General features: G+C 34.7%; 6 protein-coding genes and 1 non-coding gene across 10 annotated transcripts; 4 read left to right on the top strand and 3 right to left on the bottom strand.

The window, feature by feature from the left end:
• Positions 1 to 21,572: 21,572 nt before the first annotated feature.
• LOC127876170 (uncharacterized) lies at positions 21,573 to 31,259 on the top strand. Of its 3 annotated transcripts, XM_052421172.1 has the most exons (11): positions 21,574 to 21,925; positions 22,928 to 23,111; positions 23,609 to 23,927; positions 24,168 to 24,451; positions 24,761 to 25,556; positions 25,791 to 25,997; positions 26,494 to 26,724; positions 26,951 to 27,201; positions 27,471 to 28,149; positions 28,314 to 30,244; positions 30,535 to 31,259. In XM_052421172.1, exons 3-8 carry the CDS (start codon positions 23,633 to 23,635, stop codon positions 27,016 to 27,018), a joined length of 1,881 nt encoding a protein of 626 aa, XP_052277132.1. In that variant the 5' UTR covers positions 21,574 to 21,925; positions 22,928 to 23,111; positions 23,609 to 23,632; the 3' UTR covers positions 27,019 to 27,201; positions 27,471 to 28,149; positions 28,314 to 30,244; positions 30,535 to 31,259. The 3 variants fall into 3 exon arrangements, with proteins under 3 accessions (XP_052277133.1, XP_052277132.1, XP_052277131.1); XM_052421173.1 differs by having other exon boundaries at positions 21,573 to 21,925; positions 24,770 to 25,556; positions 28,314 to 31,259; XM_052421171.1 differs by having other exon boundaries at positions 28,314 to 31,259.
• Positions 31,260 to 32,192: 933 nt separating this feature from the next.
• Trnar-acg (transfer RNA arginine (anticodon ACG)) lies at positions 32,193 to 32,265 on the top strand. Its single transcript has one exon. It is a non-coding gene; the product is annotated as a tRNA-Arg (tRNA).
• Positions 32,266 to 35,217: 2,952 nt separating this feature from the next.
• LOC127876176 (uncharacterized) lies at positions 35,218 to 36,776 on the bottom strand. Its single transcript, XM_052421182.1, has 3 exons — positions 36,614 to 36,776; positions 36,170 to 36,265; positions 35,218 to 35,720 (listed from the first exon to the last, which is right to left on the bottom strand). The coding sequence occupies exons 1-3, from the start codon at positions 36,653 to 36,655 to the stop codon at positions 35,481 to 35,483; spliced, it is 378 nt and encodes a 125-aa protein (XP_052277142.1). The 5' UTR covers positions 36,656 to 36,776; the 3' UTR covers positions 35,218 to 35,480.
• Positions 36,777 to 36,782: 6 nt separating this feature from the next.
• Positions 36,783 to 54,453, top strand: LOC127876171 (arfaptin-2-like). Of its 2 annotated transcripts, none has more exons than XM_052421176.1 (6): positions 36,783 to 36,923; positions 40,327 to 40,593; positions 43,926 to 44,348; positions 45,678 to 45,771; positions 48,587 to 48,764; positions 50,077 to 54,453. In XM_052421176.1, exons 2-6 carry the CDS (start codon positions 40,350 to 40,352, stop codon positions 50,233 to 50,235), a joined length of 1,098 nt encoding a protein of 365 aa, XP_052277136.1. In that variant the 5' UTR covers positions 36,783 to 36,923; positions 40,327 to 40,349; the 3' UTR covers positions 50,236 to 54,453. The 2 variants fall into 2 exon arrangements, with proteins under 2 accessions (XP_052277136.1, XP_052277137.1); XM_052421177.1 differs by having other exon boundaries at positions 36,784 to 36,918.
• Positions 54,454 to 56,059: 1,606 nt separating this feature from the next.
• Positions 56,060 to 74,563, bottom strand: LOC127876174 (glucosamine-6-phosphate isomerase 1-like). Its single transcript, XM_052421180.1, has 6 exons — positions 74,438 to 74,563; positions 67,424 to 67,547; positions 66,568 to 66,669; positions 65,304 to 65,486; positions 64,256 to 64,440; positions 56,060 to 62,473 (listed from the first exon to the last, which is right to left on the bottom strand). The coding sequence occupies exons 2-6, from the start codon at positions 67,545 to 67,547 to the stop codon at positions 62,255 to 62,257; spliced, it is 813 nt and encodes a 270-aa protein (XP_052277140.1). The 5' UTR covers positions 74,438 to 74,563; the 3' UTR covers positions 56,060 to 62,254.
• Positions 74,559 to 110,205, top strand: LOC127876169 (caseinolytic peptidase B protein homolog). The gene is made up of 16 exons (XM_052421170.1): positions 74,559 to 74,864; positions 78,596 to 78,647; positions 78,976 to 79,062; positions 80,214 to 80,317; positions 80,743 to 80,871; positions 81,567 to 81,664; positions 82,320 to 82,434; positions 89,222 to 89,299; positions 89,824 to 89,879; positions 92,705 to 92,749; positions 95,649 to 95,810; positions 97,042 to 97,198; positions 97,808 to 97,881; positions 99,153 to 99,272; positions 99,842 to 99,946; positions 106,830 to 110,205. Exons 1-16 carry the CDS (start codon positions 74,588 to 74,590, stop codon positions 107,091 to 107,093), a joined length of 1,923 nt encoding a protein of 640 aa, XP_052277130.1. The 5' UTR covers positions 74,559 to 74,587; the 3' UTR covers positions 107,094 to 110,205.
• LOC127878759 (macrophage-expressed gene 1 protein-like) lies at positions 110,135 to 114,296 on the bottom strand. The gene is made up of 5 exons (XM_052425288.1): positions 113,696 to 114,296; positions 113,336 to 113,533; positions 112,801 to 113,030; positions 111,174 to 112,486; positions 110,135 to 110,145 (listed from the first exon to the last, which is right to left on the bottom strand). Exons 1-5 carry the CDS (start codon positions 114,176 to 114,178, stop codon positions 110,135 to 110,137), a joined length of 2,235 nt encoding a protein of 744 aa, XP_052281248.1. The 5' UTR covers positions 114,179 to 114,296.
• Positions 114,297 to 132,126: the final 17,830 nt, after the last annotated feature.

Here is a 132,126-nt window from a genome sequence, read left to right as displayed (position 1 = left end):
TGGTACCGTTGTAAAAAAGATCCTCTACATTTTCTAACCATATGAAAATATTTTATGGCAGGATCGTAGTCGGCCTGTAAATCGCGGACAAAGTCGGCCTGTTTTAACGGGTTTTTTTACACACGCAAATGCCGTAAAGAAAACCAGGAACCGATATAAATGGTTATAAATGCATTATTATTCGTCCGATATTAATTGTAATGGTACCGTTGTAAAGAAGTTCCTCTACAGTTTCTAATAATATATAAAATAGTTTATGGCAGGGTCAGAGTCGGCCTGTAAATCGCGGACAAAGTCGGCCTGTTTTAACGGGGGTTTGTTACACACGCAAATGCCGTAAAGAAAACCCTGAAAAGGAAAAAGGGAATTATAAAAACATTATTATTAATTCGATATTAATTATAATGGTATCGTTGCAAAGAAGAACCTCCACAGTTTCTAACCATGTTAAAATATTTTATGGCAGGGTCAGTGCCAACCTGTAAATCGCGGTCAAAATTGACCGAAAAATACCGTTTTGTTTTTGTACACAAAACAATGTCTTGAGGAAAACACGTAAAAGCTAAAAGGGGCTATAAAAGCATCCTTTTTCTAACCGACCATACATTTTTGGTACCGTTGTTATGGTTTTCTTCCACTGTTTCTAAATATGTAAAAAAAATTGTGAGAAAGCATAATATGAAATAAGGCGATGCATCAAAGCGAGCTCAATTAATCTGTAATAGAAGAAACCACGGACTCTAGATGACAATATACAATATACGCACCGTGAAGAAACTAACTCACAACTTATATACAGATAATATTTGAATAAAATCATTAAAGGCACTTCTAGCAGAAGAACCTGTAGTGCGTTCAGTTACAGCGAACGTTCGCTATAGTTCGCGAACCGTCGCGAACGTTCGCTATTGAACGCTCGGTTCGCAGCGAACGTTCGCGAACCGAAGCGAACCCTCTCGGGAGGTAGTTCGCTAGCGAAACCAAGATGGCGGACATATAAGTTGTCGTTGTTGTTCAGTGTAACTTCGATATTTTTTTCAATTTTTTGTAGTACATAGAATGAATTGAATTTTAAACAAAGTGTATAGGAGGTTTTGGGGATTCCGATAATGACGTCAAGTTTGCGCGTGATCAAATATTGGCCGTCAACACTGCGGCCATTCTGCTATTGTTTGCGTTTGATAAACCGCATCGTGATAAGGTTTCATTCATATTCGCGACCCTTTTTAAGAACAACAAAATACTCAGAAATTGAAATTCTTTCAGATTAAATAGAATCCAATGAACGAACACAAATAAGGACGAAAACAAACAACAATTTGATTGATTTTATCTAATCAACATAAAGAAACTGATTTGAACCTATATGTCTGTAAAAACTTACCTTGTTACAGATTAACTACATCCTCTTGATACATGTAAATGTTTTATTTAATTGTTCACACCAATGTTGACACTCTTTATTTCAGCATTTTTAACCACCCAGTGTTTAATTGCCCCTTTGTTAATCACAAACCGATTATCTCGATATGATCGGATACTGTCCAGACAATTACTAAGAGAACAGGGTGTCATAAACCCAGGGACCTATACTTGTATATCTCTGTATGGGGTCATAGACCGCATGTGTCTGATCAATAAACACGATTTATGATACCTCCATGCCATCTATTGGCATGTCAAGCCAAAAACTTTACAGTTGCTTTAATAAAATATTTGAACATATTTTAAGAATAGACGTACATTTGTCCGAAATGGATCAACAGGAACTATAAAGTATATATATATATATATTAGCCAGTTTAAACCAGAGACCTACGTCTCTGTTTAAACATAACAATAAAGTGTTTAATAATAACAATACATTAAAAATATGGTGGAAATTTACTGCTACACAATTAACGTATAACGGGTACTTGCAAATATAACGTTTAAATATCGTGCGTTACTGCAGTGTTCGAAACATCATCGTGAAAGCAAGCAATCGCGTTTGATCATAATATGGATATAAAATGCTTGGGTAAAATAAATGTATAGATTTATGGTATAATAAAATGCCAGAATTGTATCGCTCATTATCACTACAAAAGAGTTTTCAATATACATGTACATTCAAAGACAGTTCAATTCGCAAAATATGCATGTGTTTTTTTTCCATTTGAATGCTAAAATTTATTAATATTTTCATTAAATGTAAACGAAACGAAAATTCATTCAATGTAAAAGAAAATTACAACTACATTTGAAGATTGTAATGTATTGCGCTATTTTAGGGCTTTATTTTATAACTGATTCAATGCACCTCTTACACTAAATTTCGATCGCTAATGAAAAATAACACTCGCATCCACACCACTTATAATTATAATAAAACTATTATAGGTTTTATTATTTTTGAAATATCTTTTATTTAAGTCTTAATCTAAAAAAGAATACGGGTATTTATAGTTTTGTATTATGAAATTGTCAGTTATTTAGTCTTCCGACGACCTTTCCTCTGATACAATGTTGTTATTCGCGATTTCCTCCATCAAAATCGCAATCAATTTTCTGGGAGCCGCCATCTTGAAACGTTCGCGCCGAACTTATCGTTCAATAAGACCGAATCGGAAACGAACGATCATTGGCGAACGTTCGCTGTAACTGAACGCACTACTGGAGTTCGTAAAGACTTTTATTAAAAAGTAAGGAAATGAACTTTCAATTATTACTTTAATCAGCAATTCAACAACAAACGGGCCATATTAAAGGGTTTCATGTGACCTAATGAACTGAACTGTTAGCCCAAAAACCCCGCCCAAAACAGATTGTCATACTATTCGTTGCCATCCTTGCAACCACAATTTACCTACGAAGGTCAGATCGGGATTCGAACCCGAAACCACCCATTAGCCATCTAAATAAGATATGATTCCGGCCTGGGTTGCTCTACCAATTAAGCTATTCTGACCTTTTGAAAAATATATGGGTAAACTGCAATTCTGTTGAATAGCATGATTAACTTGCTTAGAAAAACGTTTCCAAAGAATTACATGTACATTTCATTGAAATTGTTTTATGATTTAGAACGATATATTGGCAGTTTAAAAGGTCACACGAGGCAATGTTTGAAAAGCCCACAAAAGCTTCCGTTTGTAAAATGGTGATAATTTGCCGACCGTGTAGTTCATATAAACCCTTATTTTGCACAAATCGGGAAGAAACATTTATGGATCGAAAACCAACTGCAGATAAGAGCAACATAACAGTCCTTGTAACTAAGTAACTTTTTTGTTTTAAAATCGCACAAAAGCTGCTGTTTGTAAAATAGATAAAATCACCTTATGTCGGCACACATCTGAAGTATATATGGTTCGAATACCAACTGCGGATAAGAGCAACTAAACAGTCCGGGGCAATTGCACTTTACCGGTACGCACTATAACCCAAGCCCTTATAATTAGTGTTAAGTTGCGCAAATTTCGGAATCCATGATGGCAGCGTACCGGTAAAGTGCAATATAGCCAACATAAATAAGGAGTTAAAGCGGGACTGCACGATTTGTGTCAAATATGTTAATCAGCAATTAAACAACAAACAGGCCATATTAAACGGTTTCATGTGACTAGACGAACTGATGAACTGAACGGTTAGCCCAAAACCCCGCCGAAAACAAATTGTCACACTATCCGTTTCCAGCCTTGCAACCACAAGTTTACCTACGAAGTTCAGATCGGGATTCGAACCCGAACCCACCCATGAGCCATCTAATGATACCGGCCTGGGTTGCTCTACCAATTAAGCTATCTGACCTTTTGAAAAATATGTAGGTAAACTGCAATTCTGTATTATAGCATGAATGACTTGCTCAGCAAAAGTTTACAGTTATTCGCACATCCCTGCTCATAGCAAAACACAATTGACTAACATAAAATCTTTTTCCGTAAATTTCTAAATCTTTAATCGAAGCATCTTCATTCATTTTCAGAAGATAATGTTTTATTAATTTTGCATTGCCTTGTGGCTTTACATTTAAATTAGGAGATTTGTGACGTATATCGTGTGTGGTCATTTCAGTGACGAAAAAAACTAGTTTAACCTCAAAATATTTAACATACAGTCCACACAGGCTAAACAGGGTCGACACTCTTCGCTGTTATGACATTTTTCGTTTAAATGAAGTCTCTTCTTAGCAAAAATACCATTAAGGCGGAAAGTGTCGTCCCTCATAAGCCTGTGCGAACTGCACAGGCTAATCTGGGACGACACTTTACGCACATGCATTATGCCCAGTTTTCTCAGAATACGACACATAGTTTAAACGCATTTTCGATAGAATTAGCGACGACATATGAACGTGGTTTGTTTTTAACAGTTAATTATTTATTCAAAGCATCATCAAATGCAAAACGTATTTAGGATTGTTTGTTTGTCATGCATTATTGTAAACTTCGATAAGATTAAAAAAAGAGCATACATGTGTATGTGGTTAAAAAAAATTAAGATAAATTGAAAGAGAGCATAATGTGGATGTGCATTTCGTTTGACTCTCTGGATTTTAATGACAAGTCGGACGTGGCATTTTAGTTAACAGTAAAATATTTGTTAAAAATTCGAACGAGCCCAAAACGCATTTTGGATCTTGTGTTTGTCATGCATACTAGAAAACTTCCATAGGCATAAAATAACTCGCTTCTACGTGATCGCGGGTTTGTAAAAAAAAATGGTCAGAATGGTTAGCGTTCGAAACAAACGTTATCAATAATGGTGTGGTTTAAATTAAATTTCGAAAAAGTGACGGCAGTAGAAAAATGGCTGTGCATATCATTGTAAATATACCTTTAGACTTTTTTTCGTTGTATATTCGGAGTCCAATGCAATCAATGACGATTTGTCCAGTATACTTATTGAATTATCTGTCTATTTGTAAATCCAGTATGAAATTTATCAAACCCATTTTGATACTTAAAATACTTTCAAATATATATGCATTTAAATACAAGCAAAGTTCGGATTTCTATACACATATCTATACTTAGATTCTCAAAACCATACCCATATCAGTAATTTTAGTCGAAAAACTCACCCCGTATTTTCGGCACATCCCTATATACCCGTATATAGGAAGTTATCCCCCCCCCCTTTTTCCGGGGCTGGATGTCGAAGGCATAAATTGCATTTTATTGGACGAGATAGATTAATTTGTTATAATGGAAATGACACCATAAAAGTAACTGTACTGGAGGATATCATTACATTATATCTAAATAGATATCTGATTTATAAACATTAAGATATAATTGTTGTACCATAATCACATACCTTTATCTCAGTGCTTGTTCATCTCAAATTACCATGTGCAGTATGGACACAACCAATTTTCATCTTGGTTTGTCATTGTGTACCCAACACATCTTTTGTGAAACCATCTATTCATTTTGCATCTTTTATTGTCACATTCCACCATATCGCCAACTATATCAGGCAACTTACAAGCGCAAAAAATCTTAATAGAACAACCTTTTGCTACTTTACACGGCATTTTTGGCATTTTTTCTATTTTTGGAAATGTTGTAAAATGTTGTTTAGTAATACATTCTAATAAATGTGCTCTCATTCTTGGTATATCATATCTGATAATTGAAAAATCTACATCATAATTGTTGTGTAACACCTCAGTAAGATTGGCAATAGCAAAAACACCACAATCTGTGTAATTAGGTTGACGTTGTACGTCGGGTATTTGTACTTGTACACTGCGCTCTCCAGTTTCATAGATTTGAGCGATTTGAATTGAAATACTACTGTTTAGAGTTCTTGGAGATTTTAAACTGTCCACCACAATAACATGTCGATCTTTCTGTGATTGGTATGATAATACCCAGTGATTACTGGCGTTGTAATGTATTTGGGCGGACGGGGGATTTTGTTTCGTTAAACGTTTATTTATATCCCAGGTACCTAAATCATGATTAAAGTACGGAGCAAGAAGTGTGTTCTGCATCCCACTGTCAAGCGCGAATTGTTCTTTTAGCATTTGCTGACATTTGTTTATTATTGGGTCGTTCAGCCACCCGGATGGATTTTTAACTAGCTCTAAATCTATTGTAGATATATTTGCAATTTCTACATTATCGTCTTCCGCGTCATCAATGATCATTTAATTAAAACACGTCTGTTCACTGGTAAATGAATCATCGCTGCTTATATTTAAATGGTTTTCTTCTTCGAGAACGTCTTCTGCAATTGAACTTAAATTGTTGTCAAACTTTATTTGTTTACAAGAAGTGAATGAATTGTTGGTGTTCCGGCTTCTTTTTTTAGACGTTGGTGTTTTTGGGGTTGATGCTATTAAATTGGCGAGCTTTTGTTTCAGCGATGTGTCGCATGATTTTCCAGTTGGTGTCATGAGTATTGAATCGGGTGCTGGGTTAATTTCGAAGTCGGCTTTTTTCGGTTTCTTTTGTCCCGTTTTTTTGGCAACACGCGGTTTGCTATTTTTTCGAAGAAGCGTGAGATTTTTAATCGTGCGTTTATCACAGATTCCATCAATATTCAGAGTCATTTTAACCGCTAGTAGGTGATAACAAAGTCCAGTTGACGGACAACTACATGTTTCTTTTGGCATGATTGTCACCAAACGTTTGGAGCCATGTATTCCCTCAACAATAAAGGTTTTCATGGATGGGATTAATTTTATTTTATCATTATTTATAATAAATTCCGCCAAAGCTTTTTGGGACATATTCTTTTCAATACCCTTCCTTTCCCCTAATTCCTTATCGTCAATACAAGTAATGTTTTTATCTTTAAATATTTCCAAATTATTTTTTTCTCCGTCGATGACATTTTCTCTTGTTATTAAATTGGTTTCAATCGGTTTATCAGTAATTTCACCTGATTTTTGGAAATGCTCTAGTGCTTCTTTCGCTTGTCTTAAAATATCATCCGGTGTACCGGATATGTGGGGTACATTAATTTCACTTCTGTCTAATCTGGCGTATTCACAGTCTTTTCTTAATTTAAAATTACCAAATCCTGCTCGACCACATTGTATGTCTGCATAAACTGATTTTTGACACATTAGTAAGTTTAAACATATTAAATCTACCGGTAGCTCTTTCCTGTGTTGTATTGCTTTTATCATATTATTAATTGATTCGGCGGGGTTACTGGTTATTCCTGAGTAGGGATTGTATATGCCTAATTTTTCTAACACCCAACGACCAGAATTATTCAAAATGGTTTGATGCAAATGTCTGTCAAAATAGTTCTTAAATTCCTGGCTCCACTCTTGTTCTATTTTAGATTTATGGTCAGTGTAATCGTCTTCAGTTGCACATTTCATTAAGTCTTGCACATGTTTAGTGTACACGGAGAAATCATCACTTTTTGCATTAGTTTTCTTAAGCCAAGTAGTTACGTCTGTTCGTATGTGATTCCAGCAGTGAATAATTTGTATGTTGGGTAGCGAATTCTGAATTGCTAATTTTATTCCGGCCTCGCAATCACAAATTAGCGGAAAATGTGTTCTTTTTAAATTTGGAATATGTTCCTTTATAACACTGAAAAACCTTTCATGGAATTTTGCGTCTCGCCGTTCGTGCATCATGAATGCTACGGGCACTATTGTATTGCCTTCAAACAAAATATGTTGATATGACAGAACACTAACAAACAAGTGCCCCCTTTTATAAGTTGTGTCATAAAACATTTTTAGGGGTGTATCGGAGTCGAACATTAGTAATTCATTGAATTCTGTCAGTATTTCTTCCAACCCCGATATGCACACCAGGGATGGAAAGACGTCAATTTGTTTGTTAAAATTTTCTAATTCTATTGAAATTTCACAGAGATTATATATTTCGTCGTTGCTATAACGTTTTTCACTTCTACTTTTGTATAAATGATTTTTTACCTGGCGAACGTTTCTTGCTGTTTTTACACCAAAATCTGTACCTTTCTCAGCTTTGCATTTCAATTCTTTGTCTATAAAATTAGCACTAACGGTTTCATCATCAGCACGTGACTTGATATGTTCAATAACAGAAGGATTTGTTTTTATAAACACCGTTTCCTTACTCTTAGAATTCCCATGTGCTAGTGGTGTATATATGATGGGGTCTCCAAGGTAATGTATAATTGCAAATTTTCCATTTTCTAAGCGTTCGTATATATGCTTTTGAAAATATTTTGAATGTTGGTTTTCGACTAATTTAATTTTGAAAAATGACTTAAACATCGTTGGTTTTTTCTTTGAAAAGCGTTTGCGACCGTCATTTACCCACATATATTTGTCCACGCGAACGTCTTTTTTCATTGCTAATGAGTCTAAAGCTACCACATATATATCCCCACCACTTATGTTGAAAGGCATGTCAGTTGATACCTTACCTTGCCCAGCCTCACAAGCACCCATTATGTCGTCAACACTCTGTGCAGACAATGGTTCCTTCTGGTTTGAATGTACTACTGCAGTACCGCCCCCACCGGACTGTCTTTTTCTACCGTGCGGAACTTTTGTAGCATCTTCAATCCATCGGACTATCTCATCAAGTTCGAGATGAGTATATGGAGATGCGTGCTGCTCGTGTCGCGTCTCACAACCACCATCACCACCACCACCACCACCACCCCTTCTACCACCACCCCATCTACTACCACCCGTACTACCACCACCACCAACACCACCGCCACCACTACCACCATCACCGCCACCACCATCACCACCCCTACCACCACCACCCCTACTACAACACCACCACACCCACCACCACCACCCCTTCTACCACCACCCCTTCTACCACCACCCGTACTACCACCACCACCACCATTAACAACATCACCGCCACCACTACCACCATCACCGCCACCACCACCACCACCACCCCTAATACCCACCACCACCACCCCTACCACCATCACCGCCACCACCACCACCACCCCTACTACTACCACCACCACCACCACCACCACCACCACCCCTTTACCACCACCCCTTCTACCACCACCCGTACTACCACCACCACCACCAACAACAACATCACCGCCACCACTACCACCATCACCGCCACCACCACCCCTACCACCACCACCCACCAAGCCCTACCACCATCACCGCCACACCACCACCACCCCAACCACCCTTACTACCACCACCCCCAACACTACTACAACCACCCCTACTACCACCACCACCACCACCACCCCTACCATCACCCCCCAACACTACCACAACCACCCCTTCTACCACCACCCCTTCTACCACCACCCGTACTAAAGTCATAATCTTGATGCAATTTATATTTTTATGAACGTGTTTACACGAGCATTAATTTGTACCCGCGCTTTCGGTAAATCTAGTAACCGTTTATAGATATATAAATATATTTACGTAAAACAATGACACTGCGATAAGATGCACTAACGCGCATAATATAAAATGGTTTAAGAAATCAAGTATATTATGACCAGGTCGGAAATTAACTCATTAGCAATGGTTACCCACGCTTGATTTATAACTAACAGACCCTAAAAACAACGACAATATTTACATAGCTTACAATTAAAGACTATATCAGTTATAAATTATGTCAACCCTCCTGAACATCAACATACAACGGACAGTGAACGAGTACATGTATTTCATCCTCGATCTTATCTGTACAATGAAAACAAGTTCTGTTACATAGCTCATTATATATATCATTCCTTCACTAAAATGAATGATATATCTTTGGATAGTTGTCAATTTTGTGGTTTAAATTTGAAATGTCATAATATGTAACGTCTCTTACAGAGTATATTAGATATACGATTTTGTAGTGACTGTCATGTTTTATACATAGCACACACAATGCACCCATATCCGATTTTTCGTCATTTAAAGTCAAAAGTTTCAATTGGTTGCATCAAAATATCACTCACTACAAGTTGGTTTTTAACTACTTCAAAAAATGAAAATGCCCCTTTAATTGACTATAGAGGATTTGACACCATTGAGTTAATGCTGTTAGTACAGATGACATAATAGTTTCAGATTTTAATTCGCACCGTTCGCTTAACTCAACGTTCAATGGCACGCGAACTTATTATTGTAACTAATGCAAGCTAAAAATAATATGTGAATATTTTCTAAAAAAACACACTATCCTGCGAAAATGGATCTTATTTAATTGTGGTTCCCTCTTATGTTGTCCGTCGACTTTAAGAATAATGTGTCAGTAATAAAAGTATTGTACATATTCACATGCTTTGTAATAAATGAAAGATGCAAATGTGTCCAATTCATCTTTTTCAGTGCGCTTAATGAAGCTTCTTTAATATCCAACTTAATTAGCGCCGTCTTTATTAAGGCTATGTCTATTTTAAGAACAGATTACGGGGCGCCTAGATTACAGTGAAGTTTATACTAATGTGCAACAATGATGTGGGTCCACTCTCGTTGTTTATTTTAAATGTACATAACAATTTGGCAATAAATGACATCAGTTATTTTCAGTAAATCCAATTTGTTCATAACAGTAGCCAGGTGCCTGAGATAGAGCTGATAAATAGGGATAACCACAGCGGGTGGCTAATACACAGTGTAGACTTCCCCTGTTTTATTATTGGAATTGTTTTTTTATCTGATTGGCATTTATGAAGTGTATTAATTCGGGTCTGTTGGCGATCATTTTATGTGCAAAACGGTGTTTCTTACATACTTTCAATCGTTATGCTTTTAAACACAATTTCATGAAACCATTTAATTAAATACATTGGCGCGTTGGAACATGAATTATAAATCAAGCTGAGTGGTATCAGTTTTTAAATCGCATAACTCGCTTAAATCAACGTTCAATATCACGCACGCTTAACAAAATTATAAAAACATCACGTGATTCATTATATTGGTTTAAAAAAGTATGTACACATATGATATGTATTGTTATATTTTGTTTTTGTTTTTAATCAACAAGAAAAAATAAAACATTGTCATATATATAACGCTTTACCTTTGCAAAATTCTACATTACATAAAGAAGTATCGTATTTGTTAAAGTGAACATGCTTGACATATTTATCATGCATTATTACAAGTAATATAGTGCACACGGAATTTGACCTTTAACTTTATGCAATCCACATTTTTAAGCGTCGTATTGTAACAGTAGCAGACAACAGGCATCAGGTTAATAAGAATAACTGATGTATTTATAGAACGTGAATAAAATCACCAAGTAACATGTTTTGAAATTACAAATAATAGTATAACATTATTCATCTATCAATGGTCATTAAAAGCTATGTTTAAAAGCAAATAATATCAAAATGTTTGCCGAAATAAACAATTGTGCTGTGTTTGTGTCACGCTCTATTGGTATTTAAGTCGGTCCATACAATCACCGAAAAGCACCGAAAGGCACTCAATTTCTCTATCTATATATGCAATATATCGTTTCTAGCGTGTGTTAACGGGTTTAATTAGTTATTAATGGTTATATGAATGTATGTCTATACTACATTTTGCCCAAAATTGGATTAATATCGGCAATATACCGACCGAATAGCAATTCATGTGAAGACCGAAAAGCAATCAATTTCTTGTATATAAATTAGGGATGGCAAAATTATTCGAATATTCGAATATTCGATTGAATGGTCAGCATTCGAATAATAAAAATGATATTCGCATATTCGCATTTTTATACAACCGTAATTTCACCAATATTTAATGACCTGCGATCCGCTTACTAAAAGCAACCGAAATCATCTGGGAGTAACATGTTTGACGTGACGTTCTTCGTGTCATACTGATAACCCGGCCCGTATCAGTGTTGATTGCGCAATGCAATATACACGCTCTAAGAAAGGCCCCGACTGCTTTCGCCAATGGGGTGCCAATTAACGGTTTCAATTGACTGGCGAATAATAATTAAGTTTTGTGATCACAGTATGTACAGCCATTAAAATGTGTGAATAACTCAAATCGTGCAATGCAATATACTTAATATAAGAAAGGGCCCGAACTGTTGTTTGTCAATTAGGTACCAATTAAGGGCTTCAATTTACTTGCGAATAATAATTTAGTTTTTGTGATCACAGTTTGGACAGACATTTAAATATGTGAATTACTCAAAAGGAACAGATGATATAAACTAAACAATCATCAAGGAATCATAATTCAAATCTGAAAATGCCACCAGCCCCTTCTGCAGTATGGAATACTATACACGGTCTGAGGATAAGAAGACCGCAACGTGTAATGTGTGTAAACTTAGTTTTACATAGGCGCGGTCTGCTACAAATCTGTGGAATCAATAAAAAATAAAATTCTATGACACGATGTTTTTCATTCTATTTGTGCCCGATCACAGTATCGGTCATAGTATTAGTCGACAGCGTACATTTTTTTTTAGATAGCAACGTTAATAAACAGCCTCGTATATAGTAAACGGATATAACTTACAAACCAATGGAAATTAACACATAACATGGTAAAATCAATCCAGCCGTTTTATGCGAATATTCGAATATTCGATTGAATGAATTTGCGAACATTCGAATACCGATATTGGTATTCGATGCCATCCCTAATATAAATGAAAAATTGCGTTTCTATTGTGTGTAACGGATTAAATGAGTTATAAATGGTTATATTTTATGCATACTTATACTACCTTTTGTTTATTATGATGTATTAATGCCCAAAATTGGATAAATATCGGCAATATACCGCCCGAAAAGCACTTCATGTGACGACCGAAAAGCACTCAATTTCTCGCTATATATATGAAAACTTGCGTTTCTATTGTGTGTAAACGGACTAAATTAGTTATAAATGGTTATATTTCATGCATATTTATACTACCTTGTGTTTATTATGATGTATTAATGCCCAAAATTGGATAAATGTCGGCAATATACCGACCGAAAAGCACTTCATGTGAAGACCGAAAAGCACTCGATTTCTCGCAGTATATATGCAAAAATGCGTTTCTATTGTGTGTAAATGGACTAAATTAGATAAAAATGGTTATATTTCATGCATATTTATACTACCTTGTGTTTATTATGATGTATTAATGCCCCAAATTGGATAAATATCGGCAATATACCGACCGAAAAGCACTTCATGTGAAGACCGAAAAGCACTCCCGCGACAGCACAGAATCACCGAAAAGCACTCAATTTCTTCATATTTACATGAAAGTAAGCCATAAGTGCCGTTTATAATGGATTGAAAACATGTACGTATTAATTAAATCATTAATCACTTCGTTAAATATTGATTTAAGTGTAGAGATCACGCACAATAGTATTTTTATTTGCAACCGAAAAGCACTATCGCGCCAGCATAGAATCACCGAAAAGCACTCAATTATTCTATATATACATGAAAGTAAACTATAAGGGCCGATTTTAATGGAGTGAAAAAATGTACATATTTATTTAGTCAATAATGACTTCGTTAAATGTTGATTTAAGTATAAAAATAAAAAAGGCAGTTCTTCTTTTCATTTACATCAAATTAAAGGTTAAAGACCGAATGTTTAAAAAAAACTGCTATTTTATGAATATATATCAAGCACGTACACTTAACCAAAAAATACGATATTTCTTTATTTAATGTAGAATTTTGAAAAAGTAAAGCGCTTTATACATAACAATGCTTCTTTCTGGTACTTCTTGAGTAAATAAACAACAATGTACAGCATATTATATTTGTACATAATTTATAAAAAGAACTATGCGCGTCCCATTGAACGTTGAGTTAAGCGAGAGTTGAGAATTAAATTACACATTCATTGTTTCATTATTTCTTTTTTAAATTGAAATGATTAAAAAATTAAGTCAGAAGACCAGCTTTTCTGCATTAAATGACCTTTAACAAAACGCCATCAGACCCGAATGAATACACGTCATTTATTCCAAGCAGGTAAATAACAAATACTATAATAAAACAGGGGAAGTCTACACTGTGTATAAGCAACCTGCTGTGGTTATCGTATCAGCTCAATACACAGGAACATGGTCATAATGGCTACTGTACTGGAAAAATTGGATTTACATTCAAAATAACCAATTTTTTTTAAGTCTACACTGTGTATTAGCAACTTGCTGTGGTGATCTTATCAGCTCAATACACAGGAACATTGCTACTGTACGGAAAAAAAATGGATTTACAGCCAAAATAACTGATTTCATTTATTGCTGAAGTGGTGTGTATTTAAATTAACAACGAGCATTGATCCACCTCACCGTTGCACATTATATTAAATTAATTAATTTAATGAACTAATTAAAGGCGGCGCTAATAAAGTGTGAAGGTGGAAATTAAGAAATAAGATATATTTTCGCATGACACTGAATACACACGATACATGGATAAAATATAAATAAGACACATTTGAATCTTTCATTTCTCCAACAAAATAGCACGTAGTCACATATATAAGATAGCTTAAAGACCAGAAAACAATATAAGTTAGACACATTTGCATCTTACATATCTTAAAAAAAACAAACATGTGAATCTAAAGCAATACATTTATTACTGACACTACCTATTCTATATGTCGGCGGACAGCATAAGTTCAAAGAAGGAACCACAATTAAATAAGATCCATTTTCGAATGATAATGATTGTATAGCAAGAAGTCATATATTAATTCTAGCTAAACTTGCATTAGTTAAAATAATTGTGTTCATTAAGTTCACATCAATCTGTTCTGTAAAAAGAGATAGAACAGATTAAAGACGGCGCTAATAAAGTGTGAAAGTGCGCGTGCCTTTGAACGTTGAGTTAAGCGAGAGGTGCGAATGAAATTACACATAATTTAAAACTGATACTATTGTGTCACCTTGCATTGTGCTAACATCAATAACTCAAAAGTGTCTCGATGCTCGCGCAATAAATGGTTTTAATGTAACCATTAAAATCGCTATTATTAATACAAAGCACATTAACTAAAATTCATGCTGCAATTTCTATTTAAGAGTTTCACGTCAATTAGAAAAACTTAAAACATTTACATCAATTTACGTATAAGATGATAAACAGCATGAAGTGCTTTTCGGTTGGTACATTGCCGATATGAGGCAATATCTTGATATTGAGTGTATTTTCGGTGCTTTTCGGTGCTATTCGATGCTTTTCGGTACTTTGCGGTGATTGTATGCACCCGTAAATAACTATGTATAGACATCGTGAACAATACATAGTGAGCAATCTACCCATATATATTTTGATATGGTTAGAATCTGTAGAGGATCTTCTTTAAAAACCCGTTAAAACAGGCCGACTTTGTCCGCGATTTACAAGCCGACTACGACCCTGCCATAAAATGTTTTGATATGGTTAGAATCTGTAGAGGATCTTCTTTACAACGGTACCATTATAATTAATTTCGGACGAATAATAATGAAGTTATAACCATTTATATCGGTTCCGGGTTTTCTTTTCGGCATTTGCGTGTGTAAAAAAAACCGTTAAAACAGGCCGACTTTGTCCGCGATTTACAGGCCGACTACGACCCTGCCATAAAATATTTTGATATGGTTAGAATCTGTAGAGGATCTTCTTTACAACGGTACCATTATAATTAATATCGGACGAATAATAATGAAGTTATAACCATTTATATCGGTTCCGGGTTTTCTTCTCGGCATTTGCATGTGTAAAAAAAAACGTTAAAACAGGCCGACTTTGTCCGCGATTTACAGGCCGACTACGACCCTGCCATAAAATATTTTGATATGGTTAGAATCTGTAGAGGATCTTCTTTACAACGGTACCATTATAATTAATATCGGACGAATAATAATGAAGTTATAACCATTTATATCGGTTCCGGGTTTTCTTTTCGGCATTTGCGTGTGTAAAAAAACGTTAAAACAGGCCGACTTTGTCCGCGATTTACAGGCCGACTACGACCCTGCCATAAAATATTTTGATATGGTTAGAATCTGTAGAGGATCTTCTTTACAACGGTACCATTATAATTAATATCGGACGAATAATAATGAAGTTATAACCATTTATATCGGTTCCGGGTTTTCTTCTCGGCATTTGCATGTGTAAAAAAAACGTTAAAACAGGCCGACTTTGTCCGCGATTTACAGGCCGACTACGACCCTGCCATAAAATATTTTGATATGGTTAGAATCTGTAGAGGATCTTCTTTACAACGGTACCATTATAATTAATATCGGACGAATAATAATGAAGTTATAACCATTTATATCGGTTCCGGGTTTTCTTTTCGGCATTTGCGTGTGTAAAAAAAAACGTTAAAACAGGCCGACTTTGTCCGCGATTTACAGGCCGACTACGACCCTGCCATAAAATATTTTGATATGGTTAGAATCTGTAGAGGATCTTCTTTACAACGGTACCATTATAATTAATATCGGACGAATAATAATGAAGTTATAACCATTTATATCGGTTCCGGGTTTTACCTAAAAGATTTCCGGGTTTTCCGGATATTTCCGGGTTTTATACCTCGCCCTATAAATTGACCAATCACATCGCAGCATTCTTTCTAACAACCTTCCATAAATCGCCATCTTAAAATTCTTAGCGAGAAAGCCTGTGTATTATTTGCGTATTATTTTAAGCACTAATAGAACTGTTATAACAACAATTGTTCATTTAAATAGGTGAGAATAATATCACAGTCAATAATGTCAGTAATCGTTTTTAATGTTAACGTGCATATTTGTAGTATCGTCTTGTTATTGTAGTGTACATATTTTTCGGATTTCGGACAGCCAATTCATCGAGTATTATTGTTGTGGTTTCGTGAGTACTCTTCGTGTAGAATACTGCTGTTTAGATGTTTATATGGATTTAAACGTTTTCTGTTTTAATCATTTACCCCACCCCTTTCGTTTATACGTTAAATTGCACAGGTAACAATGTTAACTTATTAAAATTAATAATATTTTCTTAATCTCTTTGTGTTTTCATAGGTAATGTTGTTACATGTACAGTCATGAGTCTGCATCCGAAATTCGAGCGATTACCCTCTGGGGATCTGCAAATGATTCGCCGAGAGGTCCCTGTAAGCACAGGCAGCCTTCCTGCACTGTGTCAGTCACCAGATGTGGTTGAGGATCAGGCGGTAGCTGGAAAGTATAGGGGACAGACTGGGTTGTGGAAACGCCCTAGGATTTTGTGCATATATTGTGTATGACATGAGGAAGGATGTGCGGGTAGACACTCCTTTGTCGGCAAACAACTTTGCCTTGAAGGAGTACGTCAACTCATTTCCACAAGGTAGTTTTTATAAGGAAATGATTAATTACTTGCTTCGTATACATGTGTGAGACTTATATTCAATTTAGCTGTTCAATCATAATGTTATTCTATTTTAATAAGAGAGAAGTGTAACCTATTTTTTTTTATTGTACATCCACCTATCTGGAACATGAGTTTGTAAATTTTATTTATAATGTTTTCTTCTGATTGGAGACACAGGTTTTTTTTCCACTTTTTGGGGAAAAAGCCCATGGCTTTGGAATTGGGAATTTTATCGGCATTTTCATGAAATTGGGAAAATAAATTAATTAGCCTTTTTTCCACACGAAAAGTCCATGATTAGGGAAATACTAAATTTGATTTAACTCTTTATAGTCATTCAAATTAAAAGAAAAAAATAATACAATACTTTGGTAGATGTAATTAAATTAAAATTGAGATAAATTACACATAAGACTTCTTTCTAAATTTCTAAAAAAAACAAAAACAAAAAAAAACTGTTTTTTTTGGTAATTGGGAATTTTTTGCCACATTTTGGGAAAAAAGTATACTTTTTGGGATTGGGAACATAGCCCTATTTCGGCTATAAAATCGGGCCAAAAAAAACCCTGAGACTTATAGTGTAAGCATTGTTTGTTTTGATAATACAGGCCCGTACCCAGGCCATGGGCCCAGGGGCCCGGGCCCCCCCAGCTGGCTTTCGAACTATGATTTTTTTTTTAATAATCGGCCCACTACAATTTTTTCTCTCGTGCAAGGGCCCACAGTATACTTTCCCTCAAAACAAACGAGCAGCTATGTTTTATTGTCCCTGATAAACAAGGGGATTAACGCTCGCCAATCGAGATAAGCCTCTAGGCAATGTTTTCTTATCGCCTTGTACACACATCCCCGATCAGTCCCCCATTGTGATCATGAATGCTTCATCTATCGATGGTTGATGTAACATGTATTTTGATACGTGCAGCGAATGGAAGCTACTGCTACAGGAGTTCGTAGACTATGGTCTGATAATTGCCGTCGCAAGTTTTTTTTTCTTCTTTGATTAGGCCCTAGACGTATTTTTCCCTTCTAAAAGTTTTTTTTGGAAACCTTTTATTGGGAATTTTTTAAGGTCCCAATATATACTTTTTGCATTGAGAATAGGGCCCTGAATTTGAACCGGAACAAAACACTGACAAAGGTATTAAAACTGAGTATTTATAATTTTTGAAAGGAAATCACTGAAAAAGACTACGATGAGATAGTTAACATGTTTGTTTAAAAGAAAAACAGATACATAAATTTGCCGAGCAACAGATAAGAATTTGGCAGAATTCAGTATTGAAAATAATTGAGTACCGAGAATTGAGTAATATCAACCTATTATGTCTCATTGGTAAAAAAATGAAAATTGAAACAACAAATCGATCTTATTATATAAGTTAACCTGATCCAGTGTAGAAAAATATTGAATAATTAAATTATCTCTTTCCTTGAATTTGTTTGAAAACAGTAAAATATGTTAAATTGATTATTTAAGACTTTCATTATTTTCCCAAAAAATTAGGCGTTTCGCGCATTTTTTTCATCAAAAAAGAAGAGGTCTTTCCCAAAAAATCAGATTTAAAAAAACCTGTGACGTTATTGATATGTGAAAAAAATGGTGGAAGCAATACGAGAGTTGATATGGATAATCGTCAGTTTAAACCTGTAAGTTTCGGATATCTAAAGCTTTTCATATTGTTGTGAATTCACACCAATGTTTAAAGTTTAAGACTTCCGAAATGTGCTGATTTACTTGTTATATTCCATTTATTCATATCACAAAATACGTTTTTTATAAGCATTAAAATTCACCTTGCAAAGTGCCAAATTAAAAAAAGTATATATAAAGAAAGGGGGGACCCCTCCTAAACCCTCCCCGGTTGGGCCCCCCCAGTAAAAAAATCCTGGGTACGGCCCTGTAATATTTAAAGTGTAATTTGGTTCAATATTAAAAAAAAATGTACATCACTCGCTTGAGTAAATGCATATACTTCACATTCCTTTTTTTATCAGAAGAATTTTTTTTGCCAAAACACTCCAATGTTGAGTTTGTAACTATGTATTTTTGGTAGTCAGTAGTTGTTTCTGTTTTAGATTTGTTGGTCTGTTGTTGTAGTAATTGCATATAAGGCACCAAGTAACTTTTTAACTGTTAAAGGCAAGGAGGCTGTAGAGCACCACAAGGCAAAGAAGGAAAAAATGCCGACACCCACTGCCAGTACTCCAACCACCAAGGCAGAGCTGTTCAGCATGATGCCCGCTGACCTAGCCCGTAAGCAGTTGCGGGAACAGCCTTTGACCTCTCAGACCAAACCTTGCTCACGAAAAGTTTTCCCCCAGGAAGGAAATGAGCGATGATGTGCTTGTGTGGGAGGTTGAACAGATTGAGGCTGCTAGAAAAAGAAATTAACTTCTAATGCAAAATAACTAGTTATTTAAATACTTAAATCTAGTTTGCAATTATCATAATACACTGAATACATTTACTGTATTCTTTATATAATCAAAATGACTTTCAAGTGGAAAAAATATGTTGAAACACGTAATTTGTGATTTTTTACAACTATTTGTACAATAATTAATAATCATTTTCAATGTCATTTATTTGAATAGTGGTGCTGATGTTAATCCAACAAGAGGTAATGATGTATTTATCCGGTGTCTGTGATACCTTTTCTGTAAAATTATATATCCTTGGCTTTTGTTCTACCAAATCAATAGATAGCTGGTGTTGGTTGTTGTCTGCTATACTGATAAATTTCACCTGCTCATTGTGTTTCTATTTTTAATATCGGTTTCACCTCAAGTCATAATTGCAAGGTTTTTTCTGTCACGCCTTTTTATTTAACAGATGTTTACCTTTATATTTATTAACCTTACAAAACAGTTTTCTTTCTTGCTTCTTTAGCCTGCCTTTAATTGCTTATTGATAGCCTTTCATTTTATTTCTAATATGCTATTACTTCTTCATAGTTATCCCCACGCTTTTTGAAAAAAAGGTGGGGATATTGTGGTGATCTCCGCCGTCCGTCCGTCTGTCCGTCCGTCTGTCCGTCCGTCCTGGCCACTATCTCCTCCTACACTAAAAGCACTAGAACCTTGAAATTTACACACATGGTAGCTATGAGCATATGTGCGACGGTGCACTATTTGGAATTTTGATCTGACCCCTGGGTCAAAAGTTATAGGGGTTGGGGTGGGGCCGCGTCAGAAATTATCACTCATTTTTTTAGGTTATTTTACATTTACTTCTTTATTTCTACACCGATTCACTTCAAATTGATACTGGACCTCACCTATGACAATACGGTCAATCTCAACCATGCAAGGCCCCATTCCCAACCCTGGGGCGCCCCGCCCACATAGGCCACACCCACCAAAAATTTCCATTTACTATAATTTTTTCATTTCTACACGGATTCACTTCAAATTGATACTGAACTTTTGTTATGACATTAGGGTCAATCTCAACTATGCATGGCCCCAATCCCAACCCTGGGGCGCCCGCCCACATAGGCCACACCCACCAAAAAAATCCATTTACTATAAAAAAAATTTAGGTTATTTTACATTAACTTCTTCATTTCTACACTGATTCACTTCAAATTGATACTGAACCTCTCTTATGACAAAACGGTCAAACTCAACTATGCATGGCCCCGTTGCCAACCCTGGGGCGCCACGCCCACATAGACCACACCCGCCCAAAATTGCCTTTTACTATAATTTCTTCATTAATACACTGATTCACTTCAAATTGATACTGAACCTCTCTTATGACAATACGGTCAATCTCAACTATGCATGGCCCCATTACCAACCCTGGGGCACCCCGCCCACATAGGCCACACCCTCCCAAAATTGCCTTTTACTATAACTTCTTTATTTTTACACCCATTCACTTCTAATTGATACTGAACTTCTCTTATGACAATACAGTCAATCTCAACTATGCATGGCCCCATGATCAACCCTGGGGCGCCCTTGGGTCAAACATGCGGCGTGGGGATACGCGTCGGCCTCTGCCGCGCCATTTCTAGTTTTTAATTATTTTCATCATTCATCACTACAATCACACTAATTATTTATGTCATTGAAGTGTCACTAACTGGAATGAATTAATATTTCTAAACCTTAATGCCAAAATTTCTTTTTATATTAAATATAATGTTTAGTAAAAAGTCTATACTTCTATTGTAATTTGTTGTAGAAATTACAATACTGAATTGTATTCAAAAAGTTGTTTATGTGAATAAAATGATTTAATTAAATGGTTTAGACATTATTTTATTATATAACTAAAATAATTATTGATTAAAATATAATATTATTTATTATTTATAGACAAAATAATTTACAAATATATCTTGTTAATGGTTTGGAGTTTCTTTAGTGAGTTTTTCTTTAGTGCCAACTAGTGCACAACAGCCACCTGCAACCAAGCCACCACCAGCTACCATCACTGCCTCTCAGTCTGTATTGACAACCAAGCCCCTGGAGAGCCCTGTAGAGAGTCGCTAGATGTGGGCCATGGCACGACAGTTAGACTGCCACCAGCTACCACAATTGTCCCTTTGCGGACAACCAAGCCCCCTGGAGAGCCCTGTTAAGGGTCGTTAGATGTGGAGCAACCTTCTGCCTTCACAGAATTGATGAAGCCCACAGTAACAGGTATTAATTATTTTAATTAACGATAGGTTCTCTCATTTAGATAACAGCATAAATTACAAAAGAAGTTATTGAGAAAAATGATACTTAGGGATAATTCTAACACTGAACGCGACTTGTTTTCTATAGACAAAGAAGGAAATCAAGTGTGGGTTATTCTGCAATAAATTATGGACGGAGCTAAATGTTTCGAAAATAGTTCCGAATAAATGAATAAAATATTGCAGTAAAATGCACGTGCTAAAATGCGCTCTAAAAGAAATGTAATAAATGTAGCATGTATATAAGTGTAATGAAACGACAAATGGTATATCCGGTGATAAGTGGCATAACCACGCCTGCATAGAATGTTATTTGTTAAAAAACAAAATTAAGGAAACATTTATAGCATGTCAGCTTTTCAGTAGCATCAATAAACGTGACGTCATTTAGTTTCTACGATTGTTGATCTCAATGAAAGTGACGTCATTCGCAAAATATTTATGAATGAAAACGACGGCATATGTTTGTACAATTCAATGACGTCACTAAATAGTGAACTTTGTACAAAGAAGGGCGAAGTATTAAACAATATAGTTCACGTCCAAAAGCTTGAACCAAATCAATCAGAATCATGTTAGAATCAAAAAAATATTTTTCTTTGATGGTTTGTAGTCGAATAATCCACAGTAAGGAGTATAGATGTGTTTTATCAAATTACTCGTCGTCGAATAACCCACAGTAAGGAGTATAGATGCGTTTTATCAAATCACTCGTGCTTTGCACTCGTGAATTAATTCCTACGCATCTATACTCCTTACTGTGGGTTATTTGACTACAAACCATCATATAATATTATTTCTTAACTCGTATTTTTCATGTGAAATCAATTACTGGAACAATGGCTTGCAAGTATCGATGTTTTAGCTTATGTTTCTGTTCCTCTCAAATCATGACACTGCAAATTCAAAACACTCAAAATAAGTAAATATTAGATATTACACAGACACTTTTCTTTAATTCCAGAATTTCCCTTCATCGAGAGCTGGCGAGCCTGTGTGCCAGAGGTGGACCAGCAGTGGATTTCTAAATCCCTGTTCACTTACAGCAGTAAGGGCCACCCAGAGCTGGATGACAGAAAGCTAGATGGCTTTTGATATTACCCTCCTAAGCCCCAGCCACTACCAAACCAAAAGCCAAGGCTTGACAGGTGTGTATGATGTTATAAACTATTAACTTAAGTGAAGCTGTTTTACTTCACAATATGGCTTGAATAGCTGCATAAATGTTTATTTTTATCATGTATACATGTTATTACTAGAGTGTGTATAGTAATTGTTAGTGTTGTAATACATATTTATGCCCCCGGTAGGGTGGCATATAGCAGTTGAACTGTCCGTCAGTCAGTATGTCAGTCTGTCCGTCCGTCCGAAAAAAAACACTTGAACGTTGGACATAACTTTTGCAATATTGAAGATAGCAACTTGATATTTGGCATGCATGTGTATCTCATGAAGCTGCACATTTTGAGTTGTTGAAGTTCAAGGTCAAGGTCATCCTGCAAGGTCAAAGGTCAAACAGAATATAATTATTTCAAAGCAGTGCAGTAGGGGGCATTGTGTTTCTGACGAACACATCTCTTGTTTTCTACTGCCTTTATTCTTATCAGTTTTTTGTGCTTAAGTCTGCATTTGGAATCATGTTTAGATATTTCGGACTTCGGCTGTTCCTATGGATCCCACAGCGGTTATGCAGGATGGCGCTGACCTGTCCCTTCTGCAGGGTGACCCATCTTACCAAGCAGGGTCTGTACCGGTTGACCAGGATGGTGCTGGACATAGATTCTTTTTAATTCTTGCAACTGAGAATTTGCACTGTATCAAGTGCAAGAAAAATCAGATAGGCTGGAGTGATGCCATATTGGACCAGCTGGATCCGGCTACCAGGTCTTTGTTTCCGGTACAGATGATGTACCATAGCGCATGTGACAATCGTGTCATTTACTTGTTGCGCCAGAGAGGCTTAGGTAATCATGACTGTGTTAATCTATAAATTTTAATATATCGTCCACAAATGAAATTTACATTTCGTGTAACTGGATTCACTCTGTCTGTCGATCAGTTAGTCACTCGGTCTCCATAAAATGGTGTAAGTTTTTGGATGGAACTCTTTCTCCATGTCTATCCTACTATTCTTATTATTGTATAGAACAAAGGATTGACATTAACCAACCACACACATGTGAAGCTTTAAAATGTTCTTTCAGGTAACAGTCCTACTCAGCTGCAGAAGCAGAGCACGGAGCTGCACAATTTACGTTGGACAAAGCAAGAACTGCAGTACATGAGCGACTGTGCTTTGTACTGCAAGTCGGTGCAGTCTAGGTTAATTCTGACAACTTTCGAAGAGCCGCCCCCACACTACCCATTACCAACATACCAGTGGTTTCTTCCTGTTTATCAGCAGGAGGTTTTATCTCGGTCGGAAGAGGTCAAGGCGGCAGTGACATCCATCTTTGGTCGGGTATTAAAGATGGACTCTACTAAGAAGGTATGAATGGATGGAAGATATTGAAGAATGCGCTTTAAATTATAGCTAAGACAGTCATTTGTTTCACTGATCTAAACTGTGTAATCATAATTCATCACTATACGACCATAGTTAAATAATAACTTTGAGTACTTCGTAGCAACACTTGTTGATTGCAAATTACATAAAACGTCATAAGTTCTATTTAAGAATAGTATACCAATTAATGAAGTTTTTTTTATAAAATTGTAATGTCTTATTCAAAATAGACACAATAACCTTTGAATAAAATTACCATTGTATTTTACAATTATTTTACAATAATTTCAGGTAACCAAGAAGCTGGCGGGTAAAGCTGCTCGGACAGCTGCGTGGTCCACTTACCTGGGTAATGAGTATGGCCAGGTACTCATGAGTGCTATTACAGCCATCGAAGGGTGTGGACTGGAGGAGATGGTGTCAGGCATCCTAAGACACTATTCGGAGGCTGATGTTTTACCGCCAGTCCTGCTGTATGTGGACAGCAACTGTTGCGGGAAGTCCGCACTGATGGAAATTTTCAGGAGTGCTTGGCCTCACTTTGTTGTGGGATTGGATGTGTGGCACTTCATGCAGCGTCTTGCTGTAGGGGTCACAACGGACACCCACAGACTGTACGCTACATTCATGGGTCAGCTTTCAGCCGCCATCTTCCAGTGGGACAGGACCGACCTGAATCTCCTTAAGTCAGCAAAACGGGAAGAACTTATTCATTCCAACATCCAAAACCCCTCTGACTCGGATATCCAAGCCCGTCTAGACCGGAAGGAGTTGTCCCTGCACTGTTGTCGAATGACTCGAAGCACAGAGGTCATCAGGGAGAGGATCCAGGCTGTCTTGGAGTTGTTCGATGGTGACTCTGGAAGGGATACCATGGGCGTACCACTGCTTCATCATGAGCGTATCTGGGAGCTCTGGAAACAGCAGCAGAAGCATGTTGAGTGCCTTCAGGACCCTAAAGGTGTACAGCTATACACTCAGACAGGCACACTGAAGAAGGGGGGTGTGGTGTTGCCTGTGTATCGCTGTGCGCGAGGATCTACCTCCTTAGAGTCTTTCCATCTGCAATTACAGCGATTCATTCCTGGTAAGTTTTATTTAACTTTTTGGTATTTAAGGTATTTATATACATGTATATATATAAAGCTTTTATAGCCTTAAAGCTTCATTGTTATACAGAATACAGAATAAAACCATATTTGTTTCATGTTATCAAATATGAACAATATACCAGAAACTTGTATGTGTAATATTAAATACAATACATATACTCTTGTTGAATACATAACTCTGTAGAATAGTGTATGTGATTGTTCTGCAGGAACCAGTGCTAGCGCCAGCAACTTCCAGACTTACCTGCTGGAGGGCCTGATGCACTGGAACGAAGACAGACAGATTGCTGCAACCAGCACTGAGAAGGAAACTGTATTGTATGACGCACGGTTGAAGACCCCCACTAACAGACTGAGTCAGAAGCTCTTCAACAAGAATATTTTCCCTACATTCCAGCCTCCAAACAAATACACTGGTAATTTGAATTCTATTAGCTATTTTTCTTTCACAAAATTCTCAGACATATTTAATATATTAAACCAGCTGTACATTGTGGAGTAAATCGGCTTAACTATAATCTTTATGAGCATTTTTATTCCAGTTCATTGCTTGGCTTAGTGTGATGGTTTGGCGCGTCTTTAAACCGGTTTAACCCCCCTATGTTTTCTACTGACCATGATTCCAAGGTGGTGACCACAGCTTTAACAATGTTAATGCCTTATGTTGTGTTCTATGTATTGTCCTGTATTTAATATGCTGAAAATAGAATACTAGCCATTATAATGTTTCTGGACTTTAGTTATTCCTATATATTTTATTTAATGAACGATCTTTTCTAGTCTTAACATAATTGTGACATGAAATAACTATAAATGTTAATATAATAAATATGCTTTACATGAAGTGGTTTTTTATTTGAACATTATATAAAATTATTTCTTATTGCGTTTAAGTTCTTCTTTGGTTTACAGGAGAGCTGATAGGTATTGAATACCTATACAGCCAAACTGGTAAGTCTCTAGGTGCTCAAGACCCTGTTGTTGAGACCGAGCCTGATGCCAGCCTCTTAGATGAGGGCTTTGAGGACCCCGCGGCGATGGATGATGATGATCCAACCATCCAGATAGAGGACTCGTTCCTGTCTGCTTTGAGTCGTGAGAGGGCTAGGCATATCATGCAGCAGAACAGGCCGTCTCAATCAGGTACTGAAGTAGTAGAGTGTACAGAATACCTAACATAGTTGACACTTTCATTATTTAATTATTATACTTATTTTCATATTGAAATAAGTGGCATGTTTGTTGGTGTTAAATGTTACAGATTTGAAATTGTTAAGAAATGTTCGTTGTTAAATCAGAAGTAAGTGATGTTAGGGAAGTCCTTATAGTAGATGTCATAATTAAACAAAACTATTCTGCTTATTTGTAGAGTTGTCTGGGAATGCTATGGATGCAGAGCAGACGAAGAAAGTTGTGCAAAGAAAAAGTCCAGCTTAGCACAAAATCCCACCTACAGCAACTGGTGTCTGTATTGGAACAGCAACAGCAGCTACTGTTACAATAACTGCAGCTACTATCACATCGTCATCTGCTGCAGCTACAGTAACATCATCTTCAGTAGCAGCTACAGCTACATCAGTTATGGCTACCAGTTCTGAACTAGTTGAGGATCAAGCTGTGGTAGGTTTTGATGAATTATGTATTCTAATAAACTAGTCATTCTGTCCTCAAACTAGCACTCATTTTAATTGTACATTACCATGTTGATAAATAATGGAAACACTCCTACTCACTATTTATGTTGACATCTTTGCATATTTATGGTTATGTCTATATGTACATTGGTTTTTTTTAATTGCGAGAAATGTGCAATATAATAAAATTGTTCATTTTTAATGCTCTTCTTTCTTTAATTAATAAATTTCTAAACTGAGTATCTGTTCTTTCAGGACTCGGTTGGACCAGACAGGGTTCCAGGTTATGGTCATGTGATGGCGTTGCAGAGTATTTGTTTAACTTGAAAGACAAGGAAACTAAGGCCATTACCAATGCCGAAGCTGACCACATCGTGAAGCTGTGGTCTAAGATGTGGACCGACATCAGACCCAGCTGATCAAAGGACGCTTCAAGGCCCCGAATACATCCCGAATACAGTTGATTCCTGGTGTCCAGAGTGTCAAAAGGCAAGAAAACTACACAACATCACATGACATTACTTCATGTTCCATTTGTCAATGTTTAAGCTAACAACTTCATCAGGATAGAATAGCAAATAAGCAGCCATATACACATATAACACCAATTAAAACTGTTTTATATTTATTATTGGTGCGACGTTATTAGTCATATTACATAAACAATGATCTTTAACGATTACAGATGTGCATTGGCCCCACACCTTGGTCCATTCACGTGGCCTGACTGAAACAGGTATCAGGAAGCCCTGCTGGTCAAGTTATGCGCTGCTTTCACAGGTTCCACCACCAAAGATGGCGTTCCCCAGGCACGGTGGCGGACTGTACTGGAAAAGTACAATTTAATTCGGAAGATGGTCTTCAACAGTCAGCGTGTGATTCAAGACACACGCATTCAGCTGGCAGATATAAACCAGGGTACCTTGACAGCTTGGTAGGTATTTATTGACGAGTACATGTATACATACATATTATCATCATATTTTAATGTTATATGAACATATATAGTCAATTTATCTATCACTTAATTTATGAGTGCAATTTTTTTAAAGATTATACTCAATTAACACAAGAATAACATATTCCTTGCTCGAACAGGGACTCGCCCTTCAGATGGTTCCACTGGTAGCACCTGAGTCTCCGCCAGCGCCCATGAAAAGGCCAGTTGCCTTGGAGATGGGAACAACTGACCCACACAAGTTCCCCATCCAGAGCAGCACTAAAGGCGAGCTAACCAGAGTGCGAAGAAGAATTCTTCCACCAGAAGTGTGCAAGCCAGAAGTGCCAGTGCCAATTGCACCAGCACCAACTGTGCAATTTGTGACTGCTCCCGCCCCTGACCTGGCACCGACATCGTCAATTTCAGCCCCAGCTGAACCTCACCTGCCGTACTCAACCAAGCACTACAGGAAAAAGAAGCTGGAGGCTGAGCATGCAGGGGAGTTCCGGAGACAGTACAACAAGAAGCTGTCATACCGCAGCTGCAATAAATGTTTCGAGGACAGGAACACAGGAGGACATAAACAGTATTACTGACATCGGTGGTGTCCCTTTAAGTCCTCGGAAACTTATGAGGAGTTGATAAATGCCCTTATGGTGAAGGGCTATGGAAAAAAGAAAACTGAATAAATTAAAACATGAACAGTTAGACAAACATCACATTTTTCAATATCTGGACTAAATAACGTTCTCACACAGTGCTTTTTGACTATTTACAACAAAAGGGTTAACATCAACTAAAGTAACAATGAAAAAACATTCTGAATGCTGCCTAGCTTTTATTATGCCTCCCTTCGAAGAAGAGGGGGTATATTGCTTTGCTCATGTCGGTCAGTCGGTCGGTCGGTCGGTCCGTCCGTCCACCAGGTGGTTGTCAGACGATAACTCAAGAACGCTTGGGCCTAGGATCATGAAACTTCATAGGTACATTGATCATGACTTGCAGATGACCCCTATTGATTTTGAGGTCACTAGGTCAAAGGTCAAGGTCACGGTGACCTGAAATAGTAAAATGGTTTCTGGATGATAACTCAAGAACGCATACGCCTAGGATCATGAAACTTCATGGGTAGATTGATCATGACTCGCAGATGACCCCTATTGATTTTGAGGTCACTAGGTCAAAGGTCAAGGTCACGGTGACCCGAAATAGTAAAATGGTTTCCGGATGATAACTCAAGAACGCATACGCCTAGGATCATGAAACTTCATGGGTAGATTGATCATGACTGGCAGATGACCCCTATTGATTTTCAGGTCACTAGGTCAAAGGTCAAAGGTCACAGTGACCAGAAATAGTAAAATGATTTTTGGATGATAATTCAAGAACGCATATGACTAGGATCATGAAACTTTATAGGTAGATTGATCATGACTCGCAGATGACCCCTATTGATTTTCAGATCACTAGGTCAAAGGTCACGGTGACCAGAAATAGTAAAATGATTTTCGGATGATAACTCAAGAACGCTTTTGCCTAGGATCATGACACTTCATAGGTACATTGATCATGGCTGGCAGATGACCCCTATTGATTTTGAGGTCACTAGGTCAAAGGTCAAGGTCACAGTGTCAAAAGTCGTATTCACACAATGGCTGCCAGTACAACGACAGCCCATATGGAGGGCATGCATGTTTTACAAACAGCCCTTGTTAAGTATTACTCACTGATTTATGCATTTGTGTTTTGCTTATATAAAAGCTAGAAGAGCCCAACCTTTATGGTACATGTCACAAATGAAGTGACAACTGCCTTGAAAAGCAGAGGGAAAATGATTTGTGTTTATTAAGCTTAAAAACATGCATTTAGACTTTCTTGTATCAATACCTTTGTAATTATGCCCCCCTTCGAAGAAGAGGGGGTATATTGCTTTGCACATGTCCGTCGGTCTGTCGGTCCGTCCACCAGGTGGTTTCTGGATGATAACTCAAAAACGCTTGGGCCTAGGATCATGAAACTTCATAGGTACTTTGATCATGACTCGCAGATGACCCCTATTGATTTTGAGGTCACTAGGTCAAAGGTCAAGGTCACGGTGACCCGAAATAGTAAAATGGTTTCCGGATGATAACTCAAGAACACTTAGGCCTAGGATCATGAAACTTGATAGGTAGATTGATCATGACTTGCAGATGACCCCTATTGATTTTCAGGTCAGTAGGTCAAAGGTCAAGGTCACAGTGACCCAAAATAGTAAAATGGTTTCCGGATGATAACTCAAGAACGCTTAGGCCTAGGATCATGAAACTTGATAGGTAGATTGATCATGACTCGCAGATGACCCCTATTGATTTTCAGGTCACTAGGTCAAAGGTCAAGGTCACAGTGACCAGAAATAGTAAAATGGTTTCCGGATGATAACTCAAGAACGCTTGCGCCTAGGATCATGAAACTTGGTAGGTAGATTGATAATGGCTGGCAGATGACCCCTATTGATTTTGAGGTCACTAGGTCAAAGGTCAAGGTCATGGTGACCCAAAATAGTAAAATGGTTTCCGGATGATAACTCAAGAACGCTTATGCCTAGGATCATGAAACTTCAAAGGTACATTGATCATGACTCGCAGATGACCCCTATTGATTTTCAGGTCACTAGGTCAAAGGTCAAGGTCACAGTGACCAGAAATAGTAAAATGGTTTCCGGATGATAACTCAAGAACGCTTGCGCCTAGGATCATGAAACTTTGTAGGTAGATTGATCATGACTCGCAGATTATCCCTATTGATTTTCAGGTCACTAGGTGAAAGATCAAGGTCACGGTGACCCGAAATAGTAAAATGGTTTCCAGATGACAACTCAAGAACGCTTATGGCTAGGATCATGAAACTTCATAGGTACATTGATCATGACTGGCAGATGACCCCTATTGATTTTCAGGTCACCAGGTCAAAGGTCAAGGTCACAGTGACAAAAAACATATTCACACAATGGCTGTCACTACAACGGAGAGCCCATATCGGGGGCATGCATGTTTTACAGACAGCCCTTGTTATTTAATAAAGTTGACATATACTTGTAATTAATATTGCTGTTAATGGGAACATTCTCATAGTGTAAGCAAACACACCTTTCCATATGGAGAGGAAATCCAGGTTCAAATCCTGGTGGGGAACCCATATAAGCAGCAACTCCTATAATGTACATTTAAATCATACAAAGAAAAGTATTTGTGTATGGTATTTAATATTCATATTAAAATTTAGATTAAGATTGTGTTAGTTTTTTTCTATTACACACACACAAACACAGTAATTATATGTTGTTTTACTTTATCATTTATCATTAATATTAGGGCATCATCATTAGCTTCACATTATATCAGAGGTCCACAACAAAGGCCTATAACTCTGACCTGGCAATTTATCATAATATTGACCCTTTCTTACTTGAAAAATAAAGGGTTGATTTGCAACAAATGTGCATCATTGTATCTACTACAGAATCCGATATTCATATCTTCAGGGTCATGCTATAAGGCAATTACTGATAAATATACAAGCTAATTAGGTCGAATATTACGTTTTGAGATAAAAGACAGCATATGTTAAGCAATACTTATGTGATGGTTTGGGTACGAATTTATAGGTACATAGCAAAATGGTACGAATGTAAATATTTGGATTTTTTTTATTTTTAAAGTCTCAGTTGCACCATCCTAGATATAAGTGATTATATGTCAAAATTGGCATAATAGTGTGTTATTTTCCATCATATTATATAATTTAATAAAAGCATTTATGGCAGGCCGGGATGTTAAAGATCTGCAGGGGTCCTTCAAACACGCAGCCTTCTGATCTGGAGTCAGACGCGCTACCGTTGCGCCACAGAGTCTCTTGAAGATCTCTCTGTAAGACTTGATTATGATGTGTCCCATGTGTCCGTTATCAGGGGCAATATTGAATAACTACATTGTAAATATTGCGATTTCACGATGCCCGTTGTTTTGTTGTTGCGTCACACGCATTTCATTTTACGGGGTCCTGTGGCCCAATGAATAAGGTGCCTGACTACGAATTAGGAGATTGCAGGTTCGAGTCCTGTCAGGATCGTTATTTTTCTAAAGTATGGAATTCAGCCGATTTTATACCGTATTGAGTTTGTTCATGTATATGCACAGTACTTAGCATTGCTGCCGCTTTAAGTAGCTTTATAAACTACACTCTTTTTTTTTAAGTGCTTACACATTTGTTTTTACTGCTATTATAAAAAATAAATTTTAATGGAAAATGAATAAATCATTTGAAGTTTTTAGCATTGACTCTCGCTTGACATTTGATAAAAAGCGTCACCCTGTCTAGTCCAACTTGTTGACGCTCTCAAATATTAAGCTACTTTTTATATTGGTAATATTTGGAGCCAAACCCCATATAAAAAGTATCTACCGGTATAAATTCTTTGCGCGTCTTATACATAAGACTAGACCTGTCGTGATTCGAACAAGCAACCTTCTGATCTGGAGTGAGACACGCTACTGTTGCGCCACAGAGTCGTTCAAATCTAACAGTGTATTATGTGTTCTTTTTGTCAGTAAACAATAACAAGGCCAATATTTAATGCTCACATCGGAAACATGAAGCCTTCACATTGCACCATTTTTATGTTGCGTAATAAGCATCTACTATTACGAGGTCAAATTGATGTTATCATGTTAATGATTTCAACTTCTAAAGACAATATCAAATAAATAAAATACACACATAGACAGATCCTCAGGTAATGTAAGAGCTTAAATCGACAGAACTTGAGGCAATATTTTAAGATACAGAGATATTCGATAGCCAGATGGAAACACGTCAACATGAACTTCATAGAACAGTAAATAGTAGTATCGAACACTATAATCAGCCCAAGTATTGTAAGATCTTTTTTATTCAAAACACGTTTCACATCTACGAAAACTATGATACAATTGTTCACATGTCTTAAACGAGTCTGGTTACCAAATGGCAGCTTTACAATTTACACTGAACCAAGGCACTTGTACAACAAACCAGTTTTTGTTGTACAAGTGGCTTGGTTCAGTGTAAATTGTAATCTGCCATTTGGTAACCAGACTCGTTTGTCAGCTTTTCACGATGTGAGCATTTCGAAATACACACACTTATTTGGGCTAAATGAAAAGGGCTATTGGCTTCGGATCAAGGGATTGAAGGATCAACTCTTTACAGGATCGAATTCCATTTTTAAAACAAAATTTAGACATTTTTTTGCTTCAAATCTAGTACCAATTTCTGTAGTGATGTTTCACATGTGTTCTTAAAATGTATCCAAACAAATGAAATAAACAATTGTATACGCAATGAATTCGGGGTTTTCCTCATTACCTATTAAAAATATGTACTAGTATATTAAGCTCTCGTGACTGAAAACGTCTTACTTTGAAGCTTATGAATCAATAAAAACAAAGGTTTTAAACTGTAAATAAATTAAGAATACTAATTGAGCGCTGACTAAATTCGTCTTGGATAAAGCCCCTGGACATGAGAAAAAAATAGAACAGTTCCAGCAGACACACAACGTTGAATCAACGTTGAATGTAAGTCGTGACGTCGATAAACCTTATTTCAACCAATATACCACTACATGGATGTCTGCATTCTGCTTGGTTGATACTCGACATTGTATCAACGTGGATATTTGGTTTAGGTCGAAATTATTTTTTCAACTGATAGATTAATATATTCATATTTTCAAACACTTTAATTGTGTATATAGTGATATTAAGCAGTATGTCAGCATTGAATATACATTAGCGTGTTAATTACCATTTAAATGTTGTGTAAATGCATCTGATCAAATTTGACAATTTATGCTATGCTATGCAATGTTATGTTATGGTTTGGTATGGTATGGGTGTTATGTTATGTTGTGTTGATTGCTTATTGATGTTCATCCTTTTTTTGGCTGGAGTGTCGCAAACTGCGATTAATTATACCTTGGTTGTGGATGCTGGATCTGATATTGTTCGAGAGAGAGTTTGTTTGTTTAAGATTAAATGTTCTCTGTTGCAAGAGAGATTACATTTTCGGCTGTGCTTATCAGCCTTTTATGTTGTGAATGTTGATGAGTGTGGGTCTGTTTGGTGAGAGTGGACAAATTTGTAGCTTAATAACGTGTCTGGAAAGAGTTTTACTTAGTTAGAATTTAGGCTTTAAATTAGTAACATCGAAACATCTTTCATTGTGGTTTATAGTTGTATTAAGATCAGCAATTAGTGGACAATAGTTTCTTTTCGACCAGCAATATTGAAAATAACTAAATATTAAGTGTAAAAGTAAAAACTGCTTATTTTGGAATATTATGAAACTTGTGTTAAAATAAAATACAAGCTCAAATATTAATAGAGTGTTGTGTTATTAATGAACTCAATGTAGTGGTTAAATTGTATACAGTCCTAACAGTTATTCTAATAGAACAATTGGAAAACCTCGCTACATTGAATGGAAATTAATGAAAAGTTAACCAAATATTGACGTTAAGTCAACGTTGTTTCAACGTTGATTCAACGTTATTTTCAACGTTGAAACAACGTTATTTTCAACGTTGAAACAACGTTGATTCAACATTGATATCGACGTTGATTTTAGGTTGATGCCTCAACGTTGTCTCAACTTTCAAAATCAAATGTAAATCCAACCAATTTTCAACGTTGAATCTGACGTTGATTCAACGTTGAATCAACGTTACTGTGTCTGCTGGGGTATTGTTACCAAACGGTGTCAACTTTTAGGTAAGACTCGGAGCGTTGCACCCAGTTTTGATCCATCTATAATATTTATACGTCTTAAACCCAATCGGTACGTATACGATTCCCAATTGGATTTTTTCACTTTTAGGTGATTGCTACATATAGTTGTCAAAGAATTGTGGAAGTATTATTTATTTGATGTCCTCCCTTTGAACTGTTTCTAAATAATACATACATGTATTTGCATGTAAATATTTTTACATGTACTATAAGAAGAGGACGCTCCGTCATCTGTATTTATAATAAAACGACAAAACATTTATACATGTAATTTACTGATCAAGTGGGGCAACAGCATGACGAAAAGAAATTAAAATGTGGTATTGAGTTTTTAAAACAAATGCTACAAAAGGTCAACGATGCTAGCGTTTTATGTTTGCAGTGCTATAAGTATATCCAGAATTAAGAACTTCACTGATATCCGAAATATTCATATGATTCAGAATTAGTTGCACTTTTGTCACAACTCAATATTTTTAAAATTAAACTGTAAGTTCTTATTACAATTGGCGTCATTTATGTTGTGCGCGAGTTATCTAGAGGTGGTATAGATTTCTTAGCGTTTTCTTCAGTAGGGGGAGTAACTGCAGCCTGGAGCGGCATGCCAGGTAATTTGGGTTCTCTCCCTTCCGCCGCTGCTTTCTCAATTTCTTTGATCATGGCCTCTTGTTTAGCGGATTGCTTATCCACAAACGTGAGCATGAGTCGCTGGTTGTATTTCACATACCTTCCAGCACACTGCTCGGCGCATTTATACTGAAGTGATAATTGTGCGTATTTATTAATTACAATTTACACCAGGCTAAAGTTATAGCAAACCAAAATGTTACTTAATTTTGTGACAACTATTTCATTATAATTTTTTTTAATGTAAAGCAGTGCTCGTTTTAAGAATGCGTGAATAACTCATATTAAAAAGTGACCTTTAAAAGTCACTTCTGTTATTAATCAAGCCAGAAAGTTTTGTATCAATGTATTTACTATTAATGTTTTGTTGACAAAACAGCAGTACAAGTACAGCGGTTTAATAGCACAGTACTATTGCATGATTATTGTATGCAAATTAAAGTGATTTTTGTATTTTTTTTTCACAAATGAATACTGTTTACATATAACACATAATTTCAATTGCGCCTCCCTCCTACAGAAAAACTCCTAAAATTATAAATGCAAATTATAAATGTTATTTTATACTCTCTGCATACTTCATAATCAGAAAGGCTTCTGTTGTTGAAGTTTACAACACACTGCAAAAAGCATCGTTCTGTAAGCTTATTGTATAACTCCAAAAAGTCTTTCATCTGAAAGTAGAAAGAAAAATACATGATAATAAGTGTCCTAAATAAAGAATTCATCTTTTATATTTAATTATTTTTTACGAAATTACAGTACTGATATTATCAATTTTGCAATTTTCTTAATATTTCATGACAAGCCTTTAACTTGTAACAATGTATCAATTAAAATTTTCAAGCTCATTTTCAGCTTTACGAATGAGATCTATAACTTCTAACGAAAATGTATTTATTGGTACGAACATGCGATGTCACAAAACACATGTTATAAAGACATTTAAATGACGCAATAAACATACAGTTATCATTAGTCAAGTGTGAAATGCAGTTAAATACGGAATATTGACTACTTACATTCCGTGCATTCTGCTCCTCTACCATTGATATCTTATCCATTTTGACGCCGGTTGACTTTTGACATGTCCAAAAGTATCCTGTACATGTATTTTTGTTTACACCACGTGTTCACAAGGTTTTACTCGACTGGTTTGCGCTTGTAAAGAAACGATTCGAAGAATTATGTGTACAATAATAAATCCAGTCTTTGTTGACGTCATCGCCAACCTGTCAAGTCCCTGGTGGTACTCGGTTTGCAACTTGGATAAATTAAAAATACTACAAGATTTATCGGCTCATTTCAATCGACATACGCGTCTTTTGTAAGGTAGTACTTAATATTTTAATAATACGAGCGTGTTTTTGTGCCGGCATTTGTACTTTTGTATATATTTATGGATCAATATATTCTTTCCCCACCCACTTCATTCATTCATGAACTTACATGTTTAGATCATGCTTTGCTGGTGTCAGGACTGAAATGTAGCGTTTACATTTGTTTATCTTTGAATATTTTATGCTTCTTATTACTTAATAATTTTAATTGTAATGATACAAAATCTTTATCACTTCCAAAAGAGACTGAATGACATTTCACATAAAGGGACTTCTCACAGTTTAAAAAAAATAAATGTTTTGTAAATTTTCACAAAAATGTCAGTCATTCAAAAGTTTTCCTCGAGTTTCCTTATTCCAGTTGATACCTTTTTTCATTGGCATTGCCCATAAACACTCGTCAACAAATATTTCAAATAATATTTAGAAAAATAAAGTTTACACATAAAAACTCAATGTTCTTTTTAGCAGAAATCAAATTTCAACGCTAGATGTGGTCTGGTAACATAGAATTAACAAGATACAAAATGCTCTTTTTTGTTTTTTTGCACACAAAATATTCAACACAAGTTCACGTATCATGTGAGTGCTTGTGTGTCGTATGGATATCGTTGCAGGAATTTAAAATGGAATATATTATGCCACAAAAAATACAAAAACTAGCATTTTGTATCTTGTTAAATCTATGTTACTATACCACACCTAGCATTGAAACTTTGGATACACAAAATATTATTTGATTTTGAGTATTTATGCTGCTTTAAATTAAGAACAAGAATGTTGTGAAAACGTCAGAATCAGAAACAGTCAGATACATGGGCTTCTAGTATTTTGTTTTATAATAAATACTACGATTGCAAATAAATACAAATACTACATAAGAAGAGAAAGGATGTTTTACTGATTTCAAATTCTTACTGCAACTTAAATAATCAAAATTTCTCCATGTTAACATTCTATTGGTCGCCTTAGGGATATTTCCAGATTAATTACAAAATGAAATTTAAGCAGACTTTGCTTAATTCCCATAGTGATACACAACACATTTATTGCCAATTGCAATGGAATACTCACCCTTTGGTGTGTTGTCACTGGAATTAGGTCACGGTGGCCATCCAAATAGTTTACACTATTACAGTTACATGGCACTATCATCTCTTTTGTGTCTAAACAGTGTGTAGGAAAGTAGTTTCATAAGTACATGTACAAGAAACCTGCAAAGTTTAAGGGATATTTGTTAAAGTTTTAAGTATAAAGTCCATCTAAGACACCTATTTGATGAAGGAAATGACATCCAGTAAAGCCCAGAAGCATTTTACTGCCATGATACGTTATCTTCAGCGCAAATTAGCCACCTGAAATGTTACAGGAAAAAAACTATTTTGTTCATCACATGTGCAAATCTGTTCTCTAAAAAGATGTGTACAAACTAAATAATGAACTTAATAATAGGTAGCAGTGGCGTAGTGGATATGGTGCCTGCCTAGCAGTTGGGAGGTCACAGGTTCAATCCCAACCGTGGGAGCCTTTTATAGATCTCCCCAATGGAAACCAAATATTGGTTCTACCCAGGAAACAGACTTGAGAGCATGTATAATAAGCCTTAGGCTTTTGATGCAATCGAGCTAAAATAAATCGGTCTAAACTGTTAACTAAATAATGAACACATGTTTTAAAAATGACAATTGAGGAAAAAATTGCTTCTATGATTTTCATTTATCTGCATATATGATATAAGTCAGTTAAAAGGTAATAGTTCCACTGTTTCAGGAACTTCAGATTTGTTATTGTCTATTTTGCAATGTGAAGACCAACTACTGAAAGTTGGCAAATATGTTAAATAATTTTATTAATGAGCAAAGTACTTATTATGAGATTACTGTTTATATTTTTGCTTTATGTTTTGTTTTGCATCAATATGATCCAATTAAAATATTAATAAAAAAATGTTACTTGCTAAGTATATGAAACATAAAATAATCATTGAACATATAATGTTAAAAAATTGAAGCAAAATAACAGGAAACTAATTACTCGTGTAACATTACAAACCATTAAATAAGCTGGCAATTCAGTGTAACGGATATAGTGTCAGGTGTACAAGTATAACAAAGATGGCCTGGGTTGTTTCGACGCTAGAGGGGTGGGGGCCTTCTCAAAATTCTTGTTAAGACACAGTGTAAGCAGTGGTCCCCAGGAAAAAAAATTTGAGTTTTCTATAAACCCAACACGTTCAATACAATCCAGCTTTAACATTTAACAAATACGTTTAAAAAGGCTAAACTGAAAAGCCAGATTCACTTAAAAGTACCCAGCTGATTTGTTGCTTAAACCAATTTATGTGAATTTTCCTTAATCAAAAATAGACCCGGGGTTGCGAACTATAAATACAATCAGCTTAACCAGTGAGGTCCATTGGAGTGGATGAAGCCAGCTGTTGCACCAATCATGTTTCATTAACACATGTACTGAAAGTAAATAATGTTTCAACTGTTTGCTGTTTCCACAGGGTTAAAGTATCAGATGTTTACTGCATTTATTTGAATACTGTATTTATGCCCCTTATGTGTGATTGTGTGGGAGGCATAAAGCTTTGCACTTTTTTGTCCAGATGTCTGGACTCTGGAGCTTGTGTTTTTAATTTCAGCTTTAACTACTTGGTTGATCTGGGCTAACTCAAATGTTCATAGTATAATTATTTAAATGTGTTGGTGACAGGACATTGGGCTACGGTTAGTTTTGACAAAATTATGATCACCGTATAATATGTATTCAATATATTTTATACAGTGGTAATAATTTTTCCAATATTACTGGATTTGACCAAACATGTGTCTTGAAGGCATCAGCTTCATGATCAAAGAGGTGCTTTTGGAATAATTATGTACTTGCTCAGAAGGTAAACTGAAAAAGTTAGTAATTCAAAAGATAGGTTTTAAAGTTTCCCTATATTCTCAATTCTTCATGAGGACAGACAATCTAACCAAATTCAGTTAATCATTTGAAATATGAGTGTCAATGTTAGAAGGAATGTATCGCATTTTATGATAATACATGTATTCACATAACCATACTCGTTTTCAGAGGCTGGGTATTTAACTTGCACAATGGTAGACTGTAAAATACCAGGCATCCTGATTGATATCCTACTGAAATTATACTGTTACAAGGCTTATACATGATGTACATGTGTATATATTAATGTATTACAATGTTCCAAAAGGGTGGGAGGTATTAAGCATAAGGCATTGCACTGGTCAATCAGTACATAATTAGTTCATACTCATGACTGTCTTTGAAGAAAGGAATTTTGACTGCAACCAGTTCTGGTTGAATTATAGCCGTTTGTCTTTTTGTCCACTGGAGAATATATCATGGAATGTGCTTACTTTCAGTGGCCAAGGATTTCTTGTACACAATGGCGGACAGTGAGATACCGGCCAGCCTGAACGGCATGCCGATGAACGACGAAGAGTTTGAGCGCAACCTCAAGGAGATACTGGATGATGGGCCAGACCTCAATGACATGAGCAACACCGTACAGGGAGGACTGTCCCACCTGGAGCTGTCTCATGCTGCGTACGCGCCTGTCTCTGAGAGTCGGGCCGCAAGTGGCGTTTCCAGCAGAATGTCACGGTCTCAGTCATTGGACTTTAAAACAGGTGTGCAAAATGGTGATTTCCCATTAGCTCCGGACAATTGATTTTTCCGAGGCAACTGAGATACAAAAGTTTGTAGTCTGGTCAGGCAACTAGCTTCTGACTTATAAAAGCTATTTTAATATCCTTCACCAATATAGTGGGGGACATTTTGTTTTTGCCGTCTGTTGGTTGGTTTGTTTGTGCAAACTTTAAATTTTGTCATAACTTTTGCTCTATTGAAGATAGCAACTTCATATTTGGCATGCATGCGTATTTCATGGAGCTGCAGATTTTGAGTGGTGAAAGGTCAAGGTCATCCTTTAAGGTCAAAGGTCAAATATATGGGTCAATATCGCTCATTTAATGTACACTTTTGCAATATTGAAGATAGCAACTTGATATTTGGCATGCATGTGTATCTCATGGAGCTGCACATTTTGAGTGGTGAAAGGTCAAGGTCATCCTTCAAGGTTTGGTCAAATATATGGGGACATAGTGTATCACAAACACATTGCTTGTTGAAATTGATCATTGATTAAACATTGGCTGCTATAAATCATATTATATTATTATTATATTATTTATATAGACCAAGGTAATTATTCAATTCAGCACAAGGTAGATGCATTGAAAGTGCCAAATGTCAGCCATGTTGTTTGTTAATTACCTCAATTTTATTTATAGAAAGAAAGTATTAGAAACAATTGACTTGCAATTTGTTATGGGCTCATAACTTTTTTTGCAGGGCAAACAAAGTACAAAGGTTGTTGCCTGAAGCTCTTTAACTAGCAAGCACGTCATAAATGCTATAAACTTCACTGATTTATATTGTTTTACCAGTAATAAAAAGTATTAATTCATTATGTGGGTATTTAAATGTTATATCTCTATTTGGTTAACTCTTTCCAAATTTCACTGTGGAAGACTATTATTTTTAGCTCATCTATTATTTGAAAAAAAAATTATGAGCTATTGTCATTACCTTGGCGTCTGCGTCAGCGTCGACGTCAGCGTCGGCGTCCAGTTAAGTTTTGTGTTTAGGTCCACTTTCTCATAAGGTATCAAAGCTATTGCATTCAAACTTGGTGCACTTACTTACTATCATGGGGGGACTGGGCAGGCAAAGTTAGATAACTCTGGTGTGCATTTTGACAGAATTATGTGTCCTTTTTATACTTAGAAAATTGAAAATTGGGTAGTTTTGTGTTTAGGTCCACTTTATTCCCAAAGTATCAAAGCTATTGCTTTCATACTTGCGACACTTACTAACTATCATAAGGGGACTGTGCAGGCAAAGTTATGTAACTCTGACTGGCATTTTGACAGAATTATTGCCCCTTTATACTTAGAAATTTGAAAATTTCATTAAGTTTTGTGTTTTGGTCCACTGTACTCCTAAAGTATCATAGCTATTGCTTTCAGACTTGGAACACTCGCAAACTATCATAAGGGGACTGTACATGACAAGTTGCATAACTCTGGTTGTCATTTTGACGGAATTATGGCCCTTTTTTGACTTAGTAACTTTGAATATATGGTTAAATTTTGTGTTTACATAAACTTTACTTTTCAAGTATCAAGGCTATTGCTTTCAATCTTCAAATACTTTCATACTATCATGAGGGTACTGTACCTGGCAATTTGAATTTTACCTTGACCCTTGAGTGACCTTGACTCTCAAGGTCAAATAATTAAATTTTGCTAAAATTGCCATGACTTTGTTATTTATGATCAGATTTGATTGATGCTTTGACAAAACAACTCTAACCAGACATACTACAATAGACTCCACCCAAACCATCCCCCATGCCCCTCCCCCAGAATCCCCCCCCCAAAGTAATTTTTATTTTTATTTTTTTTGGTCGAAAGATTGAAAGATCATCATCTAAATGACCACACCCTCACACTATACCCCTGCGCCCCCCCCCCCCCCCCCCCCCCCAAATTATTTTTTTTGAAACATGGTTAAAAAACAAAAATATTTATTTTTATTATTTTATTTTTGAAAGACTGTCCAATTTCTTCTTATTTTTGGAAGATAATGTAATAAATGACCACACCCCCACACAAAACACCCCTCTCCACCCCACCCCTCCATCTTTTTTTATTGAAGTATTGAGATGGGTCCCTTCACCTTTAAAAAGAAAAATAGATGAGCGGTCTGCACCCGCAAGGCAGTGCCTTTGTTTTATAATGCCACAGTAGGGTGGCATATACATTTAGCAGTTTGTCTTCCAGTCAGGCATTCCGTTTTCTGGAAAAAAATAAGCAACACTTTTATAATATTGACCTGATGTTTTAAACCAGGTTTTCCGAAGGAAAAAACTGGTTATTAGGTTGGGGAATGCGGGCGGGCTGGCGGGCTGGCTGGTGGGCGGGCGGAACAAGCTTGTCCGGGCCATAACTATGTCGTTCATTGTCAGATTTTAAAATCATTTGGCACATTTGTTCACCATCATTGGACGGTGTGTCGCGCGAAATAATTAGGTCGATATCTCCAAGGTCAAGGTCACACTTTGAGTTCAAAGGTCAAAAATGGCCATAAATGAGCTTGTCCTGACCATAACTATGTCATTCATTGTGAGATTTTAAAATCATTAGGCACATTTGTTCACCATCATGGGACGGTGTGTCGCACGAAAGAATCACGTCAATATCTCCAATGTCAAGGTCGCCACGACTAAAAATAGATTTTTTTAAAAAACAAACTTACAAAGGGGGTTAATTTTGTTTGTTCATTTCAAAAGTTCAGTTTGAGTTTTCTTCCTTTATCAGATTTTTTTTTTTCACAATGAAAACCTGGTTTTGTGACAATTTTGTCCCTTGTCCAGTTTTTTTTTACGCAACACTTTCAGATATTGAGTTGATTTTTGGTGATTATCTACATGACTTATAGATGAAGTGAGAGTTTTATTCAGGTCCATTGATTTTTGGCGAAGTTATGGGCCTTGAACTTTACAATATTCTCTAAAATAGCTGCTGTGCGGCTTGTGTTTCACACACACAGGTCTTGTTTATGAACTTTTTTTACATAAAAAATATTCTTATAATTACATCTGATAATTGGCTTACAAAGAACAATATTCAGTATGGCTAGTGTCTACAAATTTACTCGAAATGACAAGCACTTACTAGTCTCTGTAATTTGCCTTGTGGGTTAGCGCTAAGACTGTGTAATGAAATAAAAAAATTACAATACAGATAATATTGGATTAAATGACTTTTGGGGCAATCTTTTTTTGTACTTCATATCTTATTATATGTTTTTTGCAACATTTTTTTAACCTTTTTTTAGGCAGTTTCCTAATCTGTGATATATGAGGTTCAAATGATCAGATCTGACCATCTTTCAGACTCCAGTTCCACATCACCAGTCATCAAGTCAAGAAGTGCCCCAGTCAATGGCGGCATGTCACCAAAACCCACCATGACCCAAACAGCACACAACAAATTTGAACAGGTCAAAAACTGGAGCATCGTTCAGTATAAGTGCACAAAGCAGATGTTATCAGAAAAGCTGGGAAAAGGCTCACGGACTGTGGACTCGGAACTAGAAGCTCAAATAGAGCTCTTGAGAGACACGAAACGTAAATACGAGAATATTTTAAGGCTATCGCGGTTGTTGACGAGTCACTTCTCACAGGTCGTCAACACACAGAGGTTGCTTGGGGAGGCGTTCTCAGAACAGGCCCAGAGGTCTGCGGAACTTCAGGACGAGTTTACGTACAACTGTGAGACACAGAAGGCTCTTGTGAGGAACGGAGAAACCTTGACTGGTATGTAATTATTTGCTATATGAGCCTTGTTCTGGGAAAACTGGGCTTACTGCATTTGAGTTAAGTGTTGTGCCAGACTAGCTGTGCAGTCGGCACACGCTAATCAGGGTCAACTCTTCCTGCTTTTATGTAGTTTCTTTAAATGAAAATCCAGTTTAGGCAGAAAGTGTTTTCCGTTATTAGCCTGTGCGGATTTCACTATTTAATCTGGGAGGACACTAAGTATTTGCATTAATCCCAGTTATCTCAGAACAAGACTCATTTTTAGCTCATCTGAGAACAAGGTGCTCATGGTTAGCTTTTGTTATAACCTTTTGTCTGTCATGCGAATTCAGTTGTAAACATTTACCTTGTTAACACTCTAGAGGCCACATTTATTGTCTATCTTCATGAAACTTTATCAAGACATTAATGTTTTCTTATGATATCTCTGTTACCAAAGTGGTTCCGGTCAGTTGAAAAACATGGCTTGCATGGAGCGGGGCAGTTTTCCATATATTGCGATAGTAAAACCTTGTTAACATTCTAGAAGTCTCATTTATAGTCAAATCTTCTTGAAATTCTTTTGGAAAATGTGTTCTCTAATTATCTTCTTGGCTTTTTTTCTTTATATGGCTATAGTAAAACCTTCTTGACACTCTAGAACTCCAATTGTAAGTCCAATCTTCATGAAACTTAAAAGGAACATTTGTCAAAATTACATCTGGGCTGAGTTATTAAATACGGGTAGTTCCAATCAGTTGAAAAACATGGCCACCAGAGGACCAGGCAGTTTTCCTTACATTGTTGTAGTAAAACCTCTTTAACACTCTCCGTCCTGGGACTGGGCAATTTTCCTTAAATGTTTATTGTGAAACCTTGTTGACAATCTAATGGCCATGAAACTTGGTCAGAACATTTGTCCCAATAAAATTTCTGCTGCGATTTAAATTGGGTCATGTTAGCTGAAAAAAATAGGTCTCAAGTCGAATACAGTATAAACTACCTGTTTGTGGCTAATGAAAACACAATACAAAAAAAAGGAAAATGAAACTTTACCAAGTTTGCCATTTACACCAGAAAATATTCCAAGAATTTCGACTGTTTTCTAAGACGTTTGTTGCAAGTGTCAGTTGATTTTTCATGTTTTATAGATAAAAGACGGCATATTTTATCACCCTGACACAAATAGAAGTGTAAAGCTGGCACAATTGTCTGCAGTTAATATGTATAAAGTAGGTGTAACTGTTTTTTTCATACTAAAATTACTAGAGCAAACATTTTCAGATATACCAGTGATATTATGTATCTGTGTTTATTATTTTTAATATTTCTTTTTTTACTTTCTAGGTGCAATGAATTTCTTCACATCTTCAGTGAACACTCTGATCAACAAAACCATGGAAGACACCCTTTTAACCATAAGAAATTATGAAACTGCAAGGTATTTACTTACAATTTAAATAATATTTGTGTTGATTACATTGTGAAATGGTTCTGATTAGATAAACTCATGTGGAATTTTATTGATGGTATGTTTTAACATTCAGAAAACTTGGAATAGAAAAGTTGATGGACCTGTTGAGTTACATAATCAATACAATCTGTGACAAGCATTCTGTGTATTACAATACTGTCATAAAGAAGCATCCGTCTTTTGAAGTTGTGCCAAATTTCAGCTTCACATGTCGGCTAATTACTCACATGGAAACGAATATAATAATATATTTAACAAATAAATTAGCACCAAGTAAATTGATCTCTATATAAACCATGTAAAACCCATGCATAGACAAACATGTAGGCATGCCATACATCAAAATGTTTTGACAAACTGTAATACCTCAGTCACAAATACCGACCGATCACTGTCTGATCAGTGGAAGATGTATTTTTCTCACTTAAAATTTTATCCAATGTCAGGCCCTGAAAAGAATTGTATTGAGATCCAAAAAGAGGGGGCGATCAATGCCCAGTTATTGCCCGGCGATCGCCCGACATCGGATTAATTGTACGTGTATCTGCAAACAACATGGTATTTCCCAGGGACATATACATGGACTGTCTGATGGCCGGAAGGCATCCGAACGATGACTGACAGACGCCGGATGGAGCTCATCATGATACACGTACAACTGATCCGATGTTGGGCGATTGTCTGATAATAACCATGCTTTGATCGACGGATCTTCTTTCGATCTCAACTCAATTTCTCCAGGGAACGACATCGAATAAAATTTTAAGGGAGACTATAAATCAAACTGGATGCCACCCGATGCTACAAAATGATCTGATGACCATGTGATCATCGGCGGGGCGATTGGAAAAATAAGTCGTTCGCTTAACAGACGGTGATCGGTTTGTGTTTGGGTGCGTGTGCAGAACATCAATAATGGTTTTATTGCTACAATACTGACAGAGAGCGGATTGCATTTACTGTATAACTAAAATGGGCATTTACCCTTTTAGTGTTTATTTTTAAGCATTACCAATAAACTTGCAAAGGTAATTCCATGTTTTATATTTAATATATTTCAGTGATGTTTGTATGCCCCCACAAAGTGGACGACATTTAGCATTGCACCTGTCTGTATGTAAGCCCCAAAGCTTATGTTTTGAACTCCTCATGTGTCTTGAATTATTGGGTGGATCTTTGTCAGACTTCCACAGTAAAATGACCTTTATGTGTAGATGATCATAAACAAAGCAATTTGGGCTTCTACAAATTCAGCGTAAAGATTGCCCTTTGTCTGTCTTAGAACATATAGTTGCCTGAACCTTGTTTTTTCAACTCCTCTTGGATTACAGGTTTATTTCACTCAAACTTTCAGAGTTATCTAAAATGAATGTGTAAATGATCATAAGGAAAGACATTTGATGAGGTTTGGAAGAATTCTGGCTCTTTGTCTGTTTTTCGATTATAGAATATGAAGTCTCCCATTTTTATATGCAACTCCTCTTTAACTACTGGTTGGATTTAGGTCAATCTTTCACAGTTGAATAACCTTATGTTTATTACATGATGATAAAAGCAAGGAGTTTTGGCTGCAACAATTTTTGGCAGAATTATGGCCCCTTGCTGTCTTTCCACAATAAAATATATGCATGTAGTCCCAGAATTTTGTGTTTTCAATTCCTCTTTAGATATTGCTGAATTTGTCACAGTTTAGGGACCATAATGACTGCGACACATTTTGACTAAATTGTGACACGTTGCCTTTTTTTCCAATGTAGAATATAAAGGGGATATGTCTGTATTGCAAATTTGTATCATGGGGGCATCAGAGTCTGAGACATTGTGACATTTCTACTCTTAATAAATATTTGTGATTTAAACTGAAATGCATGTCGTCAACCATGTTATCATCTCTTCTCATTTGTCATATTTTCCTCTGATTTTATAATTTATGATCTCGGTTATTTGTTCGAGTGTTGGTTTGGGCCTGTGCTGATTGGGTATAATGTAAATAAAATTTTGAAAGTATATTACTTAATAACTATGTACATGTAGTTGAATTTGTGTTACATTTACTCTACTGTTTCAAACATACAGCATACACTGCATGTGCTAATCAAATAAACAGTTAAATAATAAGTATTATTTTGCTGTTTCCTGCCTCTGAATTTTGTCTGTTTTACGTATTTTATAACTGTATTTACTTATTTGTTCAAAGGATTATCAAAGGATTAAGGCTTGTGTTGGTTTATCTGAACATACAAGCACATGTGCCTTAAATATAAAGTGATATTTTAAATTTTAACAAATCAGAACAGTGCGCTATTCAATCCCTAGAGGGAGCACTGAACCATTTACATAACAATTCTTTTTATAATTGTAATTTATTGATTTGTGAGTAGTCAGTTATAATCTTAACGGAAAGTATTGAAACAAATCATTTATAATTCATCTGTAAAATTAAATAAGTGAAAGAGAGTCAAAAGCATAATTGGCAATAAAAGTATCAATACCGGTATGTAAGTTGCCCATTTGCAACTGACTGATTGAACATGCTTAGAAGAAATCATAGCTGCTATGAACTGTAAATAATGATTTGTTGACTTGCAGCTGGAAAACTGATACTCTACTGTCGCTTAAAAGATCAGTGCATCTAATGGTATACCATGTTTAAGGAAGATTTGTACCTTAACTGACTCGTTTACTGTAAACTTTAATTAAGCAAGATTTTACTGTTCTTGTCAGTAAAAATCTATGCTTATCATGCTAGAACTTGTTTTATGTCGTGTGCTGTTTATTTAAGACTCGAGTTTGATGCATACCGGACAGACCTGGAGCAGCAGCAAGCTGTGGCCGCCCGGGACTCTGCCAACATTGCCAGGCAGGAAGAGTTGAAGCGGAAATATGAGGACCAGAAACAGAAATACGACCAGCTGAGAGGAGATGTGGCTATCAAACTGAAGTTTCTGGATGAAAATAGAGTACGTTGGGCCTTTTTAGTATAGCTCAGGGGTGTAAATTTTCCTCCTTTCAGCTGATTTTGTCCTTTTCTATGACAATATTGCTCATCAAATAGTTCTTAATGATAAGGATGTGTAATTAGTACTGGTAAACCAGCTAAGCAAGAAAAGTGTGCCTTGGTGAACTGACTCCCATGTTATGACTGAAATACTGTTGAAAAGGAATAAACATCTAACTAAACAAAAAAACTACCACATTAACTAGATCTCTTTTGATGTAGCCAGTCATGTTTTGAAAATAGCATACCACATACCTATTGTTTTAGTCTCATAAAGGTTATAACCATGATTTAAGATGGAGTAGTTACAAAAATGAATTTTATTGTTTTAAAGAACTCCTGTGTATTTGCTTTTTTTATGCCCAGGGTAGGGTGGCATATAGCAGTTGAACAGTCAGTCAGTCTGTCCGTCCGTCCAAAAACTTTAATATTGGCCATAACATTTGCAATATTGAAGATAGCAACTTGACATTTGGCATGCATGTGTATCTCATGGAGCTGCACATTTTGAGTGGTGAAAGGTCAAGGTAATCTTTTCAAGGTCAAAGGTCAAATAAACAAATCCTATGGAAGTAATTAAGCTTTAAAGGGAGATAATTTCTATTTATCATTTGGCAGGTAATATTATTTTCACAAGGGAAGTAATATTTTTTATTATATCCCTTTAAAAATATTACTTCCCTTGTAAAAATGATCTGTACCTGCCAAATGATAAAAATAAATAAATAAATGAAAGCTCCGCAGTAGGGGGCATAGTGTTTCTGACAAACACATCTCTTGTTTGTTGTTGAATTGGTCAGTTTGTTCAGAACTGTTAATGAACCAATCAGCCTAGACAACTTAATGAGATAAATCCTTTTTATCTTTATTTTGTTACCATGAAGCAATTTATTATTAAATGCCGATATTATTTTGTATGTGAATTTTGCTATTTCACCAAAAATAATAAGTGGTTAGATGGTAAAAATAGAATAAAGAAAGTTTTTTGTCATGCTGTAGAAATGAGCATTATTAACTCTTTGCATGCTGGGAAATTTGTAGTCTGCTAAAATGTCGTCTGCTGAATTTCTAAAATTAGCATTTTCTTAGATTTTTTTTTCAAAGAATACTATCAGAGTAGCAAACAGTTTGGATCCTAATGAGACGACACTTTCTGTGGCGTCTCATCTGGATCCAAACTGTTTGCAAAGGCCTTCAAAGTTCGGTTCCAGCACTGAAAGAGTTAAGTACATTTCACGATCATCATGTGAGCAATCTTTGTTCCTTTGTTTTAGATCAAGGTGATGCACAAGCAGTTGTTGTTGTTCCACAACGCCATCTCTGCTTACTTCAGTGGCAACCAGTCGGCTCTAGAGGCAACCCTCAAACAGTTCAACATAAAGCTGAAAGCACCAAATGCTGAAACACCTTCATGGCTGGAGGATCAACATTAGGGCTCTGTAGGAACAAGGGGGGGGGCAATGAAAACAAGGGGAAAAATTGGCCTTGGGTTTTGGGTTAGTTGATGGAGGGGATTATGAGCTTGAGAAAATTGGCAATGTGCACCTTTGTGGATCTGTCATTATCAAGGAATAAATTGAGGACTGTGGCATATAGAAATAGACTGTAAGGGTTTTCCATGAAATTATTTTTTCTGATAATATTAAAGTCAAGCAAAAGACATTATCAAGAAATAAAATGAGGACTGTGGCATATAGTCTTATAGAAATAGACTGTTAGAGTTTGCCATGAACTTACTGTATCTGATAATATTATAGTAAAGCACAAGACATTTTCAACTTATACCTTACACCAACCTTAATGTTCAAATCAGTATATAAGACTACCTGAAAGATGAGTATTTCATGTTACTGTTTGCACCTTATTTTAGTAAACTAAATAAAATTATATCCCTGGTTGACTCGAGACAAATGTTTGCAAACAATCAATTATGAGTTTAGAACACATCTAATTTTTGCTACATGTTATGGAGTTCACTAATATTGGTTTAATGTTGGCGATCTATACACTATTAACTGGTTTAGCCCTTGACATGTTTCCACCTTCTAAATCTCAATATTGACATGTTCCCTTCTTCAAAATCTCAATAGTGACACCATCATGTTTCCTCCTTCAAAATCTCAATATTGACATACCCCCTCCTTCAAAATCTTTATAATATTGGCATTGAACATTCAAATGCTTCATTACAAGCATGAACTTTATTTTAGGTATTTTTTTGCCCTCTGTTTTCATGTTCTTAATTGCATTATGTAATAAATCTCTAAATATCTGTCATACATCTATCACCTTTTTTATTTTCCAAACATTTTACAACATAATGTAAGTAAACATATATCTTAACATGTACCAGTTAATGTTATTTGGCACGACTTTTGTTAGTAAATCACACAAGCCATTTGATGAGTCTAATATGTTATGGTGTCAACATTCCAACCATGGTAGTATTTTCTTAGATCTGATTATGTTTTATATATGAAGCTGCATTCTGTATCAAAACTGCAAGATTTCTAGTTAATGCCGAATTTAAAGGTTTCTACTACACCAAGTTAACAGTTTTGAATTAACAGGTGTTAATCTGGGTTTGCCTTCGATAATGGAAGTCATTCTTTGTGGGAAAATGTGCTTTCTATTTAAAATACAATCCTCATAGTTTAAGTGTGTTCTGTTGCTTGTGACATTGTCAATTTAAATAGATAATTTTTTTATGCCCCCGAAGGGTGGCATATAGTTTTTGAACTGTCCATCAGTCCGTCCGTCCGAAAACTTTAACATTGGTAATAACTTTTGCAATATTGAAGATAGCAACTTGATATTTGGCATACATGTGTATCTCATGGAGCTGCACATTTTTAGTGGTGAAAGGTCAAGGTCACCCTTCAAGGTCAAAGGTCAAATATATGGCTTCAAAGCTGCGCAGAAGGGGGCATTGTGTTTCTGACAAACACATCTCTTGTTTGTTTTAAGTTTTTTTTTACTTTTGTTAATGGATTGTTTTTCTTCATCTGGTAAAGACAATCTTTATGTTTGTTGTTGGTCTGTTTCTGCATTTCTGGATGTGGTTATGGATACAATTAGATTTCATCTTGTTGTTTGATGTTTAGAGAGCCATTAGAACTTGCTGAATTTACAGTAATTTCAAAGCATAGCTTCAAAGTGGGACCAATCTGTGGTTATTTTAGTGTGCAATGTTTCTGTGTATGTAAACGAATTAAACTGTTTATTGTCCACTACCGGTGAAACCGGATGGGACTTATGGTTTGCTCTCCGTCTGGCAGTCTGTCAGTCCGTCACACTTTTCTGGATCCTGCGATAACTTGAAAAGTTCTTCTTTTTTTTTCATGAAACTTGAAACATGGATAGATGGCAATATGGAGTTTATGCACGTCATTTCATTATGTTCCTACGTCAAAAATTCTGGTTGCTATAGCAACAAATAAAAAAAAATAAAAATAAAATACTGACAATAGTGGAGTTTCACCGGTAGGGGACCATATTGCATGGCAATCTCTTGTTTATTCTGTAGAATTTCTGTATATATTTGAGGTAAAAGTCCATGTTAACATTCTTACATCAGTTACATGAAAGATTTGTTACTGGTTAACATTAAAAATGTATTTACTTTTGAAATTGTTTTCCATTATGTTAGAAATAATGTTTTATTGGGGAATGTAAATGTTACAAACATATAAATTATTTATACATGTTGCAATATTGTTAAAAGGAGAAAAATTCACGTATTGTACACATTCATATTCTGTATAAACATACATGTATATCAGGCTGGTTTAAAAATATACAAACATCATTTTTAATTAAGACTTAAAGACAAAAGACAATTCTTATATTTGATGCTCAAAGGATTGTCTTGTCTTATTAATTCGAATTATTATTTTTCCGTCCTGATTGTTTTGCTTTCGTGTTGTGATAATTTTTGTGTGAAATTAAGTCGATACGCAAACATATGAGATTAAGTCAAGATTAAGTCAATATTATTTGCAAATATGTATAATATTTATTAAACATGTTTTGTTGTTTTCGCTTTTTACAGCTTTTTGTATATATTGCTTTTAGGGCTTTATGTATATGATGGAAACGCCTGTTAACCCTTTCAGTGCGGGAACCGAATTTTGAAGTTCTGTGGCGTCTCATCAGGATCCAAACTGTTTGCTATTCTGATAGTATTCTTTGAAAAAAATCGAAGAAAATGCTAATTTAAGAAATTCAGCAGACAACATTTTAGCAGAAGACAAATTACCCAGCATGCAAAGGGTTAAATACAACTTGAAACTAAATAATTATGAACTTCATTGAAGTACAGAAGAATACGGTATACTATAAATGGTAAAATGTCACTGGGTTGCAGAAGTTATGTAGACAATTAATTTAGTCTGTTATATTGCTTCCCTTTTTTGCGATAAAATTTTATAATCGTAATATTACTTGGTAGGATTGATTTTTTTATAATAACAGTAATTAATAAAATTGGAAAGTTGCAGAAATGTTCAACCCCGTCTGTTCTTATAGTACTTTATATATCTGAATTACCTCTGAATTCATAACTACCGGTATGTCAACATGTGACATAGTTGGAAATCCAAAAACTTTTATTTTCTCTTAGTAAGAAATATTTTAACTTACAAAAATTTGCCTCGTCTTTGCGTATAAAAGTCTGCTATTTATGTGTATTGCCGAATTCTGTTTTAGCTTTTTAATAATAATTATTTTTAAAGATAGTTTATAAGCTCACTGGCGAGTAACAGTAAACAGTTTTGCATGTGCATGCATTCCAATTAAATGTACTACTTATATTAATGTATCTTTATTTTTAATATTTATTGTAAAAACATATGACCTGTCTTAATTGTAAAAGAACAATACAAGTTTATTATAAAATTAAATAATTTTCTTGTGCTTCCCTGTTATATGCGATGCCCAGACGCAAAATGTGAGCTACAAATACGTATTGAACAATATGAAAAAAGATGTAAATGAGAATACATTATTATACCGTTTCTACTAAAGATACAATAATAAAATAATTTTTCATTACTAGTATATAATAATTTTTGTCTTATAGCTTCATTGTTATTATTTTATTTTAATATTGGTTTCAAATACCAATGTGTGATTGTATGAGCATGTTCTTTATTAATATATTTTACAATGAAATAATGGATATGCGTGTATGTACTTTTATCTTCCATGAATAATCATTAAATCCACAATGGCATAATTAAAAATGTCTGTTTTAACCATTTGTTATGTTACTGTATTTTTTCTGGATTTTTATGTCCCCCACCACTATAGTGTGGGACATATTGTTTTTACGCTGTCGGTTGGTTGGTTTGTTTGTTTGTTTGCTCCATCTTTAACATTTTGCCATAACTTTTGCAATATTGAAGAAAGCAACTTCATATTTGGCATGCATGTGTATCTCATGGAGCTGCACATTTTGAGTGGTGAAAGGTCAAGGTCATCTTTCAAAGTCAAAGGTAAAATATATAGCTTCAAAGCGGCGCAGTAGGGGACATAATGTTTCTGACAAACACATATCTTGTTTTTAAGTATTATTGTGTTGCAAGAAATACTGGATGGTGTTGTCATTAAGCACTGCTTATGTTATATGCAAATTAAAACCTTGTGACACAGGATTCGTTGTTTTCTTTTACCTAGTACTGAAGTCCCAAAAGAAAAACTTCATTAAATGTAAACTGATAAAAAACAATTCAGTTTTGTTAAAACCTATTTATGTTAGCCTGATTGTATGGAAACAAAGGCTTATTGAGATGCTCTCAAGTTTGTTTTCAGGGTAGAACCAGTACTTGGTGTTCGAAAGTGGGTCATGTGAGGTAAATAACTAGGTTTCTAAGTCAAATGAAGGAATAAGCTTCTTAACAGTCTAGAAGTCATATCTATAGTCCAATCTTACAAAAACTTGGCCAGAAAAGGTCAAAAACAAGTCTTCTTTATACTTGAACAAAATGCATATTCTAATGATATCTCAATCACTTTAAAAAATGGTTTCAGTCTTTTTATAAATTTGGCTTCCAATTTATTGTATTAGTTTAGCTTGTCATTTTGGCTAAAGTGCAACCTTTCAACACAGATTAAAGTTGCTTCTTTCTGAAGATGATTACAATCATTTAAGGGATACTATGATAGCGTGTTGTTAAAGTTGCTTTAGATGATGATGGTGCAAAAGGTTATGATGATGATGATACTGTTGATAGATTCAGAAATATGAACAACAAAGCAAATTTCAAATTATATTGAATTACTTAATAAAAACTAGTCTATTGCTGCATATAATTATAATGTTTTTAGGAAAATCACATAGTAAAATAAACTCTTTCATTTGAATTTTATTTGACCATTCATATAATGTAGTTAGTATGTAAGGAGATGTAAATGGCATCTTTCCATTTAGTCTATCTATAATTATCAATTGCCTATTAAACTTAAATATAGGCAGCCTCTTTTCCAGGAGATACAATCAGCTACTGGCTAACTGGGTTGTTCCAGTACAGTTGTCCATATTTAAGTAGTATTCAAACATGTACGTATACGTTATGTGTTTGAATTATTGAAATTATGAATGGTTTGTCATAATAATGTGCGTAGAAATGAATTGTTGATGTTATATGAAGTCCTTTTCTTCTTCTGATGTTCAACTTCTCAGGAGAGTGAAGTTCTTTCAGATCTCGGGTGTCCTTGCTTTTAGATGGGCCAGAGGCATTGTTGAACTATAGGCGTTATTAGAACAAAATGTTCTTAGCAAGTAAAACCTGATTGGAAAAATATAAATTTTAGCGTATTTACAATATTTCACTAGAGCAATACAAGGAAAACTGCCCTGACCCTTGGTGGCTGTGTTTCTTAACTGACAGTATCTATTTGTAAAACTTGGCTTAGTTATAATTAGAACAAATGTTCATTGCACGAGTTATGAATTCTTCAGTGTTCACAGACTTTTTATGTAATCTGACCAAGTTACCAAGTTTTTCACCCTATGTGACTCGGTTTTGAGCTTGGCTGAGATGATTGCCACAAATGTTCTGACCACATTTCACGAAGATTGAGCAAATATGTGGCCTTAAGAGTGTTCACATGGTAGATAGCACTGACAGCTTAAAGGCAATACACTACACACAAAAGGTCTGTTATGTACAAGACATTTGCAGAAACTAATTCTGAGCTATGCTGTGGTAATGAAATCAAGAAGAAAACAAGTAGAAAGCAATACAAACACAGTCACAGGGTTTACCCTTTAAGTACTAAGGAATAGGAATATAAATACAAACATATAATTTTGCCTAATATGGTTGTAACTAAATAGAAACAAAATAGCACATCACCTAATACAGCATTTTAAGAATAAAGACCATGATGAAATAGATCACAATTCTTAAAAATATACCATGTTGACCAGATAGCAGATATTCAGTACAGCAATAAGTTCAATATAGAGAAGAATAAGCTGACACAAACTTCAGAGGCACTAACAATACTGACATACTTAAAGATTGACAATGCAATGTTCTGGCTGCTAAAATTTAATTCTTGTAAAAAATTCTTTGAAAACTGACTTTATAAGAATGGCAACAAATATCAAAATATTTTATCTTTGTAACAGTCATGGCAAAAAGTGTATGACAGAACTTTGCTATTTGGCAATGCATGCTTTCATGTCTGAACAAATTAAAAAGTTTGTAATTGCAATAATGCAGATAAAAAAGTGTTGATATCTGAAAATTCAGTTAAACTGCACAACATGTGATAGTTAACGAAAGATATATGTCATATGTAAAGTTAAATCATTTAAGCTGCAAAATGAAGACTAGGTTGTGCATTTCATAACAAATAACATGATAGTAACTACATACATACAGATCTCTCCCTGTTGATTTCTAGCCTATACATGCACACATGAAGATAACTACCGGTAATATTGCACTCATTACAAATACTAGAACTATTGAACAAGAGCGCCATGATGACCAAAAGCATTCACCTGACTACAAGCAATGACAGAGATCGACAGCTTTAAGAAATTGTCTACAAAACAGTTCTGTATTAGGTATATATTTTTCTGTTGTTGCTGTAATTAGACAAGTATGCATATGATGGTAGAGTGACCAATATTTGACTTCAACTCCTACCAGGGGGTTATAATGCCCTCAAAACGCTTCTAGCCCTGTTGGCCTAGTGAGTGCAAAGCCCAACCCACTCTTTGGAAATCTGTGCTCGTCTAAACAAAAACCTGTTATGGAACCGTGGTAAATCAAACTAACATGTTTTGTTGATTTCTTTCAAGTAAAACAATTTATTATACTTTTCCGCAATGAATTTTAAATAATTATTATCTGTTATTTTCCATAATATCAAACATTACAAAAAACGAAATACCTGGAAAAGTAAGTGAAGACCATATTTTCCCCAAAATAACAAAATTGCATTCATTTTTAACTTTAAGATTGACAAAAAGTGACTGCTTGCATGCAAGTATCAGTTAACAATCATCGTTCTAAAGCAGTTGAGTGCTGTTGCATTTTCGGCAAATAAGTTATGAAAGTTAACAAGCTGTAATTGGTTCAACAAGATGACACAATACATTTGCTTTTAGCTTATTTCAACCTGACAGAAATACATGTAAATACTATGAAGTATATGAATGTTTGTTTCAATCCGACTTTCACTTGAGTAATGAATGTTTTAAAACAAAATCACATTGTCTCTACTTATACCATCATGGTCTTAAAAACAAGATCAAATGAAGGTCAATGACATCTCTGGCAAGTTTAAATGTTGAGGTATGAGGTACAATAAGTGGCAAGAGATTGGTGGTGTCCCCCTGACACTTTCCCATCAGAAGCAAAGTGAAAATGGCTTTTGCAACCAGCATAAAACCAGAACAGCATGGGAGTAACTCGCAGTCTGTTCAGGTTTTATGCTGTTTGATGCTCATCAGTATCTAAGGGTTGGAAATGAAACATTTCAAACTTTAATATATTAAGAAAGGTCTTAAATTTAATGTGATTTGCTAAAGGACTTCAAATGCGTCAAAATGTGTCTATACGGGGTAAAAAGTTAATTCATTGATACATTAAAATACTAACACAGTATCATTTATAGTTGTTGATTTTATAGATTAAAAAAAAGATGAATTTTAGTTTTGCGTTCATTAACAGAACATTAACAGTTTAAAAATATTATTATCAAAATGCTATGAAACATGCATTTCTTGTGATTTGTTACAGACATTTAGATACAATTTTGTTAAAAAAATGTCTGCTGTTTTAAAATAAAGCTGATAAAAGCAAGTCCTATGCTCATTACATAACTTTTACAAGTGAATGTTATAACTGATATTCAAACATAAGAAAGCTAAATGTAAAATGCATACTGATGCAAAAATGCAAATTGAAAACATATGAAGATACGCAACATTTTTTTTTTCCACTCCAACATACACCACAAGTTTTTCCACTTGTATCATACCTGAAGTTCGAAAGACAATGGACACTAACATATGCCGGCCGTTTTTTTTAATTATAATGCCTAATTTGCAGACAGTAAGTTCTTAAGAATGGAATGTTTGTACAAAACAAATTATGGAAAACATGAAAAATGGAAGCATGTACATGTGACCGATCACTTACTTTTCAGCATATTGAGCCTTCATGAGACAACACCTGGCGACCATTGAAATACCACTGTTAATCTTTCTGGACATAGAAAAAAATGTGGATGTGTGTGTAAGTACTCAGGAAAAAATAAAAAAAAAATAAATAAAAAGTTTTGTCACCCTGTCACCTGGCAATAAAAAAGTAGATTTCTTAGTTATTTCCATGGCAGTTAATTATAAGAGTCTATGCTTGATTTTTTTAGTACTTTTATCATGTCCATTGATTTAAATTAACTGACATTACTTAAAATCTGAAAAAAATAACAAATCGAAACGCATGCATTTTAAACTAGCACAAATGTCGCAGAATGTATACATTTCGGTCAAGCATCATTATATTAATACATGTATGCAGATTGAAACCGTGCCATAACAGATATCAATAAAATAATCATTTAAATTTTGAACCTAGTAATGACACATTTATGAAACTAAAGAAACAAACTGAAACACTTAAGTTCACCTGAATAAATAAGCACCGATACATGTATGTAGCATAAACTGAATATTTGAGTCGGGTTCTGAGAAAACTGAGGGCTAAATGCATGAGTGTAAATTGTCGTCCCAGATTAGCCTGTGCAGTCTGCACAGGCTAATCAGGGACAACACTTTTATGGTATTTTTAGTTTCAAGGAAGTCCCTCCTTTCCGAAAATCAAGTTTAGGCGGAAATCTGGGATGACACTTTACGCACATGCATTAAGCCCAGTTTTCTCAGAACGCGGCTCATTTTATACAATATACAACAAGAAGCTGTCACAAACAGTCAATCCCTGCGTTGTGTATCTCATGTGCATTGTTGTAAAAAGTGTACAGTAAGAATTTGCAATATAATTTTTGAACAAAAACAACAACAGAACAAGAGACATGTTTGTCAGAAACACAATGCCCCCTATTGCGCCGCTTTGAAATAAAATTTCAATATATCATTTGGCAGGTTTGGAAATTATCTCCCTTTTAAAGCTTATTACTACCCTTGGATTGTATTTTTTTACTTTTGACCTTGAAGGATGACCTTGACCTTTCACCACTCAAAATGTGCAGCTTCATGAGATACACATGCATGCCAAATATCAAGTTGCTATCTTCAATATTGCAAAAGTAATGGCCAAAGATAAAGTTTTCGGAGGGACACACAAACAGACAGACAGACAGACAGACAAACAGACTGACAGTTCAACTGCTATATGCCACCCTACCAGGGGCATAAAAACTGCAATAACAAGGCACTGGCATCATGGAATATTCAAGAAAGGACAAAAACTCATTAAAAAGCAGTGCCATATTAATCTTTCTGTAAAAGTTTAATGTAAATCCCACACAAAATATAGTAGCACAGAATGTGTGAGGGACAGAAGCACCCACATGTACACACACACATACCAGGACAGAATGACGCCTATAATTTTTGCATACCTACGCGTTTTAGCTTAGAATAATCAAAGATGTACAAAAGATTATAAAACTTAAATCACATTAAAAAACAAGGGGTAAGCAATATCAAAAAGAAAAGGTAAACTATCATGATATTTTACTAAACTATTTTTCTAGTTGATATATTTTGATGCTTAATATCATAGATTCTTACAACATGAATACATGGGAAGTATATGGAATGTTTTCCAAGAAAAAATGTGTTATATGTATAAGGATTAAAACACTTTCAAGTAAAAAAATTTTGACCACATTTATATTGATCTTGATTTATGCTTTTTCATGCATTTGTGTAGTTTTTGTTATAAAAACTACACAAATGCATGAAAAAGCATTAATTGAGACAATTTTGATGACTTCATTTTGTGAATTTTTTAAGTTTGCAGTATTTGAGTTGGAAAAAAACAGAACTCAAAATACACAAAAACATAACATTGCATAATTATATTTTGAATATCAAAGAAGCTATTGCAAGTAAATCATTACAAATATATAAATGCATAAAATTATAAAATTTATCTCAAATGCATATTGGCAAAAATTGTTGATCTATTGCTTTGTAAATTTTTGACCCCACATGGCATGGTTTTGAATTTAAATTATATATCATTTGGACGAATATTCTTACAAAGTTTCATGATAATTGTGCAATAAAGTGTGACTTCAATAGTAACTAACAACCTTTTTACTTTATGTCCTTGGTGGCCTAGTTATTGGTCTTACCACAATTCATGAAGATTGTTAATGATTGGGACTAATTACACATTAAGAAGCTTTTTCTTAAATTGAATTTGTGACCCAGTTTTTGAGTCAAGTTATGAACTTGACCTAGATACCATTATAATTAGGATACATTTGCAGACCATGTTTCATGAAGAATTTGGACAAGAGATTTTAACAAGCATTTTTTAACTTGACCTAGTGACCGAGTTATTTCACCCGACATGACTTAATTGTTTGAATTCAGTTTTGACATTATATAGACAACATTTAATGAAGACTGGTCAATAAATTACAATTCTGAAGTGATTATAAGTTGTTTTGTGTTTTGTTTTCAAAAGTGTCTGAGAATGTTTGCTCCACTTAATCCTATTTTAAACACTTACTATATATACATGAAAAAATGTTCTGACAATGTATGGACACAACACGTGACCTTAATACATGTGCAGTCTTAAGAAGGTTAAGGTTGCCGAAGCAAGACTGACAAAGGACAACAGGCCACAACAAAAGCTCACCATAAGCATGTTGTGATCACATGAGATTACAAAAACAGTCAAATAAAACACCCTTTAGATTCAAAATACTACCTTCATTTCAACCCGAAGGCCTGTATTGTTAGACTGAAAACTATTATAATACATGTGTTTTAACCTAACGTTTTTTTTCAAGTATAATTCATAATAACTCTTACACTACACATGTGCATATAAGATAACATCATTTCCTACATACACACTTGTTTTTAAATTGCATGTTAACATATCTTATACATTTTCGTTAAATTTCAACATGTTCTATAGAATGAAACACCTTGGATAAATAATCCTAAGACAACATACAGTAATAACCTAAAAACAATGTCAGAAGAGAAAAAAAACAACAACACTCTGCATACAAAATGCACCCAAACGATAATTATTTCGAGCCCTGAATTTAAAACCAGTAAGAGCTTCAACCAGTTTCACATAGTAAGTGCTTCAACCAATAAGTCCTTCAACCAGTTTCACATTTAATCCTCAATTTACTTACACAGTGAAACATCGCCCAGGCTGGAGATTACTTAAAACTCTTGGAAACCACAATGTCAACCATAGCACCTGTAGTCATTTATTATCTCACAGTAGAGAGATCAAAACTATTCAGACCAAACATTAAAGTGCCTTTGTAAAAAAAAATACATAGGGTTAATGGTGAAAAAAACCTTTCTTAAATAGAAATGTGAAGCAGATACAAGAGTTTTTTGCACTAAATCCTCAACAATACAGGAAAGACAAAAATACAGACAATTTTTTTCAGAAAAAAACCCTTTTAAAGTGACATTAAAAACAATACTCTACAATTAAAAAAAAAAATTATAGGAAAATTTATTAGCTTCAGACACTATATTAAAAAACATTCCACCAAAGAAGATAAAAAATAACAGACTGAAAAGAATTCTAGTGAAAATTCTCGAATTCAATTGAATAAAATATACAATATTTTTAAAGCCATCATACATTAATCTTTTAAAACCCTGGTAAAACGGTTTCCAGGATATACAAAAAAAACGGGAATGGAAAGATTCCATGTTAACTTCTGGAATACCATAAGATAGAACATCGATGGATTTCACAATTTCTCTTCTATCAGCTTCTCATGTAGATTGTGCAGTCCCTTGAAGTACTTGACAGTTTTCACTTTCAGCTCCATTGTGGCGTCCTCATCGCATACAAAGATCGTGTTCTTGTGCATCTGAAACGCGCTGACTGTGAACATGTGACTGACTCCACCCTCAATCGCCTTATGTAGGGCGTATGCCTTGTGGGCTCCAGTTATCAGGATCATTACCTGTAGGGAATATGAGACATTAACCCTTTGCATGGCGGGAAATTTGTTGTCTGCTAAAACGTCGTATTTCTAAAATTAGTATTTTCTTCGATTTTTTCAAAGAATACTATCAGAACAGCAAACAGTTTAGATCTTGATGAGACGCCACTTTCTGTGGCGTCTAATCTGGATCCAAACTGTTTGCAAAGGCCTTAAAAATTCGGTTCCAGCACTGAAAGAGTTGTGTACAGTGATGTCTTTCCTGGTAGATTGATGATACCTCATGTAGAAGCATGTTAGGTAATACGGTAAAAACTATTATACAACTAAAACTAAAACTGCCACAATCTGACTAACTTTCCAATGGTTAAACACTTATATAAATATTAAACAAGGTTTGCAATTTTTTTTTTTTGGAGATTCATGACTTACATCCAGAGTATCTTATATGCCTAACAAGGGCTGTTTGTAAAACATGCATGCCCCCCATATGGGCTCTACGTTGTAGTGACAGCCATTGTGTGATTATGTTTTTTGTCACTGTGATCTTGACCTTTGACCTAGTGACCTGAAAATCAATAGGGGTCATCTGCGAGTCATGATCAATGTACCTATGAAGTTTCAAGATCCTAGGCATAAGCGTTCTTGAGTTATCATCTGGAAACCATTTTACTATTTTGGGTCACTGTGACCTTGACCTTTGATATAGTGACCTGAAAATCAATAGGGGTCAACTGCGAGTCATTATCAATCTACCTATCAAGTTTCATGATCCTAGGCATAAGCGTTCTTGAGTTATCATCCGGAAACCATTTTACTATTTCGGGTCACCAAGACCTTGACCTTTGACCTAGTGACCTGAAAAACAATAGGGGTCATCTGCCAGTCATTATCAATCTACCTATGAAGTTTCATGATTCTAGGCATAAGCGTTCTTGAGTTATCATCCGGAAACCATTTTACTATTTCGGGTCACTGAGACCTTGACCTTTGACCTAGTGACCTGAAAATCAATAGGGGTCATCTGCCAGTCATTATCAATCTACCTATGAAGTTTTATGATTCTAGGCATAAGCGTTCTTGAGTTATCATCCGGAAACCATTTAACTATTTCGGGTCACCGTGACCTTGACCTTTGACCTCTTGACCTGAAAATCAATAGGGGTCATCTGCGAGTCCTGATCAATCTACCTATCAAGTTTCATGATCCTAGGCATAAGCGTTCTTGAGCTATCATCCGGAACCATTTTACTATTTCGGGTCAACGTGACCTTGACCTTTGACCTAGTGACCTCAAAATCAATAGGGGTCATCTGCGAGTCATGATCAATGTTGCTATGAAGTTTCATGATCCTAGGCCCAAGCGTTCTTGAGTTATTATCCGGAAACCACCTGGTGGACCGACAGACCGACCGACATGAGCAAAGCAATATACCCCCTCTTCTTCGAAGGGGGGCATAATCAAGTTCAGTTCTTATAGTCTGTAGCAGGTTCATTTCAAGTTTATTTTGTCTTAGGGAATATTTATTTAGCAAAACAATCAAATAAGTTAGGAATCTTATGGCTACTAAACTTCAAGATACACTTTGAAAATAAGATAAATTTTCACATTTAAAAATAAATAAATTCATATTAATGATTATTTTATTTTAAGTAAAAAAAATATTTGACAACTTTTTATCTGTCTTTTTTAGCACACATTTAGGTATATAATAATTTATTAAATTAAATATACCACCAAAAATTATATAAAATGTAGAATCAATACAATTTCAATTTATTTATCATAAGAAACACACAAACCTCTTTTGCATCCATCACAGTTCCTACGCCAACAGTTAAGGCCCTAGTTGGTACTTTTGCTATATCGCCCCCAAAAAACCTGGCGTTGGCAATAATGGTTTCCTGAGCAAGGGTTTTTACGCGTGTCCTTGAGACTAAACTTGAGCCCGGCTCGTTAAAGGCTATGTGACCGTCAGGGCCAATACCTGAAAAATGTTTTTCTTTTTAATATTTTGGTGACAGCTATACTGACACAATTGAGGGTAGATAATAGGCAAACAAATAGATGGCTAGATGAACATGATGAACCAGTCATCAAAAGGGCTTTCCCTATATATCTTCACATCAAATAGCTAATTGGTGAAAAGTGGCTATTAAATATTTTAACTGGCAAAACTTTGTGAAAGCAATTTAAAGAACTATACTTTGTTTCCAGAATCACATCTTTTAAACAGTTATGGCAACATTGCATTTGTTTATAGTGCAGTATTTGAAAATCCAGTTGTCAAGTATTGCTTCAATTGCCATAGCAGTATCAAATCACTACAAGTTTAAACTGTTTAATTGCTTACACAATTTTAACTACAAGGAGCATTTATTAAAATTGTGAATTAAAAAATATCCATATTTTTTTTACAAATGGTGAAAATCAAAAATAATTTAGGGCGAGAGCCCTGAAACACAATACAATGGTGCATAAATGTTTTCAATGCTACATCAATTCAAAAACACAGTAAACCATCAGGCAGCTTCTTAAAATACAGTCTGTTGTCTGGCCTTTCTAAATGTTTGAATTTCAGTTGTATGTATTCAGCTATGAGAATTAGCAAGTGCATGTATACTTATATAGTCCAAATACTGGGCACCAATATCAGTGATTTTCTCACCACAACAATACTGGTTGGCGCTTAGAAATATAAATTTGCAGCATTTTTCTGTTATTTTTTAAAGAAAACGTGTATGTACTATTAATGTCATTGTCAAATATTTTAGAAATATTAGCAACATATTACAATTAAATTAGCCAACAGCTTTTCTGACTACTGGTATCGCTAACATAGTTCTGTACCTCCTAAGAAGAGCTGTATGCCGCCAGCCTGGACGATCTTCCGCTCATACTCCTCACACTCCTTGTCCAGGTCTGGAGCGTTGCCATCGAGTAAGTGAGCGTTTTCGGGCTCGATATCAATGTGCTTGAACAGGTGGTTCCACATGAACGAGTGGTAGCTCTCAGGGTGGTCCCGTGGAATGTCTGCCAGATGATACATGTTTATTGAATTTATAGAGCATTAAATTTGGTGCATCAATGATGTCTCTAGTGCCTGATGTTATACAGTTTTTCTTAAAATCTATTTTGTGTTGAATGAAACATAAATAGGGGAAGATAAAGAATCACAAAAGTACCAGTGCATGGTATTGTTATTGTGTATTATTTCTAATGTACATTTTGAAGAGCCCTTTCTGGATTTGATAATTTTGATTCAACCTTTTTCATAATTATTATATACACAATACTTGTGCACCATAGTTGTCTTTCCTAATAAACGTTGTCCTAGTACTGTAGTGCGATTGGTGTTTTTATGCCCCCGGTAGGGTGGCATATAGCAGTTGAACTGTCCGTTAGTCAGTATGTCAGTGTGTCAGTATGTCAGTATGTGTGTATGTGTATATGTCAGTCTGTCCGAAAAAAACTTTTATTGGCCATAACTTTTTCACTATCGAAGATAGCAACTTGATATTTGGCATGCATGTGTATCTCATGGAGCTGAACACTTTTGAGTGGTGAAAGGTGAAGGTCAAGGTCATCCTTCAAGGTCAAATGTCAAATATATGGCATCTGTCCGTTCGAAAACTTTAACATTGGCCATAACTTTTTCAATATTGAAGATAGCAACTTGATATTTGGCATGCATGTGTATCTCATGAAGCTGCACATTTTGAGTGGTGGAAGTTCAAGGTCAAGGTCATCCTTCAAGGTCATCCTTCAAGGTCAAAGGTAAAAAAAATAAAATTTCAAAGCGGCGTTCTCATGAAGCTGCACATTTTGAGTGGTGGAAGTTCAAGGTCAAGGTCATCCTTCAAAGGTCAATTTTTTTTATTTATTTCAAAGCGGCGCAATTGGGGGCATTGTGTTTCTGACGTACACATCTCTTGTTATTATTACTTTATTTAAGAAATGTTTGGACTTGTTGTTACTTTGATAATGCTTGAAGAGATATTTCTTTAGCAAAATGATGAATGAAAATGATCACCACTCAGTCTGGCTTCTTTTAAACAACAGAATGTCATTACTTCCCTGTCAGTAAAGAAGGAACAATGAAAAGACATCATACCACAGTATTCGTCCATGTTGAATGTTTTCACATATTTGAAAGACAGTTTTCCTGCTTTGTAGAACTCTATCAGCTTCTGGTAGGTCCCCATGGGGGTGCTACCTATAATATAAAGTATTCACACTAAGAGTGAGTGCATACAATTTTAATGTTAATGCGCTTATTAAACATGTACATAAAACAATGTAATTTTACATATGTGTTGGGGATTTTATTTTATAAAATACACCAAGAGTTTTCCTTTAGGCCATTGCCCCTCAAAGACATGATAGATTATGGTCACCAGGGGTAACCTTCAATACTTGGCTTCTGGCACCAGTTTTCAACAACTAAACCACTAGATTAGCAATATGCTCTACATGTATTCTCTAAATCCAAAGGTCAAATTTAATACATTTGTTTTTGATCCACCCTCTAAATAATGGTTGACCCTTATCTGAGCCAACAAACATTACACTGATGCAGACCGAAACTAGAGATGTGTTTGTCAATAACACAATGCCCCATACTGCGCCACTTTGATTTTATCATTTGGCAGGTACAGATAATTATCTCCCTTTAAAGCTTATTACTTCCCTTGGATTTGTTTATTTGACCTTTGACCTTGAAGGATGACCTTGACCTTTCACCACTCAAAATGTGCAGCTCCATGAGATACACATGCAAGCCAAATATCAAGTTGCTATCTGAAGCGACATAGAAGTTATGAGCATTTTTCAAAACCTAAATGCAGTGTGACGGAAAAACGGACAGACAGACAGTTCGATCACTATATGCCCTCATTCGGGGGCATAAAAAACAAATAAGCCATAACCAATACCGCTGATACCTGTAGATATCTACAAGGTCTACAAACCAGTGGGGAGTCCCAGGGTGAAGTACTTGTCTGGTCCAGGGTTAAAGTCCAAGATTTTCCTCTTGATATACTTGGCTGCCCAAAAGCCTACATCCGCTGCCGTGTTCTCTATAATTAACCTCATCTAAGAATGCAAATAAAATCATGAGTAACTATTTAACAATGCACATATGACACATAGTTTACAGTTAGAGGCTTAATTTTATGTTCAACTGGTTTGGCATAAATTTGTTTGAAATAATTAATGGTGTTTATTTATGAACTTATTTCTTTTAGCTTGATTGCATAAAAAGCTTAAGGCTTATTGATATGCTCTCAACTCTTTTTCCTGGGTAGAATCAGTTCTTGCTGATTTTGGGGTATATCTATCCCACAGAATGATCTCAAAGTGCGGGTTCGAACCATGACTTTCTGGTCGCTAGGTGGACACAATATGCACTAAGCCAAGAAAACATTGTGTTTGAAATTCAATACCACGGTACAAAGAGTGTTCATGTGACATTGTTATAATTGATGAAATTTTATCAACAATATTCTTAAGCACTTATACGTTGTGTAATTTGTTCATGAAAATTAATGTTAGTGTTCAAATCATAACACTTGAACACAGCGTTTAAAATGAAACCTTTCGGTGTTTATTTAAGGTAAAGCCTTATTAAGAGCCATTTATTTTTACTTAATAAAATGATGTTCATCACTTTTGAGAAGTGGAGTATCAAGTCATCTGCAAATTTACGCTCTTTCAGCCCCCCTCCTCCCACAAAAAATAAATAAATAAAATAAATAAAAATAAATAAAATTAGCCAGATCAACTTTTTTTATTTATATTATTAAATTGACAATAATACAAAATAATGATGGGAAATGCTTTCTGCAACGAAAGAAAAAGAACAGCATCTGAGGAAAACAGTAAACAAGAGGGCCCTAGTTCGCTCACCTGAGAGGAGTCGGTTCATTCAATCAAACTTGACCTATATATTGTACAGAAAAACATCCTGGTCAAGTTATATCATTATTTCATCTGCGAGTCATGATCAATGTACCTATGAAGTTTCATGATCCTAGGCGTAAGCATTCTTGAGTTATCATCCGGAAACCATTTTTCTAAATTGAGTCACCATGACCTTGAAAGCCATTGTGTGAATACGTTTTTTGGCACTGTAACCTTGACCTTTGACCTAGTGACCTGATAATCAATAGGGGTCACACAAGAAACTAAATTGAACAAGACTATTGCTAAGCAATAAAAGTCCCCTACCGGCTCCACCATTTTCAGAAATTCCGCCATTGTCAGAATATTTTTTTTATTTGTAGCCATAGCAACCAGAATTTTTGAAGTAGGAACAAAATGAAATGACGTGCATAATGTCCATATTGCCATCTATCCATGTTCCAAGTTTCGTGAACAAATATAAAGAACTTTTAAAGTTATCGCAGGATCCAGAAAACCACCATTTTCAGCAGTATTTCTAGTCTATTTGTTGCCATAGCAACCAGAATTTTAGAGGTAGAAACAAAATTAAATGACGTGCATAATGTCCATATTGCCATCTATCCATATTCCAAGATTCATGAAAAAATATTAAGAACTTTTAAAGTTATCGCAGGATCCAGAAAAGTGTGACAGACTCACAGACGCATAAAAGCGAAAATCTCATTTTTTTTGTTACAAGCACACAAGAAACTAAATTGAACAAGACCATTGTCAAGCAATATAAGTCCCCTACCGGCTCCACTATTGTCAGAAATTCCAACATTTTCCGATTTAAAAAAATAAAATTTGTTGCCATTAAGCAACCATAATTTTTGACGAAGTCAACAAAATGAAATGACGTACATAATAATGTCCATATTGCCATCTATCCATGTTCCAAGTTTCGTGAAAAAATATTAAGAACTTTTAAAGTTATCGCAGGATCCAGAAAACCACCATTTTCAGCAGTATTTCTAGTCTATTTGTTGCCATAGCAACCAAAATTTTAGACGTAGGAACAAAATAAAATGACGTGCATAATGTCCATATTGCCATCTATCCATGTTCCAAGTTTCGTGAAAAAATATTAAGAACTTTTAATGTTATCGCAGGATCCAGAAAAGTGTGACAGACTCACAGACGCACAGAGCGAAAACCATAAGTCCGCTTCGGTGAAACCAGTAGGGGACTAACAATTGATACACACAGTGAGCAATATGACTATATTAATTAATTGTCTTTTTGTCATACACATATTGGCTCAAAATCAAATAAATAAAGGATATGTAAATTGAAAGCATGATGCAAATTAAAGCCTCCCCTATTTTTAATTCCCATCAATATTAACATAAAGAAGTGCGTTTTTTCACCAATTTGGGAATGGGGCCTGGTCCCTTTGGATTGTGAAAATTTGTGATGTTTTGACGAAAATTGGGAAATTAGTGTTGTTGTCGTTTTGCTAAAAAATGCTTCAAAATTGAGAAATTAAGTGTTTACAGTTTTATATTTACTAAGGTTGAACTTATATGGATGGGAATTGAACAAAACATTGAGATATAAACAAACAATTTTTTTTGTGGAAACCATTAATTGGGAATTTTTAGCTCCCATTTGGGAAAAAATATACTTATTTCCATTGGGAATGGGGCCGATTACCTGACGTGATTTTGAATGAAAAAACACACTGTAAAGTTTTAAGTTTTTCTCTAAATAAAATAGTATTTTTTGTAGTATGTTATTGCAGTTTGAGCAATGTGTGTATTGCTAAATAAATCTATATAAAAACCACCTATATTACATAATTTTTATGTGAATTAGAGTAGCAGTAATGTTTGTCTATGCTACCACTTTCGGAGATGATTTGCTTTTATCTGTTTGTTCTTCCCCAGCAAACATGCCCATATGGACCCTTTGCTGGCAGGATGATATGACAAGCTTATGTGTTGAGGAGGGGGGGGTCGAATTCTTCTAGTTCAATCATCTAGAGTTGTTTGTTTAACAAGTTACATGTATTTAAAAGATAAACATTTTGAACATGCATTCCTAATTCATGTATTGATCCGACATCTCCTTGATGTCTGCTGAGAAAAACCACATTATCATATTGGCCCGACATATGGCTGTCATCACATTTGTTAATGATACTTCATTTACTTTGATGTTAAAGAGACAGACACATACACCAGACTGTTGAGTCCTACACTGCTTCAGTACAATGTAGCAGGATGTAGTGCCTAAAGGGTCAGGACTGTTTGTCTAAAGAGAAAAAAGGTTATACATTTTCAACAAATTCAACAGCTTGTGAACATTTGGCATTTAAGTGAAATTTACAAGACGCTGTTTTAGTTGTCTGTTTATGTATGTATGATACTTAACTCTGTATAACATGTAAGCATGACAGGACATGAGCAATTGATTGTGTTTATGAACCATTATTAACCCATTTATGCCTAGCGTCTAGAAAAAAGGCCTTGGCAAACAGCGTAGATCCAGATGAGACGCCGCATCATGCAGCGTCTCATCAGGGTCTGCCCTGTTTGCTTAAAGGTATTTCTGTAAGAAATATTCTAAATATAGAAATAAATATACTAGACATCCATAATTTCGGAAATAAATTGATCCAATTTAGAAAGATGGGAGAGTCCACTGGGGATAAATGGGTAATTGGTTAAACATTGTGCTCCCTCTTACACAGCGTTTTTTCACCCACCATTTTGGGAATGGGGCTGGGTCCCTTTGAATTGGGAAATATTGCTTTCTTTTGCATAAATTTGGGAAATTAATGTTGTTGATTATATGCTTACAAATACAGTACTTTGAAATTGATAATAAAAGTGATTTCGATCTGATATTTTCTAAGGTTCAAATTCTAGAGCTGGACTTGGAGATAATTTACATGTTTATACTTGTTAAAAACAAGATGCGTTTGTGAAACACAATGTCCCCCTATATGACGTTTGACCTTGAAGGATGACCTTGACCTTGACCCTTCACCACTCAAAATGTGCAGCTCCATGAGATACACATGCATTTCAAATATAAAATTGCTAGCTTCAATATTGCAGAAGTGACATAACATGACCAATTTTGACCCATATATTTGACCTTGAAGGATGACCTTGACCTTTCACCACTCAAAATGTGCAGCTCCATGAGATACACATGATGCCAAATATCAAGTTGCCATCTTCAATATTGCAAAAGTATTCATAAAATAAGCGATTTGGGCCACATATATTTGACCTCTGACCTTGACCTTTCACTACTCAAAATGTGCAGCTCCATGAGATACACATGCATGCCAAATATCAAGTTGCTATCTTCAATATTGCAAAGGTATTCATAAAATGAGCAATTTTGGCCACATATATTTGACCTCTGACCTTGAAGGATGATCTTGACCTTTCACCACTCAAAATGTGCAGCTCCATGAGATACACATGCATGCCAAATATCAAGTTGCTATATTCAATATAGCAAAAGTTATTGCAAAATGTTAAAGTTGGCGCAAACAGACCAACCAACCAACCAACAGACCAACCAACAGACAGGGCAAAAACAATATGTCCCCCACTACTATAGTGGGGGACATATAAACTTTTTTTGGAAACCTTCAACTGGGAATTTTAGGTCCTATTTGGATTTTTTTAAAACTTTTTTCCATTGTGAATGGGTCCCCCTACCAAACCCTAATTTGAACGAAAAAAAACCCCCACTGCTCTTACATAAATTATCAGTGCCTGAATGTGATAACTTGAGTCTTAGGAAGTGTTCATTGGTTAAAACCTTTATCCACATATTTGGAATATATTATATAATTTTATAGTATTATGCACTTTAAAAGTGTGCTCAAGCTATGCCTATATGGAAGGGCATAGCATCCTGCAGCTCCTAGGTGACACCCTACCCCTGAGACCCCTATCATGCCCTTTTTTATCAATATCTGATCACATTATTGTTCAGCAAAGTTTATAAGTAGTTACAATAAATAATCAAATTAACACAGCAAAACTAGAATGGTTCATTATAGAAACAATGTTTACAAATGAAAATATCTGTAGTTTGAATGAAATATATAATACTGGAGGTGCTAAATATAAACTTCACATTATTTGTGTATATTATTATAACATAAATAAGTGAAACATGCTTTGATAATACAATTTCACAGTGAAATTTCTTAAAGACTGTAAATTATAGATTTGTAATACCCATCCAAACAAAAAACACTTCCATAAAAAACTTGTTCTCTCTCTCTTGATAAAACATTTTCAAGCTTGTTTTACAAGTATTAACTATAGGACTTAAATGCTCACGATATGCTAATTTAGCTACTTTTGGTCTGAAAGAGAGTTAGCCCATACTAATGATTTTAATAAGGCCTTATCTCTTCAGCTAACCTGGCCTTGTTTTCAGACTAGTAACCAGGTTTCATTTAAAGAATTTCATTGCAGTTATCATAATTGTTTATCACTGCAGGCCAGTAGTACTTTTACACTGACTGTACATAAGGACTTAAACTTGAAGAGGTACACTCATCAGGTTGTGCTACAAAGACCTCTGAAGAGGCTAGTAGGACCTGAAAATAAACTCTGATATACACACAGGGGCACACGCATTGATTTCTTTTGTGTACATTTCCAGATGGTGTCACAACAGTGTAAATATCACATGCTGTTACTGATTACAGCAACAGAGCCATGACATTGAACAGTTACATACATAAAGATGTTGATTTTGTTCAAGTTTTGGTTGGTTTTCACTGGTATCTGGTAGATTTTAAAGGTACTTGCTCATAGAATTTTGCATTTTTAAAAGTTCTTCTTAAATGATTCATATTGATTTAAACATTCCTTCAAAATAGCTCCAGTGTAATACAGGAGAAGGATTTAAAGGGTCACTTTAGTCTTTACAACAGTTTTGGCAGATATTAAAGTTTGTCATTAAATGCTTTATATTGATAAATGTAAACCTTGGATCTAAAGAGCTCCAGTTAAAAAAAGAATAAAATTAAAGAAAGAATTTTTTTTATTCCTAAACTGGATTCTAACCACTGACCCCTGGAGTAAAAGTCTACTGTTAAGCTAGACGGCAATCTGTGCTCATACAATGAGTGATGTATTTAATACTTTATATAAGCAATACTTGTAGTTTCACAAAATATAACGACAACAACAGAACTCTCCAAACTATTCAATTGTTTTGCATTTCAATGCTTTATCATTTTCAGGTTTTTAAATCATCAAAAGATGCAAATAATGGATAATTTAGAGCATGACAAAAAAATGTTCAGTATTACTGTTTCCTCACAGATACCATAACTACAACAAAAAGTTGGGAATCTCCTTTTTAAAATAATTGTTCAATTTACATAAACTTGAAAAGGCCCCTTTAAGAAAGAATAACCCAACATAAAAAGTTTATCCCACCTGCCCTCAAAGCACTCACCTTTGGATTAAATGCTATCACATTGATGACTTGCCCTTTAAGTCTGATATATTATGTCAGACATGTCATGCTATAAGTCACAGGTGGTTAGCGTGTGGCTATGATATTAATTAGTGAAAAAATCATTTTGAATGATAAATAATCATATTATAACGAAAAATTAACTTTTCTGAAAAAAAATATTTCACTATCAAATATATATATAACAAGGTATGCAACTCAAAATCAGCCCAAAACAGGGTGCATCGCTTTGAACAGCCATATCTTCATCAATTGTGCAGCGATTTTCACGATCTCGGTCTTATTCAACGCAGAAATGAATTTCCTTTCTGGAAATGTATATGTCTTGCAATATTTTTAACAAATGCTGGGTCAACTTTTAAGAAATAACACGATACACAACACGCATGACCCAGTTGACAGTGTGAACAAGTCCCTTTAATTAACATAGACCTAAAGGAAACACTCAAACAGTTCACATGTCATTGTTGATTAACCCTACAAGAATATTAAAATGATTAGAAATTTATTAAACACAAGTCATAACAATTTACATAAATATATACGTTTTACTCCACATTTAAACGTGTTACCTTAATTAACACCTCACCGATTAGATCAACACAATAACAATTGTTTATTCTGCAACAAGAACAGATGTTTCTCAAAATAACAAAATATTTTACGACATTTATTTTTGTGCAATAAACGTAGTCGCAAAACCTTCCGCATTTACGATAGCGATGGCGAACGTGGGAGCAAAACTACTTTTACATTCTAGAAAATTCTTTTCATTAGCACAATTAAGACGCTGTCATTTAACAAAATGTGTTTACTGTGAAACAAAACCAATATCAAAATTGAAAAACACTGTAAAACTTCCAATATACCGGTTGATTTCGGGAATAAACAGTAAACAGCGGAAAGTTCTGACAGCTGGTGCTTTTGCCAGTTTTGGTTTCAGTTCATTCTTGCTTTATGAAGGGACTGTTTTAGCAGCGGGGAGAAGTGATGACAATGGTATATGTGTGTTTGATATATTTATTAATTGAATATATATTTACCTAAAATTTCTTGGCGTCAAATAATAGGTTAGCCACCTTGCACAATCTTAACTTGTTCTTTTTATTCTTGTGTTTATTATTGCATCAGCCTGTTAAATATGTTTGACTTTCTGAGAGTTGGAAGGTTGCCTATTCTTCAAATGATAAAAAATGCACAAATAACCATACTTACTGCCATCACTTTTGCCAAGGGAAATTATTAATTTGTGTTATGGTTGTCTTAAGTTTTCAAATTAAAGAATGTGAAATATGAGTTTTATCAGTGTTAACCCTTATTTTGGTGAATTTACCAACACTCGCATCGTTCCCTATTCGACCGTTACATATTCGTAAATCACTAGCTTTGCATAACTCCAGTAATCTGTCGCCAAATGCGTTAGTTCTAATATCATTAGATACCCGAGGAATGTAAATATCAATTTTGTCATCTGTTGATTGAGATACATGTCGATCATAGCGTACAAAGTCCGATTTCTGCCCTACCCTCGCATTAAAATCACCACAAGCTACATGTAATACTATTCCTTTGTTTTGAAAATTACATATATCGTTTTCTAATTGGAAAAATGCATCTGTATTGACCATATCGTGAATAGGTGAATTTTCTGGTGCAATATAGGTAAATACAATATACATATCTTCTGCATTCTGTAAAAACGTCTTATATCACTTAATACATAGTAAACTAGAAATGGCGCGGCAGAGGCCGACGCGTATCCCCACGCCGCATGTTTGACCCAAGGGCGCCCCAGGGTTGATCATGGGGCCATGCATAGTTGAGATTGACTGTATTGTCATAAGAGAAGTTCAGTATCAATTAGAAGTGAATGGGTGTAAAAATAAAGAAGTTATAGTAAAAGGCAATTTTGGGAGGGTGTGGCCTATGTGGGCGGGGTGCCCCAGGGTTGGTAATGGGGCCATGCATAGTTGAGATTGACCGTATTGTCATAAGAGAGGTTCAGTATCAATTTGAAGTGAATCAGTGTATTAATGAAGAAATTATAGTAAAAGGCAATTTTGGGCGGGTGTGGTCTATGTGGGCGTGGCGCCCCAGGGTTGGCAACGGGGCCATGCATAGTTGAGTTTGACCGTTTTGTCATAAGAGAGGTTCAGTATCAATTTGAAGTGAATCAGTGTAGAAATGAAGAAGTTAATGTAAAATAACCTAAATTTTTTTTATAGTAAATGGATTTTTTTGGTGGGTGTGGCCTATGTGGGCGGGCGCCCCAGGGTTGGGATTGGGGCCATGCATAGTTGAGATTGACCCTAATGTCATAACAAAAGTTCAGTATCAATTTGAAGTGAATCCGTGTAGAAATGAAAAAATTATAGTAAATGGAAATTTTTGGTGGGTGTGGCCTATGTGGGCGGGGCGCCCCAGGGTTGGGAATGGGGCCATGCATGGTTGAGATTGACCGTATTGTCATAGGTGAGGTCCAGTATCAATTTGAAGTGAATCGGTGTAGAAATAAAGAAGTAAATGTAAAATAACCTAAAAAAATGAGTGATAATTTCTGACGCGGCCCCACCCCAACCCCTATAACTTTTGACCCAGGGGTCAGATCAAAATTCCAAATAGTGCACCGTCGCACATATGCTCATAGCTACCATGTGTGTAAATTTCAAGGTTCTAGTGCTTTTAGTGTAGGAGGAGATAGTGGCCAGGACGGACGGACGGACAGACGGACGGACAGACGGACGGACGGCGGAGATCACCACAATATCCCCACCTTTTTTTCAAAAAGCGTGGGGATAATAATTGTGATCGTTTTTAACTAGCTTAATGCCCTTAACAATATTATTTTTGATATAAACTAAAATTCCTCCACTGCTACGTTTCGCACGTCAATTTTGGTATTTTCTGTACGAGTTAAATAATTTATAACCTTGTAAGTCAATGTCACTGTTTTTATTAGTCCATGTTTCACCTAGGAATATAATGTCAAACTGGTTTAAGTATTTACTGAAGTCTCCATTGGCCTTTTTTTGCTGTGTTAGCCCTTTGATGTTCCATGCGATGCATCGTACGACACTCTCGCTCCTGTCCCAACGATTCTTTGTTTGCGATGGCTCCTGGTATAAAAGTGTCCTGTTTATGTACAATTTGTCACCAACGATGTAAGCCTCTTTTTGTTGTTTCCTTGCCTCGATCATAATGGGTAAAAGGCACTTCCGGTGGATATTGCTGACTGACACCATATGGTCGTTCAAGCTTTTGTAACTTTGTCTTACACTTTCCCTATCTGAAAAATAGGCGAATTTTGCGACAATAGGCCGTGTCTTGTGTTGACTGTACTTGCCTATCCTATGCCCTCTGTGTATAAAAGGCATGAACATTATTTTATGAAAACTGAGTAAATTCATGTTAAACAAGACTATTGCCAAGCAATATCAGGGGTCTTGCAAGTGGGGGAAGTGGGCGATTTGCTCGCCAAGGGAATATTTATAACGCTAATTAATTTCATGAAGGCGACATAACTTCTCCACCTTTTAATTATTTGTTTGTGCCACACATTGACCATTAAAATCAACTGGATGTGGAGAACTGGAAACAGGAGAATTCTCAGCCAGAAGTTGCCCCATTTACAGGTCATGCAAAGTTGAACATTCAAATGCACAGGCGGGAGCTATTAGAGTTCTTAAAATTGTTCATAGGTGAAGCCTTGATTAATTGCCTTGTGCTGGCTACCAGTAACTATACTTCAGCAAAGTTAAATGGCCCATTAAAACAATACATAGGAATGATCAAATGGGAAGAGTTTACTAGCACTGACAATAAATATAGGGCTCATTCACAGGTAAGATTTGGAATCTGTGCTGTAAAATGAGATTTTAAATGAATTTTTATTTTACAAAAATTGTAGCACAATATAACATACTTGTAAAATGAAGACCTATGACGCAACTGTACAGATGTGACATTTCCTGAAACTTTCAGCTAAGCTTGACCCCTGGATGCAAAAGTACTACCATTTCTCCCTGAAAAGTTGCCACTTCTCCCTATTTTGGTCTTTGGGAGAAGTGACTTCTCCCTAAATTTTGAACCTAGCTAGACCCCTGAATATATGTCCCCTACCGGCTCCACCATTGTCAGAAACGTTATTTATAAATATTTGTTGCCATAGCAACCAGAATTTTTGATGTAGGAACAAATTGAAATGTCGTGAATAATGTCCATATTGCAAACTATTCATGTTTTAAGTTTCATGACAAAATATTAAGAACTTTTAAAGTTATTGCAGGTTCCAGAAAAGTGTGACAGACTCACGGACTGACTGACTGACGGACTGACTGACTGACAGACTGACGGACACACAGAGCGCAATTTATAAGTATACATGTATAAGTTACATGTTCAATTATTTGTTTGATCTTTATTTTGTACATCATATGCTTCATTTTAATGATTTAATCACGAAAATACAATACTATTTATATATTATTTATTCTTTAATAATCACAAACAAATAGGCATGCTCACATTAATATTTCAAGAGCAAGTAACATTCCAGCCATTACAAAAATTGATTTAAATGAACCAAATAGATTTATGTAGAACAACATAATATTCACAATTTAATCAACAAAATTTTACAGAGTGTTTATACATAATTGGTATGAAGTTTCTAGTTGCTCATTAAATGAATTTCATTTATAAATAGTGAGGTTATTTTTTTACATTTTCAGTGAGTGCTTTGCTGCTTGCTGTTAGAAGAGGTGACTTATATACAATAGAGAGGTAAAAGAGCTTAATGAACATTTGCATAATACCGCAATGTATTGTATGGTTCTATCAAGCATTTTCTAACATATTTATAATTGACTTAAGGTTCTTTGTAAGCTGTCATGCTGATTACGTTTTGGGCAAAAAAGGTATTCTTTTCAGCTGTTATAGTTAGAAATTTTATTATAGAAACATTTACTCGTATATGTTCGACTGTATTCACCACAGAGGGCGTTCCTGAATAGCGCCAATAAGTTGAATGAATGGTTTGCTAGTGTTTGTTTACTCTGAGTTTATGACTGTTCAGCGTTATTTTGAGTGCTGTTTCATGTGTGTGTTTTAGTCTCATCAAAAGTGGAGTTGATGTAAATGTGAAACATGAATTTGGATGGACTGCTCTGCATGTGGCTGCCATTAATGGAAACATTCAGTAAGTGTTGCATTCTTTATTGTTATGATATGGACAACCCTAGGTCCCTCAAAGTGTGACTGCACTTTTTCTGTCTATGGGCGACGAGTTTGTGAAAAATCACCTGTTGTCCAATAAGTCATGACATTAAAATCCATGTCTGGAAAAGCCTTTTATGATCTTATCTTGCCAGAAAAGAATTTTAAGCAAAGTTAAAAAAAAAACTTTTTGAAGTGTTGTAACTACGGTATGAAATTTATTAAAAAAATTATGTGATTTTTTTCTTATTAAGTCTGGTGAAAAAAAGAATCAGTTAGCAATATCAAACTGATGGATTCCCAAAATGCAACAGAAACTTTCCAATAGCAAAAATAACCATACAAACAATCTGTTATCAAAATCATCAATAATCATAATGTATGTTAATTTACTAAAGCTAAATTAGCTTGCTATCTTCAGAATTATTCCAAAACAACACACCACTTTCCTCATTTGCACATGGTGTGTCAGTTATTGATACATTCAAGGTATCTTTATGTTTATTAGTTTTGATTCATATTAACATTTATTAATTATGGAAAAATAAAAGTTTATGAATTTCTTTTTATGCCCCCGAAGGAGGGCATAATTATAGTGATCGGACTGTCCGTCCGTCTGTCTGTCTGTCCGTCACACTTTGCGTTTAGGTTTCGAAAAATGCTCATAAATTCTATGTCTCTTCAGATAGCAATTTCATATTTAGCATGCATGTGTATATGAACAAGGCCTTTCCATACGTACACAAATTTTGACCCCTGTGACCTTGACCTTGAACTTAGGGTCCGCACTTAGGTTTCGAAATCTGCGTTTAGGTTTCGAACAAAGCTCATAACTTCTATCGAGGGTTTATAGGGGGCATAAGTCAACCTATGGTGACAGCTCTTGATTATTTCCAATTTAGTCTTTTAACTTTTTAACCCCCCCCCCCATTTGGTTATTGTTCAATTTCAAGGGTACAGGGCCATATACGAATGGTAATTGTAAAAAGATTTAGCTGTAAAATGGAATATTTTCCAGAATGATCCCCATTTTTAATTTAAATCAGAATGCAAATCTTTTTGATTTGTGTTTTGTCAGAAAGTCTGTACATTTCAAATTCATATCCCTAGCTTATAAACCTTGCCATCTTTCAGAGCGGTGAAACTTCTCCTGGGGGCTGGGGCGGACCCCAACATTGAGGATGAGTTCAGTCAAATACGACAGGTGGCTAAGGAAAAGAACATACACCCCATACATGGTGAGTACTCTCCTTATATGCGAGCCTCGCTCTGTGAAAAGGGGGTTTAATGCATGTGCCTTTCCGCCTTAACTCGTCTTCCTTTAAATAAAAAATGCAATAAAAGCGGAAAGTGTGACTGTGTCCTCCCTGATTAGCCTGTGGGACGACACTTTGCGCACATGCATTAAACCCACTCTTCAGAGAGCAAGGCTCATAAATAAACAGTGAGTTTCCATGTATTGTAATTCTGGGAGAAGTTTTTAATCCCCCCTCCCCCTCATGATATTGTCCGTGTCAATGTCCATGAATTGAGTGTACATTTTATGTCAAAGCGGACACGAATCTTAATTATATTTAAGTTGTCAGTGTCTGATATAAATTGTAGTGCAGAATGTATTTGCCTGTAGTATATTTGGGGTAACAGTTTTTCATGAATAATTTAGTTCACAGTGTCCGTGAAGAGGAATTCAGTAATAGGTTGAATGTGAATGCCAACTGCAGAGGCTGCACTCCACTACATTACGCAGCCTTGATAGACAATGAACAAATTGCGACCATTCTTTTGGATGCAGGTTTGTTACAAATTTGTAAAAAAAGAACTATTTAGATATGTAAAAGATTTGCAGTAAACTGAAAGCTTCGCTTGTATACTCACTATTAAGTATGTCTGAAAATATACATATTGAAAAAGAACTATTTCAGGCCTTATTGCTTTTTGATATATTAAAAACAGTGCAATTCCAATAAATATCTTAGTCTTGATAACATGGAAGTACAGTCTGACATATATTTTTCTTAATAAAATGGCCCTTTTTACGACATTTATAATATATCTCTTAAACTAAGAATTTTCATTTGCCAAATCAGTAGACCCAGGAGTCATTTGCTCTTCAGTCTTTATATCAAGATATTAATTATACAATTATAGCGCTGAGAGATTTGTATTATACTGGATCCACTTTGACGTTTGTCTGACCATCCCTGAAGACTGAAACTTATTTAACAAAATACCCCTGCACTTTCCAACGTATAACATTCAAATATGTGAGCGTAGTTTCTTATGACTTGAAGTTGTCCTTGTGCAATTTTATCCTCCTAATTTAAAAGTTGCTAAAGTTATATCCCTTTTTTTAACTCAAGACTTTTTTAAACATTAAACTCGCTTAATGTAACAATATGCAGTGTTACTGAGTATTTGTCACTCTTGTGACAAATTGACAAAGTCTAGTTAATCTGTGAAGAAAATTGGTCAGTTTGCCAAACACAGGTGCTAACCCGGCTGCTGAGAATGCCAATGGACACAAACCAGAGATGTACGCTAAATCTGCTTCATTAAAACAGCTTCTGAATGACAGAGAAAAAGCTGTGAGTTACTAAATCATTCTTTGTGAATCCATATTTAAATGAAGAATCATATTATTTTGTGTTTTCTAATTGATAGTTTACTTAGCATTGGTTTGGTCACCACTTTAAATTGTTTAAGTGAGCATATAACATATATGTTGTCAATATGTAAATATTGACTTATGGTATAAGATGTGAGAAATATGAATCTCTTACAATATTTTCTCGCATATTTAGTTCTTAAAGACATTAAATTCATAAATGCCAATTTAACAAGGGTCAAAGGTATCTGCAGCAACAAAGAATTAAAAAACTTATGATAATTCTGAAAAAGAAGCAGTTGCTTGTATTTATCTTCTCTATCTGGTTAGTTCAGTTGTTAGAGCGCTGGACTTAAAATCCAAGGATAGGGGTGCTTTTTTCTTAGCTTGGCCATATTTGTGTTGGGAGAGGTCATGCAATAATTTTTAAAGCAGTTATACCCCTACCTCTGATTCTAGCTGGGCAGTTGTCTGTTATTGGCATAAGAATGTACACTTACTACTGGTCAATAAGTATACCCTGGGAACAGAGTATTAATGATCGCCATAAAATGACAGAACATATTGTTAAATATGGTGAAATATCCTGATAAAAAACATAAACAAAATAAAGTGATAATGGTATATGGTTACAGTACAAAGCTGAGCAAGACAAGATTGCTGCCGACGAGAGACGTCGGTTTCCTCTAGAACAGCGACTCAAGGAGCACATAATCGGCCAGGAGGCGGCCATAAACGTTGTAGCTGCAGGTAGGGAGACAGGGTGCTTAGAAAATGTTTACAGAACTGAGCAGCAGCAAGTGACAATTGATCTGATGTCATATGCGGCTAGTGTAGCTGCAGACCAGCGTGCACATCTGAAAATGTCTGGTCAGGATCTACCCTGTCGGCTTTAAAGTCATGCAAGGTTTCGTAGTCTTATGAGCCAACAGGGACGGTGCAGTTTTCCTTATATGGCTATTGTAAAACCTTGTTAACACTCTAGAGAAGTGACAATTACGATCAAATCTTAGCAAAACTTTGGTCAGATCATTTGCTCTAATGAAAGCTTTGCTTAATTTTGAAAATTGCTTCGGTTCCTTGAAAAACATGGTCGCCATAGGGTTGTTCGACAGTTTTCCTTAAATGGCTGTAGTGAAACCTTGATAACGCTCAACTGGCCACATTTATTGGCCAATCTTCAGGAAACTTGGTCAGAACATTTGTTTTTATCAAATCTCAGCTGAGGATGCAGCTGGTTCATTTGAGCGCAAAAATAGGTCACTAGGTCAAATTTAAATCATCGTTGAACTCTAGAAGTCATATTCTTTGTTGAATTTTCATGAATCTCGGGCAGAACATTTGTTCTAACGATATCTCTGCCAAGTTGAAAAATAAAAATGGGTTGAAAAATTAAAAATTTATGTTTCATACAGTACTTTCATTATTTTGAACTCCACTGGTCACAATAGTTTAGTTCCTTATGTTCTCAGGTGAGCACCTCAGGGCTCATGGCCCTCTTGTTTTCATGATTTATTGAGGAAAAATGTTACAAACACTCTTTTTTTTTTGCTCACCTGTCACGAAGTGACATGGGAGCTTATGTGACCGTGTGATGTCTGGTGTCCATCATGCGTCTGTGCGTGCGCCCGTCAACAATTTGTTTGTGTAGACAGTAGAGGTCACAGTTTTCATCCAATCTTTATGAAATTTGGTCAGAATGTTTATCTTGATGAAATCTGGGTTGGGATTGTATTTGGGTCATATGGGGTCAAAAACTAGGTCACTAGGTCAAATAATAGAAAAACCTTGTGTAGACAATAGAGGTCACTGTTTTCATCCAATCTTCATGAAATTTGGTCAGAATGTTTATCTCGATGAAATCTGGGTTGGGAATGTATTTGGGTCATCTAGGGTCAACAACTAGGTCACTAGGTCAAATAATAAAAACCTTGTGTAGACTATAGAGGTCACAGTTTTCATCCAATCTTTTTGAAATTTGGTCAGAATGTTTATCTTGATGAAATCTGGGTTGGGATTGTATTTGGGTCATCTGGGGTCAAAAACTAGGTCACTAGTTCAAATAATAGAAAAAACCTAGTGTAGACAATAGAGGTCACAGTTTTCATCCAATCTTTATGAAATTTGGTCAGAATGTTTATCTTGATGAAATCTGGGTTGGGATTGTATTTGGGTCATCTGGGGTCAAAAACTAGGTCACTCGGTCAAATAATAGAAAAACCTTGTGTAGACAATAGAGGTCACAATTTTCATCCAATCTTAATGAAATTTGGTCAGAATGTTTATCTTGATGAAATCTGGGCTGCGATTCTGTTAAGGTCATCTTGGGTCAGAAACTAGGTCGCTAGGTCAAATAATAGAAAAACCTTGTGTAGACAATAGAGGTTACAGTTTTCATCCAATCTTTATGAAATTTGGTCAGAATGTTTATCTTGATAAAATCTGGTTGGGATTGTATTTGGGTCATCCGGGGTCAGAAACTATGTCACTCGGTCAAATCATAGAAAAACTTTGTGTAGACAATAGAGGTCACAGTTTTCATCAGATCTTAACGAAATATGGTCAGAATGTTTGTCTTGTTAAAATCTGGGTTGGGATTGAATTTTGGTCATCTAGTGTCAAAAACTAGGTCACTAGGTCAAAGTTAAAAAAACCCACTTTTGTAGACAGTAGAGGTCACAGTTTTCATCCAAACTTAATAACATTTTGCCAGAATGTTAATCTTGATGAAATCTGGGTTGGGATTGTATTGGGGTCATCTGGGGTCAAAAACTAGGTCACTAGGTCAAATCATAGAAAAACCTTGTGTAGACAATAGAGGTCATAGTTTTTATCTGATCTTAATGAAATATGGTCAGAATGTTTATCTTGATAATATCTTATTTTTGATTGTATATGGGTCATCTGGGGTCAAAAATTAGGTTACCGGGCAAATTCTAGTAAAACCTTGTGTAGATGAAAGAGGTCACAGTTTTCATCACATCTTAATGAAATCTTGTCGGAATGTATTAATTAAATCTGGCTTGGGATTGTTTATGGGTGTGATAGAATTTAAGTTGATGTAGCAAGGTTAGTCAGGTGAGCGATTCAGGGCCATGATGGCCCTCTTGCCATATCTTAGTAAATAATTAACAATAAACTCATTTAGTTTCAAGATATTTCACTGGCAGTATTGTCTCTTTGCTTGTTTAAATATAAATATTTTTTGAAGTGATTGGACTTGTTTCAAAATTATTATTATGCCAAAGAGTGAAACAGTCCCTTTAATACTGCTGTAGCAAATAGAGATTGGATTCAATTGAACAACATTACCTACCTACAGATTAATATTAATAAGAAGGATACTGGTCATGTATGTTATTCCGGCCACTTTTGGGACTATTTTAACAAAATCTTTTGTTTTAGGCAACTGGTTGAAACTCAACTTCACATATATAACTCTGGGTTCAAAACTCACCTAGAATGAAAATTATAATAGAAATAGATCAGTGTATGTTACTTTTATGAACAGAAATTAATGACATATAAACTATCAATTTTCGTAGGGCAATTGTACCTAAAAAATCCGCCACTTTTCAGTTTAATCTGCAGGTACAATTTCAAAGCAATATCTTTAGAAAAATGTCCTCATTTTAAGAGTATTAATAAAGGTTTACACCAACAAAATTTTCGACTTGAAACTTAAAATAAATGCGACATTATTATACCAGTTACTCCCCCTACCTATTTTAATAAATATAAGCAGGCACTGTTAATGGGGAACTGCAAATTCATAGAAAATATTTATTTTTTATAGTCAATTATATTATCAATTTTTCTAACATAGCTAAGAAAGTAAAAACATTTTGTTTTAAATGTTGACTACCGTTATTACTCTATGTTTTCGGACACTGAAAAATAAATATTTTTTTTCGTGTCCGAAAACTTAGATACGAAAAATATTCACAAAATACAGGTGTCCGAAAACTAAGAGTCGAAAATTGAAGTGTCCGAAAATAGCGTCAATTGTATCAACGACTACCGCGGTAATAGCACGCGCTTGTTAAATACCATGCTGTTTAGTATAAATTACAGTTATATATGTTTGCATTGCATTTTAAGTAATTTTTAATGCTTAATTTATTTGACAGAAATTTACTACAAGGTTGTAATTTGACCAACGAGTTTAAAGATGAGTATGTGATGTACCGATACTCGCTAGTATGAACCTGTAATTAACGCAATAAAAAAGCAAACTATGAATTCTTTGTTTGCTCATTTCCGATAGTTGTTGTCTAACACCTTCCATTGTTCGTAAAACTTGCAATAGGGTGCATCACACTTTGAAGCGTTTAGTATTTGTCACAATTATTTTACCGAGTAGGGGTAGTACCATTGCGGTAGATAATTGAACTATTAATTGGCACTACCCCTGGTAATTGTCATTATAACGCTTATGCTATCGGGCGAAACCATTGTTTAATACCGGTTAACAAGGTTATTTACCCAATAACGCAAATGTGATGGTCTGTTGCCCTCAGGCATGCACCTGCCATGTTTTATAATTTTAATCTGGTTGTAAAACCCCATGTTCAAGTGTCATTAGATATCGAAAACAGGACCCAAATTTGGTAAAATAGTGCTTTAAAATATACTGTCCGAAAACTTAGAGACATTAATTATGGACGAAAACTCGCGAGTCACGAAAAATAATTATTTTTCCGTAAAAGAGGGGTGTCCGAAAACTTAGAGTGTCCAAAAACATAGAGTAATTACGGTAGTATTGATTTTTAGTAAACGCTTATATTTAATTTTACAACATGTAACCTACTAATATTCTAATCAAGGGAGGTAATTTATATATTAAAAGTTTATATTTAGGTCCTGATTTTGATGTTTTAAATGTATGTTTTTATACAATTAATTGAAAATACCTTAATTACAGTTTATCAGATAGAAATAATAATAATTTTATCAAATATATTTGTTTCTTACCGTAATTACTCTATGTTTTCGGACACTTTAAAATAATAATTTTTTTTCGTGTCCGAAAACTTAGATACGAAAAATATTCACAAAATACCGGTGTCCAAAAACTTAGAGTCGAAAATTAAAGTGTCCGAAAATAGCGTCAATTGTATCGACGACTACCGATATTATCACGTGCTTGTAAAAAACCATGCCGTATAGTATAAATTACATACATTTATGTTTGCACTGCATTTTAAATTATTTTAAATGCTTAATTTATTTTACAGAAAGTTACTACAAGGTTGTACTTTGACCAACGAGTTCAAAGATGAGCATATGATGTACCGATACTCGCTAGTATGAACCTGTAATTTACGCAATAAAAAAAGGAAAATATAAATTCTTTGTTTGTTCATTTCCGATAGTTGTTGTCTAACACCTTCCATTGTTCGTAAAACTTGTAATTCAGCTGGGTGCATCACACTTTGAAGCGTTAAGTATATTTATCACAGTTATTTTACTGAGAAGGGGTAGTACCATTGCGGTAGATAATTGAACTGTTAATTGGCACTACGCCTGGTAATTGTCATAACGCTTATTTTCAAAAGAAAGTTGTTTAAGATTATCATTATTGGCACTAATTGACATTATTCCGTTGTTCCACTATGGCTTTTAACGTTTAATTACTGATTTCTTTAATCTGATTGGTGAATTATTACGATCCAATCGACGTTCAATCTGCATTATCGGTATATTAGCTTTAATCTGTTTGATAAATTCCATCATTCAAATTACCCTGAGACTTCGAATGTTATTTTAGCAATATATTTGTTCACTTTTAATTATGGATAAGTTTGTGAAAATGTAAAAGAAACGGGGCTCTGAGTTTAGGAAAAGACTCATTCAATCCTTCAAAAGAATTGTTCTTACATGTTCCGGTAATCGTAACATGCGTTTTTATTTCAATACAACCTTTTTTCAGAAGTTGTAATGTTCATAAGGAATTTGTTTTATCTATAAATGTCATTCATCAATAATTATGCCCAACATGAATGAAAATGAATGTCATTACCGATATGAACCGGGTGTGTTGTGTTTGTTGGTCTTATATTACCAGTAAATTGAAATAAAAGCAATAAATCAATGTGCAATAATTTATTGTGTTGTACTCTTCGTTCTCTGCTTTTCAATAAATACAACCACATAGCTTTGCTACCTCTTACCTGAAATTATATGGAACAAAGATATATAATATTAAACATACTGCTTCCTTAAAACGGCATCAATTCAAATGCTTTCCGGCGAAACCATTGTTTAATACCGGTTTACAAGGTTATCCACCCAAAACACAAATGTAATGGTCCGTTGCCCTCAGCATGCACCTGCTGTGTTTTATGATGTTAATCTGGTTGTAAAACCCCAAGATCGATGTGTCATGAGATATCAAAACAGGACCGAAATTCGGCAAAATAGCGCTGTAAAATATGCTGTCCGAAAACTTAGGGACATTAATTATGGACGAAAACTCGTGTGTCCGAAAATTAAGAGTCACGAAAAATAATGATTTTTGCTGAAAAAGGGGGTGTCCGAAAACTTAGAGTGTCCGGAAACATAGAGTTATTACGGTATATTAAAATATAATTTTCGCAATGGATGATGCCATCACTTTTCCCATGTGAGAAATATTTTGTGTTATGTTTCAGACATTTTAATGAAAACGTTTACAGTGATGTGCTTCTTTAATTTGCAAAATATTTAGAGTAGGGTTGGTTTTCAAGTTGATTGTTCTAAAAATAATAAAAATATGAGTGTTTAGTTCATGAATATGATTAAACACAGGTGGCCGATTTTTTACGTACAGGCCGGAATTACGTACACGACCTGTATGCCCACTATTTATTTGATAAAGTTTTCATCTGATGGTAACCTTTATTGAAAGGGGTTTTCATCACTAAGGATACACCTGTCTTGCTTATATCAAAGCATATTTTTATAATAGCCATACTACATACTCGTTCGATAATAAATGTTAGCAGTGACCCGTAACCCTTTGCATGCTGGGAAATTTGTTGTCTGCTAAAATGTCTTCTGCTTAATTTCTAAAATTAGCATTTTCTTCGATTTTTTTCAAAGAATATTATCAGAATAGCAAACAGTTTGGATCCTGATGAGACGCCACGTTCTGTGGTGTCTCATCTGGATCCAAACTGTTTGCAAAGGCCTTCAAAATTCGGTTCCCGCACTGAAAGGGTTAACCCTTTCCCTTTCCGACTCAGAAGCAAAGTGAAAATGGCTATGTGCAAACAGCATAAAACATGAACAGCCTGTGAGTAACTCGCAGTTTGTTCAGGTTTTCTGCTGTTTGCTGCTGATCAGTATTTAAGGTTTAGAAAGGAAGTCTTTAAAACTTGAATCTAGTAAGAAAGGTCTTTAATTAAATTTAACTTTCTAAGGGACTACAAATGTGTAAAAATACATATTGAAGTGGAAAAGGGTTAAAATATGTTTCGAACCCATGGCTTATCATCCATATATCTCTTTGAAAGGTGTAATATTCATGTAGGAATCACTATTGATGTACTTGCAGCCATCCGACGTAAAGAGAATGGCTGGTATGACGAAGATCATCCTCTTGTGTTCTTGTTCTTGGGATCCTCTGGAATAGGTGAGGCATGCGTGAAGGCTTCTCTGATATCAATTTTAATTCAATACTTGTGAATGGTACCAGAAAATTTCTATTCCAAAATTGCAAGTGGATATATTACCCTCTTCCCCCTCTAACCAGTAAAAAGTTTGTTAAAAAGTTAACTTTTTGGATATTTTATGGAAATCCTTTCGGCTCGTACATAATGTGATTATCATTTACACTGGTTGCATTTATAATTATACCATTATTGTCTTACATTTACATATGATAATAATGTTTAATTTAGACATTGATTTTTTTTTTCTAATTGAAAACTTTTGAGTTTTGCTAAGTCAAAGATAGATTTGTCAATGTCACTTTTGCATTCCAGTTGCATTTAACATCGCTCGCAAGGCAATCCCATGTGCCATTTGTGATAAAAGTGGTTTTGATTTGTTGGCTTACATAAGTAATACACAAATCAGATAGACTAGCATTTAACTATAACTTCAATTGATGCTTAATAATCATTTAACATGATTATTTTTGTGTTTCATTTTCAGGTAAAACTGAGACAGCCAAGCAAATAGCTAGATACCTCCATAAAGATTTGAAAAAGGTTTTACTGCTATTTGCATTGTTAGTCCCCTACCGGTTTCACCGGAGGGGACTTATGGTTTTCGCTCTGTGCGTCTGTCACACTTTTCTGGATCCTGCGATAATTTAAAAAGTTCTTAATATTTTTTCATGAAACTTGGAACATGGATAGATGGCAATATGGACATTATGCACGTCATTTCATTTTGTTCCTACGTCTAAAATTCTGGTTGCTATGGCAACAAATAGACTAGAAATACTGCTGAAAATGGTGGTTTTCTGGATCCTGCGATAACTTTAAAAGTTCTTAATACTTTTTCATGAAACTTGGAACATGGATATATGGCAATATGGAGATTATGTACGTCATTTCATTTTGTTCTTACGTCATAAATTCTGGTTGCTATGGCAACAAATATTTAAAAAACAAGATGTGTTTGTGAAACACAATGTCCCCCTATATGATGTTTGACCTTGAAGGATGACCTTGACCTTGTGAAGGATGACCTTGACCTTGACCTTTCACCACTCAAAATGTGCAGCTCCATGAGATACACATGCATGCCAAATATCAAGTTGCTATCTTCAATATTGCAAAAGTATTCATAAAATAAGCAATTTGGGCCACTATATTTGACCTCTGACCTTGAAGGATGACCTTGACCTTGACCTTTCACCACTCAAAATGTGCAGCTCCATGAGATGCTCATGCATGCCAAATATCAAGTTGCTATCTTCAATATTGCAAAAGTATTTATAAAATAAGCGATTTGGGCCACATATATTTGACCTCTGACCTTGAAGGATGACCTTGACCATGACCTTTCACCACTCAAAATGTGCAGCTCCATGAGATACACATGCATGCCATTGCCCAAATATCAAGTTGCTATCTTCAATATTGCAAAAGTATTCATAAAATGAGCGATTTTGGTCACATATATTTGACCTCTGACCTTGAAGGATGACCTTGACCTTTCACCACTCAAAATGTGCAGCTTCATGAGATACACATGCATGCCAAATATGAAGTTGCTATCTTCAATATAGCAAAAGTTATTGCAAAATGTTAAAGTTGGCGCAAACAGACCAACAGACCAACAGCCAGACAGGGCAAAATAATATTTCCCCCACTACTATAGTTGGGGACATAAAAATCTGGAAATGATGGAATTTCTGACAATGGTGGAGCCGGTAGGGTACTTATATTGCTTGACAATAGTCTTGTTTACACTTGGTTTTGGTCTTCTAATTTAAGGATGTTATTTACAACGCAATTTTTCTGGTTCGTAACATAATAGAAAATATGCAGTAAATCGTTATTTTTATGCTCCTCATATATATATATATATATATATATATATATATATATATATATATATATATATATATATATATATATATATATATATATATACATGTATATATATATGGGGATCGTATATTTGCCAGTTTGGGGTTCCTTACTTACTTCCGTCACACTTTTGTTACCGTTTCTCATAGCGCCTTCAATATTGTACCGATCTCTTACATATTTGGCATGTAGGTACCTTGCATGGACTTCTACCTTTTGATGATGTTGGAGGTCACTTGGGGCAAGGTCAAGGTCACTGAGGCTAATAATAGTTTTTTCCGTCACTATTTTGTTACAGTTTCTCACAGCACCTTCAATATGTTTCTGATCGCTTAAATATTTGGCATGTAGGTACCTTTCATGGGACTTTTTGATGAGGTTTGAAATCACTGGGGTCAAGGTCACCGAGGCTAATAATATTTTTTTCTGTCACAATTTTGTTACAGTTTCTCATAGCGCCTTCCATATTTTACCGTTCTCTTACATATTAGGCATGTAAGTACCTTGCATGGACCTTTACCTTTTGATGAGGTTTGAGGTCACTAGGGTCAAGGTCAAGGTCACCCAGGTGGGCATGTAGGTACCTTGCATGGACCTCAACCTTTTGATGAGGTTTGAGGTCACTGAGGTCAAGGTCAAGGTCACCGAGGCTAATAATAGATTTTTTCAAGGTCACACTTTTGTTGCAGTTTCTCATAGCGCATTCAATATTTGATCGATCTCTTATATAATTGGGATGTAGGTACCTTGCATGGACCTCTACCTTTTTGATGAGGTTTTAGGTCACTGGGGTCAAGGCCACTGAGGCTAATAATAGATTTTTTCAAGGTCACACTTTTTTCCGCACAATTAAACCATATATCGACAAAGTATCATTGGGGAGCATCCATCAGTTTTACTGATATCCTTGTTTTAAATGACATTTAAGTATTATTACCATTTAACATATGTTGATCATTTTTGCCTTACAAAAGAAAAACAAGAAAAACTTAAAAGATTGTGATTTAGAATGATATAGATGCTTATCTCTCATTAGGCTTATGTTTAACTGTTCATACTTGTATGCTGTATATTTCTAATTGCACAAAAACAAAAAAGTATTTAAAACTTGAACAAAATACTTCATAGGCGTTATGAAAAACATACAATTCTGTAAAGTTTATGTGCTTACAGGTTTCTATCACACATTTGGAAGTTGATTACATTACAAACCCCCGTTAACAAGGGGTTTATTGCATGTGCATTAAGTTTCATCCCTGATTAGCCTATGCAGTCCACACAGGCTAATCAGGATCGATACTTTCAGCTTTTATGATATTTTTTGTTTAAAGAAAGTCTCTTCTTTGCAAAAATAAAATTTAAGCAACAAGTGCTGTCCCTGATTAGCCTGTGCAGACTGCACAGACTAATCTGGGACGACACTTTACGCACATGCATTAAATCCCCTTTTCTCAGAGCATGTCCCATATGTAATTGTATTAATTCGATTGCAGGGCTTCATAAGACTGGACATGTCTGAATACCAGGAAAAACATGAGGTAAAATGCTTTCATAAAATTGTTTGTATTGCTGGCTAATTAATTATGATAAATGTCAACAATTATTTTGATTCTAAGAATCATTTTCTGGAGTATATGGGTAAAGTGTTAATGCAGGTTCTTTAAGTCTCGATAAATATACTTTGTTTCTACATTTATTCCACACTACTGTCCTTTGTAACCATTCTCTATATTACATATAACCCAAATCAACCTCAAACTTTACAGGTTGCTAAGTTCATTGGATATTCCACACTCTCCTTTGTAACTATTTTCTACAAGACACCAATCAACCTCAAACTTCACAGGCTGCTAAGTTCATAGGATATTCCACACTCTCCTTTGTAACTATTTTCTATAAAACACCAATCAACCTCAAACTTCACAGGTTTCTAAGTTCATAGGATATTCCACACTCTCCTTTGTAACTATTTTTTATAAAACACCAATCAACCTCAAACTTTACATAATGCTAAGTTATTAGGATATTCCACACTCTCCTTTGTAACTATTTTCTATAAAACACAAATCAACCTCAAACTTCACAGGCTGCTTAGTACATAGGATATTCCACACTCATTTGTAACTATTTTTTATAAAACACAAATCAACCTCAAACTTCACAGGTTGCTAAGTTCATAGGAAATTCCACACTCTCCTTTGAAACTATTTTCTATAAAACACAAATCAACCTCAAACTTCACAGGCTGCTAAGTTCATAGGATAATCAACACTATTCTTTTTTTGACTATTTTCTATAAAACACCAATCAACCTCAAACTTCACAGGTTGCTTAGTTCATAGGATGTTCCACACTATCCTTTGTAACTATTTTCTATAAAACACCAATCAACCTCAAACTTCACAGACTGCTAAGTACATAGGATATTCCACACTCATTTGTAACTATTTTTTATAAAACACAAATCAACCTCAAACTTCACAGGTTGCTAAGTTCATAGGATATTCCACACTCTCCTTTGAAACTATTTTCTATAAAACACCAATCATCCTCAAACTTCACAGGCTGCTAAGTTCATAGGATATTCAACACTATCCTTTTTTTACTATTTTCTATAAAACACCAATCAATCTCAAACTTCACAGGTTGCTTAGTTCATAGGATATTCCACACTATCCTTTGTTACTATTTTCAATAAAACACCAATCAACATCAAACTTCATAGGATATTCCACACTATCCTTTGTTACTATTTTCTATAAAACACCAATCAACCTCAAACTTTACAGGTGGCTTAGTTCATAGGATATTCCACACTCTCCTTTGTAACTATTTTTTATAAGACACCATTCAACCTCAAACTTCACAGACTGCTAAGTTCATAGGATATTCCACACTAACCTTTGTAACTATTTTCTATAAAACACAAATCAACCTCAAACTTCACAGGTTGCTAAGTTCATAGGATATTCCACACTCTCCTTTGTAACTATTTTTTTTATAAAACACCAATCAACCTCAAACTTCACATGCTGCTAAGTTCATAGGATGTTCCACACTATCCTTTGAAACTATTTTCTATAAAAAACCAATCAATCTCAAACTTCACAGGCTGCTAAGTACATAGGATATTCCACACTCTCCTTTGTAACTATTTTTTATAAAACACAAATCAACCTCAAACTTCACAGGTTGCTAAGTAAGTTCATAGGATATTCCACACTCTTCTTTGAAACTATTTTCTATAAAACACCGATCAACCTCAAACTTCACATGCTGCTAAGTTCATAGGATTTTCAACACTATCCTTTGAAACTATTTTCTATAAAAAACCAATCAATCTCAAACTTCACAGGCTGCTAAGTACATAGGATATTCCACACTCTCCTTTGTAACTATTTTTTATAAAACACAAATCAACCTCAAACTTCACAGGTTGCTAAGTAAGTTCATAGGATATTCCACACTCTTCTTTGAAACTATTTTCTATAAAACACCGATCAACCTCAAACTTCACAGGCTGCTAAGTTCATTTTCTATAAAACACCAATCGACCTCAAACTTCACAGGTTGCTTAGTTCATAGGACATTCCACACTATCCTTTGTTACTCTTTTCTATAAAACACCAATCAACCTCAGACTTCACAGGTTGCTTAGTTCATAGGATATTCCACACTATGCTTTGTAACTATTTTCTATAAAACACCAATCAACCTCAAACTTCACAGGTTGCTAAATTCATAGGATATTTAACACTCTTCTTTGTAACTATTTTCTATAAATTACTAATCAACCTCAAACTTCACAGATTGCTAAGTTCATAGGATATTCCACACTCTCCTTTGTAACTATTTTTTTTTTATAAAACACCAATCAACCTCAAACTTCACAGGTTGCTTAGTTCATAGGATATTCCACACTCTCCTTTGTAACTATTTTCTATAAAACACCAATCAACCTCAAACTTCACAGGTTGCTTAGTTCATAGGATATTCCATACTATCCTTTGTAACTATTTTCTATAAAACACCAATCAACCTCAAACTTCACAGGTTGCCAAGTTCAAAGGATATTCCACACTATCATTTGTAACTCTTTTCTATAAAACACCAATCTACCTCAAACTTCACTGGTTGCTAAGTTCATAGGATATGCCACACTCTTGTTTGTAACTATTTTCTATAAAACACCAACCAACCTCAACTTCACAGGTTGCTAAGTTCATTTGCTAAGTTCATAGAATATTCCACACTTTCCTTTGTAACTATTGTCTATAGGACATCAATTCAACTGACCCTCTGAAGGGTATATGACATATGTAGTTCATGAGTCGGTATAGGTTTTCTTAACCTCACTTAATATACTTTATCTATGTTGACTCCACACTCTCTTTTGTAGCATTCTCTATATGACTTTATTCAATGACACCTCCACAGGTTGCCAAGTTCATAGGTGCACCCCCGGGCTACGTCGGGCACGAGGAGGGGGGTCAGCTGACCAAGCTGCTCAAGGAGAACCCAGAGGCAGTCGTGTTGTTTGATGAGGTGGACAAGGCACACACTGATGTCCTCACCATAATGCTACAACTGTTTGATGAGGTATGCTTGAAAAAAGTGGTGTATACTCCACACCCTTTTTTGCCCCAAAAATCAGTTTCGAAATGGGCTTTGTTACAGTCAAACAGAAGTGTCACGTCTGATTTTTAGCTCGGCTGTTTTCGGAGGAAACCCGAGGTATTGTCATAGCCAGTTTGTCGTGTCGTGTCGTCTGCCATCTGCCATAGGCCTCGTGCTAAAACCTTAACATTGGCTCTAAAATCAAAGTGCTTCCACCTACAACTTTGAGATTTCATATGTAGCTGCACCTTGATGAGTTCTACATGCCACACACATTTTTGGGTCACTAGGTCAAAGGTCAAGGTCACTGTGACCTCTAAAAAAAAATAATTCTGACAAGCTTTCATTTATTCAAAACTGCACCTGCAGCGGAGCGTTGGCACCCGTTATGCTGTGCTCTTGTTTGGTTTATGTGTTTGTAGTAAGAACAATATTACCATTTTCCAAGAGTTTCATTAAACTTGCTTACTGTAATAACTCTTAGTTTTCGGACATTTAAAATAAATAAAACTTGTGTCAGAAAATTTAGATAAAAAATATTCAAACAGTAAGAGTGACCGAAAATTTAGAGACATATATGTTATGTTTGTTTGTCAATTATTATATTGAAATAAAACCAATTAATAAATGTCCAATACTTTTTCTGTGTTGTACTCTTTCTCTGCTTTAAATAAAATACACCTTCACTTATTTGCAATCTCTTACCTGAAATGGTATATAAAAACGTTATAAAAATACCCCCATACTTCTTCCTGAATACAATATCATTTCAAATGCTGTTGGGTGAAACCAATCTATATTACTGGTATACATGGTAATCTACCCAATTACACAATTGTAATAGTCCATTGCCCTCAGGGCATTCTATGCCAGGTTTTATGACCTTAATCATGTTGTAAAACTCTATGATCGAAGGGTCCCAGATAAGCCAAAAAAGGGCAGAAATCTAGTAAAATAGCGCTGTAAAATATATTGTCCAAAATTGGAGTCATTAATTATGGAAGAAAACCCGTAAGTTTGAAAATATATGGTCACGAAAAATAATTATTTTAGCTAAAAAGGGAGTGTCCGAAAACTAAGATTAATTACTGTAAGTTCTTTTTAGTAATGGCAGGATGCAGAAATGGTTCACTTCTGTAAGATGTTTTATAGTTTATAATACTAGGACCTTGTCACCTGACTTGTTTGTCTGTATTTTAATAATATTTTTTAGGGTCGACTGACAGATGGTAAGGGGCAGACCATACACTGCAAGAATGCAATATTTATAATGACCTCTAACCTGGCTGCAGATGAGATCGGTGCTTATGGGTTGGAACTGCGGAAGGAAGCTGAGAAAATCTCCAAGCAACGACGATTGGGAAAATTAGGTATATAAAAAGTGAAGTGTAATTCAAAACACCTGGGCACAAGTTTCAGGCCACAATTTGAGGTTAAAAGGCAAAACATAGTATTGAGTATGACTGGTATTTTCAAATTACATATGTAGGGTACTTGTTACAAGCATGCCGAAACAGAACGGTGTTGGCAAGAACAAGGTCATTTGGCGTATATTAAATTTCTTAAACGTCAGATAAGTAGACAACCGATTTTTGGACGGCTTCCTTCAATAACTTTTTTTATCCTGACGTCTATGATCTTAAAACAAAAAAACGAGGGAAGCACAAACACCATAGAGCCCAAAGGGCGTATCCATTAAAAAGAAATATAAATATTAATTTGATAACCAATTCAAATTATCGACAACTCCTTCACGAAAAACAGGAAAACTTCGCCATCTTGGAAGTAAGGTCCAAATAACCTCACTTAAACCCAGTAAGCTTCAGTTTACGCATCCCCCCCCCCCCTGAAAAAGGAAGAATTGACTTCCTGAATACTGTATTATAACATGATAAAATGTTTTAATGTACCTTATTTACTAAGACACAAAACAACTATTATTATTTTTGTAATCTTGTAATTATTTATCTTTGTTGCAGATGAGCTGGGTAGTGAAGAAGCCATCACAGTTTCTCGGAGCTTCAAGGATAAAGTGGTCAGGCCCATTTTGAAGGTGAAATGAATGCTGGTTTGTTGTATGTTATGTGAATGTTATGACGTTTTAGCCTTTGTAGTAACGTTGACTATATAATATGGTAGGGTTAACTTAATATGGCTACCCATCCTGTTTGGTCACACTTTTTGTGTCTGTGCATGTCTTAGACACCAATGATCCAAATTTGCAGTATCATGAAAGAGAGGCCATGCACATTTTTGTCAGGTCATTCCAATTGAATAATTTTGCATGCAGTTGTTAACCATTATTATAACATGACTTACGTTTAAGGAGTGAAATAACGTAACGCTCAATTTTGTTTATTACACGGGTGTTATTACACTGGTTATATAACTGTGAAATGACGTCATTTTTGTGACGAAATGACGTCATTATTCCAGTGAATATCTTCAGTTAAACTCTTTTACAATGTGAATACAAAGGTGAAAAGAGCATGAAATAAAGAAAAAAATTGTTGGTCATGTTATAAATAGAATCTTAGATTTGTGGTCATTTTGTATTGAATTTATTAAACTCGTTATCTAAATAAAGATAAAAACTCGGCAAGCCTCGTTTTTATCTTTGTTTAGACGACTCGTTTAATAAATTCAATACAAAACGACCACTCATGCAAGATCCTATATGTACATGATCATTAGTACGTGACTTTATGATGGATTTGTCTTTTGCACAAGATCTCAGGAAGAATTAATCATCATTTGTTGAAACTTACTATACACTTTTCTCTTAGGTTGGGCTTGCACAGGTCATTCCAGTAAGTTAATTTTTAGGGAGTTATTGACTTTGATGATAAATATGTCATTGTCAAATAGATAATTCGTTTCCGTGAAAAATCTAAGGAGATTTATATTGAATTTTCTTTTAGGGTGGACATGCATATAATGTTGAGGTATTTTCTAATTTTTCAGGGAGTTACTGCCCTTTGAATAAAAATTCCTTTCAATATTTAATCTAGGAGACAATTTACTTTATAAGTAAATATGGAGGGTATTTTTTACATTGAAATTATTTGTTTCCTGATGATATCTTTGACACTTATGATTAAAATTTGAAAACTTACTTGCAGCATTCGTAAGAAATGCTCATATAGCCACATCATTTTTTTCAAATGTCAAGTCAATGTCATTGTTCCGGTCTGTTGATCTTCCAAAGATTTATCAACTTCGTTTTTTTGTTCCCATGCTTTCAAATAACCCATACATTTATGAAGCTCATCTTCAGGGAGTCTCCATTATATTTACACATATTTTTGTTTTTGTTTATTTCAGAGACACTTTCGTAGAGATGAGTTTCTGGGAAGGATTAATGAGTTTGTGTACTTCCTGCCCTTCTCAAGATCTGAGCTCAGTCAATTGGTCAACAAAGAATTGAAATTTTGGGCACAAAAGGTGATTCTTCAATTTGTATTTTTTGTTCATGTCAAATCAATTTTATTTCATAAATGTATAACATTTGTTTAGTGTTAAATCCTTGATAGGCTGTTTCTGTTTTTCTCACATTAACTGAGACCTAATTATGTTGGGGTTGATAGGGTGTTTTAGTTTGCATAAATTATTGTATAATTATATATCATTTAAAATAAGGAATGTTAGAACTTTTTATACACCCTATAATGATATTAAAATAATATTGTAATTCTGCCTGTCTGTTTGTACATCTCTCCATGGACAATAACTTATACAACCAAGTACCGAAACGCTTTTTAATGAACTTCTTTCAAGCTTGCATTGTTTCATAAACTATGATGTTTTTCATGTGCAATTTTTATTATGCTATGTTAAAATTGCTGTAAAATGCGTCTCTGCTTAAACTTAAAATTTCTACAATTTGATTAATTAAACTCACTACATATTACCACATGCTGCATTGGGTAAATGTATTTTCATGCAGATTAATAAGAGAGATCTGTCTGTGTTTATGTACTCAGTTGCTTTTCCTATTGGACACTCCTCTATAGGCTGAGAAGGCTCACAGTATGCAGATCACATGGGACCACAATGTGATTGATGCACTTGCCGATGGATATGATGTACATTATGGGGCCAGGTCCCTGAAATACGAGGTGAGACAATCTGCCTTTAATAATTGATACATGTGACATGGTCTATTGATGATTGAGAATATCAGGTAAATGATGAATAACAGCAGACTTCTCAGTTATTGTCCCCTACTGGTTTCACCAGAGGTGACTTATGGTTTGCGCTCTGTGTGTCTGTCTGTCTGTGAGTCTGTCTGTCACACTTTTCTGGATCCTGCGATAACTTTCAAAGTTCTTAATATTTTGTCATGAAACTTGAAACATGGATAGATGGCAATATGGACATAATGCACGTCATTTCATTTTGTTCCTGCATCAAAAATTCTGGTTGCTATGGCAACAAATAGACTAGAAATACTGCTGAAAATGGTGGTTTTCTGGATCCTGCGATAACTTTAAAAGTTCTTAATATTTTTTCATGAAACTTGGAACATGGATAGATGGCAATATGGACATTATGCACGTCATTTCATTTTGTTCCTACGTCAAAAATTGTGGTTGCTATGGCAACCAAAAAAAAGAAAAAAATATTCTAAAAGTGGTGGATTTTCTGACAATGGTGGAGCCGGTAGGGGACCATATTGCTTGTCAATAGCCTTGTTTTTACCTGTCATCTCTTAATTGAATGATGGCCCTAATGTTTTTTGTTTCTGCCATGAATTGTTTGTTGTAACTTTATTCAAAGAAAATTATAATTTATTTACTAGAACTGTAAATGTATGATATTATATTAGGTTATTTAACAGTGTTGTGCACAATATGAAAATACATTAGGGCATGGTACACAGCTGATATACCATATTGGACAATTCTATAGGAGAGTCCAAAGAAAATATTTCTGCTGATTACAAGTAAGGCATTTTATATGCTAACATATTGAACACAAGGCTGTTGAATAATCTTTTTATTTATACCCCAGCCAAACCTGCAAATGGTGAGCTTTTGTTATCACCTTTGTCATTATTTACCCATCAAAAACTCTAGAGGCCAAATTTATTGCCTGATCTTTATTAAACATTGTTCTGATGTATTTCGCCAGAATTTAAAAATGGGTCATGAAAGGAAAAGCTTGTGAACCCTCTGGAGGTTACATTTATTGCCAAATCTACTAAAATTTGGTCATATCATATGTCACAATTATTTTTTAAACAAGTTCAAAACTGGGTCAGGTGGGGTCAAAACTTGTTTATATATCAGTTTTAAATAATAGGCCTGTGAAAACTATAGTGGTCACATTTATTGACCAATCTTTTTGAAACTTTGTCACAATATTGTAAACAATGAAATCACTGTCAGTTTTGAAATGGGTAACAACGTAGCAAAAACTAGGTCATTGGAGTCAAATTAACTTTGTGTGAACACTCCATACTCAACATTAATTGCCCAATAATTGTGAAAATTGCTTATAATATCTTTTCTTATGATATCTTTGCTGAATTTTAAGTCTTCGAAGGAGGGTGTGTATTCACTACATTTGATGAAATTGTGTGACATTAGATGTGAAACATCCATGAAATTAAGCAATACGCCCTTAGAGAATATATCTTAGAAATTTATTTTATGCATATTTTAATGTGGGTCTTTTAAAACATGTTTTTACAGAAATGTCATTGGTATAATTTGAACATCATGTAAATGATATTGATTATTCATGAAGGATACCTTTGTAGTAGACTTTTACATGTTTTGTTATACGCTGGTCATGCAATAAGTTATATATTGGACATACAAGCATCTAATGTCGTAGAAAATGGGATGCCAGCATAGTGCGAATAATAAAAGTTTATTTGACGAAAGCCTCTGTAGATATAACAGTCCCCAGGATGCAATATTTACTAAACCCTTCTACTGCCTATGGTATTTATATGTATAAACACCTTAGGAACCTCGATAGGGGGTTAAAGAAACATTATATATTGTAATATACCGTAAACTTTCGCTTATTAGACTCCCCGCTTATAAGACGCACCCCGACTTCGGACTTTATAATGTGTGGATTTAAGACTGACCTGCGTATAAGACAGGGTCAAATTTTGCAGTTTTCATCGGCCAAAAAATGGCAGAAGGTTGAAGAAAATTGTCAATTTTTCATCAAGAATTTTATATTTTGTAAAAGAATTTCGAAATCAGAAAAAAGATTGAAAATTTTGTTGTTGTATACAATAGGCGTATGAGCTAAAATATCTTTCACGCATTGTTGTTGAGTACTGAAAAGTAGAATTATGCTATAACAAAATGACTTCGCAAACTGGTAATCTGAAATTTGAAATTCGGCTATCAGGTACAAAGATGGCGACGATCACAGCTTCATTGCTTTATCTGTCCGTTTAACCGATTTTAATTGCTTAGAGGTTAAACGACCTTCGACAGCTAATTGGTGTTAATTTGTTGTGTAATGTCAATAAAGGTGTGAAAAACTCACGAGTCAGTGTTTCATACATGTATTCCCTATCAGAGCAGTACATGTAAGAAAAATTAATGATATAATCCAGACTATTTATTTACATGCTAACGCAGTGAAAATGTTAACTGATATTCACTTTCATTTTTACCCGTTATCAGAAAGTCCTCGTTTTTTACATGCTGCGTATGACACAATAAAACATTTTTTGTACATGATTTTATTGTATTCAATTTAAATTCGCTCATCCAATGAAAGCTGTGTCCCATAATGCACTGTTCTCTACACTTCTTAAAAATGGCGTAGGCGTATGGCTGTGTTTATGACATTCATAAACATATTTATCGTCATAAAAAATAAAGATTATTTTTTTGTAAGTGATGATGTCATTATATGGATTGATATAGTTGATTAGGCCAGATTGTCACTAGTCATACCTGAACTCAATAAAAAAAAAAATGTTCTTTAATCTATTGTAGACTTTTTTTTGTTAATACATGTATGATCAAGCCTGCAGGACATTTCAGTTTTGTCTTGATTGTATTTTAATGTATTGAGCGGTCATATATAACATTTGTGTGCCACAAGTGAACATGCGTGTTTTATAGCTGACACCAAAATCAACACAATTTATGTTTTCATCAATCCTTTTTTAGCTCGACTATTATATATGAAATATATATAGTGGAGCTATCCTACTCACCCCGGCGTCGGCGTGAGCGTCTGCGTTAGCGTCTACCTGAGCGTGCAAATGTTAAAGTTTTCGTACTACCCAATTTATTTTCATTGTCCCTTGAAGTATTGCTTTCATACTTTGCTTACTTGTTTACCAACATGACCCCAACCTATAAATAAGAGCAGACAACTCTATCAAGCATTTTGTCATAATTATGGCCCCTTTTCCACTTAGAATATGCAGCAAATGTTAAAGTTTTCGTACTACCCCATTTATTTTCATTGTCCCTTGACATATTGCTTTTATATTTTGCATACTTGTTTACCAACATCACCCCAACCTATAAACAAGAGCAGACAACTCTATCAAACATTTTGTCATAATTATTGCCCCTTTTATACTTAAAATATGCATATTATTGATAAATCTATGTTAAAGTTTGCGTACTACCCCAAATATTTCCTATATCCTTTTACATATTGCTTTTATATGTTGCATACTTGTTTACCAACATGACCCAACCTATAAACAAGAGCAGACCACTGTATCAAGCATTTTTACATAATTATGGCCCCTTTTACACTTAGATAATTGAACATTTTGCTTGAATTGCCATAACTTCTTTATTTATGATCACATTTTATAATTACTTTGACAAAACAACACTTACCTGAATACCACAATGGATTCCACCCAAACAATACCCCACGCCCCTACCCAGAATCCCTCTCCCCCAAACCTCCCCCCGCCATTTTTTTTTCCCTTTTTTTATTTTTGAAAGATCGTCTAATAAATTATTGAATATGAACAATTTCCCCATTATGGCTTACGTTATAATGTCAAGCACTCAAATAGTTGAGCGCGCTGTCCTCTGACAGCTCTTGTTAGCTCACCTGAGCACAACGTGCTCATGGTGAGCTTTTGGGATCGCCTTTTGTCCATCGTCCGTCGTGCGTCCGTTGTGCGTCGTCAACATTTTGCCTTGTGAACACTCTAGAGGCCACATTTCTTGTCCAATCTCTATGAAACTTGGTCAGAACATTTGTTCCAATGATACCTCGACCGAGTTCGAAACTGGGTCATGCTGAGTCAAAAAAAAGAAAAACCTTGTGAACACTGTAGAAGTCACATTTGATGCCCAATCTTCATGTAACTTTGTCAAAATGTTTGTCTTAATGATATGTTGGTTGAGTTCAAAAATGGTTCAGGTCCGTTGGAAAACATGGCCTCCAGGGGGCGGGGCAGTTTTGCCTATATGGCTTTTGAGAAACCTTGTGAACACTCTAGAAGTAACAATTTTTGCCCAATCCTCATGAAACTTGGTCTAAACTTTGGTTTTATTGATATTTCGGACGAGTTTGAAAATTGTCTAAATCGGTGAAAAAACATGGCCACCAGGGGGCGGGGCAGTTTTCTCTATATGTATATAGTGAAAACATGTGAACACTCTAGAAGTCACATTTTTGGTCCAATCTTCATGAAATCAGGTCAGAACATTTGTTTCCCTGATACGATGGTTGGGTTTGAGAATGGTTTGGATCAGTATAAAAACATGGCCACCAGGGGGTGGGGGTAATTTTCCTTTTATTTACGTAGTAAAAAAAGCTTGCTAACACTCTAGGAGTCACATTTGTAGTCCAATGTTCATGAAACATGGTCAGAATGTTTGTTCTTGAGATATCTCAGCTGAGTTTAAAAATGGTTCTAGTTCATTGAAAAACATGGCCACCAGGGGGCAGGGAAGTTTTCCTTATATGGCTATAGTAAAACCTTGTTAACACTCTAGAAGTCACATTTATAGTCCAATCTTCATGAAACTTGGTCAAAACATTCATTCTAATGATAGCTCGGCTGAATTTGAAAATGGTTCCGGTCCGTTGAAAAACATGGCCGACAGGGGGCGGGGCAGTTTTCTTTATATGGATATAGTAAAACCTTGTTAACGCTCTAGAAATCACATTTATAGTTCGAAAATGGTTACTGTTTGATGAAAAACATGGCCGCCAGGGAAGTTGCAGTTTTCCTTATATGACTATATTAAAACCATGGTACATGTACCACTCTCGTTGTAATGAAGATGTTGGTGCACAATGATGATGATGATGATGATGATGATGATGATGTTGATGATGATGATGATGATGATGATGATGATGATGATGATGATGATGATGATGTTGATGATAATGATGATACAAGTCATGGATTCAGACAAATTAACAACAACCTTAATATTTAATTATAATTATTGCATTACTCAAATAAATTATTGCCATTACTTCAGATTGTTATCTTATCTTTTGCAGAAATTCAACATAGTGGTAAAACCAATAAAACAACAAGAATTGTTACATATGAATGTTATTTGACCTTCCATTCACTTACCCTACTCTCTATAAAGCTCATTAATACCTGTGCATGCAGTTTTCCAGTACAATAGTGTTGATTGATGACTTTTTATATAGCCATTTGTGTGACACTCCTTGGAAATTGGCCCCAATTAATGGGACACTCCCAAGACCTTTGTCTTGATGTCAGATGGACACCATTCATAAGATAAGATTACAATTTGAAAGGTTTTATGCCTACAGTTTTTAGTCAGTCAGTAGTTTATGTGTGGTTTGTGATTTTTACAGGTTTTATTGTTGTTTCAATTGAAAATATCATTGCACGGTGAGTCTGAATTGTTCCAGTTGTTTAAAAACGCTATGTCAAAAATGTTAAAAATTTGGTAGTATAAAAACACAATATTAAATCACATCGTTTAAGAAGCACAAACAACTGTTTGGTTAAAAAGCAAAGTTGTTTTAGCAGTTGTTTTTGCAAAAATAAGTATTTATGCTACAGATTTTTTGTGCATTTAAATTACAAATAGTTGTTTTGATATGATAATTTTTCCAATTTCTTGTCTGTGTTTTCTTCTATATTTGCACACATTTCTAACTATGAGATAGATCAAGTGATGTTTGATGTTTTGTACCTTAAAAGAAGACCAATGATGAATTTCTAGTACATGTTCTCATACTCATTTACTTCTTTATAACCGACTTTGATTTATGATAACAATTTAACATATTGTATTTAATTATGCAAAATCTATTTCATAAACACTAAATACATATGTATATTTATAAAAATACAGTTGTTTTCAGTATCTAAAGCTGTTCTTGCAAAAACAGGTTGTATCTAGTCATCCCCTATAACATCCACAGATGCTGAGATGCTTATATCATGATCTCAGAGTTGGACAACAATTTGTGAAAAAAAGTACTTCCATTTTATTTTGCTGATGCACAATAAAATAACTGTTCTCATATTACTTTTATCCAAAACATAGTTTGTTGCAACAGGTAACAAATGTCTATTTTAAATACATAAACACATACACAAAACTACTTATAACGCATATATGTATTTATCTGCCTAAGCAACAAACCCTTTCTTTTAACAAAACAACGTTAACAACCCTTGCTTAACGTTAAAACTACTCAGGTGAGCGACACAGGGCCACCGTGGCCCTCTTGTTTACAAAATGTTCTAAGAACGTTAAGCCATAAAAAATGTTGCTTACTGCTGTAGTAGGAAAATAGTCTCTTAGTTTCTTCATTGCTAAATAAAGATTTTTATTGGACTCTATTATTTGTTGTATACCTAGTATTGTTTGAAAGGTCCAATTGTATACTGACTAATAGGTTATTCAGCTTTTGTAATAAAAAAACTCTGGAGCTAGAATGGAATGATCCGATTAACCTTCATTGAAATTCTACACTGATTCATTGCATAAAATAAAGCAAAATACCTGTTTGTATCGCTCACTTTTTTCTTCCTAGGTGGAGAGGAGGGTGGTTTCCCAGCTAGCAATGGCACATGAAAGGCAACTCATTGAGAAGGGTAGCATCGTTTACCTGGTCGTCCCTGACAATTGGGTTGCCAAGGCGACAACAGCTGGGGGACAATCAGCAGAAGATGAGGAGCAGTCTAGGAAGGAAATGTTGACACCCATTAAGTTGCAGCTTGTGAAAAAGGGACGGTTTAGGGATCAGTTTGTTGACATAGATCTGTCTAAATCTGATAATCCATTTACAACTGATTGAAGATTGGTTTTATACAGAATGATTTTTGTTTTAATAACTTATTTAAAGACATCAGTGGTTAATGCATTCAGAATATTTATAGTGTTAAGCTTAAATTTTGTTACTGCAGTTAATGATTTAAAATGGTGACATTTTTATATACAGAAATAACTATGTCAAACAATATTATTCTTAAATAGAATGGCTCCAACTTAAGCAGCGAAAATAAAGTTGTTTAATTGTTTGAGTAACCGGTAGCTTAGTCTCTGTCGCCTTTAGTCTTTATGTGAGTATTTGAATATGAATGGAAACTAATCAACTCGTAGTTTATTGTGATAATGTATCTCATCCCTCTCTCCTTGAATGTCAGTTTGTCAAATTTTATATTTAGTGTATTTAAAACGAATGGTGAAATTTTTCGTAAATAGCCATCTGTTGCCTGTTATGTTTTTTTGCCATCTTCAACAATTTACTTGAAACCACATATCCTTCTTATAGGGGCCTTTTCACAGATTTTAGCATGTTTTTAAGTTTGTCATTAAATGCTTTATATTGATAAATGTAATATTGGATATTAAAAGCTCCAGTAAAAATCAAGAATAAAATTATAAAAAGAATATAAATGGTAACCCTCAGCAGGGCTCGAACCACTGACCTCTGGAGTCCTGGAGTAAAAATTCTACAACTTAGACCACTGGGCCATCCTTCCGGATACAATGCTTGGTGTATTTTATACTTTATATAAGCAATCCTTGTTGTTTTACAAAATATAGCGCCAATAACAGAACTCTCCAAATTATTAATTCGTTTCTCGTTGCAACGCTTTAAATTTTCAGGTTTTTAAATCATCAAATGATGCATATAATGGTTATTTTAGAGCATGGTAAATGTTCAGTATAACTGTTTCCTTAAACGAAAATTTGCGAATCTGAAACAACTTTTTTCAATTTTGTCAATTTACCCAAACGTGAAAAGGCCCCTTTAAACGCTTTACTGATTTACGAAACTTTACAGCAATGATATTGTGGTGACCTTGTTACAAAGCTGTTCAAATCTTTTTGATGCTCTGCAAATGTTGGTCACCTGAGCTAAAATAGATTTAAAAAAAAGTAAACTTAAAAAATCTGCTCTAACAATTAAAGGCTTAGAGCTTTAACATTTGGTGTGGAACATCTAGTGGTTGTCTTATTATAAGTAATACGATTTGTCAAATCAGGCCGGCCTATGGAGTCAAAAATGGCCGCGGCACAGAGATCAACTGATTTATATGGACTTTATGGTAAATATCTTCCATGAAATAGCAATAGTCAGAGTTGTATTATTTGGAGTGTAACTTTTTGGTGTTTAGCTTTGTCAAGTAGTCCTCTCCAAAGATTGTTCAAAGCATTCCCCTGAGATAAAATCTGGCCACGCCCCAGGCATCACATGAATAATATAGACTTTTACTGTAAAATCCTTAAAAATCGTTGCTGAAATCGCAATGGTCAGGGGTTTAATGATTGGTATGTGTCATCGTCTAGTGGTCCACTACAAAGGTAGTTTAAATCATGCCCCTGGGGTTTCAACAGGCTACACCCAAGGGCGACTGAATGTATATAAACATATATATTACACTATTTAAAATCTTTAAGAAGGCTAAGATGTGTAATATTTTGTAACATCATCTAGTGATCCTCTAATTAGTTTTTATGCCCCCGGATCGAAAGATCGGGGGTATATTGATTTTGGCCTGTCTGTCATTCATTCATTGTATGTGTGTGTCTGTCCCAAAACTTTAACCAAAACTTAAACCTTCGTTAAAGTTTGGTCATAACTTTTTGAATATATAAGATAGCAACTTGATATTTGGCATGCATGGTATCTCATGAAGCTGCACAATTTGAGTGGTGAAAGGTCAAGGTCATCCTTCAAGGTCAAAGTAAAAAAATACAATCCAAGGGAAGTAATTTGCTTTAAAAGGGAGATAATTTGTAAACCTGCCAAATGATATATTGAAATTTTATTTCAAAGTGGCGCAGTAGGGGGCATTGTGTTTCTGACAAACACATCTCTTGTTTGTATTCATGCCCCTGAGGTCACAATAGGCCCTGTCTGGGGTTGTGAGGTTAAAGGTTTTAAATTGAATTTATGTTTGGTATGTGACATCAGATTGTGGTTGTCTTCAAAGATTGTCCGAATCATATCATATATAACTTCCCTTTAAAACATTTGTTTTATATACTAGTATGATTGTGGCATATTCACACTATATACAAAATATGGCAAACTAAACTGTGTATTTTGTCGTATTTGTAATCTTATGAACAACAGTCCCATTTATTTTCAACTTGATCGTAATTATACATTCTGGAAGACGCCTTTCCATGCCAAAAGTTTGTGATGTCAATGTCTGTGTCGCTTGGAATGCTGCACATGCACAAAGCAGTTTCATGGGTTTCCACTTCAATTTGTGTAGACAATCATCTGAGAAGTTTAATGCACTGCTTAAATTCATAACAGCAGTTCATATATACCTAAACCTAAATGACGCTTCCCTAAATATTCCTTGACAATTTTATGATATCGTTAGGAACTTAGGAACGTAAGGTGTAAATAAGCATAAATAAAGGCTTAGGTCTACAACAATATCGATTGTGCATTTAAAAAGTTAAAATAAGTTTTATGGAAGCCTTTTGTTTGATAGTGAGATTGTATACATGTACATGTTTAAAGTGTTAATAAAAACGAATGTCTAATTTTGAATCAGAATTTTATTTTCGAATATCAGTACACTGGAACTTAAATATGTAACACAAAATAAAACATTGATTATCAAAGTGCTCTGAAATGAATCAATAAAAAATGATATTTTTTTGTAAGGGAAACACATATAAATGAAGCTTTTTGATGAATATTTAGACTGACATACTTGTAAATGATATTAATATTAAGTTTTAACAGATGTGTCTTATTCATTACGTTTTATATATACAAGTCACTTTGTAGCATTTGGTTCACGTCACAAAATTTAGTTCCTTCCATTAGCTCAAAATTAAAGTATCTGTTTGTTCTTGTCTTGGGTTTCATTGCAGTGCTGTAACAACATAAATGATTACTGATCTAAATAAAATATAACATTTGATCTATGCTAACATATGTTGCAAAATACTCCAACCTTTGCTTGTTTTGTTCAAATGCGTGAGTACTCGCGCGAATCCCAACGTTTCGTTATTCGACCATACACCGCAACCACAACAACGGAGAAGACGAGTGTAGCCAATACAGAGCAAGCAACAATAAGCGCTATTGGTGGCGTATTCTCGAATGGTTTGTCATCTGCCGGAGGTTCCTGTTTGTTACCGGAAGCAATCACGTCGAATTCAGCAATAGTACCATGTCGAGTGGTAACCACATTATTAACCAGGTTTTCCGAAGGAAAAAACTGGTTATTAGATTGGCGAATGCGGGCGGGCTGGCTGGCTGGCGGGCTGGCTGGCTGGCGGGCTGGCTGGCTGGCTGGCGGGCTGGCGGAATAAGCTTGTCCGGGCCATAACTATGTCGTTCATTGTCAGATTTTAAAATCATTTGGCACATTTGTTCACCATCATTGGACGGTGTGTCGCGCGAAATAATTACGTCGATATCTCCAAGGTCAAGGTCACACTTTGAGTTCAAAGGTCAAAAATGGCCATAAATGAGCTTGTCCGAGCCATAACTATGTCGTTCATCGTCAGATTTTAAAATCATTTGGCACATTTGTTCACCATCATTGGACGGTGTGTCGCGCGAAATAATTACGTCGATATCTCCAAGGTCAAGGTCACACTTTGAGTTCAAAGGTCAAAAATGGCCATAAATGAGCTTGTCCTGGCCATAACTATGTCATTCATTGTGAGATTTTAAAATCATTTGGCACATTTGTTCACCATCATGGGACGGTGTGTCCCACGAAAGAATCACGTCAATATCTCCAATGTCAAGGTCGCCACGACTAAAAATAGATTTAAAAAAAAAAAAAAACTTACAAAGGGGGTTAATTTTTTTTGGTCATTTCAAAAGTACAGTTTGAGTTTTCTCCCTTTATCAGATTTTTTTTTCACAATGAAAACCTGGTTTTGTGACAATTTTGTCCCTTGTTAGCATTGAATCTATATTCTGCACTATTGCTTGCTACATTTGTTGCATTAATTTTATTTACCACAATTTTGGTAAGCTGATTTGTAGCATTAACGTCGTTTTCCACATTTTGAGAATTGTTTTCATTTGTCACAATGTTGCTTACAGCAATTGTAGTATTGATGTCATTGGCCATAAGGTTGTTTCCACAAGCATTGGGTGTTCTTGCAGCGGACAGTACCATGCTCATTGTGGCAATCTCGGAAGCGTTTGCCGACGGGGACAAGTTAGACATTACTAGCTCAATACCTTGCTCACGCAGAAGTCGTGGTATAGTTTCATTGGCTTTATCCATCGGAGCCCAGGTCTGGCCATCATCGCTAATTATGTACGCCATCTCTTTTCTAGTCTGGTGCTTTCGCATTGGTTTTCGTGCGAATGGCAAACTCTTTATTGGTGTTAGACCTTTGGCTGAAAGTGCTCCTGTCCGAATGCAGTAATAAAATTCGCACTGGCTTGAGGATATCTCTAGAAGGTGCTGGCTAAAACCCATCGGACAACCTTTTGACCCGTTAGCCATAGGGTTTGGGACATCGCATGAAAAGAATCCAGCAAATGGCAATGAGAAACCACTTCCAACCTCAAAGTCGTCGCTTAGACAGACAGTGACATCTTCGAGTATTGTAATGGCTTGGTATTTTGGAGGACAAGACATCTCTTGGTTGAAGATATTTACTGCGGAGCTGGTATAGTAACCGCCGAACATATACCCCTCGTTTTGACCCGCACTTGTCATAGGTGCACACCAAAATGTATCAACGGAAGCACTTGTACCACTCGAGACATCGTTACAGCAGTGAAAGAAAATCCAGCATCTATGACATTCGTGGTCTGTGTGTGAACCGCTTAGGGCTTTGCTGCTCAAACGGTAACTGTTATAATTTGATGGACACGAATAGTCGCCAGTCTTTGGATTCTTTATCATCTTACCATTACACAACTCCCCATCTCCGTTGCATGTCTGGTACACACCGCCTAAACTATATGCAGCTTTTGGTGGTTTGCATGAACCGTCATCTACATTGGCCCAAAAGCTGAAATTCTCCGAATCTAGGCTAGTGCAGCCTCTGTATACATTGTGCTTGTAGTACTCCACTACGGCATTCATGACGAATTGTTTTACCTTTTGGATTGAATTGTAGTCCACCTCAGGGAGTGTGAATTCATTAATGAAATTGGAAATCGGTGCACCTGACCTATCCATTGCTACCAAATTGTTGTCCAAGGAGCTGCTCCATTCATCAACAGACATCGTTGATCTGAAATACACAATGCGTATAGACACATACACATACAGTTTAGGATTATTATATTAACAATGTTCTCTCATTTAAGGAAACAATAAATGTATAATTTAACTCAGCATCGTATTATTTTAATCAATTTGAAGCAGTCCCATTTAAACGATCGTCCAGTAAAACTAGTATTTGCAGTTAGAACTCTTGTTGTTCATGAAATGATTAAAAGGTTTTTATATTTCTGTTAACATATTCACACTGTTTTTCTATCTTTCTACTGATTACAAATATTATAAATATACGATGTAACCCAATAGATGTGAAACGCATAATACTTGTACACCGGTCCTCCATGTGTTGAAATCTTTGAAGATGTAATCTGGCTGTCGTAGCCAGTATTCGATTGGCTACTTTCGGAACTTGAACTGTCCATGCCAAAGTGAAGTTGGGGACCAACGTTGAAGAGATGAAGGAAACTCAGTCCTGCTTTTGCCGCAATTTGGTATGATTTACTTTTCTGACTGTCATCCAAATTGGAAACATATTGCTTTGACACATGATCAACCTGCAAGTATAAACAATAAGAAACAATTATAAACATTTAAATCGCTCCAAGTTATTTATATGCCCATATCTATCAGCAAATTACATTTAACGAGTGGATGACGATTTCCTTTATATTTAACATTATACATTTTTTGTTCATCTTACTTACTCTTTTCAAATCAACAATTTTATAAAGATTTGTCAAAATATATAAATATATTTGGTTATGAATTTACATTTAATTAGGATAGTATATTCCGAAAATCATGGCAATGAACAACATAAAATGTATGCTATGTTCTCATAATAATAAGAGGGTATAACCTTGACTAGTGCTGCGCCAGCGTCGATAGCGGTAATAACGTGGGTGCCAAAGTCTCGTACTAGCAGCTGACTATCGTATCTCGCTGCCCCTAGGTCCTTCAAAGCGACGTGGGCCGCAATCTTCTTTATACGTTTCTGGAAAGCCTTTGTAAATGGCATGTCCTCCTCGAGCTTTGCAGTGTACTGTATGTATCGCAGCTGCCAACATTTTAAGGCGATGTTAATGAATAATTCAAGGCAAACAACTTAGTAAATGAAATATCGTTTCTTTAGAAACAGTTTTACAGACCGGGTATTTAAATTAACCGCAATGCAGTTCAGAAGGCACGACACTACATAGCATTAAAACATATAATTTACCTGTACTCTGGTTGTTATTGACTGGTCTTGATACTGACGAGTCTTAACATCTTGATATTCTTCAGAATATTTCCCGCTGATATCTCCAGACACACTAAGCCCGGGGACGTCCAAAGGAATGTCGAAGCTTAGTGATGCGCCGATGTTCATCGAATGCGCGGTGGTAGAGGTATAGTTATCCCAGTGATCCATTACCTCGGCATGAGTCTGAACGGAGGACGCCTTCTTCGGCACCAGTGTTACCTGGTCTGGAAGCAGATACTTTCCATCTTCGCTTTTTCTGCACTCCGAATACGTCATTTCGAAAACCATCGACATTTCTTTATTTATCAAATTGTCCCAGCCCCGTCCAGGCAAGACTTCAAATCGCATCTCTTCCCCAACTGCTTCTTGACGACATTTATGGACTCTGTGGTCATACGTATCGAACTCTGCGGCAGTTGCTTGAAGCAAACCAATCGCCAGGAAAATCAGAAGACACATACTTTCGTCTCTTTCCGCTCAACTGAACGCGCCAATGCAAGTGTATTTTATATATGTGTACGTTAAATCAGCAGATGTCATACAACGCGGAACAGTGAAGCGCATTTAACTGTTCCGGGTTGAATAAGATCTAGATAAGCGCTGATATAATCGGGAAGCTAGGGTAAATGTTTGTCAATGCTAGGACGGCATGATACAATCAATGTTTAGGCCTATCACAACGTGCTATTGTTTGATATAGCGCAAAGGAAGTCGATTTTTAACACCATTCACCCATCAACGAAATATTTAAGTCGTGCAGTGTTTAGATTTGATAAATAAACTGGAACACATGCCAGGTTTTATCACTTTAATATGTAAAAACGTACACATTTGCAGATTTTAACGCGTAGCAATATTGCAAGTATATGTAATTAAATGATTCAAAAGTTCGCTGCTCTTAAATATCGGAGACGGTCTGATAGAAGGGCATACCGGATGACAGTTTTGTCTTATAGACATAACCAGAGCATTGCTTTCAAAATTTTAAAGTAAACTGCTGAAGTAGAAAGTCACCAAGAACGATGAAGTAAGAAGAATTGTGTTTTATTTCTGGGATGGATGTATTGGATGTCCTGAGCACTTACGGTTAAATACAATTTCAAACTCTAGATGCATCTGTTGGATCGAATTCTTATTGTCAACAAGATGGCAGGTGCCCGATTGCCACAATCAACAATCCGAAACACAAAAACACAGCGCATATAAAACATACCCATATTTACTGAAACGCGAGTTATCGCATCGGAACGGTCAGTGGAAGCATATGGATGTATGGGTGCCTGGACGGCACAATTGGCTTCACTTAAGTCATTAAATGGTTTATTATAATTAAAGGTTAGATCATATCAACGCAATTCATGTTAATCAGAAATGAAATAGACAACTTATTTAAGGTGAAATAAAGTTACAACAAGAAGAATGCTTGTTTGTGTTAATGTACACACGTATGTTTAAATAAACATATTTACAATTCTTCACAATCTAAAAAAAGCCGTTCACACTGAGCATCATGCTACAAACATTAGGCAAAAGACCATTTGACCAGAAAGTCATCCGATATAACGAAGGGCGATATTGCACTTTGATTAGAAATGATAATTATGTTTGTAGTAATTTCAGCATCGTGATATTGTTTGTGTTAGCGTGACAATCTCTGACCTAAATACTGGTTACATGCAAAGTGGTACACGTATATTGTTATAGTATCAACCATTAATATGATACAATTATTGTGTTAGTACGGCTGATAAAGTGTACATTTTTACATATGTGAACAACATATGATCGAATCAATCGTTGATACTATGCATTGACTCCTATTTTAAATTCATTTATATTCTTTGTAATGTTTTAGCATAAGAAATATTTATGTTGTGAATAACCAGTTTTGAACTGTTTAAAAATCGTATCATGTTCCGACCTGTTTGTTTTAAAAGGACTCTCTATTTGGCTAAATGACAATTTGAGAAAACAAACACAACTCGTCATGGAATACAAAAAGCATGTGTGCATTTTGTTTAAAGAAAAAAGTTAAAGCTTTTTGTTCTATAAGCATCAATATAAATCGTTAAAGCTATTAAGCGTTTTAAACGCTTATTATCGATGAGTAAACAAAAACGTGTAGCCGACGTAGGATTGTACTTGCATAGCAGTAACAAAAGCCGGAGTGTTGTTATTGCATCGATTTAACTTATGGTTTTATGGGACCCGGGTTCGATCCCAAATACAATATTATCATCATTTTTTATTGTTATTATAGTTATTTATATTTTTTCCAAATATTACAGTTTTGTTAATAATTTTATTTGAAAATACTTATAAACAAAACACGAAAATCTGTTAATAAGTCCATTTAATGCGCTGAAACGTCATATCAAGCAATAATCATACCTTGGTGAACTTAGTGCTGTGAATCGGTACATTATTTCTTCAACATCCATTGTTATTTGCTAGGTGTGATTGTGTAATCTAAATTTGGTTGGTATTCACTCGGATTACAAACATCATATGAGCACAGATAATAAGCATGGTTTTCCTTTTCTAAAACAACACTTTTTGGTATCGTCGTTATGCATGCAGTTAAACGAAATCGCACTGTTAATAAAGACACTTTATGAACACATATGAACAAAGCCTCTATTTTAATATAACATTTCCGACATGCTTGAGATTCAAATATACTGTTTAAAATAACTTTTTTTCTCCAAAATAGCTAAATCATTCTCGTTAAGAAGCAAGTCGAAATATAAGTAAACAAAATCAGATTTAATATCATAATCAAACATGTGCTTTTTCATTCATATGTCGTTATTTATACTGTTTATATGCAATTATAGATATGTAGAGTACAAAATACAATGTTATACATTTCTTTATGTATTGGAATAATGAGCTCATTTTCTTTTATCGTATATAAATCACTCAGCATTATAATTCGCCATTTGACATTTGAGCAGAGTTTTACGAGATCGAGAAGAGTCGTCAACGTCGATGTAATAAGAGGTTCAAGTATCGTGAAGCAGTTTATGATGCCTGGAAGAGATCAAGTAATTATGCCACTGCAACTGTTTCGTGTCAACTTAAGTAACTGTCGATAATAAATTCCAACGAATTAATGTCGTTAGTCTTGTATTTATAAACATGTACGTCATGTCACTCGCCTTTGAGTTAAATATCGTGTTATAGACATGGACATAAATGAATGGATCGTTAATATATGCAATTATATTTTGCAAAGCTTCACTGACAGGCACTCGGTTACTTATCAAATTTTATTTCAATACGGGGTTTTCCTGAGAATTTCAATCACGAGAATAGCCATATGCCAATATGTTATTTGGAACAAAAAATACGCATTATCCGATACCATTGCATAACTCCATTAAATATTAATGTTTATAAAGTTTGTCTTTTCAAGTGTTGTCATTGAAGATTTGTTTAGCTTAATATCATCGCACATAGAAGACGTTCTGAAGTGAGCCTAACTGGTGTGGACATCCATAATGTCGATGTAGTAATAGGATGTGAAGTATGGAAGCAGTTTATTACTCCACGACGAAGGGATACACTTAATGGAAATTTCTGTCTTGCATTTATGCGGGATTTGTATAAAATGTTCATGCTATCAGAGTTTTTGATGTGTGAATGAGTGAATCCGATAATTTTTAATATATCTATTTAATCACAGAAGGCCATTTGTATTGAAAGTTTTCTTATTGTTTGCACACCCATAACTTTCAGTGTTGACCATGGTCAATGGCCATTTCTAACGAAATATCATCTTCCGATATTTTTCTTTCTTTAAGATTTAGTGTAACTTTTTAGTCAATCGAAATGTAAAATAATTAAAACATTTAACCAATCGTGAATGTGTGATCGTTTTGTGTGATTTTGACATGTGTCTTTGCATGGGGAGATTTGTTACCTGCCATAAATAAAACACCATATAGTGAGAAATGGTTGTCTCCTGCTGATTGGATTTTTGCTTTGTTGATATTTTATTGATGTAATTGATTTGATGATTAACCGTTCATAATATGATACACTGCTGAGTCACTTGTACACGTTTTCACCTAGTCAACCGTACATATAAGGCTTCATTTTTTATATCTAAATACATAAACAGAATTAGACACAATCAATGTAATGAGAAATACTGTGCTATCATGTTTAATGTATATGTAAACTACTTTTAAATATGATATATTTTTGTATAAAATGTTTTATTATAAATGATTTTAGATTGTAAATAAACTATACTTTTGAACATTTTTTTTATATCCTGCGAAGCCCTTGATAGTTTTGAATGATACAGTGTAACTTCCAATGACACAATCTTTTTGATTGCTCTTCAACTCCAAAATAAACCACGTTTGGCAATTGTTTTAGCAAAAATAATAGTTATTTTTCTGCAGGTATGTTTTCTGTCTGTCAAAATGGTTCACTTTATGGTTATATTATAAAATTGTAATCAGTTACTCGATGCAAATATTAAAAAATCACGATTAATAACATTTTAATTACACGACACACCCATCAAGATAAGGATTGGAACTCAAACGGAAATAATCTATCTGTATGTTATTCAATTTTATGTATAATCAATCGCTGTAGTAATATAATGCATTTATTGTGTGATCTCTTGAAACGGATTGATTCTAATTGACCAAACAATACTGTTCTGAACTAACTTGATTTTGTTTATAAGAAGTTGAATGCCAAAATATCTCCTCAATCCATCAAACGCTTTGTATATCATCTGATATGTACACTGAGTATTTGACGAATACTTACTGATAAAGTATTTCTTACAAAATTTCGTTGTGACGAATGGTTCTTTGACATGCAAACTGTTTAAGAGTCAAACGAATCATAGTCATTATTTTAGGTCACCTATAACATTTTTTACTGGCAATTGAAGCGGACGGTAATGGGACAGGACATTTTTCATTATTTGATAAAACGGTAATTTAATCAATAACAAATACCATTGCAGAACCATAAAGGGTAACTTAAAGGAACCTTTTCACGTATTGGTAAATTCGCAAATTTATGTTGTAGTTATGATATTTGTAAGGAAACAGTAATACTGAACATTTACCATGCTCTAAAATGTCCATTTTCTGCATCTTTTGACGATTTAAAAACCTGAAAATTATATAGCGTTGCAACGCCAAACGATTGAATAATTTTGGGGGTTCTGTTGTTGTCGTTATATTTTGTGATACTCCGAAGATTGCTTATATTAAGTATTAAATACATCACTTATTGTATGAGCACTGATGGCCGAGTGATCTAAGCGATAGACTTTCACTCCAGGGGTACGTTGTTCGACCCAGTTGAGGGTTACTTTTTCTGTCTTTCATTAATTTTATTTTTTTTACTTAAGCTTTTAAGATCCAATGTTTACATTTATCAATAAAAAGCATTTAATGAAAACTTCAATACGTGCAAAACTCTGTGAAAAGGCCCCTTTAATAGGCACACCTAAACATAGCTGGTTACCTGATCTGTTAAATATTATTTGAGCCAGGATTCCGACAGTTTCTGAAATATGACTATATAGTATTCACGGGCACTTGGTCATCAAACAGCACATTTGGAATGCAGCGACATATAACGTACAACAGAAATTCAAAAATCCATCGAGCTTAAAATCATGATACAAGGGAATAATTAACGAGGCAAAGAATAGAAGTTAGAGGAATCACAGCAGTAAGCAATTTATGTATTTCAACATTTATGAGATTGTATTTTTATACATAAACACAAAAGATGCATTGACTTTATCTTCAATAACCAAAAGGATGGTGCTAAACAAATATAAAATATTTGTATATATAATTACCATACATATTATATATTATTACCATATATATTGCCAACGCTTTGGTAAAAAGACGTAATACAATGAAAACGCAGCAATCAAGAAGGCAATCTGGTGTACAATTTGCAAAAGTTTTTTTAAAGCTGAACACGACATATTTGGAGGCATGATATTTATGTTTTTACATATGTTTGTGCATTTATATTTTTTGTTAAAAAATATAATATTGGGAAATTCTTAAAAAGAGTTGAAGTGTTAAAGGGATCTTTTCACGCTTTGGTAAATTGACAAAATTGAAAAAAGTTGTTTCAGATTCGTAAGTTTTCGTTTTAGTTATGATATTTGTGAGGAAACAGTAATACTGAACATTAACCATGCTCTAATATAGCCATTATATGCATCTTTTGACGATTTTAAAACCTAAAAATTATAAAGCGTTGCAACGCGAAACGATTGAATAATTTGGAGAGTTCTGTTTTTGTCGTTAAATTTTGTGAAACTTTGAAGATTGCTTATATAAGGTATAAAATACGACATGAATGTGTACTCGGCGGAATAGCTCAGTAGGCTAAAGCGTTTTTACTTCAGGACTCTGGCAGGACTCCCGGGGTCACTGGTTCGAAACCTGCTCCGGGCAATGTTATTTTCCTTTTTTTAAATTTTTTCTTGATTTTTTACTGGAGCTTTTACGATCCAATGTTTACATTTATCAATATAAAGCATTTAATGAATAAGTTAAAAAAATGCCAAAATCTGTGAAAAGGCCCCTTTAAAGTCGACGGCAATAAGATTGCTATGCGACGTTCATTTAAATTTAAGTAATAACTGACACGTCATGGATATTAAACACTTCTTTCCTTTTGAAACCTTGTGACCTTAAATAATCTTACTGTCAACCTCTATGAGATTTCAATGCGATGTTCTTTTAAATTAAGTAATAACTGATACGTCATGGATATTGAACACTTCTTTCTTGTTGAAACCTTGTGACCTTAAATAATCTTTCTGTCGACTTCATATTGGATTGAAAAAAACATTATATCACAAATATTATTATCTAACAAGAATCACAATTCCGTAGTGTTGAGTGAAACAAGCCAGATTACACAGCCATGTTTATAGAAGAACACACGAATATATTCATTTAACTGTCATTTCTCAGCTGTTGTTATTTTAAAAGAGACAGACACTAATACAGTCTACAAAATGGATAAAAATCTGCATTTGCTTTTAAAGATTGACAAACAATTTTTATTGTCACCTGATATAACGGTATTGTAATTTGGACAGATTTCTTAATACTACGATGGATTAAACAAAACATACAGAGCATATCTGAGGTAATCGTCCTGTTTTCGTATTAATTAAGCTTTCACTATTGTAAGTCTGTTATAGCATAAACGTCTTGATCAAAAGTCACATTATTCACTATTGGATGCTATAAGTCAGCCGTATATATATATATATATATATATATATATATATATATATATATATATATATATATATATATATATATACACTTAGTCATCCCTACATATAATGATAATAATTATTATGTTAAGTTTTATACATGTAAACCAAATCACGATAATGAATCACACGCAATCATAGTAGTAAATGAATATAACTTAAATGAACACCTTTTGTAACTTGTATTATGCATTTTAAATCTCATATCAAAATTATATTTATTGAAATTTAATGTATTTTACAACGAATAGTTTAGGATGTAAATATTTCCTTATCTTAAAACCAATACTTGTTTGAACGTTACTAAAAGCATCAAGTAAAATCTTAACATTTTAGATTAACGGTATACACAAATGGTTATTTTCAGAAATTGTGTATTACTGTGAAAAAAATGTCTGAATGGCTTTAAATAAAAACATTGAGGTAAATGAAGAAGCGGTTATTTTTACTAACTTTTAAATTGCACGAAACACTCGACTTTGTTGACAATAACACATTTGCACAGTTGCATTCCAACTCCCATAACAATCAAGTATCTGCAAAATGCAATTTGCTGATTGACAATCTAATATTAAAATTTTAATTATGTTTCGCTCGCAATACTTGTATTGATTTTCTGACAAAAAACGTCAAAGACAAAATCCGCATTGTCGGCACTTGAATTGCGTTTTAATAAAATGCCATGTGTTTCATATAATAATGCAAACATTTTCGAAAACATTATTCTCAAATTACTTCCGAAAAGAATGAATACAAATACAAAAAGTAAAGCTAAATTGATGAGAATGAATACAAATACAAAAAGTAAAGCTAAATTGATGAGGTTTTCAAAAGATATGTCGAAAGACGCACATATATCTGCCAAATCTGTTCAATGTCATAACATAATACATAACACCGTTCATCAATTTTCAGCGCTATATATCCGTAACTTGAGTGCTAATTTAGCATATAGGCCATTCCCTACGCAGTGTTTGATGTCAGAACAACAACGTTAATCTTTTGTTTGAAATCTAGACACCTTAATTATTGAGTATAATACAGATCACAACATCAGATATTGGGATCGGTCATGCAAGAGCATTATTAACGAGAGAGAGAGAGAGAGATGTAGGTTAGGGGAAATCGCTGCTGAAGGCAAAACATCTTGTAATATATTGATGAGAGTGCGTTTAAACACGCACACAAGAAAGGTGATTTGACTGTTATCTCGAAAAGACTGTGGTATAAAGTTAACATTTCTCCCAGTGGTACATAAGCATAGAATAATACAGTAATAAAGAAGGTCTCGTGGTATGCAACTTGCTTTTTTGCTCCCAACTTTAAACAATATATTTGACACACAATAATAATTTTGGCACATACAGTTTATCTGTGACGAAAATGAAAGCTTTTGAATCTAAGTTAATCCTTATTTTTTGTACAACCATTAATGTGTTGATACCGTGTAGACAATAAACTGAAATATGATATCATCACGCCTCATTGGTTGACCAGGATATCTAGATATCACAGAATGCAGAGATTTAATGAGAACATTTCATATGTGATTCCAAGAAAATATCATTTGGTCAATGAAAACGTCAGATTTCTGTTCTTTGCAATAACAGTTTTATTTCCATATTCTGGACCCATTTCTTTTTACATTTTGAAGTTTTGTGGTTAATTCTGGGCTAAGAGTAACGTGTGGCGCGCCTTTCAACAGGTTTAGGTTCCAATGCTTTGGATTGACCCTTAGGGCCAAATTCTAATAATTGGCATTATTTTAAAACGGTTAAAGCTGTGTTGTACGTCTAGTCCTAAATTGTGTAGTCAGTTTTTAACTACCCTCAAGGGATGTTAACAAGAGTTCGTCCCCTGTAAAAGATTCTGGAGTTTCATTGTTCCTTTATTAAGAAACATTGTACTTGACTTACTGTATGGGCTTTATTCTCCACTATTCATTATCTTTTTAAGTAAGTTGTTACACGTAAACGTCAAATGCAAAGGCGCGTGCCAATATATACTACGAAAATTACGTTGTTTTATCTTGCAAGAGCATTATTTATGAAGAGGAAGTGAAAGATAGTAGTAATGCCAAGTAGTTAACAACATATATGTTTCTTTATGCTGGTTTGATGTTTAACGTATATGTACTTACATAACCTTGACTAGAGCAATGCTATTTTAACAATTTTTATATTTTGCTTTGTTCGACGTTTTTTTTTTAAACAAAATAGTTCTGCGCGAGTCGCGGTGCCATCCCATCTTGCTGGTTTTTTTTTAACTACAAAGGCACGATCAGTGTAAAATATGCATTTCAAATGAACAGTGGCTTATCATTTTCTCTAAATCTGTATGTTGTATTTGGCTTCTATTCTTATATAAAGCTTCTACAATCCCAGAGGTATTGCTGTTCGGAAAACCGCGGATTTGGGCCAGATTCAAAATGTTTTAAGATCCTATTTTCATGGACTCAAATGATTACTCTTTCCAATATTTAAAATGTACTTTCAAATAATTTATTGCATACAATAACCGTTAATGACTGTATTTTCGAAGATATATTGAAAATCAAATTAATTAACAGCGCAATCTGTTACTCCAAATTTTGTGCGCGAAGTGTATTTTGTTATGATGAATTTGTTGTAAATTGTATTATATTAGAAGACCTTGTTGAAAATAAGAAATGTATTATATAAATTGCATATTATGTAATTTCATCTGATGTATTTCTTAACAAGTCTATCTTCTTTAAATAAAGATAAAGATTTTATTATTATTATTATTATTATTATTATTATTATTATTATTATTATTATTATTATTATTATTGTTACGAACATCTAACGTTACATCTTCTGGCGATCTGATATTTCTCATTGGTACTCATTTAACGTCAGTTAGTTCTGATACTATATCGCACGACAATAATTTCACCTAGCTTGTATGATAGCATCTCCAATATTTCCTCATAATGCTTTCCTTGTTTTGTGACCCACATTCAAATCCATTCAATCAGACTGAAAATCATCGTTCTGATAAAACAGAGTATTTTTTCATTACCAGCAAGAGACGGTGTGCTTAATGCTATTTTATGTACAAGGATGTGTAAATGTGACTGCCGACAAGACTTTAGGCCGAATATTTGCGAAAATGAGTTTTTGTACTGTTAAGAATACACTGATACGTGTAGAAACCGGATATGGCATTTATTCATTTCTTTTAAGTATCACGTGTCTGTAATTACGTTAGCTTCTGTGAAAAGGATATAGATTCTTTGTCATTTCTATAAAGTAAGTGTGGTTTGTTTCACTCGAATCGGTAAACGAGAACTACTGTATATTATATCAAATGGTATAAGAAAACTATGCTGGTCCTTATTCATTTTAAGGGAAGTTTTATCATAAACTGTTATATTGTTTTGGCCGTTTACGCTGTATAATATTATCTAAAAGAGATGAAGTTAAAATGTCAAGTGTAACATTTTCCCACTAGAAGTGCTTAATATGATAAAAGTCGGCCGATTGTTGTGTAATTTAATCCTATAAAAATGTTTGAAGCGAACTGATTGACTCTTCACGGCCGATGCATAAAATGAAGTCAGTTTACGTAAGAACCAACGTCCGATAGTGGCATTCAATCCATCACAGTTGTTACTGTTTTAACTTATATAACGTGATGTAGGCGATGTAAAGCAATATAGAAACATGCAAAACCATGCGTTAGAAATTCAATTGCAATTCACCCACGTGTAAGCATTGATATGCATATGAGCTGATGATTTATATCACTCGATTATGAACACTTGATTTTGTATCGTATATATGCGTAAAATAACGACAAATGTTAGAACAAGTACATCATTTATCAAAATATTTGTAAACATACAACTAATAATGTATTGTCAAGCGACAAAAAATGACGCCATGAGCGCTCCATTATTGCACGGTTATTACTGCATCAATCAAATACAATTGGTATTTAAGATTATATTTTCAAACAGAATGATTCAATCCATTTCTACCCAAAAGTAAGACAAAAGACAAAGTTTGTTTTACGTGAGGAAAAGTAGAAATATTTTTATTTAAAAAAATGCATGTCTCAATGTCAATTAACAAGTCTTTTTTAAGACAAATCATCAAAATGTTATATGTCGTAGCCGCATGTGCAGCGACTGTTAAGTGTTTGAAGAAACCATTGACGTAAACAGTTCAAAGAAATAACTATTGACGAACGCACTGCACTGCTTGTGAAGCATTCGCAGTTTTGCAATAAAGAAGCAAAATGGACATATCTATACGCAGCATTATAATAACATTAAGAGAATAGGTTTGCGTGAAAGTATGAAAATGAAAGAAAGTATTTAACAGAAGAACAAACTATAAAAAAAATGTAGAAATTAGGAATGTTTGAATGTCCGTTTTGTCTCGCGATACATAAAGGCTTATTTGACAAATTGACAAATATGGGTTGTTTTTGTCATTTAGGCGTTTTAATTCCAAAATACATCTATCTGTACGGATGTTTTACAATAATAATAATAATAATAATAATAATAATAATAATAATAATAATAATAATAATAATAATTATAATAATAAAAATAATAATAGTAATAATTATAATAATAATAATAATACTTATAATAATAATGATAATAATAATAATAATAATTATAATAATAATAATAATAATAATAATAATTATTATTATTATTATTATTATTTTGCTTTTTATAATAATAATAACACTTATTATTATTATTATTATTGATGTGCATTTCTTAATATATCGACAGTGGAGGTTCACCACTCATAACAAAGCTTCCCATACATGTATTTCAATTCAGCTTACTCTGAAATAATTTCCATTTCAGGAGACGTTATTGATTGGCAAATCGAATCTGCATCTGATTAATGAGGGAGTGTATCAGATGCCATCGTAATAAGAGGTTTGTAAGGGTTGTAACTGTTTACGCATCCAAATGGAAAAAAAAAACAACTAACACAACATTCATTATGCTCAAGGTCATCGCATTCAGCAGTGTTCCCTATCTGTACGTATAATTGCATTATAAAACAACGTGGACAACTTGGAAAAACAAACACACCTGTCACCTTGTTGTCTTACTGTCTTCATTTGTTTAAATTATTTTCACTTTAATCTATTATTTTAAACATGAAATGTGAACATGGTAGTGATATATATTCAATAAACAAATATTGAAGCTTTAAAAAGTCGTATGTAAATGAAGGTTACATCAAATATTATATTTTGGGGCACTTGATTATATATCATATGTTTGTTGCAGTATAAACGTGTCAATTTAACCGTTAACGTTTCAAAAGTAACATCCTTTTTCAGAAAGGCAAGCAATACGTAGATCTACTAAGATGTAAGTTTTGCCATGAAATAATGCATGCTTGCAAAATGATTGGATACAGGAGACTCGGAACCCAGATTATTTGGTCGCCACTAAGCAAACATCTACATTCTTCAAACACCATAAGAACACTTTCTGATCCAAACTAGGTTTCACATGAACCTCGTGTTTTTATCATTTAAAACCTCAAATTTAATTATTCCCTGAAACAAACTGAATTTTGTCAGGAAAATATTAAAACGACATGACTGTGTAGATATTAATTTGTATAACAATGCTATATTTATTAGTTTTGAGAAAAAATTACATTCTTGTATATGAAAATGTAATGTGGATAACTTTCTGTCGTATTACGAGACTTCTTTTACCAAGTTAATTTGATTTTATGGAAAAATGTTAAACATAAAATACTGTACATCATCTACTGAATGTGTTGATAAAAGGCAAAAAAAACAACAAACAACAACAACAACACAACAAAACAAAATAAAACGCAATTCAAATATAAATTAATCTGTATATTAAATTTCTAAATATAACTTCTCAATAGATTGAACAATTGAAAACATTCGAAGGAAGCCGGGACGCGATATGAGCACACATTTATACATTTAAATAAATATAGACATATCTGTATAGAGCCTACTTATTACTAAGTATATAGAGCTTATATTGTATACATCCTGTGTAGTGACGATGTTATTTTCATCTGTTTATCTAGCTGCGATTTAACCACACCTGCAAATAACCCCGGCGTTTTTGCACAAGTGCTGTTTTCTTACTTACAGCCGCTATATGACTCGGACCCATCACTTTACCAACTGATATTTAGCTTTTAGCTTAAATCTATATCAGTATGTCTTACATTCATGTTGTTAAGCTTGTGCTTGTGCATGTGCTTACTGAGCGGTGCACCGAACTTAACATTCATTGACTAATTTCATGTTGAGAAATAAAAATAGTTCCTAGCAGTACCCAGACGTGTTTGATGCTAATAATACAGGTTAATATGACCCTGTGTGTACGCAATGGCGCTTGTATATGCTAATTAAAATTAAAACAACTAGTTTTAATTTTGCGAATGAATAGATCATTCCGTTCATGACAAGCAATGATGAATAGTCTTCATTATTACCATCAGTTCTAGTGTCGAAAATGTAGTAATAACCAATTTATATGACTTTGTAAAATTCCGTATCTTAATGTATGCAACACTACTTTTTGACTATGTCAGCAAGTATATATCCCTAAATTAGAATATTGAAGTAATTGTATTAGGTAAAGGGTTCCCCACAGCATAATTTTCTCAATAAATGTATGTCAAGGTCGATCTTAATCCGCTACTCAAAAAATATCAAATTTAGCCAAAACGCTTGGCATGCATCATATTTTCCTTTTTTTGATGTCGTATATTTTCCTCAGCAATTTTTTTTGTCAACTGAATTATTTAAAACGTGTATTAATATTTCATATAATAAGTTTAGTGAATGGTTGAATCGAATCATATTTCATCCATATTATTGTAATCCCATCTTTTAACTATTGGAATCAATGTATGACTAAGACAGAATGTAAAATGATACAAGATGCCTTAAAGCAAGACATTCCATCAAAAACAAGACGCAGTGATTACACAAAAGGTGTACATTGTAAGCGATTTGAGCAGACATATATTTTAATTTGATTTTTAAAGAATGTACATTTTATTTAACAAAACCTTCTGTGTTTGATAAAGTGTATTCAACATTGTATGACGATCATTTTTCTTGTTTAAAACTCATACGGACGATTAAATTTATGACTCTAAAATACTAAATCTCAAAACAGTGATTAAAATATAAAACCTTATTTTGTAATCAAATACCTGCAATGAATAGCATGTTAATGTATACTTTAGATTATTATGGTATTTGTCTTCGTTAAAAGTCCACCATTTAATCGAGAAAAGCCTTTTCACTTTAAATAATTTGACACTCTTCGTTAAAAGTCCACCATTTAATCGAGAAAAGCCTTTTCACTTTAAATAATTTGACACTGTTAAGTCTATTACAGACAGTGTTTTCGTCAATATCTACGGAAATCATGGTGTATTCATCATGTCAGAAAATAAATCAAAATAATATTCTGGTTACAACTAGATATTCTTAAAATGTTTTGAAGATGACAGCAAGAAATAGCCATGCAGTGCAAATTTTAACTATATTGCAGCTTATCGTATATTTGGGACTGGTTCCTATCAAGAGTTCGTGTAGCTCAATAAAGATGATATAGAGTTTGTGATGTCTTGAGATCCAAAGGGGTTTAAGTTAAAATATTCATTAGATTTGCATCTAATTGGATAGCGCTTTCTGGGAATAGTGGCATATGATGATTGCTAACATATTATTTTCTCGATGAATTGTAATCGCTATGTTTGATTAAAAAACAGTCATAAGCAAACTCGACTGACGATTAACGACCTACGTTATAAAGTACGTGGTACTTTAGACGAATATAAACGATTTTCACAAATTAAGAATCTAAACGCAATCACATTAGATAGATAGATTTATTTCGGAGATAGCATACATACACAGAATGCATTGAAACAACATGCACATAAAACAATATGAAGTAAAAACAATCATAATTGAAAAGTACATGCATAGAATGCACTATGGCATGCACACTAACGCCACGGATTACACAAAAAGAGCAATATCCGTTATTTCCATTGTGGTCCTTGATTGTGTGTGGTACGACATAGAGAGGCAATAGTAATAAATTAATACTAAATACTATGTTAATCATAATAAATACATGAAATATAATACTGAGATTCAGATCAATGGACACAAATGTATCAATTATGATCGTCATATCACAGATAAATTGCGATGGATTAAAGAATTAAAGGTTACTACAACAAACAAAAATTAAAAAGTCACATTAAGTATGAATGTATTATTAATCCGAAATGATAAAACATTGGAATAGGAAAATGTAAACATTTAACAGCATAGCATAGCAACCTAAAATAGATTAAAAGACTCTGTTTAAAAGATGTTGTTTGATTGCAGATTTAAAATTGGACAATAATGTCATCTGGGTTATAAAAGATGGTAGTTTATTCCACAATGTGCAACCCAAGTAACTGAAGGACTTCTTGTCATTTCCTTTAACCTTTGGTACAGAGAAAGCACATTTATTACTTAATCTTGTATTATGGGAATGGACAGAATTCTGGGGAATAAACTGGTCTGACAAGTAGTCAGCAGATAGACCATTTTTGATCTTAAAAACATGGGAGAGCATTATTTGCTCGACACGTTTGTCAAATGGCAACCATTGCAAAGAAGTATAATGTTCTAGGCTAATATGAGTTCTAGAATCAAGATTGAGCACAAAACGGATCAATTTATTTTGGGTTACCTGAAGTTTATTCTTCCAAAACTGTGTAAGACCATTGCACCATATAGAACAAGCATAGTCAAAATGACACTGGATTAAGGACATTACAAGAAGTTTCTTGGTATGCTGGGTTAAATACTTGCTTTTACGATATAAAAACTGTAACCTAGAGTTAGATTTCTTTACAACAGACTGAGCCATATTGACAAATGATAAAGTCTGGTCAATACTTGCCCCAAGGTACTTGACTGCAGTTGTAGGTTCTATAACTGTGTCATTACATATTATATTTAACCTGGGATTTGACCTCAGCTTATGTTTGGTACCAAAGAGAATTGATTCAGTTTTACCAAGGTGAAGAGATAACTTGTTGTCAATTAACCATTGGCTCACTTCATTACGATCCTGAGAAAGGGCTTGCTCTATTTGACACGTGTTTTGACCTAAAACTAAGATGCAAGAATCATCCGCATACAGTAAAAGTTTATTCTTTGTTGCTGACGACATATCCTTGATATAGATCAAGAAAAGGAGAGGTCCGAAAATAGAACCTTGAGGCACCCCACATGTAATGTTGGCCATAGTAGATTTAGTACCTGATACATCAACAAGTTGTTGTCTATCAGATAAGTAGGATGAAAACCAATTCAGAATGTCATCCCCCAGACCTAGGGCTTTAAGTTTCATGAGAAGGATAGAGTGATCTACAGTGTCAAAAGCTTTCTGTAGATCTAACAGAATCATACCCACTAGATTACCTTTGTCCATTTCTAGACGGATGAAATCTGTCAAGTGAATTAAGCAAGTGTCCGTGGAAAACCCACATCTAAAACCTGATTGAAATTTAAAGAGCAGTTTATTACTTTTGAGATATGACTCAACTTGGTCATAGACAACTCTTTTAAAAAATTTGGATATAATACAGAGGATAGATACTGGTCTATAGTTACCAACAGCAGTTTTATCATCTTTCTTGAAAAGGGGGACAACTCTGTCAGATTTCATATCATCAGGTACAGTACCTTGGATAAGGGATAAAATAATGATATGGGCTAAGGGACTTGCAATTATTGGGGCACCATCTCTCACAAACCGAGACGGAATACCATCAAGACCTGTTGATTTGTTTACCCCTAACCGTGAAATATACTTTAATACTTTGTTCTCAGAAACAAGAGAAAAGGAAAAACTGTTTGGTACTACACCTTTTTTGGCATAAATTGATGTAACAAATCCTTTCCAAATTTACATATACTAGTTTGGGGCAATTTTTCAACAAGCTTGAAGGTTTCAGCTACAGTCTTCTTATCAAAACATATCTCATTGTCAACCTTTAGACCAATGTTTGATCTTGATGAACTTTTTTTGGAAGGTAAACCAAGATTTTTTTAACAACTTCCACAGAGACTTAGAATCATTTTTATTTTGCTCAAGAGACTGAGTGAAAAAGCTCTTCTTGGAAATGTCAACAAGGGACTGTACCTTATTTCTCAATTGACTGAAAGTATTAAATTTATCTACAGTTTTATTGTTCTTGTACAAATTAAAAGCAGTATTGCATTTCTTTATAGCTTTAAGAATATCTGAATTAATCCAGGGTTCAATTCTATGCTTAATCCGTACTTCTTTAACAGGAGCAATATTATTAATAACTTACAACAATAAGTGTTTAAAATTGAACCAAGCCTCAGACACATTATAACACAACATAACAGAACTCCAGTCAGTAGCTAAAAGGTAAGCTTGTAGATCATCCTTGATATAATTTTTCAAAGAACGAATGTTTACAGTATTATGCTTGTTAATAAATGATTTATGAACTTTTCTGGTACAATAAATTAAAGAATGATCACTAATACACGTATCAACAACACCAGATTGAGAAATCTTTTCCTTATCAGACACTAAAATAAGATCAATGGTGGAAGCTGCAGTGTTACAGACACTAGTAAAGTAACATATAAGTTGTTTAAAATGAAACATGTCAGTAAATAAATTCAAAGCTGATAGCAGAGAACTACTTTTGGCACAAACATCAGTGTTAATGTCACCCAATATTACAGTTTCGTGTTCAGCTATGATTAAATGAACCCTTTTTGTTTTGCTATGGATGCAAGTGAGTAAGCAAAATCAGTTTAAAACAGTTTAATGTCTTGACGACCGTGTTGCCCTATTAATATAGAAATTATATGTAAATCTAAAAAAAAATCTATTGAAAATAAAGCATACTTGAGATTCATATAAACCGTTTAAAATACTTATTCCTCCAAGAAAACTTCATCATTGTCCAAACAAATATTTCAAAATAAAAAAAATCTGATTTTCAAATCCCGATCGCATATCCTTATCTCA

This window comes from Dreissena polymorpha, chromosome 4, assembly GCF_020536995.1.
Source record: "Dreissena polymorpha isolate Duluth1 chromosome 4, UMN_Dpol_1.0, whole genome shotgun sequence".
NCBI lineage: Eukaryota > Metazoa > Mollusca > Bivalvia > Myida > Dreissenidae > Dreissena > Dreissena polymorpha.
This window is presented reverse-complemented; position numbering and strand designations above follow the sequence as displayed.

Bases quoted from the DNA above. Each gene is read 5' to 3' on its own strand.
- LOC127876170 (XM_052421172.1), top strand. From the start codon at position 23,633: ATGGATCCCACAGCGGTTATGCAGGATGGCGCTGACCTGTCCCTTCTG. The intron at 23,928-24,167 runs GTAATCATGACT...ATGTTCTTTCAG, and splicing joins GTTGCGCCAGAGAGGCTTAG to GTAACAGTCCTACTCAGCTG. The intron at 25,998-26,493 runs GTAATTTGAATT...TTTGGTTTACAG, and splicing joins GCCTCCAAACAAATACACTG to GAGAGCTGATAGGTATTGAA.
- LOC127876176 (XM_052421182.1), bottom strand. From the start codon at position 36,655: ATGGATAAGATATCAATGGTAGAGGAGCAGAATGCACGGAAT. The intron at 36,266-36,613 runs GTAAGTAGTCAA...TTCTACTTTCAG, and splicing joins AGGAGCAGAATGCACGGAAT to ATGAAAGACTTTTTGGAGTT. The intron at 35,721-36,169 runs GTATGCAGAGAG...TTATCACTTCAG, and splicing joins GAAGCCTTTCTGATTATGAA to TATAAATGCGCCGAGCAGTG.
- LOC127876171 (XM_052421176.1), top strand. From the start codon at position 40,350: ATGGCGGACAGTGAGATACCGGCCAGCCTGAACGGCATGCCGATGAAC. The intron at 40,594-43,925 runs GTGTGCAAAATG...ACCATCTTTCAG, and splicing joins GTCATTGGACTTTAAAACAG to ACTCCAGTTCCACATCACCA. The intron at 48,765-50,076 runs GTACGTTGGGCC...CCTTTGTTTTAG, and splicing joins AGTTTCTGGATGAAAATAGA to ATCAAGGTGATGCACAAGCA.
- LOC127876174 (XM_052421180.1), bottom strand. From the start codon at position 67,547: ATGAGGTTAATTATAGAGAACACGGCAGCGGATGTAGGCTTTTGGGCA. The intron at 66,670-67,423 runs GTTTGTAGACCT...TTTATATTATAG, and splicing joins CACCCTGGGACTCCCCACTG to GTAGCACCCCCATGGGGACC. The intron at 64,441-65,303 runs GTACAGAACTAT...AACATTTTTCAG, and splicing joins CATACAGCTCTTCTTAGGAG to GTATTGGCCCTGACGGTCAC.
- LOC127876169 (XM_052421170.1), top strand. From the start codon at position 74,588: ATGGCGAACGTGGGAGCAAAACTACTTTTACATTCTAGAAAATTCTTT. The intron at 79,063-80,213 runs GTAAGTGTTGCA...GCCATCTTTCAG, and splicing joins GCCATTAATGGAAACATTCA to AGCGGTGAAACTTCTCCTGG. The intron at 80,872-81,566 runs GTTTGTTACAAA...TGCCAAACACAG, and splicing joins GACCATTCTTTTGGATGCAG to GTGCTAACCCGGCTGCTGAG.
- LOC127878759 (XM_052425288.1), bottom strand. From the start codon at position 114,178: ATGTGTCTTCTGATTTTCCTGGCGATTGGTTTGCTTCAAGCAACTGCC. The intron at 113,534-113,695 runs GTAAATTATATG...AAATGTTGGCAG, and splicing joins CAATAACAACCAGAGTACAG to CTGCGATACATACAGTACAC. The intron at 113,031-113,335 runs GTTATACCCTCT...TTATACTTGCAG, and splicing joins CTGGCGCAGCACTAGTCAAG to GTTGATCATGTGTCAAAGCA.